The 134,886-nt window shown below is 43.9% G+C and overlaps 1 protein-coding gene across 1 annotated transcript; it reads right to left on the bottom strand.

Moving 5' to 3' along the window:
* Positions 1-46,143: 46,143 nt before the first annotated feature.
* LOC120018629 (sortilin-related receptor-like) lies at positions 46,144-113,267 on the bottom strand. The gene is made up of 47 exons (XM_038961833.1): positions 113,247-113,267; positions 111,998-112,132; positions 99,757-99,918; positions 99,017-99,084; positions 95,661-95,841; positions 80,964-81,065; positions 80,390-80,559; positions 78,986-79,178; positions 75,361-75,478; positions 71,883-71,956; positions 71,203-71,291; positions 70,602-70,780; positions 70,168-70,354; positions 69,633-69,761; positions 68,316-68,401; positions 66,778-66,950; positions 66,441-66,572; positions 63,587-63,678; positions 63,103-63,349; positions 62,126-62,264; positions 61,741-61,914; positions 60,824-60,937; positions 60,356-60,478; positions 60,000-60,119; positions 59,770-59,895; positions 59,423-59,533; positions 59,018-59,149; positions 58,556-58,687; positions 58,316-58,450; positions 57,815-57,964; positions 57,023-57,199; positions 56,560-56,688; positions 56,075-56,201; positions 55,377-55,546; positions 54,440-54,552; positions 54,014-54,115; positions 53,822-53,888; positions 53,084-53,166; positions 52,904-52,994; positions 52,537-52,727; positions 51,935-52,054; positions 51,444-51,608; positions 50,756-50,930; positions 50,275-50,381; positions 49,954-50,146; positions 49,428-49,640; positions 46,144-48,952 (listed from the first exon to the last, which is right to left on the bottom strand). The coding sequence occupies exons 1-47, from the start codon at positions 113,265-113,267 to the stop codon at positions 48,885-48,887; spliced, it is 6,285 nt and encodes a 2,094-aa protein (XP_038817761.1). The 3' UTR covers positions 46,144-48,884.
* Between the last annotated feature and the right edge of the window lie 21,619 nt (positions 113,268-134,886).

Raw genomic sequence — 134,886 nt, 5'->3', positions numbered from 1 at the left:
TCACCCTACTGTATGAATGGGGTGGCAGGTAGCCTAGTGGTTAGAGTGTTGGACTAATATCCTAAAAGGTTGGAAGATCGAATCCCCGAGCTGACAAGGTAAAAATCTGCCGTTCTGCACCTGAACAAGGCAGTTAACCCACTGTTCCTAGGCCGCCATTGAAAATAAGAATTTGTTCTTAACTGACTTGCCTAGTTAAATAAAATCATATTTTTCGTTCGTCCTTCCCTTTACCCTACCTGCTCCTAGTCCCCATAGAAATATAAAGTACCATTTCCAGAAGTGCTGTTTCCAGCATCTATAAACCTGACTGACAGTATGTTGCTGTATGTTACACATCTGTTAGTGTTTAACTGTGACTGCCTCTGTACAGAATGCACCTTTGTTAAGCATTTATGAATAAAGACTTCCACAACAAATAGAAGTGCCCTCTTTACGGCTTTGACAGGATACTGTCCACATGTGTGACACATGTCAATCACACTCACCACATGGAGCCTACTCTGTTTCAGACACCTACCTACACAATATTGTGTTACCGTGTTGTGCTACATTTGATTGTGTTTGTGTTGTACACTTTGGTGTATGGTATGACACAGGCTGGTTTCTTTGACAGATCTGGGTCTGTGCTGACATACTGTAAGTCCTTCATTATTTATTTCTGAAGATCTTAATAAGAATCTAAATTAGAGCACTGCATCAACTCCAATGAATCGTCAGCCTCCCAAGTGCAATGGCATTTTTGTTTGTCTTGTTGCTTGTTTTATTCCTTTTTGCATGAATTAATCAAGCCATGCTGTGTACAGACACTGTCTGTCTGACTGTTTGTGTGTGTGTGTGTGTGTGTGTGTGTGTGTGTGTGTGTGTGTGTGTGTGTGTGTGTGTGTGTGTGTGTGTGTGTGTGTGTGTGTGTGTGTGTGTGTGTGTGTGTGTGTGTGTGTGTGTGTGTGTGTGTGTGTGTGTGTGTTTTTTTGCGTGCACATGTCTTTGTCTGTTTGCTGTGCGTTTGTCAGTTTGCTGTGTGTTCTCGGCGCCTGTCAAAGCCAGTCTAATATTAGCGGCTCATTGATCGCTGGCTGTTTCTGGACGAAAAGATGGTGATAAATGAGGATAGCTGCGGTGGGGTGGGGGGTGCACAGTCTGTGAGACAGCAGTCAAAGAGGATTGGAGATTAGTTAGCCGGAGCAGACGCGCCCAGAGAGGGAAAGATGAAGAGAGAGAGTGAGCAGAGAGAAATGAAGAGGGCAGTGTGGTCTAGGGAATTTTTTCTCTCCCCGTCGTTGAATTGAACCTACATTGTGTTGTACGTCGCCAGCCTCCCCCTCAGCTATATTTGTCCCTCCCCCATCATCTCTCCCTCGCTCTCTCCCCCTCTCTTTCCGCTCTCCGTATCAAAGCCTGGGGGAGCCAGTGGAGATTAAATGTAGCCTCTATAAGCCAAGCACATCATGTAGCTATGTTTCTATGACCTGCTCTCTCTTTCTGCTCTCTCTCTCCTCTCATTCTCTTTTTGAAGGATAGTGTTAATGATGTCGGGCATGTGTGAGGTAGTGAGGCAGTGAGAGAGAGAGAGAGACACAGAGAGGGAGGGAAAGTGAGAGAGACCGTATGAGACAGAGAGGAATACGTGCAAGAAGAAAATCAAGGAAAACAGAGGATTTGTTGACGGGAAACAGACTTGAATAAAACACTGAAAAGGTGGAAAAGCGAGAGGCGGCCGACTTTCTCATTCCCCCTCCTCATCTCCCTCCTCCTCCTCCTCCTTAGCCTCCTCCTCCTCCTTCTCCTCTCTTTCTGTCTCTATCTCTATCTGTCTCTCCGGCTGATACAACAGAGAAGTGGGAAGAGAAGTGTTTTAAATTATTACATCTGAGCAGGCAAATTACTGGATAATATTTCCACATTTTTGGGGAAAAATATTTTTTCGTCTCCTGCCATTCAGCATGAAGACGAGAGTGGGAGACCTGGGATTCACAGTTTTCTGTGTTTCTGTTCTGCACTGAGAGAAAGAGAGGGAGGGGGATGAAATAAAATTGATCAATGTTAGCGAGGGAAGCAGAACAGCAGCAACATCCATTGATGCATTTTGTCTTTTAATTAGTTTGGATATTTTTGGGCTCTTGTGGCATATACGACAACAAACTGTTAATTTTCTTCTAACCTGAACTGGATATGAAATAGGGATATACAACTGAGTAAAGGCGGCATAGGTTAACAGCAGCGAAACAAAGTGAGTGAACATGTGTGTGTGTGTGTGTGTGTGTGTGTGTGTGTGTGTGTGTGTGTGTGTGTGTGTGTGTGTGTGTGTGTGTGTGTGTGTGTGTGTGTGTGTGTGTGTGTGTGTGTGTGTGTTCCTGTGTGTTCCTCCTCTCCCCCTCTCTCTCAGTGAGCCAACAGACTGGTATGCTTCACTGGTGCTGTGGCCCTGGCTGCAAGCGGTGGTAGGGCTCACTCTCATCCTCTCTTCTAACTCTCTGTTCTCTCTCCTTTTTTCATACCTGCTTTTTATCACCATCGCCATCTTTTTATTGTTATTCTGAACTTTTCCGTTCACTTAAACCCCTGGGAGTAGCCTCTCGTTTTCTCCGAGTCATTTCCCTCTCTCTTTCTGTCTGTACACGGTGGTTTCTTCATCAGCCTCACCACCCATCCTCTCTCCTCCTTTTCTTATATCTGTCCGTCGGTTCGCTTCGTCTCCCTGTCATTGACCGACACATTGCTCCCCACTCATGCCACTTTCATCCTGTAACCGTCTGTAAAGCCTGCAAGATCTTGTCCGAAACCTTGTCGACATGAGTTTAAACCTGAGTTAGTTTCTCTCTCTTTCTCTCTTTCTCTGTGTGTCGAGCAGGCTGCAACAAGGGACAAGGGCTGGTGCCTCCTCATTACGAACCAGACCTGGGTAAGTTGATTGAAGCTGTTTTCCTGCCGCTCTCTCGTTTTTTTCTCGATCTATGTAACTTATGGCTGTAGATTTAGACCGCCTGCCTCCCTTACACCTCTCTGTCTCAAACTGGTCGTGGTAGGTTCAGTGTGGATTCATATTCAACCATCCTCGTGCACATATCCAGATCATCGCTCTGCCCTCCTAATATTGAAATGAAACGAGCAACATGAATGTTTCAAGATAAACTGACTTTGTGTTCTTTTGCTTGGGTATTCTGGATCGTAGTTTTCAATCAGTGGTTGGTGTCCTGCTGGCTGCTTGAATCCAGGATTTCTGTCTGACCATCGCTTAATAACTGGCAGCTGCAGCTTAGGAACAGAGAGCATGGGAGCTTCAGGAACCGAGGGCTAGCGTTGGGTTTACCTGGAGCATTTTTCAAAGTGCTGTATTGTTTCACCTGGGGGGGTGGGGAGAGACACAGACAGGGACATAGGCAGAGAGAGAGAGAGAGTCGGTGGGAGGCGGGGGTCTCTCCAGAGGGAGAGAGAGAGGCAGAGGGGGGAGGGGGAGATTGGTCAATGTTGTGTCTGGCTTATGGTTGCACTTGTTGTATGTTATACAGACAGGGAGCCAGAGAAGGGGGGAATGCATTGCAGATATACCTCACGGAAGGAAGCCTTTATTTTCATGGATATCGTGTGTTTGTTTCTAGTCTATTTGGTACTCTCAAGCCAGCATGATTCATTCGACTCACAGTCTGTCTGGGAGTAGAAATAGTACAACTATAAAATGTGCCTCTCGCAATCCCTGAGACCCTAACTTGTGACGTTGTGCTCTCATGTCCACGGGTTAGGCTCTCGGGAGCTGGGAGTGGTGCGCTGTCGTCCCGTCTGTCGCTCTCTCTGCAAGACAAAGGCGTTTCAGACTGTCAAACGTACATAGACACACTAGATTGTCAGAGAAAGGAAATCGTCTGGAATGAAAAGTGAAAAAAGGTTAGCTGGAATCAGGCGGCAGTGTATGTGGGGGGGGGGGGGGGGTCGAAGGAATGCCGGCTCGAGGGTCATGTGACACAATGGTGGGTTGAAATCAGCTGAGGAATCTTTGTGGTGGGGTGGAAGATGGAGGGGGGAGCTTACGTTCAGCGTTTAAGCTAACGTTACCAATCCTGCACTTGTGTCTGAGGCCCACAGAAAAACTAAACTAGCCACTGATCCTGTCTGCTCTGTTATTCCTTTGTCTTTCTTCTGGCGACTGGGAAAGTATTTCTTTCTGTTTCTGTCCATGCCTTATTCTGTCTTGAGAGCAGCACAAAGTACTGTGGAGAGCGTGAACCTATAACAGCTCGGTACACCTGTGTTTGACCTCATGGAACCCTCGTCTTCATGCACACACACGATCGCCGTGCATACACACACACAAGGTAGAGCTCTTTGTGTGCAGAGAGAGTACGTTCGCAGGTGTTTGTATATCAGAGAGCCTGTATGTTAGCAGTTATTACCATGTCACATTGATTGAGTCTGTATGCTGTTGCTGTGCTGTATCGGATGTAGTGTAACGTCCTTTTTTAACGGAGCAGCTAGCAAATTCTAATGTATCTGCAAAATGATTTGAAATAACTGCAAGTTTGTTGGGTTTGTACTGGCTTTAGGGACAGCAAACTGAACACACCCAGCTTCTGATAGCAACGGGGCTAACATGCGTACAGCTAACATACATCTTTTGTTTGCATTCTGCCCTTTACTAGACATTAATTTTTACAGTCCTCATAACATTGTCTATTGTCAACAATGCTTGGTGTGATTAGGCTCATGCTAATAAAAGCACTGTGGATTCTCCCTCTGTGAGCCATGCTGGAAGGGTAGAGAAACTGGGTTTCAGAACAGCGACTCCATGATAGCCTCGGCCCATCCCCTCATTGCTGCACTGGCCCATCCCCTCATTGCTGCACTGGCCCATCCCCTCATTGCTGCACTGGCCCATCCCCTCATTGCTGCGCTGCAGGAGTATGTTCTTCCTCTCACTGCTAACCTCTTTGTGCTGGCTGTGTAAAATGGCACCCTTTCAGGACTCCTCACCAGTGTGACAGTGTGCATAAGGACTTAGTGCTGCAGAACAGTAGCCCACATATCCCTACACCGGCCGACATGTGTGTGTGTGTGTGTGTGTGTGTGTGTGTGTGTGTGTGTGTGTGTGTGTGTGTGTGTGTGTGTGTGTGTGTGTGTGTGTGTGTGTGTGTGTGTGTGTGTGTGTGTGTGTGTGTGTGTGTGTGTGTGTGTGTGTGTGTGTGTGTGTCGTTAACTGCTGTGTTTGCAAACTTAAACTTATTTATTCTGTACTACTATAACTAAGTATAGCAGAGATGCAATAACAACAGCTGCCCCTGTGAGGTGTGTGTGTGTGTGTGTGTGTGTGTGTGTGTGTGTGTGTGTGTGTGTGTGTGTGTGTGTGTGTGTGTCGTTAACTGCTAGCGCACTGCAGTGTGGGCAACCCTGTGTAACAAGCAGTCTCATCCATGTACCATGTGGCACAGATAGCTCACCCCTGGGTCAGACATTCTCACCACTAGCTTATTAACATAGCTCACCCCTGGGTCAGACATTCTCACCACTAACTTATTAACATAGCTCACCCCTGGGTCAGACATTCTCACCACTAACTTATTAACATAGCTCACCCCTGGGTCAGACATTCTCACCACTAGCTTATTAACATAGCTCACCCCTGGGTCAGACATTCTCACCACTAGCTTATTAACATAGCTCACCCCTGGGTCAGACATTCTCACCACTAACTTATTAACATAGCTCACCCTGGGTCAGACATTCTCACCACTAACTTATTAACATAGCTCACCCCTGGGTCAGACATTCTCACCACTAACTTATTAACATAGCTCACCCCTGGGTCAGACATTCTCACCACTAGCTTATTAACATAGCTCACCCCTGGGTCAGACATTCTCACCACTAACTTATTAACATTGAAAGTCTAACATGTTTTAAATCCGCATTGTCGATTCACACACAATGGTTCGGTGTGGTTCGAGGGGAGAGTGAAATGTGTAAAATGTAGCATTTATTTTTGCAGCAGACATTGTGTTAGGGTATAGCGCTATAAGGTGCAGATTTGCACTGTAAAGGTCTAGTCCAGGTAACTGTCTCGTCTTTGAGAATTTTTCCGGGTCGCTCAACGGACTGAACTGGGTTTCTAATGGAAATCTTTGCTCGTCTGTTGCTGCTAGAGCTCTCTTCTTGCATAAAAAAGGGAAACCTATTTCGAGCCTCCGCCTCAGCCCTGTGACAAACAGTTTTATTTGTTCAGCATGGTAAGCAAACAGCAGCGCTGAGGCGTCTCGCCCCGATCTGAAGCGTTGCAGTGCAGAGAGACAGAGTTGTCTGGCTACAGCTCCATTGTCGGATTGTGTCTCGCTCAGCCTCACAGCCCCAGTCTGTTCACGTTGCTTCCCTACCACTGCACTGGGGTAGGCGGACATGCGCGTGCGCCCATGCACACACACAGGCACACACACACACACAGGCCTGAGCCTTCTTAAGGTGGACTGGGCAGTAGGACATTCAGTGTGTGTACTGTATGTATGTGTGTGTGTGTGTGTGTGTGTGTGTGTGTGTGTGTGTGTGTGTGTGTGTGTGTGTGTGTGTGTGTGTGTGTGTGTGTGTGTGTGTGTGTGTGTGTGTCTGTGTCTGTGTGTGTGTGTGTGTGTGTGTGTGTGTGTGTGTGTGTGTGTGTGTCTGTGTCTGTGTGTCTGTGTCTGTGTCTGTGTCTGTGTGTGTGTGTGTGTGTGTGTGTGTGTGTGTGTGTGTGTGTGTGTGTGTGTCTGTGTCTGTGTCTGTGTCTGTGTGTGTGTGTGTGTGTGTGTGTGTGTGTGTGTGTGTGTGTGTGTGTGTGTGTGTGAACAAAGGGTTCTGCACTAGGGCTGTTCAGGTGGAGCAGACAATGTCGATGGCTCCTTTGTATCTCGCCTGGTGACAGCTATAATACCGGGCAGAACATACTGGTACCGACTAGCGAGTAGCGTGTACTGGGCCAGGAGTGTCCTTTGTGCTAGCATCTTTGCTCCAGAACACGCAGCAGCAGGAGTTTACAGTCCCCATTCCGCAGTTTCCGCCACTCCCTGGAAACACCCTTCGGTTTCTGCAGTTCTACTTGTAGGCTATTGGTACACATGCTGCACGACTCTGCACAGGCCAGTGTGGAGAAATAGGCTTGGAAATATCAATAATCGGATAGTGTGAGGAGAGTTGATGAGCTGTGCTGTAGTCTGAGAGCTGAAACAACAGGTTAACGAGATAAGATGGCGCAGGCAGCCACAAATGGATCCTTGCACTGCACTAGAATAAGTGTGACCAACTATAAGCTTCACCAAGTTTCAAGTTTTATTAGTCGTATGTACAGGATACACATGGTATACAACGAAATGCTTACTTTCAGGTTCCTTCTCGACAATACAACAACAATAAGAAATAATAAAAGATAAGAATATGAACATAAGGTAAATGGCTCAGTAGAATAGTATTAAGATTTTAGCCTAAAAGTAATACCAAAGCTATGAACAATGAAACTAGTTCAATCAAAAGGTGGCAAATGACTAGTACAGTTTTGTGGTATGAAGGGGAGTGGATCCTGACGTACTTGTAACTGGATTTGAGGATGAACATTTTGGACATATTTTTTTTTTCATGGACCAATAAATAGGGTTGTCTGGCAGCAGCAGCTTAGAGTATCCTCACAGTGCTCTCTCGCTCTCTGCAATCAGGACAGCTCAGACTTAGAATCACTCTGTTGGAGCCCAAACTCAAAGAATTACAGCAGGGAACCTTTCTTAACGTCCCTTTTAAGTGGAGGGTAATTACATTAGGGGCCTTTGTACACAAGCAGAAAACATGATGATCTGCAAACAGAGAGATCAGCACTGTCTTTCCCTCTCTCTCTCTCTCTCTCGCTCTCTATCTCTCTCTCTCTCTATCTCTCTCTATCTATCTCTCTCTCTCTCTCTCTCTCTCTCTCTCTCTCTCTCTCTCTCTCTCTCTTCATATTCACACACACACACACACACACACACACACACACACACACACACACACACACACACACACACACACACACACACACACACACACACACACACACACACACACACACACACACACACACACACACAGACACACACAGACACACACGGCCCAGCTGTGTAAATAGTTTATTAGATAATGAGCAGGTAGGAGAGACAGTGTCGTCTACTTGGCCATCTGTGAGGGCACCTCCCTGTTCAGGTTAAATGAGCTTTAGGATTAAACACTCCCACCACGCTATGTGGATTAATCACTACTCAGGACTAATCGAATTAATCCAAGAGGGATATGTCACCAGTGTATGCCAACAGTCGCCACAGTCTCCTCTAACCTCATGGCACCCTATTCACTTTATAACACACTACTTTTACCTAGAGCGCACCCTATTCCCCATACAGTCCCCTACTTTTGTCCAGAGTCCAGCCTGTTTCCTATCTAGTGCACTCCAAAGGCTCTGGACAAAAGTGGTGCACTATATAGGGACTAAGGTGGTATATCAGATATGGCCTGTTTCCAATGTGATGTGGAGGAAGAGGGAAGGCTTTCCATCCTCTTACAGCATCTGAAGCCACACAGTGTCTCATTTAACATATTCTGGTCAAGTCAGGTCTATCAAAAGCGAGAGGAGCCATGGAAATCCCCCTGCTTAGAGTCAAGAGAACGATTGGTTGATCCTCTTCTCTCCTTCTCTTTGTTCTCTTTTTCTCTTTCTTTCTTTTCCTTTTTCTTTCTGTCTACTGATTGCGTCCCTCCTCTCTCTCTTTGTCTTTTTCTCCCTCTCTCTCGTTCTCTTTCTTTCTCTCCTATTTCTCACAGGCACAGATACAGACACAAACACACAGACAGACAAATACACACAACCAACATTCTCCAGTCTCTCAGGTTTAACCCTGAGAGGGGCATGTGTAATTATTGTGATTAATGGATAATCTATGATAGGCTTTATCTTTGGATTCATCTACACAGGTGCATTCCCCTATGGCTATCCCAAAGAATAACCCTTCTGTACAAAATATAGCCACTATCTTGTGTGTAAGCACTCTTTCTATTCATGATCTGAGCTACTGTTTTATCTGTTGCAGATTTCACTAAGTCGATCTCAAATCATATTCTTTATCATAGAAACAAGTATGGTTTAGATTATCACCCAGTCTGAATTGCCCTTATTGAAATCGTTCAGATTTGATTTTTGAATCATTCCCAAAATGTCTTCAATTTATCTGGTAAACTATACATGTGAAGATCTGTTTAGAAACACTTCTAAAACCATTCTCAGGTACTTTGTTAACCATTAGTAAACATATCATGTGGGTGTAAACCATGAACGATAACTTTACTTACAGCCAGTGTGTATAATGCTTCATTACTTGTTATAAGAATAATGAGCCCCAGGGCCCTGTTTAGCGCAATCATGTGACATGCCTGGATTTGAACCTTTATTTAAAGCTTTTTCATCAAACTGTCCCACATTCTTTTTATGTCAGATGGTCTGGATAATGTCTTATTATAATATTTATAATATGCTATGTATTTAATATGCTGTAAAAAAAAAAATTACAGACAAAGAAATAGCTGTTATTTGGTCAGAATAGCTTACTATTGTTTAATAAAGTAACAACGACCTACATATGTTCAGCAAATCATTAACAGGTGAATTATAAATGATCTATAAATGGCTTTAAATGAACGTTATTATAAAGTGTTACCATCATTTGCCTAGCAAATACAATACCCAAATTCCCCTTTTTGATGAAAAAGAAAGCTGTTTATTACTGAAAATGTGTGATGAATGTCTCCTGTGTTATTGTAGTGAACCTACAGAAAATAAGACATTTTAAAGATTCATGTTTTATGATACATTATAACTAGCTATGAGATCAAATCAAATGTATTTATTTATTTACTACTATGAATGGTTAAAAATGCAAAATGCATAAGCTACGAATGTGTACCTTATGATGCTGTTAATCGGTACGGCTGTTTTTTAATCTGCTGCTGTGCTTTTGTTACATAGTTTTTCCATACAGAATTAATAAGAGTTGGCAAGTGGCCCTTTTTCTCAGGTCTTTAAAGAGAAATCCCACATGCCACGCCAATGGTGAGAACAAGGTTTTGACATCTCTGTCTCACACATATTAGGTGCACAATTGTCCCAGCGTTGTCCGGGTTTGGCCGGGGTAGGCCATCATTGTAAATAAGAATTTGTTCTTAACTGACTTGCCTAGTTAAGTAAAGGTTACACAGGTGTGTGTGGGTGTTTTTACTAGGACTGTCAAAGTTAACATTTATGTTATTTTGGTCATTTAGCAGACGCTCTTATCAAGAGCAACTAGGGTTAAGTGCCTTGCTCAAGGGCGCACATCGACAGATTTTTCACCTAGTCAGTTCAGGGATTCGAACCATTAACCTTTCAGTAACTGGCCCAATGATCTTAACCATCAGGCTACCTGCCGCTCTAACACATTAATAACCAGTTAACGTGTGATATTTTTAATGCCATTAATTCTCTGACGCCGTTAATCACATCTCCATTTCTTCACCTCACAGATCCTTTTAAGCACACGTGTTTCTGCACGGACCCCTTTAAGTGCAACACACAACACGCTGTGTGCAGTCAGTCTCGGTAGAGCTGTCTGTCTCTATTGTGGTGCTTAAACATCCACTAGCCTCTTGATTCAACTAATTTCCCACAATGATATTAATCAGAACAGGACATCCATTCCATTTAGCTACTGTTTTTGTTGTAGATTTAACTAAATGATCCCATTTCTAGTAGCAGCTTGTGACTAGTTAATGGATAAGTAGCCTAGGCTAGATCTAATAGCTGTATTATATATGAACTCAGACCTGGCTGACCCGTTGTTATTGTCTTCTGTGGAATTCATACAGTTGTTGGACAGGTTTAAAAGCTCTTTGTTCTTTGTATCCATAGACCCAGTCGGTATTAGATGTGGTGACCCCACTTGGTGACCCTGCCCGCCTGTGGGGAAAACAACCTGTGGTTACCATGTTGGGTCACAGCAAAAACTTGACCTTTTTTCAAATGTAATTTTCTTGCTGTCTGCTTGTTTTAGTCAATTACAAAACTACATTTAAGAAAAGTACATGTCTAAAGATTACTTTTCAAAATGTCCTGCTCCCGAGCGTTCTCACTACTTAGAAAAAGGTCAATTGTATGTTGTAGGGGTTCCCTCATGCCCTTTTCATCACGATGCTACCAGCCACCTGAGCGAGTGAGTGAGTGCTAGCTAGCTAGCTACCGACCGGAACATTAAGCTAGCCAAGATCAACAACACAAACAAAAGGACTATACTAAACAAGTTGAATGTCTTACCTGTGATGAAATGTTTTCCACACACATAGTTACATATAGCCTACATGGACACCGGGTCCCCACATTTCCCACTCTCCCACTCTGAATACCCTGAAGCCTGAAGTGTGTGTATGTGTATGTGCTGTGTGCAAGTGTTAAACTTCAAGAACATTGAGAAGAGGCAGTAGGCCTACTTAAACATTGGGAGCATTAATAGCTGTATGTTACAGTGACTTTTGTGTTTATAGTGACATTAAAAAAATTCTGATGCAGATTATTTTGTGTTTCTTGCCCATACAATCAAAACATAGTATGCCTGTAACTCAATGCATTGGAAAATTGTTTATTTATGGCCAAATTTGAGCTAATTCTAAAATTGTGATTAATCGTGATTAAGGGATGCCATTAAGTCGATTCATTATTTTAATTGTTTGACAGCCCTAGTTTATGTTGTACCCTGGTGGGTTAGGGGAAGGGTTGACTGCATTTAAACTGCAGTGATTGATGACCCATTGACAGGGCATTATACATTTTAAACTTAAACTTTAAGATATGAAGATAGACTAGAAAAAACAACGCCAAAATATCAAGTCAACCTTGTTGATATTGTTGAAAATGTTGTTTTAATATAATTTTGAGATCGGCTAGGCCTACCGATTTAGATGAGATGTTGCTACCACTGAGTGTACAAAATATTAGCAACACCTTGTAACGGCTTTCCTCCTCCTCTTCATCCGAAGAGGAGGAGCAGGGATTGAACCAAAATGCAGCGTTTGAATTCGACATAATAATTATTTACAAAACGGAAAAACACGACAACACTTTAACAAACTACAAAACAATAAACTACGTAGACAGACCTGGACGACGAACTTACATGAAACACGAAGAACGCATGAACAGGAAAACTGACTACATAAAAGAACGAACGTACAAACAAACCGAGACAGTCCCGTGTGGCACGACAAACACTGACACAGGAGACAACCACCCACAAACAAACAGTGTGAAAACACCTACCTTAATATGACTCTCAATCAGAGGAAATGAAAACCACCTGCCTCTAATTGAGAGCCATATCAGGTCACCCTTTAAACCAACATAGAAACAGAAAACATAGACTGCCCACCCAAACTCACGTCCTGACCAACTAACACATACAAAAACTACCAGAAAACAGGTCAGGAACGTGACACACCTGCTCTTTCCAGGACATAGACTGACCAGGTAAATCCAGGTGGAAGCTATGATCCCTTATTGATGTCACATGTTAAATCCACTTCAATCAGTGTAGATGAAGGGGAGAAGACAGGTTAAAGAAAGATTTGTAAGCTTTGAGACAATTGAGACATGGATTGTGTATGTGTTCCATTCGAAGGGTGAATGGGCAAGACAAAATATGTGCCTTTGAACAGGGTATGGTAGTATGTGCCAGGCACACCGGTTTGAGTATGTCAAAAACTGCAATGCTGCTGGGTTTTTCACATTCAACAGTTTCCTATGTGTATCAAGAATGATGCACCACTCAAAGAACATCCAGCCAACTTGACACAACTGTGGGAAGCATTGGAGTCAACATGGGCCAGCATCCCTGTGGAACGCTTTCGACATCTTGTAGAGTCAATGCACTGACGAATTGAGGCTGTTCTGAGGGCAAAATTAGGTGCAACTCAAGAGTAGGAAGGTGTTCCTAATGTTTTGTACACTCAGTGTATACCATACCAGGCCTGGTTTCTCAGGTTCTATGTGGGGGAGTTTTTTACATATATATCTTAAAGGAAACCACCTATTTATAATGATATAATTGTCTTTCTCTTTTACGTGTATACTTTTCAGAATATCTCACATTGATCATGTACTGCATGTAAACAAAACAATTTACAAATGCATTTGCAACGTTCCTATTTTCCAACAATAAAGATTACGAAACATGTGTCTTTCTGTTGTTGTTGTTTTTGTTTAAAGTTATTCTGACATTGTCTGACTTGGGAATGGAAACACTTAGGAATGGATCTATGAGACTACATCAATTATTTCACGAGAAATACAGTATAATACCAGTGGTAATAGGGCTGGGGAATAACATGTGAACTATCCCTTTAAGTTAACACACAATGGTGATGCTGGTCAAGTATATCCAAGTGTTATGATTGTGAATACAAACCTGACCATATGCACTGTAGTATACAATTGTATATGAACAAACGTTTCATCCCTGAACAGCTCATAAATAGGCTGTTGGAGAAGGAAGCATTAGTCTCACAGATCAGACATTTTGTACCCTATGACAGTGTGTAGGACACGCTATTCACATCAGCTCATACTGTATTTCAAGAGATGCCAGCTATGTATAAGAGGAGTGTGTCTTACCCCCACCCGCAGGGACGGGACAAAACAGGAAGCTGCTCTTTTGGACACACAATGGCCATAGCTGTGTCGTCCTCAGTCCTCTGCCGTCTACCAAAGGATTAGTCTGAAACATCATGGGAAAATAGACATCTTTGTTTCCTTCTCGTGTTGGGTTTCTGTACTGATGCCTCACTGCTTCGATGAGGGTTTGGTTGATGCCATTTTACTGAAGCTCACAGCTATAATGCTTTATTATTTGTTTATTATTTGTAGTTAGTGTCTTGTGTCGTGTCATAAGGCGCATATATCTGTTATATAGTCAGCATTCTCATAATCACTGTTATTTAGTCAGGATCATTAGCAGACGATAGGTGCTTATGACAAGTGTTGATATTAATTATAAGGTAACACTTTACTTGACACTTAGCATCATAAAACTGTCATGACCCATTTATTTACCTGTTGTGATATATATTGCGTTATTTTATGGCTGGTTATGACACCTACATAAAAGTGTCAAAACCCACATTTATTCAAATGTATTTTTTCCCTGCCAGGAAGTTTAAATCCTTTGTTGTTGTTGTAATGAATTTTTTACTGTCATGTTTTTTGTCATCATATTTTAAATAACTTGTAGAAAATACACTTTATGACACTGTCAAGAAGCATTATGACCATCCTGCATCACTTTACTTGAACAAAGAAAATACACTTTATGACACTGTCAAGAAGCATTATGACATCATAATCATATAAGCCAGATAGGCCTATCACGTACATGCCCTTATGTCAGTCATCAGTCAAAAAGAGGGTGTCTTGTCCTGCTCCTGAAATCTGCTCCTGCATTTCTTTTTTTCTTTTTTTACATTTAACCTTTATTGAACCTTTATTTAACATTTATTGAACCTTTATTTAACCTTTATTTAACCAGGCAAGTCAGTTAAGAGCAAATTCTTATTTACAATGACGGCCTACCCCGGCCAAACCCGGACGACACTGGGCCAATTGGGCGCCGCCCTATGGTACTCCCAATCATGGTCAATTTTAGAAAATGTTATGTGACATAAAAATACTGTTGACAAGTAGGCTATGGTGTAATGGAATGTTTTGCCTTGTGTGGTAGGTTTTGTGGATATTGACACTCTTATGTAGGTGTCATAACCATCCATAAAATAATGCAATGTATGTCATAACAGGTCTAAATATACTGTATGTGTCATGTCAGTGTTATGACCATATTATTATATGGTTGTGGCCATGTCATATTGTGTTATGACGCTAGTGTTACCAATAACAATAATTATAATTATTTGTTGGGTGCTTATATTTGTCCTATTTCACACATGTACAAGTGTGTATTAATACACGTGGGAATTGGAAATGTGATTTTTGCATATTCCAACTCCCCCTGAGACACCCTTGGAGAGTGGGGTCACAGCCAGAGAAATCTTGATATTATACAGCATTATAACTGCATCCTAATGCATTATACGGTATGATAACAGCATCCTCCTAATGCATTATACCTGTTGTCTTTGAGTGAAGCGTTACCAGCAGTTTTCCCTTCTGGAACAGTTGATTATGGAAGAGGAGAAGCTATAAATGCTAAGTTTATTAATGTTCCACCTACTCCAGTATTATCAGTGAATAAAAAAAACATCCTTCATACATTATTAATCAAAATGGTGTTATTTTTGTACAAGGACACTACAAACAAATATAGAATGTACTGCTTTTTCTTTTACTGGACAAATGAGGGTTGATACACTTAAAGAGGAAATACATTTTGAAGATGGAAACGCAAATACATTTGAATACTATCTATAACACAGGGCACGATTAATTGATGGTTTCATTTGTTGGAGAGATTAAGAAAATCTGCACATGCAAGGCACCCAGGGCTTTACTTGATGTACACCTTCTGATGACAATATGTTTTGTATTGGCGTGCATATTAAACAGTGTAATTACTCTAAATAAAGGTTGTCTTAGAAAAAGAATCAGCACTTTTTTTCTCCTCTCCTCAGCAGACATGTTGGATGTATTGTTTGTTTTATACTCTCTCCTCTCTCTCTTTCTCCTTCTCTCTGTTTACCTCTCTTTCTCTCCCTCCCTCTCTGTCTCTCTCTCCCTCGAATGGCTTTTGGCCTACTTTCTGCAGCAGAGTTTCAGTGTGTATGGGTCCTGGATATTGAGAGAGAGAGAGAGAAAGGGGGATAGGGAGATGGAGATAGATAAAAAAAAGAAAATTGGCTCTATATACCTTTTCATGTTCATGCTACTTTCATTTGAGAGAATATCCCACCGGACAGTGCATATTCCATATGCGTTATGAGGACTGTGGTCTGGTTATTGAATATAATGTATGTATATAATTTTGGTCTCGGCACATACATTTTGATATTCAGTGACTCTTAACTTTTGTTGTTGTTGTTGTTAAAAGCAACACATTTTGGTGAATGCCTTCATCAGGGTATTTGCAGGAAGATCTTATATGAACTTGAATAGTTATATGAATTGAATGATCCTGAAAGCTATATCTCAGCAATGTGTTTGAAATAGATTCCGTTGGACCGTATTTCACAAAATGGCTTTTTTGAACTCCTCCAAAGCAGCACTACAGACAGCATCCAGCATCCACCGCTCGATGAATATCTTGAAACTATATCTTCCCATTGAAATCCAGTGTATTGTCATCCCGCCTAGCCGTCTGGTCTGAGCCACTTCTGGATTCTACATACAACATTTTTTCTTTCTCTCACAAAACCGTTGCTGCAATGAAATTGTAGCAATGCCATTGAGTTGGAGGAGCCTGCCAGAGTAAACTCATTGACCTTGAGGAAGCAGCATGGCAGCCTCTTGAGCGGGTGCTTGAGGGGAAGCCTCCTCCTCTCCTCTTCTCCTCACAGACCCACTGTCCTCTTGGAGTGGAGAGAGGAGAATGTTTCCAGCTGCTTCTGCCTAGCCCACCACCACCCAAGCCTCCTCCTCTCCTCTTCTCCTCACAGACCCACTGTCCTCTTGGAGTGGAGAGAGGAGAATGTTTCCAGCTGCTTCTGCCTAGCCCACCACCACCCAAGCCTCCTCCTCTCCTCTTCTCCTCACAGACCCACTGTCCTCTTGGAGTGGAGAGAGGAGAATGTTTCCAGCTGCTTCTGCCTAGCCCACCACCACCCAAGCCTCCTCCTCTCCTCTTCTCCTCACAGACCCACTGTCCTCTTGGAGTGGAGAGAGGAGAATGTTTCCAGCTGCTTCTGCCTAGCCCACCACCACCCAAGCCCCCTCCTTCGCCTCTTCGCCAAGATGATACTGCAGCTACTGCATATGCTGTGGGCTTCCACTATGGTGAAGAAATATACAGTATGTTATTATTGTGTTCTACTATGTTGACCTTTAATGGGCTGTCCATGTCTTTATGTATTTAATTATGTTCTTTAAGTGCAATGTGACTACTGTAAAACATTCTGCAACTAACAATCTAAGTTAGCTTGACGGAGCTGGCATCAAGGATCTGATGAAGGCTATTCATGCCTATTGTTTGTTTGTCCCATCAATAAATCTATCATATTCTCCCGAATAGTCACCAGTTGAAGTGTCCTGGGGTAAGGAATGTTTTTTGGAGGTGTGTGCGTGCAAGTGTGTGTTGGTAGCGGGGGAAGGAGGGGTACTCTGAAAAAGCAAAGCTATCCATTTCAAATTGAAATGGTTGCTTCCTGTTTCATAATCATTTCCACCTTGGTTCCAGACACAGTGCATTATGGGTCTAACAAACGGGAGAGGGATGTGACGTTCTGCTGAACCAGAAACTACTCAGTGACTTGGCAGTTTTTAGTGAATTGTAAATATTTGGCAACATTTTCACCCATCCATGTGTTGTATCTTGATATTATTCAACTTCCCCCCTGCCCCCCAAAAAATACTTTTGAATCTCTGCCAATCATGTTGGGCCTGGATCGTCATACACTTGTCCCTTGCCAAAACTAGTCTGCTGGAATTCTCATAGTGTTATTTTTAAGGGACTGAAAATGCTAAACCAAATGCTGTATATCAAACAATAAATACATCATGACCTTGATATGAATGAGATCCTCTCTGTGATATGATGAAAGAAACGTGGTGGAGAGCACATATTTGGATCATTTAATTATGATTTAAATATCTGACTTTTGAAATACACATTTAAAGATAGGCATATACCAGTTTTATAGTGGAGCATTGGGCACAACTATGGACATGTGATTGTTAACAATAGGCTAACAAAAATACAGTAGAACATCAGAGATACAAACATGTTGGGATTGGACATGTTTTACTTTGTTGTCCTGAAAAAATTTTACTTTGAAATTTACAGTAAAACCACATCAACCCTTCAAAGAAAATATGCATTGCATATGTACATGTATTTTCTAACCATATAGGAAGATACTCTGATAACGTTCAGGTTTGTCGGTACCCTATAGTTATTCTGTTTTGTTGTTTGCGTTTAATCATCAATGTCTCCGCTCAGTTGACCGGTCAATCCGTAACTGGTTTGTATGAGGTTCTACTGTTAAGAGGTATGAAAATGTGTGGTAAATCTTCCTTTTCTCAAGTAGAAGTGTTCCCTCCCTCCTTCTTTTCCCTCCCATGGCACAGTGTGAGAGTAACCCCTCAACCGCTGTCCAGCTCTCCTCTCCTCCTCTCACTGTCAAGTAAAGTCCCTTCATAATGAATGACAGTGTAGGATAATAGCCTGTTGTTGCCATGGAAACCAGACTGCAGTTCTGGGTGCTGCATTTTTTTTTCAGGTAGAAAATGAGTGGAATCCGAGGTGAAAAGCACTCTCCCTCCCCCTCTCCCTCTCTCTCCCGACCACCCCAACCCCTCTCTCTCTCTCTGTCTGTCTGATACAAGCCTAATCTTCCAGTGAGCTACAGCCTGTTATAGAGCAGAAAGCTGGGGCAAACGTTTATGTTCATGTTTGTATATTGTTATTGGTGTGATCTATTAAGGAGTCTGGTTGAGCTGTAATTTGAGAGGGGGACTGGGACAATGGAGAATCAGAGAATACTTTGTGCTAAGCTAAGGGAGAACCCACTCTCTTCCAATTCCATTGTTGCAGGCTTTCTATGCACACAGCCTATGAACGTTCTTGTCGCTAAAGTTTTCAGAAGAACTGTTTTTTTTTTCTCCCTCCTTCAGCACATAATGTATCATCAAAGCTGGGATTAAAATGTTTCTGGATGAACAGCTCTGACTGCTGGAAGATTTAAGCTTATTAGCTTTAAAACCAGGATGGGAGTTTTCAACTGATGTATGGCAAACTTCAAAGATGTTTTAATCTGTCAGTATACATGCTCGGCACAGGCTATTTATAATAGGAAGCAGTGCTTCTCTTCGCCATGGCTCTTCCCAACCCAGGGTTTGTCTGGCTGGGCTGGGGCAGGAACTGGAACTAGGGCTGGAGCTAGGTGGCGAGACAACTGCCTCGCAATGAACTGAGACATACGTACCTGTTCTTTCCCAGTGAGGAAATGGAAACGACATTTGCATTTGACATGTTCTATTTAACTCCTTGAGCAGATGCTCATATCATTAGCAACCTACACTCTGTGCCTTCAACTGAAGTATATAAAACAAGCACATATCGCAATCGTCAAACATATATTGTACATATCGATATATAAATCATTGCAATGTAATATTGTATCTTTCGCCCCACTGCTTTGGAGAAATACAATTCCAATATGTAGTGTATAAGATGTGCTATCAGTTTCATATCAACTGTGTACTAAATATTACTGCATCTACGCTGTACAGTAACTGAATAAATGCTTTGTTCGAGGCAATCAGATGTGTCATTGAAGTCTTTTCATCTTCAGGAAATTCCCCGTTAGTCATAATGAAAGGAGAAGGAAGATTGTGTTGAGTCATTAGCATCATTAATGGTTTAGGGGGACAATAAGTTTATGGGGACAATAAGTCCATTTCCCATTAATGAAGAACAGTGATGTATCTCTTCCATCTCTTCTTACCAGGAGTCCACTAATGATATGCCTAATGTTTGTTGCTGTGGAGAAGACAGATTTACGTGGTGGTCACCAACACAGCTTCTCTATTTTTCATTTATACTGGTATCAAACCCTTCGTGGTGAAGCCTTTCTGGAAGAGACAACTACTTATTTTATTTCAATCATCTGACTCATCGGTTATGTGTAGGCCTTATTAAAGGTTATTAGCAGAAAGACTGGCTGACTTAAATCATATTTTTTAAATCAGGATGATATATAGAACCAGCCAAAAGTTTGGACACACCTACTCATTCAAGGGTTTTCTTTATTTTTTACTATTTTCTACGTTGAAATAACACATGGAATCATGTAGTAACCAAAAAAAGTGTTAAACAAATCAAAATATATTTTAGATTTTAGATTCTTCAAAGTAGCCACGCTTTGCCTTGATGACAGCTTTGCGCACTCTTGGCATTCTCTCAACCAGCTTCATGAGGTAGTCACCTGGAATGCATTTCGATTAACTGGTGGGCCTTGTTAAAAGTTAGTTTGTGGAATTTGTTTCCTTTTTAAAGCATTTGAGCCAATCAGTTGTGTTGTGACAAGGTATCGGTGGTATGTGGGAGTGAGTTTTTTTGTGCATGGCTATGAATAGCTGATAACAGCTCTTTCCAGTGCTAGAAATAGAGTCTCCGGAATTGGACTCACAGCCTCTGAGCACTTTCCATTGAACAGGGAAAAAAATGCAAATGGTGCATTGCCATGTTAATGATTTACCATGGCCTCAAACCCAATATTCCATAATACTGCCACCTATATCATAGCTGCAGACAGAAAATGACTGTCATTTCTGAAACTCTGAGGGAATATTCATTTCCCTTGTCATGGGATGTCTTGTTACTTATACTATATTATACTATATTATGTCTAGTTACCATGCCTCCAGAAAATATTCACACCCCTTGACTTTTTCCACATTTTGTTGGGTTACAGCCTGAATTTAAAATAGATTAAATTCCAATTTAGTTTGTCACTGACATACATACAATACCCCATAATGTCAAAGTGGAATTTTGTTCATTTTTTAAATGTACTGATTAGTTAAAATTGAAATCTAAAATGTCTTGAGTCAATAAGTATTCAACCCCTTTGTTATGGCAAGCCTAAATAAGTTCAGGAGTAAACATTTGCTTAACAAGTCACAATACGTTGTATGGACTCACTCTGTGTGCAATAATAGTGTTTAACACAATTTTTTAATGACTACCTCATCTCTGTACCTCACACGTACAATTATCTGTGAGGTCACTCAGTCGAGTAGTGAATTTCAAACACAGATTCAACCACAAAGATCAGGGTGGTTTTCCAATGCCTTGCAAAGAAGGGCACCTATTGGTAGATGGGTAAAAATGAAAAAAGCAAACACTGAATATCCCTTTGAACATGGTGAAGTTATTAATTACACCTTGGATGGTGTATCAATACACCCAGTCACTGCAAAGATTACAGCCTTGATGCAGGCCTCCCAGAAGGAGATAATCGGCTTTATGTGCTACTTGAGCACCTGTGTTCAAGCCCAATTTCAGCTGAATAGGAGCTTGACTCTCCTCTCTATCTAATAACCCTCCATGTGCAGCACAGCTCTCCTCTATGGACAGACCCCCAGCCTATTCACCTGCTGAAGCTCTCTGGGCAGAGTTTAATGGCTGTGATAGGAGAAAACTGAGGATGGATCAAAAACATTGTAGTTACTCCACAATACTAACCTAATTGACAGAGAAAAAAGGAAGCCTGTACAGAATAAAAGTATTCCAAAACATGCATCCATCCTGTTTGCGACAAGGCACTAAAGTAATACTGCAAGACATTTGGCAAAGCAATTACTTTTTTTGTCCTGAATACAAAGTGTTATGTTTGGGGCAAATCCAACACATTGCTGAGTTCCACAATTAATGTGTTCAAACATGGGGTGACCTAGTCAGTGGGACAACTGAAATGTGTCTTCCACATCTAACCCAACCCCTCTGAATCAGAGAGGTCCAGGGGGATGCCTTAATCAACATCCATGTTTTCAGCACCCAGGGAACAGTGGGTTAACTGCCTTGCTCAGATGCAGAACAACAGGTTTGTGCCTTGTCAGCTAAGGGATTCAATCCAGCAACCTTTTGGTTACAGGCCCAACGCTCTAACCACTAGGCTACCTGCCCCCACGCATCATGTAATGGGTATGCTTGTAATTGTTAAGGACTGGTGAGTTTTTTTCAGGATAAATAACAAATAGAATGGAGCTACAGTAAGCACAGGCAAAATCCTAGAGGGGAGATGTCCACCAGACACTAGGAGATTAATTCACCTTTCAGCAGGACAATAACCTAAAACACAAGGTCAAATCAACACTGGAGTTGCTTACCAAGAAGACAGTGAATGTTCAGTTTTGACTTAAATCCGCTTGAAAATCTATGGCAACACTTGAAAATGGTTGTCTAGCAATGATCAACAACCAGTTTGACAGAGCTTGAATAATTTTGAAAATAATAAATCTAGGTGTGCAAAGCTCTTAGAGACTTACCCAGAAAGACACAGCTGTAATCACTGCCAAAGGTTATTCTAACATGTATTGACACAGGGGTGTGAATACTTATTTAAATTAGATATTTCTGCATTTAATTTTCAATAAATGTGCAAAGATTCCTAAAATCATGTTTTCACTTTGTCATTATGGCATATTGTTTTTAGATGGGTGAGAGAAAAAAAAATCTATTTAATCCATTTTGAATTCAGGCTGTAACAACACAATGTGGAATAAGTCAAGAGGTATGAATACTTTCTGAAGGCACTGTAAATACTCTTTGCCTTTCACAGTAGACATGGTCTGTGGATGGATTGAATGGGGATGGATTCTCAAAGCTTTAGTTGTGTTGCTACATTTTATGACACCGATGTATGACACTTATCGATAAATGTAATGTCCAATTCAGTTATCATGGAATTGACAACAACCCTTTCGGACATCATATTAAGTCTGTGGAGCATCAGCCATCTTTACCTGGTGTCCTAGGTCACAATGACAGCACTGAATAAGACCATAGACTTCACAGATTCTAGCTATAGCGCAATTGAAATTTAAAGTCAATGCTCCAGCGTTCGCGGAGACTGCATTCATGGTAAACGCTGCATATATAATCTCAATCAGAAATACAGATTAAATCAAGCCCTAAGTGGATGAAACTGCACCTTCAGGGGCATATTTCTAAAATCTATTTTATTATATGGGTTATGGTAAGAGGATTGCTAATGAACTTGGTCCTTGGCATCACCCTTACCTTGCTATAGCAAGGCACTTTGAAAAAGTAACTTTTGAAAACTGTGTGTGTCATAGAGGATTCTAACAAACAGAAGTGATGCTTCTGATTTAAAGACCTGGCACAAGCTATGTGCTTCAAGCAGTGTGAAGACTGATATACTGTAGTTTCCCAAGATGTCTGACATAACAGTGAATATCGTGATAAGACATTGACTCACTAACTGAAGTGAACCAATAACTAAATCCTAAAGTTCTCTACTGCTACTGTATACATAAAACATAACTTTTTAAACCATATATTGATTGCTTGTTTGGATGCGAAATTATGTGATTGTAAATAAGTATTAACTATAAATGTAAACAGCTTTGGATAAAAGATTTATGGTCACTTACCTGGGGAGGTAAGTAACTGAGTGTGTGTGTGTGTGTGAGTGTGTGTGTGCGTGTGCGTGTGCGTGTGCGTGTGCGTGTGCGTGCGTGCGTGCGTGTGTGTGTGAGTGCGGACAAAGCAGAGTTGTGAATACTGTGTGTGGTAATCTCTGGCCGGTCCCGTTCAAAAGGAGCCCGAGAAGATAAATGTGTGTGCAGTGAAGGAGGAGAAGGTGGAGGGGGTCGAACCATTGAAGTCTTAAGAGTGTGCAACTTTCTTCCTCTCTCTCTCTTTCATTCCTCCCCCATGCTATAAGAGTCTTATTATGTCTGCGGAGTAGTGGTGAAATAGGCGGGTGTGTAAGAGGCAAGGCTGTCTCTTCTGTTTATTAATAAAGGAAGCAGGTTCCCACACAGCAAACAATGCGTTAGCCAAGCGAGGCAGCATTGTCCGAGATGTTCGGTAGAGTCTGAAACATTATACCGCGGCAGAAGGCGATGTCTGGAGGGGACAGGGAGCAGTGAGAAGTAACATGGTCCGTGATGTTAACATACCAACCACTGAAAGTACATACTGTACAAGTCGCAGCACATAGAGTTGGGATCTTTTGAATCTTTCTGGATGTACTTGTATGTGTGATCTGTACACTGTACCCTCAATTAATTTCACCTCTATTGCCTTGAAAGCAAATTTCTTTTAGTTGAATGGAACAATTTTTCTCTCTTTACTTGTTACCGCCACAATTCAACATAGCCCAAGCACGGCTCTGGCTGTAATGAAGCAGCAGGCTAGTTAATATATACAGTGGAACCGAATCAGAGGAAATAGCAATAGCCAAGTTCTAGAGCACACTTTCTTCTCCCCTTCCTGCGATTCTTTTTTTCTCTGCTCTCTCCCCGGGCCACTGCACAAACGGCCGTCAGCAAAGGTATATAACTCTCTATTCATTGTGTGCAGCAGGGGGTCCCTCACTTCAAACCGGGCCCCTCTTAAAGGAGGTTGCCGAAGTCCCACCGAGTCACCTCCCTGAGCCGAGAGCGGAGTGGACAGGCGTGACTGGGCCACGGCCAAGACTTCAAAGTGGGGCGTGGTGGCGTTGCCCCTGCATCCTGCCGACACGCCACTGACCCTGTCACCCCGTCACCCCGCTGACTTAGAGGGACATCCTTCATTAGGGCAGGCGGGTGGCAGATCACTGAGCCATCGTAGCTGGACAGGCACAAAAAAGTCCTGTTCCGAAATGGAGAATACCATGCCATATGTCAGCTATATGGCCGAGTCACTGCACCAACAAATACCCGGGCGACTAGGAGTTATCTGTGAGAATGTCACCTATTTATCTTAAGACAAAGCCCAGAGACAGGGGAGGACAGGGGAGCCCCAAGAGCTCCAGCAGGTGAATAGGCTGGGGGTCTGTCCATAGAGGAGAGCTGTGCTGCACATGGAGGGTTATTAGATAGAGAGGAGAGCCACGCTCCTATTCAGCTGAAATTGGGCTTGAACACAGGTGCTCAAGTAGCACATACTGTAAAGCTTATTATCTCCTTCTGGGAGGCCTGCATTTAAGCTGTCATGCAGGGATAACATGAAACAATATGAAACAAAGCCAAATCTGAGCCAAACACTGAATGAATGAACAGCTCCATTCTCCAGTGGTATTAAGGTGGCTCTAATGAGAGTGTTGTAGTTTACGCTACAGTAACTACATGCTGCACCATGCTGCACTCTGATTCAAACATCAAGGCTCATTTGGAAAATGGGTAAATCTACACTTTAACAAATTCTTTGCAGGGCCTTTCATATGTGGTATGGGGACTAATGTTGCTAAAACATGTTTGGTTAATGATCTCTGCAGTAGTTTGACATGCAGTTTAGAATGCTGCGCACATGCTGCTAGAATGTTCCTTATTTGTGACTAATCACTCTGAGTAAATTATTCACGTAATAATGAGTTCCCCTAGACCACACCCACAAATTGGGGAAAGCAAACATTCTTTCCTATTGAACTCCATTGTAAAAGAGCCAACTTCGTTGACGATTTTTTGTCATATACAAAAATAAAACATGCCGAAAAGCTGCTTTTGTTGTTCAATGTACATGTAACCAGGTCAAAAATCCCGACCTGTGGTTTGCAATTTGTTCCGGTCGGTAGCTAGCTAGCACTCACTCGCTCAGGTGGCTGGTAGCATCGTGATGAAAAGGGGCATGAGGGAACCCCTACAACATACAATTGACCTTTTTCTAAGTAGTGAGAACGCTCGGGAGCAGGACATTTTGAAAAGTAATCTTTAGACATGTTGTACTTTTCTTAAATGTAGTTTTGTAATTGACTAAAACAAGCAGACAGCAAGAAAATTACATTTGAAAAAAGGTCAAGTTTTTGCTGTGAGCCAACATGGTAACCACAGGTTGTTTTCCCCACAGGCGACTTTCTATCTAATACCGACTGGGAATGAGTACATTGTTATATGTGACACAAGATAATTAGCCTATGAGAAACCTCAACTCTGCCTTTTCACAGTAAAAAGTAGATTTGATATAATGTGGTTAGTTACAGTAGCCTATATACAGTGGCTGTTTAATCGTGTTCATAGTGAATGTTACAGTAAGTGCATATCTAAAGGTAAATTTTTCAGTCTATAGGAAAGTGCTATATGTGTCCTATGTATTACTGTTGTTATTTATTAAACCTCAGGCTAAATTGTATGTGCCTTCTGTACTGTATGTTTAGTGCCAAAATACCACATGAAAAGTAAATATCAAAGCCTAGTGAAAACATTTACTAATATATAAAATGTTATCCCAAGCAACTTACAGTCATGCATTTGGGTGGCCCCAGTGGGAATTGAACTCACTGCCTTTGGTGTTGCTACCACCATGCACTACTGACATGAGCCAAACAAATCACTTACAATCCACACTCAACGCCACCAATGAATCTGTTGAGATAATGACATCAAAACCGCTTCTACTGTTAATCTACTGTTTTCATCATTTAGCGTTAGTTTGTGTTTGTGTTTGTTTGTGGGAGGGCAGTGATTTTCTCTTTTCTCATGAGCTGCACAGCTTGATAGTATCACAATGGGTGCCACAGGCGAGTCATTTCTGACATCCATACAAGCACTCATGTTACAGGTTATATAGATAACATTGGATAGAACTACTGTACATGAACACTCTTTGCCTAGAAGGTTTGAGTCATTAGCAATTTAGTTACCAAGCAACCTCTTTCCTTTCAACTTTTCCCCGCAGAGATAAGTACAATTTAAGACGTTTTTATCGGTTAGGCTTGTGCCCGCACACCACAGGCATGAAAACAACGTAACCACAAGTGCCTCATGTACTGTAAACAACCTTCAGAATGTACTGTACACCACTTTGCGTTTAGGCTATGCCACACTCTATAATATCCTACTGGGCGCAAAGTGACATGTTCAGTTCTAGCTAATGGTTCTTCACACAGTACTTACATTATCTTGATGATCCTATCATACTTACATTGTCTTAAATGTTTCCATCTTATTTTCCATTATCTTCCATTATCCCATGTTATCTTACATTATCTTACATGATGCAATCTTACATGTTCTTACATCATATTTACATGTTCTTACATAATCCCATTTTACTTACATTATTTTATATAATCCCATTTTATTTACATTTTCCTACATGATCCCATCTTATTTACATTTTTCACATGATCCCATTTTATTTACATTATTTTACATAATCCCATTTTATTGACATTTTCTTACATGATCCCATTTTATTTACATTTTCTTACATGATCCCATCTTATTTACATGATTTTACATAATCCCATTTTATTTACATTATTTTACATAATCCCATTTTATTTTCATTTTCTTACATGATCCCATCTTATTCTCATTTTCTTACATGATCCCATCTTATTTACATTATCTTACATGATCCCATCTTATTTACATTTTCCCATCGATTCTTAAAAGGATCCGCCCCTTTTTTCCCCAAATACCCAAAACAAATTGCCTGTAACTCAGGCCATGAGGCAAGGATATGCATATTCTTGGTACCATTTGAAAGGAAACACTTTGTGTTTCCTGCCACAAGGAGTTGCTAGGGCGTGATGAGCCAAGTAAAGCCCTCCAGCCAAACCCTCCTCTAACCCGGACAATTGTGCGCTGTCCTATGGGACTCTGGTTGTGGCACAGCTCGGAAATGAACCCAGGTCTGTAGTATCGCCTCTAGCACTATAATGCAGTGCCTTAGACCACTGCGTCACTCAGGAGGCCCAAGTTGCATTTTTTAAATCTAAAGATAGAGACAATCACAAAAGCCACACATCATTTAAATTGCCAAACAATGAGTTACAGATGCAGGATCTTAATTTGAGCCAGTTCACTACAGCAGGAACATAATCCTGCAGCAACAGGAAATGTGAATTATTATGTGGATTATAAGTAATGGACACTTTTGTAGAAGTTGCAAAATTTTTCGTAAGGAAAAACCAAGTCTGAAATTTCAAAGTGGAAATTAAATTTAAGAAACCTTAAACCTTAAACACACAACAAGTAAAAAAAAATCCTGTAACAGTAAGTTTATCCTGCAACAGGGTGATCAAATTAAGATTCTACATCTATAGCTACTACCTGTGTCTCATTTCATTTTTGGCATAGCCTACAAATGTGTGAAAACCCATTTCTCCCTATAGGAAATATGTGAAAATAAGAAAAAATTGTGTGGGAGATAAGTGTAAACAATTAATTAGATAACTGTCTTACATGATCATTATCCCTCTTCACCCCCCATCCCCTTACAGAGGTGTCTTTTTGCTTTTGTAGTTGAAATTGAAGTTGCCAGGGAAATGTAAATCCCCTCGAAGTCCCTCCATGCCAAAAACCCTGAGGGAGGAACATAGTAGAGAGCGGCTCTGTTGTAGAGAGCGGACACCACTGTATTAAGGCTACAGTGCTGCACCAAACCAAAAATATAGCTAAAGCTGCTGAGAGCCTACAGGTAAATTGGTCAATTTATGACTGCTCTCATGGATTAAGAAAATATAGAAAATTGGTTTGGGGTTAGGGTTATAGCTTGGTTATAGCTATAGATTTACACACACAGAGAATAGGTTTAATTATTTTTCCTAATTCAGAATTGTACTTAAAATTTTAGAAACACATCATGCAAAATCAAAACATGATATTATAGTTAACAGTATTAAATCGAACAATGTAATTATAGTTAACAGTATGAATCATTGTTAGATTCTGTATAGGCTACTAATATTACTTAGGCTTCTAAGGTAGTAAAACAATATGAATACAATTTTGAAACACACTTGAAATTGCCCGCAACAATTTCCAACAAAAGACCATGGTCAAATGACAATGACTTTCCAATGCGTTCCAGAATCAGAAAACTACACATCCCAGAATCAGAAAACTACACATCCCAGAATCAGAAAACTACACATCTCAGACCATCAGCACAATAAGAACTCCAACCAAATCCTTTTCTTTGCATCATGATAAAAAATAATATATTTACACCCATGTTTAGCCATTCAGAGCCGGCAGTACTGTAAGGATAATGATGTTATCTGCCCAGACAGATTACCTCGCCGTGTGTGGGTGTGTGAAGGGGAGATATGTGAATCCATGAAAAGTGAAAGATTGCTGCTGTGGTGATATATGCGATGGCTGGCTGGGTGATACTAGCTGAGTGCAATGAGCCATTGGCATTTGAAGGCAATTAGCATGGGGGGAATACGTTCCGGAACTAGCCAGCCTATACAAACAAACTGCTCGTGAGCCTTGACTAGACTGGGGAGGGGTTACCATGGAGATCCTTCAACAAGCTGTCTCTGTGCCATCCCATTTTGGAGAACATCATTTTCCCTATTTTTATTGACCTGTCTTTTATTGGATGCGTTTAGCAGTAGTAGTGCATGTACATGTATGCTTTGTCAGGTGTGTTGCCCTTAACAATATCAGTCAAGTAGAAAGTGGATCTATGATTACATCAAAAGTATATGCTACAATTCAAAGACACATTTATCACTGCACTACTTTCACACAGAAACACATGCACATGCGCACACATTCACTAAGTTTGAGATTCCTCAAGTGTGTCTCCCATCCTAAGCTTTAGAACTGTGTTGCCCTGCCAACCCTGACCAGGAACAACAGGCCAGGTGTTTGAGTCACTGTTCTGATCCCTTGGGAGGAGGGGCGGGGCTCCCTGCTCTATGCTGGGAATGCACACACACACAAGTGACACACACAGACACAGGGACAGACACAGGGACACACAGACACACACACAGGGACAGGGACAGACACATTAACACACACAGGGACACGCACGGAGACACACACAAAGCTCACCTCATTCACACTCATTCATCGACTCCCACTATGCGCAGTTCTTCTGTTATCCCATTCAGTTGTTTCTATAGGCTAGCGGTACTTCTAGATGTTTTCCTAATATCATGCTGATATGTCATGTATCTGTTTTATTCACATTTGATTAAATATTTTTATTTTGGAGATGCAGTGTTTACATAATTGATGTGTTATCTCACAGTGAACTGTTTCATGCCAGTAGTATCTGACCTATGTTTTTTGTTGTATCATATTTCAAGACATAGAATATGCTTGTCCCTTCTTGTTCTCACTGAATACTGTAGGAATTGAGGCGATCAATATGTGCGTGAAATTATCATAATGACTATGTATTCTCATAGTGTGAGTGGTTGTTGGTCCACAGGTTAGAGGGCGGAGCTCTCAGACACAGTGTTCCAGCCCAGCTTGCCGAGCCCAGCAGAGCAGCCTCCTGTCCTGCATGGTGCTGTCCGGTCACTGCACAGTCCCTCCCGGCTCCATTTGTTCGCCAGTGGCACATTCCTTCCTCTTGGACAGTTTTGTGTTTATTTCCAAGGAGAAGTCTTTTTCCCAGGTCTCTCTTGGCCTCCGAACGAAGGCTTTTGGCTGAGCTCCACGCTGCACAAAAGGCCCAGGCATTCCAGCTGTCTACGTTGAATCCTCTGTGTCAGCTCCTGTTAATGTTGCAGTGTGAAATGTGAGGGTGCAAAGCAGCATGGGATATTAAAACACCACCCTCAGAATTCTCTGGAAAGGCAACTAGTCTGCTGGTGGCCACTATACTGTAGGAAAGGCCAGCCACTGGCTATCTTGCAGGTTATACGTGTGTGTGTGTGTGTGTGTGTGTGTGTGTGTGTGTGTGTGTGTGTGTGTGTGTGTGTGTGTGTGTGTGTGTGTGTGTGTGTTTGGCTTGACTATCCTTGGATAGTACAACAGGGACAATTCTGACTATTTTAGGCTAAAGGTTTAGGATTGGGGTTACACTTTGGGTTAGGGTTACAATTACGGTTAGTGTTAGGGGTTAGGGGTTAGTTTTAGAGTTTTGGGGTTAAGATAAGTGTTAAGGTTAGTGTTAGGTTAAGGGTTCAGTTTAGAGGTTAGGGAAAATAGGATTTTGAAGGGAATCTATTGTCTGGTCCCCACAAGGATAGTAAAACAAACGTACAGCATGTGTGTGTGTGTGTGTGTGTAACGAAGTTTGCGGATGCAGTATCAGTGAGGAAAATCGATAAGATCCAAGGAGAATCTCCTCCAAGTCAAAAAAAGGAAAAGGGAAAAGGAGCATTTCCATTTATCTGAAGGTCCTCTACAGACTACAGAGGCAGACAATAGATGAATGACACAGTTCTGTGGATGGTTAATTATCCAGACCCCCCCCCCCCCCCCCCCCTGCTCCTGTCCCCCACACCCCTCGTCCCACACCCCTTCTCACTACTGCACCACCTCCCTCCCGCCCCCTCCACCCAAATCTGCTTTTATTCAGCAAAATACATTGTCTGCAATATTGTGTTTTGTGCCATATCTGTCTGAGGAAGGCATTGACTTCAGCTTCACGCAATCCATTCTTTGATTAATCATGGGTATGGATATTTATGCGTGTGTGTGTTTGTGTGTCCTCCTGCATGTGTGCGTGCATGTTTGGTATGTGGGTGTGCAGTCGTGTGTACTCCTGATGCAATGTTTCACGTTCATCCTTTCTTCTTTGTCTAATTTCCCATTTCCCTCTGTCTATCTGCCACCCAGGATGTTCTCTCTCCTGATACACAGCCAGTCTGAGATCATCTCTGGCACATTGAGCTTAAATAGAGATTTGGGCTTTATTTACTGCGCAAAGCAGCTTTGGGATACAGACGGTTTCTGGTTGTGTTTTGATAGTTTGGTTTAGAGAGGGCTGACACTGCTTCCAGAACTAGGAGAGGAAGAGAGACCAGGAGAGTCAGTCATATCATGGATGATGTCACACACACACTCACACACACACACACACACACCCACCCACCCACCCACCCACCCACCCACCCACACACACACACACACACACACACACACACACACACACACACACACCCACCCACCCACCCACCCACCCACCCACCCACCCACACACACACACACACACACACACACACACACACACACACACACACACACACACACACACACACACACACACACACACACACACACACACACACACACAGGTTAATTAGCTAGTGTATAAAGAGAGGGCAGAGCAGATGGAGAGAGGGAGAGAGAAAGATAAAAAGACATCTACGAAGGAGAGGAACTGTGTCTCTGTCTCTGGGAGACTGGGAGGGGGCCACTGTTGCCAGCTGCTGCGCCTGCTTTCTGATGACTTGTCAGTTTGCGAAGGACGGGATGTTTTTCTCTGCTGCTGGGCAAGGCCCTCATTATCACATCTCTGTTTTCATCCACAAGGCAGCTCACATCCCTTCTAGAGGATGACCATACTGGCCCTCGTATCTACCGCCTCATACAGATGGGGCTGGACATGTCGGCGCGTGTGCATATTCAAATATTTTTCATCCATTTCATCCATGATAGTTTTTGTCATGAGTTTACGAGGAGGTAGGGCTGAAGCGTTACAGATTGCGTGACAGAAATGTTAAGTTAATTCTCAATCGAGCCGTCATATGCAGCTCTTAGTGTGATGCAGTCTCCGCTAACGCCTTTAAACTTCCGCTATACGGATTGAATAGAGACCAAAGTTGTGGACTTTTATTTAAATAAGGGAGCATTGTAAATTGTTTTGCAGAAAGCAAAGCGTTAATTTATTTATGTTTACTTTCAGGGGAGCGAATGGACTTGAATGGACTAACTAACATTGTGGCAAATGCAACTTTTGACCTCTTTTGTCCTCACAGTTCAATAAGACAATACCAGTGTATTACATATCATATCATATGACTTGTCTTAGGTCATCCTCGTGCCCAAACTGGTACACAAGGTTTGGCAGCCAATCTTTTTGCTAGGAAATTCCTTCACAGGAAAAAGTGCTACAAACATTTCTGTTCAGAGACCAATTCGTTTGAGCAACAGTTTGGCTCTTTGAGTCTCTGTTTAGACATCATAGGAATATCTGTGGAGCTTTCTCTGTAGACCAGGTGTCTTCTGAATGGCTAACGGTGTAGATGGAGTCGGTGTGTTTCCCAGCTGTTCCAGCCCTTTGTCAGAACGCGCTTAGCCCGGTCTAGAATGAACCCGAACTGTGTTCTTAACACTTGCCTATCTGTCCCGCTCATCTACACCCTAGATGTGAGGCTTCTGTTGCTACCTGTTCTAAACAAAAAAAGGGGGTGGGGGGGATGAGCGTGAGGACAAAGCTGGGAGCGAAGGAACAGAACACAGTGGCTGTTGTGTACTAGGGGGAGCCCTGGCACAAACACAGGCTTTTCTGTAAGACTATCCCACTGCTCCTAGCCCTCTGCCTGGGCCCTCAATACAGCCTTTGTCCTCTCACATCACCAATGACATTGAGAATCGGCACCCAGCAACACCTGGCCCCTCGCAGCAGAGGCACCAGCAGTAGCACTGTCTCTCCCAGCAGCCACATGCAGCTCATGAGTTAGGGTATAGAGAGGAGGAGAGGAAGGGGGAGGAGGAGGAGGAGGAGGAGGACACTGTGGCTCTGTGCAACTCGTCTGGCCTCGCCACTTCTCCTCTTTTATTCTCTACTCTTCGCTTTTCTCCTCTCAACAAAATGTCACCTATATCCATTGGGTAGGCTACACTTCTATATTCATAATCAGGATACTCTTGTCTTCTCCTGTAACTTTCCTAGCAGCCATCAAGAGAGAGAGAGAGAGAGAGAGAGAGAGAGAGAGAGAGAGAGAGAGAGAGAGAGAGAGAGAGAGAGAGGTTGCAGAGGCAGTTAGTCGGCTTTTCCTTTTTGCAACCTGATCTCTGTAACAAGGAGTTTGGGAGAGATAAAGGGAGAAAGGAGCCCTGTCTGAGCCTGACTACAGGAAGAAGGCCATTAGAGGTGAGTCAGTATCAGGTATGCGGTCAGAAATCCCAGCCAATCACAAGTTCAGTACATTAGGGAGACGGCAGCTTGTCTCCAGTCTCCCCCCCCCCCCCCCCCCCCTCCCAACTGCTGCCCCATCAGAGGACAGCAATAACACACACACACCGTTGACATATGGCTGGCATGGTTGCACTGACCTATGGTGTTGTTTTCAGATTTCTCACTGTCTGTAGCCTTCTCACTGTCTGTAGCCACTGTTTTGACCTCCTGTCAAAACAGTATAAAAAACAGACACCCCATTTCCTACTGTTCCGAAACATCAGAGTGAGCGACAAATGGACTCCGGAGGTTGTGTCATTACGATGATCTCCTTATCAGAATGGCTACTGCAGAAGAGGATCAGGGGCAGCAGAGCCTCTATCTGATCATGCTTGTGTCCCAAATGGCTCCCTATTCCTAACATAGTGCACTGCTTTTAACCAGAATAGGATGCCATTTGGGGCGTAGTCCTTGTTGGGGTATAAAGCCTCTTGCAGCTGGGAAAGTCTAGGAGAGAAATGGGGGCTTACGCCTGTCTGCAGGGGGGTTCAGGGAGGGTGTGTGTGTGCTGCTGAGGAATGCACATCTTTCAGACCACCTGACCCACTAGTCTCTAGGGTTTGTATAATTTAGCCCAGGCTCAGAATAGAGCTGCCACAATAAGGTCCAGTTGCTCAATTTTAGACACTTGCATTTTCTATTATAGGAGTACTTGGAAAGGGTAAAAATAAATGGGTTGTTTCTTTTCCTGTTCTAGAATGTAAAGAAGTGTCCGACTGTCATTCCTCTTTGGGTTGGCTATTAATAATGTGTTGATGTCAGCATTGGTCAGGCCTATACAGTTCAGGTTCTACTCACTGCATATGATTGGATTGATTGAAATTCTCAAACAAATTAAGCTGAGCAGAAAATTGACATTTCTTCTCGCATACTACTGCTACTAGCCACTAGCCACATATCTCATTCAGTTGCAGTAGTCTATAACGTGATTTTCTTTTTTATACACATAACAGAAGGGATTCCATTCAATCAGAGAATCTTTCAGTCCTGAATGTCTTTACTTGAAACTCTACAATTTGAATTTGAATTTTTATTAGGATCCCCATTAGCTGACGCCATAATGTCAGCTAATCTTCCCGGGTTCCAACAGAACTTAAAAGACATTACAAACAATCACATTTACATTAAGACATTACAAACATTTAACAAGTAGACATTAAAGACAGAATAGTCCTTATTTGAAAACAAAGCTCTTTCTCGAAACCAGCAAGCCAAAAACACTTGGAGACACAACCCAGCCAGTAACACTTATATCTGAAACAGTAATAATTCAGTATTCATAAAAAGATATATGGAAATATTTCCTAATATGAATGTGGGTTTCTCTGTGTTAAGATTTTATGATCTTTCAATGGTCTTCAATTGATCTTGTGTAAAATGTTGCACTGTGTCTCTCTTCCCTGTCAAGTAGCCATCTGAATGCACATATTTCCAGCCAATGCCATGCCAATGTGGGAGGTTCGCTCCGCTCAACAGGCAGCCACAGAATATCCATTCAAATGTCACTGCAATCACCAACAGACAGTTTCCATCTATATGGTTATGCATGGGACTGGGGGCCCCAGTTTGGCTCCTTCCCTCCAGTCATGACATGTGAAGGAAGCTGGCACGGATTAATGTGACACCGTGTCCAGACCAGAGAGCCTTTTTCTCCCAGGATGCCCGTCGCCCCAACCATGTCCCCAGACACTGTTTGGTAATGGCCTCAGTGAGTGAATGGTAACGGAGGGCTGGAGAGAGAGCAAGGGGGGGGGGCAGAGAGAGGGGGGGCTGAGAGAGAGAGCGAATGTTGTGTTTTTATTAACTTCGGAAGTTGGCAGTGAGGGGCAGATCAAATCAAATCAAAGTTTATTTGTCACGTGTGCCGAATACAACAGGTGTAGGTAGACCTTACAGTGAAATGCTTACTTACAGGCTCTAACCAATAGTACAAAAAAGGTATTAGGTGAACAATAGGTAGGTAAAGAAATAAAACAACAGTAAAAAGACAGGCTATATACAGTAGCGAGGCTATAAAAAAATTGCGAGGCTACATACAGACACCGGTTAGTCAGGCTGATTGAGGTAGTATGTACATGTAGATATGGCTAAAGTGACTATGCAAATATGATGAACAGAGAGTAGCAGTAGCGTAAAAGAGGGGTTGGCGGGTGGCAATTCTGGACACATTCTATAATGAGGGGGGAAATGACATGACACAATAAAATTATCCAAGTATTTTTGGTTCACACTCAAGCCATCTTTCATCTTTGGCCATTTTAGAGCCTCTTTGCTATCTTGCCAGTCCCAACTTCCCATCCTTGCAGCCTAGATGGAGAGAGCCTTACTCAACATGGTAGCATTAGCTTTAGGTATTGTGTGTGAGACGGACTAAAAAAGGGCTTGAATGGCAGCTACTCTGCTGTGTTCAACCCAGAGAGCAAGGGAGAAAGAGACGTGGACTCACTGCAGCCATCCCACACTGCAGAGCACGATGCCCATCAATCCCCCTACTGTCCCACAAAGAATCCCATTGTTGGGGCTCCTGAGAATCAAGAAACACGTTGGCAACCGCTATTTGTTTTTTGTTCTTAGAAGGGCCCTGCAATAACCATCCCTTTGTCCGAGCCGTATTGATGGAATCTGGAGAATAAGCAGATTTGCAACGGATATTAATGAGCCAGAACAATAGGTGATCAGCGGTGCCACGGTTCAAACAACGAACGTGGCTTTTATGTTGCCAGTGTACCGTGTGCTGGGGGGAGGAGCGATTCAATCACAGGAGGAAATGACAAGATCTACACTGTGCCTGTCCATAGTCACCCCGTTCCAGGTGTCGCCAATGTCGCGTGATGACAAATAGACGGACGGACAGACAGTCACTCTTGAAGACCAGAGAACCCTCGCAATGACTAAAGGAACAAGAGTTCACAGGAAAAGAACATTAAACGCTCATGCAAGCAAAACATCGATTCAGTAGGTTGTGCCTGTGCTGTTAACATCTCAATTTCAAACTTGTACCCTCCTCAGAGATGCCTATGGGGCTTACTATAACCCTCTCGCCACATGGAAGAGATTGTATTGGTTTAAGCCACATGGAGTCTCTGTAGCTACAGAACACCTCTAGCCTTGTCCAATGCTGGGGAGATGTCTGTAACATTAGAGAATAAAAATAATAACTCAGAAGCCTCACATTTTAGGCTATGCTAAAAAGGCACCAATGACATTGCAGAAGAGACATTTACATCTACAATATGTGTAAAACAATGTGTACATGCATATATGGTTTGTGCTTAGTAGGCCACCGTACATAAGGGAGTCTGTGGTATTTGGCAAACAAGTATGTACTTAGACGCAGTGTTAAAGAGGTGAAAACGATTCAGTAGAGTGCCAACAGCCATCTACTAATATTTACAAATAATAACGTATCTGTATTAATGTCTTAAATCATGACCAGGGCAGGGCAAGTGGCCAATAGTGTGGAAGTGGGAGGAAGCTGAATGGGGGGGGTTACTGGGATTTCTCCAGTTTTCTCACAAGAGGTCATGTTTGAGCCAGGGGGTTTAAAAGTCAAGTTTGTCTTTCTCACGCTTCACAGTTGTTTCATTAAGTTGCCAAGCAAGCTGGTATTATTAACGGTGCTCAGGATGTGGGTTGTTTGTATAGATAGATGGTTTGTCTGTTGTACCACACAGATATGTGAAGCAGATATGTAACATTGAAAACATGTCTGCATGTGTGTGTGTAGGGCACAGGTGTCGAGGTAATTGAGGTAATATGTACATGTAGGGAGAGTTATTAAAGTGACTATACATAGATAATAACAGAGGGTAGCAGCAGTGTAAAAGAGGGGGGGTAGTCTTGGTAGCCATTTGATTAGCTGTTCAGGAGTCTTATGGCTTGGGGGTAGAATCTGTTTAGAAGCCTCTTGGACCTAGACATGGCGCTCCGGTACCACTTGCCGTGTGGTAGCAGAGAGAACAGTCTATGACTAGGGTGGCTGGAGTCTTTGACAACTTTTAGGGCCTTCCTCTGACACTGGTATAGAGGTCCTGGATGGCAGGAAGCTTGGCCCCAGTGATGTACTGGGCCGTACGCACTACCCTCTGTAGTGCCTTGCGGTCGGAGACTGAGCAGTTGCCATACCAGGCAGTGATGCAACCCGTCAGGATGCTCTCGATGGTGCAGCTGTAAAATCTTTTGAGGATCTGAGGACCCATGCCAAATCTTTTCAGTCTCCTGAGAGGGAATAGGTTTTGTCGTGCCCTCTTCACAACTGTCTTGGTGTGCTTGGACCATGTTAGTTTGTTGGTGATGTGGACACCAAGGAACTTGAAGCTCTCAATCTGCTCCACCACAGCCCCGTCGATGAGAATGGGGGCGTGCTCTGTCCTCTTTTTCCTGTAGTCCACGATAATCTCCTTTGTCTTGATCACATTGAGGGAGAGGTTGTTGTCCTGGCACCACACGGTCAGGTCTCTGACCTCCTCCCTATAGGCTGTCTCATCGTTGTTGGCTATCAGGCCTACCACTGTTGTGTCATCAGCAAACTTAATGATAGTTTTGGAGTCGTGCCTGGCCGTGCAGTCGTGCCTGGCCGTGCAGTCATGAGTGAACAGGGAGTACAGGAGGGGACTGAGCACGCACCACTGAGGGGCCCCCGTGTTGAGGATCAGCGTGGCGGATGTGTTGTTACCTACCATTAGCACCTGGGGGCGGCCCGTCAGGAAGTCCAGGATCCAGTTGCAGAGGGAGGTGTTTCGTCCCAGGGTCCTTAGCTTAGTGATGAACGTTGAGGGCACTATGGTGTTGAACGCTGAGCTGTAGTCAATGAATAGCATTATCACATAGGTGTTCCTTTGTCCAGGTGTGAAAGGGCAGTGTGGAGTGCAATAGAGATTGCATCATCTTTGGATCTGTTGGTGCAGTATGTAAATTGGAGTGGGGTCTAAGTCTGAATCGAGGTCTAAGGTTTATGGGATAATGGTGTTGTGAGCCATGACCAGCCTTTCAAAGCATTTCATGGCTACATACGTGAGTGCTACGGGTTGGTGGTCATTTAGGCAGGTTATCTTAGTGTTCTTGGGCACAGGGACTATGGTGGTCTGCTTGAAACATGTTGGTATTACAGACTCAGACAGGGAGAGGTTGAAATTGTCAGTGAAGACACTTGCCAGTTGGTCAGTGCATACTCGGAGTATACGTCCTGGTAGTCCATCTGGCCCTGCGGCCTTGTGAATGTTGAGCTGTTTAAAGGTCTTACTCACATCGGCTGCAGAGAGCGTGATCACACAGTCGTCCGGAACAGCTGATGCTCTCATGCATGTTTCAGTGTTACTTGCCTCGAAGCGAGCATAGAAGTTATTTAGCTCGTCTGGTAGGCTTGTGTCACTCGTGCGTGTGTTTGTGCGTGTATGTTGAGCTGAGGGTTGATCCCAGAGCTTGATGCTGAAACAGCAGAAGGGCTAGGAGGTGGTAAGCCATCACAACCTTGTCCACTCTGTGTGGAGATAGGCAGCTAGCCCCAGTCCTGATGGAGACTCATTGACACCTTGCTAAACATAGCAACCTGACCAGGCCCGCTATTATTAGGAAGTATGCACTGAAAGGGGTCAGCAGTCGCCATGGAGAGAATATGATAGTGTTCGCCATCCGGCATAGTAGCACACCTCGAATGAGTCTTAAATGGTACCCTATGCCCTATAAAGTGCACCGGTTTAGACCAGGACCCATAGGGCTCTGGTCAAAAGGCATGCATTATAGGCATATATGGTATAGGGTGCCATTTGGGAGTTGGAGGGAGAATCTAAGACAGAAATGGACAAAAATAAATACATCTGTCATTTTTGCGGCGATATAAATAAGATTCTCTGTCTCATGATATTGTTTTATCTCACAATATGACTGCACCGCAGGCTATTGTTTCATCTACCCATCTCTTTCTTTCACTTGGAAGATGACTTAATTTCTCTATTCTCATTCACTTCATCTCCTTTGTATCAATGATAAATGCTTTTAAAGAAATGACAGAAAACGATGACAAAGATGAATTGTACATGAGATTTTAGTTTCACTCAAGTCAAAGAAAAGACTAGTAAATGATGCCTCTTATGACACACACCAAGTCAGGACCTGTGTCCTCAGGTCTACTGTTATTTATACTGTGGCCAGATGCAGCTTATTGACATTTTGTTGATGGCTACAGTATGTTTGATGAAAGATAACTGACAAGGATAACAAGAATGAAAGACAGATGGAACAAAAGGAAAAATAAAGGAAAAAAACGAGTTATTCTAGGTGTCAGTTAGCTAGCAGCACAGCACAGCTAGGGAGTCTTGTTGCTAGGAGAGGAACAGCACCAATCTCTCCGATTGGCTAGAAAGACCTACATGATCCTCCAATTAAACCCCACACAGCACCAGGACAGTGCTAGCCATCCAGACACAAATAATATGGTAGCCGAGTTCGGGGCTGAAGTGGATTGAAAGGTATATTTATTGGAAAGGTCAAGATTGTGTGTGTGTGTGTGTGTGTGTGTGTGTGTGTGTGTGTGTGTGTGTGTGTGTGTGTGTGTGTGTGTGTGTGTGTGTGTGTGTGTGTGTGTGTGTGTGTGTGTGTGTGTGTGTGTGTGTGTGTGTGTGAGAGAGAGAGATGGGAGTTATTAGAAATGTTGAGAATGCAAGGGTGCTATTTGCCTCATTTGTATTCCCTGAAAACCATAGGTATCACACATGTTCCACACTAAGAAGTGGTTAACTCATAATAGAACCAGTATTACATGACAATAAGAGCCAACTCATCTTTGAATGAAACCCTGGCCATAAAGAAAGGTGAAAGACAAACATACAAAGGTTACAGTCAAACATCTGGTAAGTGTCTAGAGGGGGGGGTTATGTTTAACATTTCCAAAACGTCATAAGGGGGAGAAACAGGCACCTCAAGGGCATGAAAGTTGGAATGGACCAATACCCAGAATATACCCAGAATATTCTACCTAAACCACCACAACCACAGCCCCATGTGTTTCTCTGACGAGGTCAATCTACTCGTCTCCCAAAGCAGTGAAGTGATTGAAAGTTTGAACTTGGCTTTCAGCGTCCTATCCTGCTGGACAGTCCCAGCAGTCATCTGCTTTGAATACTAATGTTAATGTTCACCCAACACTTTACCCAGTGGGCAGAACTGGTTGTAATGACATAAGGCGGATGTTTTTTACACATCTTATCTGGTGAGGCATCTATTGAAAACAAGTTTACAACCAGAAATGACATCTTCCAATTGTAGTCATTTAGCGGACACTCGTATCGAGAGCGACTTACAAAGCAACATCATTATGATGTCCTGTGCCAAATGTTGCCCACTTGGTAGGGTACACAGATACTCAGACATTAATCGATCTCTTAGCCAAGAACTTAAAACAAGTTGAGCATCATTCACCGTCCTGCATATGCCAGTAAAAAGTAGGCTGCCTGTCGAATAAAAAACTCAGGCCAGGCCTGATGGAAACAGCAATTGTCAGTAAACTTTCGTAAATGTTGACGAAAACAAAATAAGTTTGAAAGGGTGGATCCTTTTTTTGTCTGTGAAATAGATCATGTGACAAATGGCAGCTAATTTGTTTTTGCGCAATTGTTGATAGATTAGCCATCATGTCGCAGTAATTTTGTAGTCACATGATGCTATGTTGTGTGGTCCTACGACAAAGTGCTTTTTATGTGCACTTCGTAATCATGCACAGCTTTTTATTCGCAACAAGCCAATTTGATGGAAACACACCGCTGCCTGTAAAATGTACATCTCTTTTTATGTGAATATTAGAATCTTCACTTGAAAATCTTTAGACAAATGGATGGAAACCTGCAGTAGCTCCTGAAACAGAAGTTTCCATACTAAAAACAATACCAAGGCACTCTTTGATGCAAGTTAAAATGTCATTATCTTGGCATATCCACAAGGATAACTTTCTTTCAACCTGGACATCTAAATGTTTCTCGGGGATAAGTGCCTTTTGAGTTCCCCCTAACAGTGTTCGCTCACAATAGATCACAATGGCCGTGGCTTGCTGTCCACAACGCCTGCCTTCTCTATCAAAAGCCTGTCTTTGACCTTGAGCAGCCACCAGTGACCAGCCTATTGACCTTTTAGCTCCCAACCAATCAGTGGGTCAGGGACCTCTTGACCCCTGGGAAGTGAGTAAGGTGGACTCTCTTCCTCTGGTCAAGTGGCTGTAGAGACCACACACCGACACACACACTGTTCACTGCCCATCACTGACCTCCAACTGAGTTGTACTCAGGAGCCTCCATGGTCCTCTGATTGGATTGGCCACGAGAGCCCACTGTGTGAAGTGTCTAAAGGTTTCAAAATGGTAGGGGAGGAACTCTCAAGGAGAATGCCCTTCCGTCCTTCATGAAGGAAGGGCACGGTGTCATATATATTGCGGTGTCAAATAGATGATGACTCAGTGTGTGTGTGTTCATGGGGACGTATAGCCACGCAGCGTGTAAACATGTTATCATGGACATACATGAGAGGCTCACTCTTCCCGCCAATTGGATTCTGTCGGCGTAATGCTATCATAAAGCGCTTAGCATAGCGTCCTCCATTCTCTTGATGTTTCCCTCATTTTTTCTCAACTGATCTTTCAAAGCAAAACTAATAGTCAAACGGAGAAAATGGAAGCAGTAACTCTGATGTTGTCATGTTTCCATCTTCTGAATTTAACTCATGTGTTCTTGGTAGCCTAGATTTGTAGTTTTAAATTCAATAACTGCAGTGGCATATTGTTTTATTATATTGGTCAGAAATTGTATTTATATGTGTATGATATTGTCATCTTAAAATAAAGCCTGCGGATTGTTACTTTTAACTTGGTAATTTTGTCTCGTGCAATTATGCCATGAATAGTACCGTCTCGCAGTTGTGTGTTATGTTTAAAATGTATCAAATATATCCACACTACTTTGTACATTTTGTATAATTATAATAAAGTGAAAAATGTTAACTTGAAATTCTATTAATTAAAAGGGTAATATAGCCTGTATCATACAATAAAGAACATAATTGTGACTAAACAAGAAATCTCCCTTCTCTCTCGACTAGACATCTATGCTGCTCTATGGGACTACACATATCTGAAGTCTTTCTTTCCCAGCATACAGGACACAACACTTTTCTCTTTGCTTTTGCAGTCATTCACCTCTCTATACAAGAGGATTCGACAAGGGAGTTGACTAATGATGTTTATCAGTTTGATTGGGTCTTGGAACACTGTAATGTGGTAGTAATAAATGGCTTGTTGAAGAGGCAACACAGATGGTGTTATATCAAGCATGCCCTCTGCTGGAGGAGATTCTAAGCTAAGGAAAGAACACTTGTTCAAGTTTCCTCCTCCCAAATCTCTGGCCAGTGGGAATCCTTAGCGACCTGAGGCCCGATAGAGGGGTACTGTAGGCTACAGGACTTTGTAACAGGGTTGTTTGAGTACTTACCAGAAGCAATGTGGGAGTCTCAGAACCATGGTGCCAGGAAAATGACTATATATGGGGCTGACTATTGTTAATCTGAAAATTGTCATCCGAAACTGTGTCAGGCACATTTGTGAACTAGGTAACCTATTGGTTTAAAACAACCTTGGGATGTGTGTGTGTTCTGCAGTGTCCAGTCTGTGCTGTGTACGGTGAACGCTGCCTGGCCATGACAGTACGGACTGTTTATCCAGACTACCCCGCTCACCCTCCCAACTCCAAACCCCCCTCCTCCCCAGCATCTGCTCATCATCCTCCCAGGTCCCGGGCCGTTTCCTGGCTGCAGTATACACTGGAGCCCACTGTTGCCTCTGCTGGGGCTGATATGAGGCCACAGCCTCAACGCTGCTCCCTCCGATGCACTGACATGTCACTGACAGAACAACTGCCCCTTGTCCACTCCATAGGGGGGAGTGGGAGGGAGACAAATCTGTGACTGACATGAAATTACACCAGTTGAAGAGGGTCAGGGCCTGGCAGCTTACGTTTGGGATTTTTTAAGCCCTGTTTAGTGATTATTGTTGTCTGTAAAGGTCGATAGTGATACCATGATGTGGAATATTCCAATCTATAACTAATGGTCACAAATCTTGAACAACGTAGTTTTATCTCAGTGCATTGACATCCGGTATTCAAATAAACAGTGATAGTAATTTTGAAAGAGATTAATTACTTATTCACTAGAAAATAACATTAAGTCAGAGAAATAGGGAGGAATTAACTTCTTCAACAAGCAGGTCTTTCTCTGACAGCACAGAAACCAAACACGGGAGACCTCTAGTGGTAGCCTTGAGCATGACGAAGGAAGAAGAGCTTGTCTGGATCCCAAATGGTGCCCTATACTCTAAAAAGGCAAACAAAAAAAAGCCAAGGACACTGGCATGGGAGCCTTTCTGACTGCAGAAAACATGACACTCCGTGGTGTCACTGCTCTCTGTCTGAGCTGCCCTCAGAATTTGATGGACAGATGAGAATGGAGAGGTGTACGGCAGCTCAATTTAGAACGTCTTAGCTACTTAAGAGTGGAATGGACTTTCTTTTTAGAGCAGAGCGAGTGAAAGAGCGTGAGAGAAAGAAAGAGAGCAGTCTGTTACAGTGCATCGTCATTGGGCGCTGTTTTAAAGAGCTTTTAAAAGCATCTGTAGCCTACACAACAAATATACTTGGATTCATCCGAGCACAGCATGTCTGGGTCCGCTGTCTGTGGTTGACCAGGACAAGTCAGATCTGAAAATAAACACAACCAGACGAGTTTAGTCAGAGAAATAAGAGACAGGAGACAAGCAAACATTTCCAACAGCGCTTCCCGACAGGGTATTTTTGTTGAGGGAGACAGCCCTGTTGGTTACTCTTTGGGCAATATATGATAACGTCCCTGTCAGGATTTAATGCCCTGTACTATATCAGTGTTGTTTGAAGTCCCAAGATTATGAACTGTTTTGGGGCATTTATTTTGGCACGGTCAGAGGGTTCTTTTCAGGTGAAACACAAAAGATCTGGTGCAAAGGAATGAAAGAGATTAAAGATGAGGCCATACAGAACTTTTGCCTCTGGGGATGCTCTTGAGCCAAAAGGGGTCACCCAAGTGGCCAAAATAATTTTTTCTAGAAATACCTAATTGGACAGAAAGGAGCACACCTTCTTATGATATAAATATTATGTATGTGATAATGTGCTGTATATGAACCATACAGTCAAGTCAACATTTAACAAACAATTAGGGAAAAGGGATACCTAGTCAGTTGCACAACTGAATGCATTCAACCCAAATGTGTCTTCCGCATTTAACCCAACCCCTCTGAATCAGAGAGGAATTCAACTTCCATAGTGTCTTTAAGTCATATGATATTTTATGAAGTTTGACCTGCTGTTGATATACTGAAAGCATGACATATAGAAGAAGTGTAAAGAGCCTCTTGCTAATGACCCTGTTGAAATAAACTTAGTAAAATCATGAACAGCACTATTTAAGTATACAATTACTTTCCCCAAAAAAATAAATCTGTACACTTGATTAAAGTGGCACTTCAAAACTTTGATTAAAAACACAAAGACATTACTCTCTTTCGCTCTGCTTATCGTGTTGTTGTTTTTTATTTAATGGACGTCTATTCCATTGATTACTGTACTTTGTACCTTCAAAACGTCCAGCTTGACAGGCTACTCTTCTGAGAAGCACACCTGCCTCTACTTAATCATAGAGCTGTCTGGGGAATTCTGCAGCCTGCATAAAAGTTGTAATGAGCTCACTGATTGTTTCTCCCCCTCTGTCTCTTTCCCAGAAGTTCCCCTGAGAGTGTGGACAATGCCCTTCACTCAACAGTCATAAAAGCCTATGAGCGTCAGTGGAGCTGTGGCCGTTCTGCATGACTGGAGGAAGGAGGGAGGATGAAAAGGCGAGGAGATTTTGGCCGGCCCCAGAATGTTTTGGGTGCAAAGAGGAGACGCGAGTCAAAAACCACAGTGAGAGTGGCCTGATTAAAGACTGATCCCAGTTCATCTCCAGGACATCCGTACTCTAAAGCCTCTACAGACACACCCTTCACCTCACTGTTTACATGCACTCCTTCCTGTCTCGCGCTGCCAAATACTGAAGGACTTACTCATAGCATTCTGTGGTTAACCAAGGCTATGCGTTTGCCTTCACTTTGTTAAGGGCCTTTGAGGAGACTCTGTGCCACTGTGTGTGATCGATGGGAGATTTGTTTATTTCTATCAAAAACATTTGTAAGTTGGAAGGACATTGACTAAAGACAGTAAAGTAAACTAAAAATAATTCAATAAACATTTTAGAAAGCAGAGATCTTCAGTGTTGTTGTTTCTATCTATCCATCCATCCATCCTCTCTGAGAAAGACGAGGAAAATGGGGCTTTCCCACATTTCCAGTAAGTTTATTTCAGTATAAGTGGTTTTAAAAACACTTCACACTGTACCTCAAACATCTCACGTCCTTGAGACCCCCATAAGCAAGCAAGATCAACATATTAAAATATGGCGGTGTCCAACATTATATTCTGTGCAAAAACTTTAAGCATACTATTTTACAGAAAGAAAGAAAAAAGTCTACATTGGGAGGGGGTAGGGGTTGAAACGGTCACACAATAATCAAGAATTATATTTTGTACAATTGTCAAAACTTGGACTACATGAGATAAAATCATCAGGTGGCTTTAGATATGTGCCTTTTAAACAGCCAATGCAGACAGGAGTAGTGACCTGTATATAACAATAACAACTTCTACTGCTCTCTCTTCAGTACAGATCATTCTCTTTAGCATTGTGTAAGGGTATTGTGAGTGTGGGTGTGCACTTGTGTCGTCATAAATACAGTACATACATACAAACTCAATGTGTTTTCTAATAAGGCATATGTGGCAAATCGAAGTCCACAGAAAATAAACAGTATCAACACTATTTAAGGCCAGGAAAGCAGAAAAGGGGGAGATAGAATCACAAGTACCTTACGGAGAAGAACGTCAAAACAATGTAGTGAAAGCAGCCCTGCAGTGACCGGGAAGGAAGAGTGCGAGGGGGGGGGGGGGCTGCTGTGACGTCACCCCCACAGTGGGATAGGGGAATGGAGGTGGGAACGTGGTCCTGGTGCCTGGGGGCACGATGCCTGCCCTGAACCAGTCTACAGTCAGAGACTATCAAAATCCATTTTCAGGTCTCTCTTCCAAGAGTATAGGGGTGAACCATTCAGAGTAGAGTTTTTTGGCTTTACAAAGTGAGAGGACTGCAAATGTATCCATTTCACACGAGGGGTGGGAGGTAGAAGGGGGGGGACTAGTAACATGACCGGTTTCCACATCGCCTCAAAGACATAAAATCACAGATATAAAATACATTCATGAACAAATTTACAAATAAACCAAAAAACAGGTCAATGAATACAAGCATCATACCTTACATCAACTTGAAATGGCTCTTTAGCATAGACGAAAATACACGTTTCATGACTACACAATAGGATGGGAAAGGGAAAAATTTAATATTCTTCTTAAGCTTGTCACATCCTATTGACGTGAAGCATTTGGCTACACAGTGAGACAGAGCTGGACACAGTCCCCCTCACTGTGACCTAAAACATCATACTGCTATCCCAGCAAGCAAAAGTGGTTTCCATTACGTCATTATAATGTCTTTAATGACATTATCATCAGGTTGTAGATTGGAAGTATACATTTTTTGTTAAAAAAAAAGAATAACAGCAACCACAACAACCAAAATGTGACGTCTTTCCCATGTCATCTTGCTCTCGTCATGAAAAATACATCGTTTTCTTGTTGTAACAGAGACAAGTTCCTTGTAATCTGGTTTTATAACTTCTTCTCAACCAGAAAACCAGTTTACAACCATAAAATGACGTCATTCCAACATCATGCTCATCATTGCCCCTAGGGTTACTATAGTACCTCAGTGAGGGTTCCCGAGTGTTGGCGAAAGACTCAGATGATCAGACCACGCCAGTGTCAGACCAGACAAAGACTCAGTTCCCTGAGAACATCAGAGACAAACGTTCCAAACACTACAAACTAACGGCAGCTAATTGGGCGTAATAATATTTGAATAACAATAATATTTACACCGTGGTGGTCCTGATAAAACCAATTAAAATCAAACTATTTTCCTATAGATCCACCTACAGCATTATCGATGCAGCATTGCGAGTAGAGAAACACAACAGAATGATCGCGCTGACGTTTTGGAGTTAATAGCACGGTAAACGGGAATAACTTTTCGGTACTATTGTTACTGCTGAGTTGACTACAGCCACTCCTGTGCTGGTGGTAGGAGGAACATGGATCTATAAGACACAGCATGGTGCCATCGATTTCATCTAATCGCTACTCATTGGATGGTTACTCAGACGCCAATTGTTGTGTTTAGACTAATGGACAGTTTTAAACCAAATATCAACAGATTAAAGTGATCTCATTCCAACAGACAGCAACATATTCAGATCGATTTCAGTACGGACACTGAACAACGTACCATGAATAAATACCATGAAAACTAAGTTAATTTATGCTGTATCAAGAGCTTGAGTTCCTAACTCTTTTTATGAAGCATTTCTTTGTAAAACGTATTTTTTTACTTTTACAGTATTAGGTGTATATTTTCTGCATTGGATGTTTTTTGCTAGGTGCTTATTTTGGCTTCAAGCAATGAACAGTTCTTTATGGAGTGAGTTTGTAACTCAAAAGGGGATTTTCTCTAACACACGACTCGCCTGACAAACTCACAATCCTTCACAGTTAGCATCAGTTCCCGATCAACAAAGTCCTTTGACCGATATATATATATATATATATATATATATTATGTATAAAAAAATAAGTTATTGCGCATCCAAAAAAAGTGCATCGTATTTTTCAAAAAAATATCTCTCGTTGCGCTTCACTTTTCTTCCTTTGATCCTGAATCCAATAAGACTTTTTTCTCGGAGTGGGTTGGTTGACGAAAGTGTTGGCGCACCTTCTTTCGTGACCTCTGACCTTTTGGTCATACCACGTGGGCACCAGCGCGTAGGTGACGGGTTGGGACAGGCAGGGCAGAGTGTGTAGTAGAGTGATAGGGAGGAAAAGAAGACGACGACGTGAAGGAGTGGTCCCACTACGCAATCACCATGGGAACGTCGTCTGAGAAGCCGCTGATCATGGGGGCGTCTTCGTCATCGTCACCTTTAAGGAGGATGGGGAAAGGAGAGATGAACAGAGGAGGGAAGAAGGACATGATAGTTGCATCAGAACGGATCATGCAAAAATGTGGTTTTCTAGTGGGGCTAGGAGTTTCTCCGGACGATGGGACCTGACAAGGACAAACTACGGTCCCTAGTAGCACAGCCTTTAACTGAGGCCCAGAGTTTTTATGGTCAGGTCACACGGTCAGGAGAAACTCCGGGCCCTAGAAATGTTTGATCAAAAGCCGTGCCAATCAGATGGACGTAGAGAGGCATTATCTATGGGTGTCAGTTCACAAGTAAAGACAGTGTGGTTCAAGTTCAACACAGTGTAGACTGATAACATCAACCTCCATTACAACCGTCACAGTCAACAGTAACATCAAGCGTCCTGCACAGGAGCACAAAACAAGGGAGCAACGCAACTACGGATGTGTGGGGCTACTTCGATATAGAACTTAACCAAGGAGTCTTACCCAGCTCATCCCCTGAGGAGAAGATGGCCGAGCCCAGGCGGGAGTTGTAGTGGCTGTTGGCGAAGGCGGTGAAGTTGTTCTGAAGGCGGCGGTGCCTCAGGTACAGGACCACCAGGCCCCCACACAGCCCCAGCAGCAGCAGGAACAACACCGGCACCACCACTACTGCCATGTCCCCTGACTGACCCGAGCTCCGCACTGCCTCGCTGGGACCTGCAGGGAGAGGAGGGGGGGGGGGTATACCTGGTGAGTGACATTCACTGACTGACATTGAGCATACAGTACATGAGGGAGCCATTATGAGAGATTCTTTATGTACTTTTATCTCACAAAGTTGATTAATGAAGTAAGATTAACACGGAAAACTATCACCATATCCATCAATTGAGAGTGATAACTTTTATCCTTCTGTTGTATGAAGGTCACCACACATTGTTACTGAAACTGACGTTTAGGATTTATGCATGATCTTAGTAAATCTGTCCCGTAACTTCCCATCCTCCCCAGTGCCTCCTCCTTCTCTCACCTTGTCCCAGCTGGTCGTAGAGCAGCAGGGCGGACTTGCCACACAGCTGTCCGTTGAGCAGGCAGCGGGCCTGGACAGAGAAGGTGTAGTTGTGGCCCGCCAGCAGGCTGCTGATCCGGAAGAAGGTCTCCGTGGTGTTACCCAGGAGCACGGTGGAGTTGGACAGGCTGTCGTACACGTGCACCTCGTAGCCCTGCGGAGAAACACCGAGCACGGACGTGCAGACAGACAGACAGACATTGATGGTGAATATCAGAGGAACTAAAAGACAGTGGGGTTGATCTGTCATCACAGGGAGAGGCAGCTGTGTGTGTCCCTCACCCTGCTCTCATTGAAGCTCCTCTCCTTTACGGCCAAACTCTTCCAGAAGAGGAACACATGGTCTTTCTCCGTCAGGATCTTCAGAGCCTCTGGAGCAGGCAGGGGCACTATGTCCACACAGAGTAGAAGGAAACAACTTTATCAACACACATTCATACAATTATGTTCATGTTAAAACAATCCCCATTGGGTTTTGAATGTGGTCTCCCCAGATCTGTTGGCGCTCTACCTTTAACTCCTTTAATATACAAGAAGCCCTGACTAGTTCCCAGCCACTATATAACAGATGGTGGGGGCGTTCCAGGTTGTCTATCTCTATTTCAGTCGGGCTGCACATCCCAGAAGATCGCTACATCTCACTAACATGACCCCTGAGATGTTTTAACTCCTCTCCGGGCATTGTGGGAAAGAAAACTGATTGTCGACTGCAATAAAGATGACCTGGAACGCGCCCATCCCCGGGGCATAAGCCAGGCCGTACTTGTGTTGAGCGTGTAGCTGGCCTCCTTGCTCATGTTGCGCAGGCGGACGGAGACGCTGTAGTGTCCGCCGGGCTCCAGGCCTTTGAGGCAGTACTCCACCGTGTTGTTCTGGGTGGTCAGCTTGTAGCTGCTCTCGGTCTTACGCACCACGTCCTTCAGGTGCACCGCGTACGTCTGCACGGGACGGACACATCCAAATCAAACTTTATTGAAAGTGCATTTAACAATCTCAACACAGTTTACAGTAAAATAATACAACAAAAGAACAATAAATGACATACGTATTGGCATCCAAAATGGCACCCTAATGACCAGAGCCCTGGTCAAAAGTAGTGCACTTAAAAGGGAATAGGGTGTCATTTGAGATCCAGACATGGACAGACAGGTTTATGGTTTGTGTGGGACAACTGTTCATGTTACTATATCAGGTGTACTGTATATTACCTGGTCAGTCAGGTTTTTAGAGGCTTTATTTAAGGGATAGTTCACTCAATTTTCAAACAATAAAGTTTCCTTACACTGAAAGAAGTCTATGGACAAGGAGAGAGTGCAATCCACACTCTGGGTCTGTTTTGAAGTTTAAGCTTCAACTCACTTCAAAAAAAGGTAACTATCACTTTAACCCAGGAACCAGACAAAATGTATCGGAAAGAGCTGACGCTCGAGGGTGTGTGAGGATGACCTTACCAGAGGAGCGCTGGGGGAGTCGTAGGGAGGCTGCCACTTCAACATAGCCTGGGTCTTCTCAACGCGCACCTTGTGCAGGTTACGAGGAGGCAGCCGCTCGTTGGGAATCATCTTAACCACCGCATAGTCAGAGGGAGGGCCCAGGTAGGGAGAGATGGCCCGCACCTGTCACACACAAGTGAACACACACACACACACACACACACACACACACACACACACACACACACACACACACACACACACACACACACACACACACACAGATATTGTTCTTTAGAAACCAAAAATGCACACATAGGTTAACTGTGAGCGGATTATCTGCAGTCGATCATTTTACAGTTCAGTACAGTTTAAAACCAAAATGGAATCTTGGGTAAGAACGAAAAATCCCTAGCCAACCGTGTTGCATGTCAATAAAGTTTTCTGATTCTGTATCTGAGGCATTGAGAGAGGAATCAGGGTGAAGAGGAGTAAGGGTGTGAACTCACGAGGAACAGGTACTGCTCATCACTGTCCACAGTGACGGTCCGGCTGCTAACGCTGGTGTTCACACTGTGAGGGCTGCGGTACAGGTCCAAGAAGGAGGTGGCAAAGAAGATGCCATACACCTGTACAGACAGACCACAACCACACAGTACATCACTGGCTGCACAGGGAGCTGTCCTACTCCAGCCGCGTGCTTCACAGTAGCGGTGGATGAGTCGAGTTCCCCCCTTACTATGGAAAGAGCTTTGAGCATCTGGAAAAGAGCTTTATATATCCAATCAATTATGACTCATCTATGAAATTCCTTATTATATTTTGCTTGTGGGGACTCGCTTAATTGATCTTGCCTGGAACCAATGGAATAGGGCAAACCCCGCCCATCAGGCACTCGAGACAGGCTCAATCAAATGCCTGAAGCATTTGAAAGTATACTACAGATACTACTTAAACCCAGGGTCATGTTCATTATGCACCAAATAGAAAACGGATAGGGACTACCTGAAATTTTCAGTCCCAAAAAGTTGAATGATGTTTTCCGTTGTGTGCCCTAATGAACATGACCCATGTCTGTAATACAGTAGCTGTCATGCTGTGACCGTGTTACCTGTGCAGGGGATCCGGTTACAGTCCAGCTGCAGTCCACAGAGCTCTGGTTGAGGGCCCGGGCCTTGAGGAGGGGAGGCTCCGGCTGGGTGCCTTTGGTCTGCTGGCGAGACAGGGCTGTGGGGCTGTCTCCTACACCGGTCTGGGCCCACACAGCCACCTCGTAGATGGTCCCCGTGGTCAGGTTGGCAGCTGCAAGTGTACAGGTAGATACAGAGACAGACAGACCGACCGACAGAGTTGGGTTAGGATATTGAAAACACAGAAGTGTGTGTATGTGATGCGTATGACGAAGTTATGTGTTTGAAAAACACTTGCTGTTTAATTGTCCGAAAATGTGTGGACACTAGAGGCAGACAGGAACCTACCTTTCAGTATGCTGCCTCGCACAGTGTAGTTCCTGCTCTCCTTCACGTGAGCATCAAACACCCAGGACAGCACCACCACATACTGCCTCACCTGCACACACCCACGGAACAACGGCAGAATTATAGGGCAAGTTAGAACACATAAGCACCAACTCACGCACGCACACGCCACCAACTGACCTCATATTGGGAGTTAAAGCTGAAAGATAGGCTCATCGAGTCTTCTGTGATGCTATCGGTGATAACTGAGGGGGGTGGCAGAGCTGAGAGAGAGAGAGACACAATAAGCATCAGCTCCAATACATAAGACAACTACATACTGGCGGCCAGCAGAGGGCGATAGAACACTGTAAATCTCCACAATGCAAACAGTAAAGGAAGCGCACTGAAGGATTAGGGAAAGGGAAAGGGGGATACCTAGTCAGTTGTACAACTGAATGCCTTCAAATGAAATGTGTCTTCCGCATTTAACCCAACCCCTCTGATTCAGAAAGGTGCGGGGGGCTGCCTTAAATGACATCCATGTCTTCGGCGCCCGGGGAAGAGTGGGTTAACTGCCTTGCTCAGGGGCAGAACGACAGATTTTTATCTTGTCAGCTCGGGGATTCGATCCATCAACCTTTCGGTTACTGGCCCAACGCTCTAACCACTAAGCTTCCTGCCGCAGCTCGAGACCAAATTAAGAAATGTACCATCCTCCGGTGACCCAAATCTCCACAACCCAAACTAAAAAGAAATAGCGTGTGATTATAGAAGTATTCTTATAACTTGCGACCCACCTCTCACATGCCCAGGGCCCACTTTTGGTCTTGACCCATAGTTTAAGAAACCCTGGATTAGAGAATTTGTCAAATGTATCAAACTATCATCATGCCATATTATAAATTGTCAGGCAATGATCATGAGAGATTGTCATGCCTTTCTTGGGGATGATGGATTTAACCTCAGTCCAGTTCCCCATACCTCGACCCGTCACTGCTGCCACCTGAAAACACACGTTCAGAACTCATCAGACAGGTTCACAACTCAACAATTCTAAGAGCTCACGTTACCTTCATGTTATGAAGGCAAATGTCACTATGAAGCTGCTCTGAAAGACAGGTCTCTTACTCTAAACTTGTACAGAGTGCTGGGCTGTAGGTTTTTGACCTCCACACCGTTGCCGGTGCTTCGCTGAGAGAACCATTCCACACCTTTTTCACTGTACTCCACCTGTCACACACACACACACACGGTCACACACACACGCACACACACACACGCACAGACACGCACATATAGAGAGAAACAAAACAGGAAAAACAGGGTTGAAACATTGTTAGTGTTAATAATAAACCCACATTGCAGTGTGTGGAGTCTTTCATATTTTGCTGATGAACATTAACTTTGATCTCCAGCACCCGCTCAAAGCCATTGGATGTCCATATGTTTCCATCTCTTCTTACAGCCCTACTGCTCAGGACATGACACTAAGAATGGAGAGGCGGTTATTAAGTTTACCAGAGGAAACAACATTGTCTGGGCAGGCTAACTCACAATGTACTCCCGGATCAGGCCGTGGGCTTTGTCCGGAGTGCTCCACGAGGCCTCCACCGTGCCGTCCTCTCCGTTGTCACATGACAGCTGCAGGTTTCTGGGGGGGTCGGGCACTGCAACAACCATTACATTACCGTACTGTCAATCCACCATAATATTCAATTCATAGCTTAAAACACTATTGCAGGCAGGCCACAAACTTCAAAAGTGATAGAAACATGAATGGGTATTTCCAAGACCCTTTCGATAGAGATTCTCCATTGAGCATGCCTTTCAGTCCAGGGGTAGGCTTAATCTGGGTACTGGATAATAATCCTAAATCTACATTATTCCTTTTGTTACTCCTTTTGCCTGTCAGTTAGCCGAGCAACTAACAAGCAGTGCATTCAACTAGGGTGTGAAAAACAACCACACTAAACACATGGACAATGTGTGAAGTCAAGCCTTCGACAAATCCTCTGCTGTGAACAGACACAGTGAAACGATTGTGTCTACCTTTCCCTCGCTCTCTCCCTTCTCTTTCTCCCCTCCCCAACACCCACCCCCCTCTCATCTCTCCCCTCCTCCTCCATTGAAAGAACGGTGATCAGCAATAGCCAATGAGAGCTTGCCACAAGCAATGTTGTTCAATTCAAAATGTATTGAGTAGGTATTTCAACTCTGTGTGGCAAGCACGAATGTCTGACTGAAAACTTGATTTGAGGCTGCTTTTAGCCACGGCTTGTTCTAGCTACATTAACAATCTAACCACATCATTGTTTTCGCGAGACAGCGTGGTACTGAGAATCATCGCGACCAAGAGAAGAATCTCGTAGTGTGTGATCCTCCGTCTGTGTCAGCAAGACAAGAAACTACAGGAAAAACGGTTGTTTGACGTGAGAGGCTCAGCGGTGTTAGGATTTTGAAAGTCGTGTGGTGTACACGGGACATTACTCACATCCCTCGGGCGTTCTCAGGGTCAACACATCGTTGGTCTTGTGCTGCTTGCTGAGACACTGCGTCAGAACCTTCACCTGGTACGTGGTGTCTGGCTTCAGCACCGACAGGGTGTAGCTGCTCTTGTTGCTGTGTGTGTCCATGGAGGTCCACTGCTGGGTGCCCACCAGCCTAGCATACAGAGACAGATATACAAACACACACAGTCAGACACACATAAGCGACATAAGCGGTCGCTTAGGGGCCACCGGCCAAACTTGTAGTAATCATGGCCGAATATTGACAGGGCACGTGCCCAGGGCCCTGACCTCCTGGGGCCCCAATTGATTTTGTTAGTCATTCTGACGCAGATATCATATTAATGTCAAAGTCATGGTGAAATGTGTAATATAGCAGGAAATTTGCTTTAAAACTGCATCTCCGCCTCATGGCAAAATGAGTAGAATTGCAATGTGTTATAAAATTGTAATACAATTACAGAAAACTTGATTCAAAACGGTAACATTTTCTCTATGCCCCATGACATTGCAGGAAATTAACTTTAAAACTTAAATTCTTCTCTGCCGTCAAGATGGGGGGGCCACTAAAATGTTTTGCCGCAATGTTGGGGGGGGGGGCAACCAAATCTTACTTAGGGCCCCCAAAAGGCTAGAGCTGGCTCTGGACACACACACAAAACACACAGACTGACTGACTGACCTGTAGTAGATGAGGAAGTAGCAGGAAGCCAGGGGCAGGTTCTTAGGTCTGGACCAGGTGAGGGTGATGGCGCCAGAGAAGTCTGCCGTCCAGCGCAGGTTCTGGATCTTGTAGACCAGAGAGTCGGCTACAGAGAGACAGGTCAGAAACCCACCCCCAGTACAAACGTTGGCGAGGAGAGATACAAGTGAAAAGATGAGTGAAGACTTCGCTTATGTAAATTGATTGGGGCGTGACATGATTTTCATTAAAAGTATATGACATCGTAATACACAGCAGAGCCACTTCCTGCTTACAGAAATAAACAACAATAACATTATAATTGGCCAGGACTGCCACTATTAGCTCTGTTTCAAGAGCCAATAGAGGCAGTCTTCCTTGGGCAGATTTGAAGTCTGTTTTTGTTGACGTCTGTAAAGCAGGATGATGTCATATTCCCGAGTCTCCCTTTATGTGCGGAAGAAGCCTGGCTACTGAAGACTCACAGGTGCAGTTGTCCTCGTCACTGTGATCGGAGCAGTCCATGAAGCCGTCACACTTCTCACCGTCCAGCAGACAGGTTTCCCCGTCAGCGCAGTGCGTGCCGTTAACACATGTCAGAGGCCCTCGCGTGGCTATCAGACAGAGAGTGTGAGAGGGGGGGTGGGAAGAAGACGGGAGGAAGGGAAAGAGAGAAAAGGGGAAGAGAAACAAGTGTGAGAACCACATCTCCTTTTTGAGATGTGGCACGCCGAGTGAGACGTCAACGTTCAAGTGTCTTAGTCATGTTGTGGATCGGTGTTTCTTACAGCATTTTGTGCATTTTATGAATTAACACCGTTACTGGGTTGGCTACGTGTTTCACCCTTTTGGCCAGTTTGAAAGTCCCCACTCACGTCTGTGTATTGACTGACTGACATAGGCCCCATGAGGAGCATAGGTCATCCACACTCTGTGTGTAACACTTACGACAGTGGGCTTCGTCCGAACCGTCCAGGCAGTGCTGGTGGCCGTCGCAGCGCTGCCAATCAGGGATGCAGGTGGGGGGCTTCCGGCAGAGGAACTGGCCCTTGCTGCAGCGGCCAGGGGGCAGGGGAGGGGCGTGGGTGGGCCACGGGGCCTGTGTCGCCGTGCCTTTGGCTGTGCCTAGGAAACAAAACATAACCACAGGGCCATTGCCAGAACATATCAGTTGGACGGGCATTAGATTTTTTTGATAAGGGGGCACGTTTTTTTTTTATGGGACTTCCTACGTATATATTTTTTATAGATTTTAAAGTAAAGACATGTAATTTAACTGCAAAAAAATGTATTACATTTTTATGTCGCACGAACACAACCAGTCACAATATTTTCATCTGATTATCAAACGAATCACTTCAAAAAGTAAGTTACCTTCGCACGTTCGTCCAAAATAATTCCAGCATCCGAACAGTGCACTGTGCACCCGCTAACTTTCCTTCAATTCGTGTCTGAAACTCTCTCACCGGAGAAAGCATCCGAGCGAGCGAGCGAATCAGCGCCCCTCTGTCTTACTAGTCTAATGATGAATTTCCACCATATTGTTTTCACCTGTCAAGTATTTTCCAATCACTGCAGATGAATGAAAGGAGACAAATAGCTCCAAAGTGTTTTCTGGTCAAGTCACATGGTCAGTAATAACCACCTGGCCCTACCTAGCTACATACAGCTATATAACTAGTCCTGAGCTGTGTAGCCAAGGTGGCAAGCCCTTTGGTGTAGATGGAGATGGTGGTTCACCTGTGGGACAGCCCAGTTCATCACTGCCATCGGGACAGTCAGCGTAGCCGTCACACACCCAGGAGTTGACTATACAGGCTCCCGAGCCACAGTGGAAGCGGTTAGGGGCGCAGGACGATGGGCCTGGGGCAGGGGTGTGTGGAGTGACTCCTAAGAAAACAAGAGAGGAAGAGGTTCAGATACACATAACACTTCAAATGGTTTGGTCATAGAGATCTGGCAGGAATAACAGAGTAAGAGTAAGTGAGTGAGAGACAGAGAGAGAGACAGAGACAGAGAGAGACAGAGAGAGAGAGAGAGACAGGGAGAGACAGAGAGAGACAGAGAGAGAAAGAGAAAGACAGAGAGAGAGACAGAGAGAGAGAAAGACAGAGAGAGAGAGAGAGAGAGAGAGAGAGAGAGAGAGAGAGAGAGAGAGAGAGAGAGAGAGAGAGAGAGAGAGAGAGAGAGAGAGAGAGAGAGAGAGAGAGAGAAAGTGTGTGTGTGTGTGTGTGTGTGTACCAGTGCACTGAGCCTCGTCAGACCAGTCTCCGCAGTCATTCTCTCCGTCACACTTCCACCAGGAGGGCACACAGCGCCCATTACGACACTCGTATTGGAAGTCCCGTGTGCAGCCTGGCCCCTCAGTGGGGGAGCCTTGAACATACACACACTCAGGAATAATCTCATTTCTAGATAGATTCATTTATAAAGTGCTGCAGTGTACATAGCTGCACACACACACCCATTGTGTGTACTCACCACAGTTGGCTTCATCAGAGTAGTCCCCGCAGTCGTTCATACCGTCACACTTCCACCCCAGGCTCACACACACTCCGTTGGCACACTGGAAGTTGTAGGCGTCACAGGTCTTCTCAAACTCAGGGTGAGTGGCTAGAGAGACGAGTGGCAATCAGTACAACAAACGACGACAACTTACTTCAATGCCTTTCTAGTATCGATGCATTCATTTAGTTTTTCCTGACCTGACCAAACATGTTCCTGGGTCATGGAGAAAACAGGGAGTGAAAGCAGATGAGGAACGCGTGTTCCTTTTCCGTTGCACAATGTTTTGAAACGGATTTCATATGAACACGACCCAGGTCAGGTCACGTGCACAGGAAGAAAAAGCCTGGGCTATGTAACAGCAAATGTATTTAGTGACGGTTGCAGTTGTAGTGTTTTCTGCGATAGTAGTGGTGGGGTTAGTGGAGAAGGACTCACAGCAGCCGGCGTAGGCCACGTCCTCATCGGATCCGTCCTCGCAGTGTTTGGTGCCGTCACACACCAGAGACTGGAAAAGGCACTGGGCTCGGTTCTGACAAACAAAATCCATGTAGCGCGTACACAGGGGATCTGCAAGGAGGGGACACAGACAGTACCACTATATTACAATGGCATACGTCTGAAATATTCTCAACCAACCTCAGGAGAATGTATTGATGACAAAAACCAGTCTATGACAATATCCCTCAAAACGTTCCGTTTTTCGAGAGACCAAAGTGCATCTGGGGGCGAAAAACAACATACAAAATGTCTACAGCATAGAAATAGATCCTATTTCCCGGAGATCCTATTTCTATAGTTTGCAGTCTAGTTTCGGGGTTAGACTTTCAGTTGGTCACTCACCACAGTGTTGCTCGTCGGCGCCCCCTGGGCAGTCCTGTACTCCGTTGCAGTGGGCGCTGGCAGGCAGACAGGTGCCGTTGGAACACAGGAAGCCATTACAGCGATCCCCCACTGTCAACAAGAACACAGCATCTGTTAGTGCCAAGCCATCCTATCAAAGACCGTGCACAGAAATATGGGTAACACTTTGCTTGAACCGTCCATAAATGCTACCTAACACTGTCATAGCACTGTCGTAACAATGACATAACATCGTGGGTGTTGGTGTCAAGCAGAGAGAGGTCTGTGTCTATGCGTGTGTGTGTGTGTGTGTGTGCGCGCGCGCGCGTGTGTGTGTGTGTCCTCACCGCAATGTGCTTGCTCCTCGTCAGAGCTGTCCTGACAGTCGTCATCACCGTCACACACCCAGCGCTTAGGGATACAGTGGCCCGTGAGACACTGGAACCTACTGGCCTCACAGGTGTGGTGACCCACTGAGACCGGGAGGGAGGGAGGGAGAGGGAGAGAGTGATGGAGAGACTAAGAGCGAGACGGAGGTTGTGCAACGTTCTCCTTTTGAACACGGCCCTGATCTCACCTGTACAGTTGGCTTCGTCCGACCAGTCCCTGCAGTCGTTGTCTCCGTCACATCGCCAGGCCTCGCGGATACACACACCCCGCGCACACGTGAACTCCCCTGGTCCACACTGGTGACTCTCTGGGATACACACACACACGCAGTCAGTAATCAGAGGGAGCATCACATAGGCTATATACAATCTCAAAAGTCATACAGGATAGAGCACACAGTCAGGGAAAAAACGTGCTTGGAAGTGTGTGCGCACGCACGCACGCGCGCGCACACACACACACGACTGAATGGACGGATACAAAATATGCACACGCACACAGACACACGCATGCATGCACGCGCACACACACTCTTCCTCGTACCACAGTGTTCCTCGTCACTGTTGTCCCCACAGTCGTCCTCGTGGTCACACTTGAAGGCCAGCGGGATGCAGGAGCCGGACGCCACACAACGGAACTGGATGGACGGGTCACAGGAGGTGGTGGCTGGAGGGGGACGGACAGGGGGCAGAGGGACAGACAGAATGACAGGGTGTTGACACTGAGCCCAGAAAGACAGAGAGAAAGAACAGCAGCAGAGACTCAAAGCAGAGTGTATTGTGACAGTAACAAACTCTAGTCTGGCTCTATTGAACATTATCTGTTGGATCCATTTTATTCACTATTTACCTTACCAACAAGGATTCCACACCCAACCATTTGTATTATAATAATAAAACAGAATAATCTGTGAGTGAGTGAGTTGTCCATTGTCTAGCTGTGCGTCTGAAATGGCCTGCCCAAAAGTAGCGCACTATATAGGGAATAGGGTGCAATTTTGTCTCCACTCACGGCACTCCTGCTCGTCGCTCATGTCGCCACAGTCGTTGTCGCTGTCGCACTTCCAGATGCTGCTGATGCACTTGCCGTTGGAGCAGCGGTACTGGTTGGGCAGGCACGTGTGTTCTGGGGGAGGTGAATTTCATTCGATTTTGGGTTACAAATAAAACACACATCATCAAGAAGTGTATCTGAATCCTAAAGGATCTCCCCTAGTGGTCCTTGGACAACAACAACCAGAGTCAGACGGACAGTCAGGGAGAGAGGGCGAGGAGGGCAGTGGTTCTCTACATTCACTGAGGCAGGGATCTTCAATACCGATTCCTGGCGACGGACCCAACGCAGGCTGTGCAGGGTTTTGTTTCAGCCCAGTACTAACACGCCTGATTCAACTCTTCGCTTGGTGATTAGTTGAACTAGGTGACACGGGTGTTAGTGCTAGGTTGGAACAAAAGCCTGCACCATTGTGGATCTGTAGTAGTGTGATAGGGTCGTCTGAAGGACTACGTTGAGAACCTCAATACATTATCATGCATCTGTTTATTATCCATGCAGTCACTTTACCTCTACCTACATGTACATATTACCTCAATTACCTCGACTACCCCGTACCCCTGCACATTGACTCGCTACCGGTACCCCCTGTATATAGCCTAGTTATTGTTATTTTATTATGTTACTATTTTTCCTTTAGTTTATTTAACACATTCGTCATACTTTTTCAAACTCTGAACTGTTGGTTAAGTGCTCGTAAGTAAGCATTTCACTGTAAGGTCTACGCCTGTTGTTTTCGGTGCATGTGACAAATAACATTTGATTTGATCAGTAGTATTTTGTACCCGGCGAGACCATTGGGTGTGTGTGTGTTTGTGTGCACGTGTGTCTGTCAGAGAGAGTGTGCACACTTATGTGAGTGTGCCAGGTCTCACCTGTCTTGACGCAGGTGCTGTTGTGGAGCTGGTAGCCGGTGGGACACTGGCACTGGAGCTGTCCGTCGGGTAGGGTGGTGGTGGGCGCTCCGTCGGGGCATACACAGGTGTGGCGGTGCCCGGGCAGGGGCAGACACAGTAGGCTGCAGGGTTGGTCTGCACAGGCATTATGGCCTGGAGGAGAGCGGACACACACACACAAAGGTTTGTCATGAGCTCTGCTGACGTAGTGGGGGTGTCCAAACAAAGCTTCCACTATTGTCGCTTCCAGAGTAACATTCTGACTACACATAATATCTCTTTAACGCTGACCATCAAAGTTCTTGGAAGGCTTACTTAGAATGAGCATTGATTGTTAAATATGGTTTCGCTGCTTGTCTCTCACCTCTGGTCTTGCCCTTGTAGAAGATTTTGAGGTCCATGACCCCGGTCAGTCTACCCACTATGAGTTCGTTGTCCTGGGAACCTGCTTTGGGAGCCTTGAAGATGCCCCTCCTTGACCAGTCATCCCAGTACAGGTCATTCTGAAAACACACACACGCCAATGAGGATTTGCCCAGTAACTGGGAGATTATATGAAAGCAAACATAGATATATTTCTACAATGGGACTGTGCTCCCCAGTGTTGCACACTCAATAACCTTAAAAAAAGTAGAATCTCTGTGATATGACATCATCATACACAGAGTGCTGACTTTTTGCTTCCAGACATCAGTAACATTCTTATTGGACAAGACTGCCTCTATTGGATAACTCCAAAGACACATTTATGCTGACTCTACACACACGCATGCCCACTCACACTCTGTTAATCTTCTATCCTGTTGCCTAGTCACCTTACCCCTATACATATCTACCTCCATCACTCCAGTACCCCTGCACATTGCAAATATGATATTGAAACTGACCAGGTATATAATATGCTTACTTACTTAATGTGCTATTCATATTTATTCTCATTTCCCATGTGTTTGTTCTAGTATTACATTGTTATTAATTACTGCATTGTTGGGTTTTGAGTTTGAAAGAAAGGCATTTCACTGTACTTTTGCATGCAACATTAAATACTTGAAACAATGTAGACATGCCGCAAGGGAGGAGGCAAATTTGGAAAGAGCCAATAGTGACAGTCCTAGGCCATTTTGAATTCTGCTGTTGACGACATCTGCAAGCAGGAAGTTGACCGGCTGTGCACGAAGAGGTCATATTGCAGTCTACCTTTAAAGACGTTAGTTCGTTTGTCTAAGCTTGTAAGTGATATTCTTCAAGAATCAATGGGTATACATCATTCATTTAAATGATCAAAAACAGCTGTAAATATCACTTAATACTCCATAAGTGCATCAACCACTCTAAAGTAACCTTGAAAACAGCAATGGCATAGGGGTGAGGCAGGCCCTCCATGACCACGCTGCGCTGACCGCCGGCGAAGTCGGCCCGCTCGATGCGATCACCGTAGGCCTCGGTCCAGTACAGCCATTGGTCGTCTGCCGTGATGCCGTTGGGCCAGCGGACGCCCTCGGACACGATGCATGACACGTTGGAGCCGTCCATGTAGCCGCGGTACACGCCAGCCGCACGGTCGCCCCAATCCGTCCAGAACATCAGGCTGGTAGGAGACACGTCACAGATTAGGGAAGTATATCTGACAGATATTAACACTGACGTTATTTATGTTAAAGGAGCAATCTGCAGTTCAAACAAAAAACAAAGCGGTAAAGTCTAAAATGGATGTAGCAATCACAGATCGCCCCTTTAACAGTCGGTCATCTGGGAGACCTTTTTTGTGAAACAAAAGCTTCATAAATGCATTTGGCAGATATTCAAAGTAATTAGACTGTGCTACCTCTCTCCTGGCATGAGGACCAGAGCTCTGGGATGCTCCAGCACTGAGGAGTTGAGCAGAGTGTGACGTAGGTCCCCATCAGGGTTAGACACCTACACAACACAAGGAGTGGGTCACCATCATCACACACTGTATTGCCTGATACTATACAGTAGCATGTCATCTATCAGGTGAGGATATAAATATAAATCAAACAAGGCTTCAATAAGATGGAGAAAAAAAGATAAATACAGTGCATTCGAAAAGTATTCAGACCCCTTGACGTTTCCCACATGTTGTTAGGTTACAGCCTTATTCTAAAAAATGGATTAAATGGTGTTTGTTCCTCATCAAAGAAAACAAATCTACAGACAATACCCCATAATGACAAAGAAATAACAGGTTTTTCAATTTTGTTGCCAATGTATTAAAAATTAAAAACTGAAATATCACATTTACATAAGTATTCAGACCCTTTACACAGTACTTTGCTGAAGCACCTTTGGCAGCGATTACAGCCTCAAGTCTTCTTGGGTATGACGCTACAAGCTTGGTACAACTGTATTTGGGAAGTTTATCCCATTCTTCTCTGCAGATCCTCTCAAGCTCTGTCGGGTTGGATGTGGAGCTTCGCTGCACCACTATTTTCATGTCTCTCCAGAGATGTTAGATCCGGTTCAAGTCCGGGCTCTGACTGGGCCACTCAAGGACATTCAGAGACTGGTCCCGAAGCCACTCCTGCGTTGTCTTGGCTGTGTGCTTAGGGTCGTTGTCCTGTTGGCATGTGAACCTTCGCCCCAGCCTGAGGTCCTGAGCGCTCTGGAGCAGGTTTTCATCAAGGATCTCTCTGTACTTTGCTCTGCCACTGAAAAACATACCCACAGCATGATGCTGCCACCACCATGCTTCACCGTAGGCCTGATCGGTGGAGCGCTGCAGAGGTTCTCCCATCTCCACAGAGGAACTCTGGAGCTCTGTCAGAGTGACCATCGGGTTCTTGGTCACCTCCCTGACCAAGGCCCTTCCCCGATTGCTCAGTTTGGCCGGGTGGCCAGCTCTAGGAAGACTCTTGGTGGTTCCAAACTTCTTCCATTTAAGAATGATGGAGGCCACTGTGTTCTTGGGGACCTTCAATGCTGCAGACTTCCCCAGATCTGTGCCCTGACACAATCCTGTCACGGAACTCTATGGACAATTCCTTCGACCGCATGGCTTGGTTTTTGCTCTGACATGCACTGTCAACTGTGGGACCTTACATAGACAGGTGTTTGTCTTTCCAAATCATGTCCAATCAATTGAATTTACAACAGGTGGACTCCAATCAAGTTGTAGAAACATCTCAAGGATGATCAATGGAAACAGGAAGCACCTGAGCTCAATTTCGAGTCTCATAGCAAAGGGTTTAAATACTTATGAAAATAAGGTATCTGTTTTTAATTTTTAATACATTTGCAAAGATTTCAGAAAACCTATTTTAGCTTGTCATTATGGGGTATTGTGTGTAGGATAGCTGGGGTATTGTGTTTTTTTAAAATCCATTTTAGAATAAGTCTGTAACGTAAGCAAGTGTGGAAATGGGAAGGGGTCTAAATACTTTCCGAATGCACTGTATATACACTGAACAAAAATATTAACGCAACATGTGAAGTGTTGGTCCCATTTTTCATGAGCTGAAATAAAAGATCCCAGAAATGTTCCATACACACAAAAAGATTATTACTCTAACATTTAGTGCACAAATGTGTTTACATCCCTGTTAAATCAAATCAAATTGTATGTCACATGCACCAAATACAATGTGTAGACTTTACTGTGAAATGCTTACTTATAAGCCCTTACAACAATGCAGTTCAAGAAATAGAGTTAAGAAAATATTTACTAAATACACTAAAGTAAAAAACACAATAAAAAGTAACACAAAATTACGTAACAATAACAAGGCTATATACAGGGAGTACCAGTACCAAGTAATTTCTGGGGACAATGGGTAATTGAGGTACTTTGTACATGTAGGGAAACCTAGTCAGTTGTCCAACTGAATGTATTCAACTGAAATGTGTCTTCCGCATTTAACTCAACCACTCTGATTCAGAAAGGTGCGGGGGGCTGCCTTAATCGACATCCATGTCTTCAGCGCCCGGGGAAAAGTGGGTTAACTGTCTTGCTCAGGGGCAGAACGACAGATTTTTACCTTGTCAGCTCGGGGATTTGATCCAGTAACCGGCCCAACGCTCTAACCACTAGGCTAAGGGTAAAGTTACTAAAGTGACTATGCATAGATAATAAACAGCGAGTAGCAGCAGTTTAAAAACAAAGAGGGGAGGTCAATGCAAATAGTTTGATTAATTGTTCAGCAGTCTTATGGCTTGGGGGTAGAAGCTGTTAAGGAGCTTTTTGGACCTAGACTTGACGCTCCGGTACAGTTTGCCGTGCAGTAGCGAGAGAACAGTCTATGACTTGGGTGACTGGAGTATTTGACAATATTTTGGGCTTTCCTCTGACACCGCCTATTAAATAGGTCCTGGATGGCAGGAAGCTTTACCTGCGGGATCATCTTAGACCAGCCACCTGGACAGTTGATGAAACTGAGGTGTATTTCTGTCTGTAATAAAGCCCTTTTGTGGGGAACAACTCATTCTGATTGGCTGTGCCTGCCTTCCCAGTGGGTGCAGCCATGGGTGGGCCTGGGAGGGCATAGGCCCACCCATGGCTGCACCCCTACCCAGTCATGTGAAATCCATAGATTTGGGCCTAATGAATGTAAGCTGATTTCCTTATATGAACTGTAACTCAGTAAAATTGTTGAAATTGTTGCATTTATATATTTGTTCAGTATATATCAAATATTGGACAAATCCCTGTTCCTCATGTTTACCTCAATCCTCTGCGCTCCGGCATCCACCCAGTAAAGCAGCCTGCTGATGGGGTCAAAGGTGAGGGCCTCCACATTCTGTAGGTCTTTCCTCACGATCACTTCCTGTCCCGTACTGCCGTTCAGACAAAGCCTCTGGAGGGGGAGAACAGGGAGGGAGTGTGTACATACTTTTCACTAATCACGATACACAATGTACTTTTGGTCTCAGAAGTGTGTACAGGATAGATTTTGTGTCTGAAATGGACTTTATTCCCTATATAGTACACAAGCAATGTACTTATATAGAGAATAGGGTAAGTCATGGTTACATCTGAGTGCCTTCTGTGAAGGCCCTGACCTGTATGGTGTCCAGCGAGATGTCAGCCCAATAGAGGCAGTTCCGTTCGTAGTCAAAGTCCAGGGCCACGGCCTCGCGGAGACCAGAGAGGGGCAGGGCCTGGTCGGTCCCTGTGGCCAGGTCATAGCGATGGATGGAGTTCCTCACAGCGTACAGGATGAACTCATTACTCTCTAGAGAAGACCAGGGGGAAAAAACACTTAATACAATTCATTCTAATCTATAGCCATGTGAAGAGTAACTGGTAAGAAAAACGCAACAAATTGCATTTTATTTTGAATCCAGCTGTGTATACGACAGTATTTATTTTGCATACAGCAGTAATGCATGTCTAAAATAATTTCCCCTCAGGGAAATTAAAGTTCATCCAACCATATGCTTTTATGTATAAAATTTGAGTAATTTCACTTTTCATGAATTCACAAATACTTATTTGTTTATTTGCTTTTTGGATCCCTTACAACCAGTTCCAACCACAGCAGCTATTGTCCCTGAGGTCTAACTTACGTGTGTTGTTGCTGTAGCCGATGATCTACTGCTGGGACTAACCATTCTATCTTTAACTAAATTCACCCCATAATATGTGACTAAAAGTATCTTTTGCCTCAAATTGTACAACAGAGTTTCTTTAATGTCTAGCAAAAAAGATAAAACTGTGTGGCCCATACCAAATAAACCCGTCATGACCCACGACCCAAAGGTAACATATGGAATTGTTTTAAAATAGTTATTCAATGGATCATTTAGCTATTTGACTATGATTTTTAGGCCCTTTAGGTATCCCCCCTGAAAATATTTCTAAATTATTTGATAAAATACTGAATTTGGCCTTTACTACTATAGTCCATAGAAATGCATTGAATAACACATTTATATAAAGGCAAAAAATAAATCCTAAGGAATAATAATGTTTTGAAGTGTCTGTCCTATAAGAGATATAAGAAAGCTCAGGAAATATACATATTTTTTGGACACATTTAATACATTTAACCCCTTATTTTTGTTGCCACAAAACGACCTCCATATTTCCATGGGTTACCTTCAAACGAGTCCCATGATACTCGTGGGGGTCGTAGAGCAAAACGGAGAACATCCCCGTGAGAGTCTCCCCTTTCCATAATGGCATTTACAAGGTAAAGTATTTGTGAACCCAGTATATCAAGAATCTCAGAGTATCTCTCATTCATTCATTCATTCATTCAGGTGTCTCTTATTCATTCATTCAGGTGTCTCTTATTCATTCATTCAGGGGTCTCTTATTCATTCATTCATTCATTAATTCAGGGGTCTCTTATTCATTCAGGGGTCTCTTATTCATTCAATCATTCATTCAGGGGTCTCATTCATTCAGGGGTCTCTTATTCATTCATTTATTCATTCATTCAGGGGTCTCATTCATTCAGGGGTCTCTTATTCATTCATTCATTCATTCATTCATTCATGGGTCTCATTCATTCAGGGGTCTCTTATTCATTGTGATCTAAAAGGCTAAACGTATCTAATAATGGTGTCTTAATTGAAGGAGAGGGGAGGCTTACCTCCTACAGGACATGGGAGCATCTCTCCATCCAGTCTGGCTTCTACATCCCCTCCACTACAGCTGTCCCCAGACACCTTCCTGTACCTGAGAGAGAGACACACACAAACTGGTTAACAACATGGACAGACAAACACCCACCACCCAATATCACAACAAGAGTATGTTGCCCATTACATATACACTGAGTGTACAAAACATTAAGAACACCTGCTCTGACCATGACATAGACTGACCAGTGGAAAGCTATGATTCCTTATTGATGTCACTTGTTAAATCCACTTCAATCAGAGTAGATGAAGGGGAGGAGACAGGTTAAAGACAGATTTTTAAGCCTTGAAACAACTGAGACATGGATTGTGTATGTGTGCCATTCAGAGGGTGAGTGGGAAAGACAATAGATGTAAGTGCCTTTGAAGGGGGTATGGTAGTAGGTGCGAAGCGCAGCGGTTTGTGTCAAGAACTGCAACGCTCCTGGGTTTTTCACACTCAACAGTTTCCTGTGTGTATCAACAATGGTCCACTACCCAAAGGACATCCAGCCAACTTGACACAAAAGGGAATCATTGGAGTCAACATAGGCCAGCATCCCTGTGGGAAGCTTTTGACACCTTGTAGAGTCCATGCCCCGACGAATTGAGGATGTTCTGAGGGCAAAAGGAGGGTTGCAACTCAATATCAGGAAGGTGTTCTAAATGATTTGTACACTCAGTGTATGTCAAGATTTTGCTGGGACATTTCTCTCCTTATGACACTAGGTGGGGCTGTTCTACATGATAAGCGAGGGCTGTATAATAGAATGACGTCACTCCTTTCTCTTCCCCATAGCACAAAATAAGAACAAAGACAGTTCCCCCTCATGACCACAAAGGATTCTATTTGCATAGTGGTCATATCCTATTAATCATGCTGATATTTAACAGTCATCTCCTTGCAGCAGTAAAAAAAATCATATAAGATTGAGGTGAAGACTGATACACTAGGTAATGCCATTTGTTTTTCTAAGCCATATGTGACTGTCAGTCAAGGACAAGTGTATCTCAGCCTTTATGGGTGCGTCCCAAATGGCACCCTATTCCCTTTAAAGTGCACTACTTTTGACCAGGGCCCATTTGGGACACTTTGAAGTCAGCCCGAAACCCCAAAACCCTTCAGCTCAGCTAGGTCATATAATCCTGACCCATCCACATTGCAAGGCCTTGACCCTCAATGTGTGGATTCACCTTAACAACAGGAAATAGCCCATCATTATGGGAAGGGAAAAGCATGGTTTCTGATGAAGTGACATTATGTTAATACCAAAGGGATATTGACTTACCCCGTACTGCGACGGTAGGTAGTTCCAACGGGGCATGGCACGGGAGGGGCGTAGAGGTTCCCCGAGAACTCGGGGTCGGGCAGGCACACCTGGAGGGACAGGTCCTCGCTCAGCTTGTAGCCATAGTCGCTGAGAGAGATAAAAGGAGATAGAGGAGGGTGAGAGAGAGAGGGAGACGGAGACGGAGACGGAGAGAGAGCGAGAGAGAGATTAGATGGGGAGAGACAGAGAGACCCAATGTTTGCCTACTTGACTATCAAACTATGAACAGATAGAGATGAGTGGAAAAAGACTGTTGCCTAATTCCAATCAACCCCTAGCCCCTTCTCTGAAAGGATAGCAGAGGTGTAAGTAAGGGAGAAACATTCCACCTAGTCCTAGCTTAACAGAAGGAAAGGTGGAGCTGTTACCTTTCTAGATCGCAGCTATCCAACCCTTTCAGATCGATATGAGGTGCCTAGGGGTAGATCGTTTTAGGGGTAGAGGCAAAGGGCGGATATGGGATTGGACACGGGCTGGGAAATGAGAGTCTCACCACTCGTAGTCCTGGCGTGTGCAGGAGCAGTTGGATACGGTGACGGGGCGGTCGAAGTCTTCACCGTTGAAGCAGGTGGCGTGGGGCGTGCGTCGCTTGTACACCATCTCACTACCCAGAAGGCAGTCGTTGCCCCGCTCGTCTGACGGGGACCAGCGCTTGTAGTCTCCCTCGGCGCACGGCACGCCTGAAGAGACAAATACACACACTTTAAATACTTGATTTGGAATTGGATCATATTCTATTACAGTAGCATGGGGACATAAGCGGACACACACAAACACACACCCCTCAGTGAGACTCTGGCCTAATAGATGGATGCTTCTTATTGGCATTGTGAAAATGGACGACAGACAGACGGAAAAGCACCCGGGCTGAGCATAATTTAGTCATGACTTCTGCCCAGTGTAGTAATATCGTGAGAGTCCCCTCACCAAGCACGTCGCTGGCGTTGACCTGCAGGATGAGCCAGCTGTGTCTCTGGTCGGCGTAGGAGCCGAAGACGGTAAAGATGGTGCTCTTCTCCCCCGGCTCAGTCAGCAGCTGGTAGACATACACCTCCCTGTCAGAGAAACGGAAGTCTGTCCACGTCTCCCCCTCATTGGTACTGAACCTGAGACACAGAGAGACAGTAGGTAAGTAGCCTTTAATTTGTATTTTTCTTTATTTAACCTTTATTTAACTAGGCAAGTCAGTTAAGAACAAATTTTTATTTACAATGACGGCCTACCGTCATTGTATGACGGCCTAATGACGGCCTACCTACCGTAGCTGGAACCGAGCTGGAAAGGACAAATGTGAAAATAATATTTCCGAGCCAGCATAGTACTGATTGGGTTGGCAGTGACACAGTGGGTTGAAAAGGGTACAATTCATTGAACCTTTATTTGAGGAGGTAAGCAGACTGAAAGTCAACGACTCAGGGCAGAGCTGCGGTGGGGAGTAGAGGGGTGTAATGAGGGGGTGATACACAGCACACTGTGTTGTTCTAACAATGGAGATATGGGTGTTATTTAGGACAGTTGTGAGACTCACTTGAGGTGTGTGGTGGAGCCCCCCTGGGCGATGGCCATGAGGATGCCCCCGTGGTCACCCCACGTGTAGAAGTGAGGACCGGTCAGCGCCTTGAGAAGGGGAAATGTGAAGAACACTCATTAAAGCCAGTCTAAGATTGCTGGTCAATTGATATAGCTACCATAATAAGACTAGTACAACTGTCAGGCCGTATTATTACCAAAAATATTTTGGTCGTCAAGACACTTAAATGAGGTAATACTATGTTCAGATTAAAAGTAGGTTAAAAAAATAAATAATTAAAAGTCTAATACTGCTCTCGTGGAATGTCACACCATATGCATCAAGAGCATGTGAAAATGTTCTGGGTGCTTCTGCTCCATTGTTTATGTCTTAGAGGGCTCCCCAGTCTTGGAATTGCACTCACGTCTTACAGAGTGTGGCTTTAAATAACTGAGCACCATGTTTGTGGTTGATTAATAATATACTGTGGAGGAAAGTGTCCTACGCTGGGCATTCAGCATTGTGGCTAAGCGCCCCACAGAAACCCTCTGGTATGAGTGGGTAGCAGAGGCAGGAAACATCCAACAATAACCAATGTCATGATTTATAGCTCATCATGTGCATAGTTACATTTATGGTGCACACACACACACACAAAAACAAAGCATACACACACACACACACACACACACACTGACCTCTCTCCATCTGGCCCCAGCACTGCTGGACACATACACGTTGGGCTTGTTGGCCAGGTTCTTGCCCACAGAGCCTGCAGAGGAGACAGACACAGACACAGGATGCATCAGTGGAACGGCTGTGTGAGAGGAGGTGACGAATTAAACAATTCACACAGAGGGGGATTCAGGTGGTCTCCAGTCCCAGCAGTATCCCAGGCTGTCTTCCAAATAGCACCCTATTCCCTACATAGTGCACTGCTTTTGACCAAAAGCCCTATGGGCCCTGGTCAAAAGTAGTGCACTAGATGCATAGGGAATAGGGTGCCGTGCAATTTGGAACGCAGCCAAGCACAGTGGCCAGCCCGGAGCACACAAAGCCGACAACAGAGGAAAAGTAGCTCACTATGCAGGGAACAGGGTGCCATTTGAGACGCAACCATAGCGAAAGGAGCTACTGTAGCATATAGCTGGGCGGCACTATATAGGGATAGATTCCATCCAGGGTTGTTCAGCAGATGCTTGAGATCAAGGAACAGGCCTATGTTCAGAAAAGTTCGACCAAACTCCATGCTGCAGCCTACGCTCCAGTATGCTTTATTGTCAACATCAATACTCCTTACCATGTGCTGAACCTATAAGAATGGTTCAAATCAGTCTGTAGTCATTCTAGGGGGGAAGGCCCCAACGAGTGTAACGTCATATATCTATTTATCCTATGTGGATGTAGACTACCATGTTGCACCTAACGGTGTGGCGTTAGGTCTTTTATGTAGTTGTGTACGGCTCTCTCTGTGTGTCTGACACTCATCCTGAGAGCTGGTTAATGAAGCCACCGTTCTCCTCCCCTGCACCACCACTAATGACTGTTGTTCTTGGAGGCCATATCAACGGTGCTTTACAAATTAAGAAATGTCACAGGAACAAGTCACAAAACAAACGCTTCGGTGGAAATGTTCCCCCTGATAGGCCGTGTGGGAATGCTGGTTGTGTGTGGCTGGCTGGGTCCACACAAAGAGAGAGACGGTCTGTGTCTGTGTGTCTCCGCTGGGTGAGGCAGAAGTAATTAGCGCATCTGTGTGTAAGCGATAACACGGACGAGAAGGGCATAGTGTCTCCTCAGCTCTCCTCTCTGCACTTCCCCCCGTGGGAGTTATCACCTAATCATTTCGTTAGGTTTAGTAGCTCGCAGGGTGTAGAGGCTTCTTCCTCCTTCCAGACACAGCACAGCTACAAAGAAAATCTATGTACTCCGCCAAGCAGGCAGAGCCGGTAGAGACACTTTCAGTGGATTAAACACAATGGATGTGTCCAACTGCTCCTAGTTTAGCCCCGGTCAAAACCTATTGCTCTGACCTGAGTACACGCAGTTACTAACACGCATGCACACATTTCCATACCATGAACACACGCACTCAGGGAAATTCAAACACGCACGCGCACAGACACGCTGTAAATAAGAATTTGCTCTCAACTGAATTCCCTGAATGAATAATGGTTAAATAAATGAATAAACAGACGCAGACAAACGAGCAGGAAGGAGAGACTCCGCAGCTTCTCTAGGCACTCTAATTTCCTGTGTGATTGACTGATGGAGGAAGTGGTCCTCTCTATCAGAATACGCAATAGCAGAAGTTGCACCACCATAAGGAAAGTCATGTGTTCGCCAGAGAAATAGTAATTCTGTGGCCTGGCTGGTCGAGTGGTAATGCCGAAGCCCTCTGGCACACGTCGTCAGTACCTGTATGGGTTCCCTATGACACAACCTTTCTCTTTCTTTCCCCACTGTCATCCTCTCTCTCTCTATCTGTTCAATGAAATCAGAAAATATCTGAGAAAAAAAAAATATATATATATATACACTGCTCAAAAAAATAAAGGGAACACTAAAATAACACATCCTAGATCTGATTGAATGAAATATTCTTATTAAATACTTTTTTCTTTACATAGTTGAATGTGCTGACAACAAAATCACACAAAAATGATCAATGGAAATCAAATTTATCAACCCATGGAGGTCTGGATTTGGAGTCACACTCAAAATTAAAGTGGAAAACCACACTACAGGCTGATCCAACTTTGATGTAATGTCCTTAAAACAAGTCAAAATAAGGCTCAGTAGTGTGTGTGGCCTCCACGTGCCTGTATGACCTCCCTACAATGACTGGGCATGCTCCTGATGAGGTGGCGGATGGTCTCCTGAGGGATCTCCTCCCAGACCTGGACTAAAGCATCCGCCAACTCCTGGACAGTCTGTGGTGCAACGTGGTGTTGGTGGATGGAGCGAGACATGATGTCCCAGATGTGCTCAATTGGATTCAGGTCTGGGGAACGGGCGGGCCAGTCCATAGCATCAATGCCTTCCTCTTGCAGGAACTGCTGACACACTCCAGCCACATGAGGTCTAGCATTGTCTTGCATTAGGAGGAACCCAGGGCCAACCGCACCAGCATATGGTCTCACAAGGGGTCTGAGGATCTCATCTCGGTACCTAATGGCAGTCAGGCTACCTCTGGCGAGCACATGCGGCCCCCCAAAGAAATGCCACCCCACACCATGACTGACCCACCGCCAAACCGGTCATGCTGGAGGATGTTGCAGGCAGCAGAACGTTCTCCACGGCGTCTCCAGACTCTGTCACGTCTGTCACATGTGCTCAGTGTGAACCTCCTTTCATCTGTGAAGAGCACAGGGCGCCAGTGGCGAATTTGCCAATCTTGGTGTTCTCTGGCAAATGCCAAACGTCCTGCACGGTGTTGGGCTGTAAGCACAACCCCCACCTGTGGACGTCGGGCCCTCATACCACCCTCATGGAGTCTGTTTCTGACCGTTTGAGCAGACACATGCACATTTGTGGTCATTTTGAGGTCATTTTGCAGGGCTCTGGCAGTGCTCCTCCTGCTCCTCCTTGCACAAAGGCGGAGGTAGCGGTCCTGCTGCTGGGTTGTTGCCCTCCTACGGCCTCCTCCACGTCTCCTGATGTACTGGCCTGTCTCCTGGTAGCGCCTCCATGCTATGGACACTACGCTGACAGACACAGCAAACCTTCTTGCCACAGCTCGCATTGATGTGCCATCCTGGATGAGCTGCACTACCTGAGCCACTTGTGTGGGTTGTAGACTCCGTCTCATGCTACCACTAGAGTGAAAGCACCGCCAGCATTCAAAAGTGACCAAAACATCAGCCAGAAAGCATAGGAACTGAGAAGTGGTCTGTGGTCACCACCTGCAGAACCACTCCTTTATTGGGGGTGTCTTGCTAATTGCCTATAATTTCCACCTGTTGTCTATTCCATTTGCACAACAGCAGGTGAAATGTATTGTCAATCAGTGTTGCTTCCTAAGTGGACAGTTTGATTTCACAGAAGTGTGATTGACTTGGAGTTACATTGTGTTGTTTAAGTGTTCCCTTTATTTTTTTGAGCAGTGTATATATATATTTTTTATTTTTATTTTTATAAATAGTGATTGTAGTTGTATGATGCTAGCCTCCCCACCTGTGGCCATGATGAGCCCTGGCGCTGACTCCTTGGACAGAATGGGCATCCTGCGCAGCTGAATGTTGAGAAGCTGGCTCCAGCGCTGGGCCAGGTGGAGGGAGCAGCCCTTGGAGAGCTACAAAGAGGGGGGGACAGGATGGGGATAGAGGGAGAGGATGGGGATAGAGGGAGAGGATGAGGGATAGAGGGAGAGGATGGGGATAGAGGGAGAGGATGAGGGATAGAGGGAGAGGATAGAGGGAGAGGATGAGGGATAGAGGGAGAGGATGGGGATAGAGGGAGAGGATGGGGATAGAGGGAGAGGATGAGGGATAGAGGGAGAGGATAGAGGGAGAGGATGGGGATAGAGGGAGAGGATGAGGGATAGAAGGTGAGGATGGGAGATAGAGGGAGAGGATAGAGGGAGAGGATGAGGGGGAGAGGATGAGGATGAGGATGAGGGATAGAGGGAGAGGATGAGGATGAGGGATAGAGGGAGAGGATAGAGGGAGAGGATGAGGGATAGAGGGAGAGGATGAGGGGGAGAGGATGGGGGATAGAGGGAGAGGATGGGGGGATAGTGGATAGAGTGAGAGGATGAGGGGGATAGTGGATAGAGGGAGATGATGGGGGATAGGGGATAGAGGGATAGAGGGAGAGGATGGGGGGATAGTGGATAGAGGGAGAGGATGGGGGGGATAGTGGATAGAGGGAGAGGATGGGGGATAGAGGGAGAGGATGGGGGATAGAGGGAGAGGATGAGGGGATAGAGGGAGAGGATGAGGGGATAGAGGGAGAGGATGAGGGGATAGAGGGAGAGGGAGAGGATAGAGGGAGAGGATGGGGGGATAGTGGATAGAGGGACAGAGGGAGGATAGTGGATAGAGGGATAGAAGGAGAGGATGGGGATAGAGGGAGAGGATGGGGGATAGAGGGAGAGGGTGGGGGATAGAGGGAGAGGGTGGGGATAGTGGGATAGAGGGAGAGGGTGGGGGATAGAGGGAGAGGGTGGGGGATAGAGGGAGAGGGTGGGGATAGTGGGATAGAGGGACAGGATGAGGGATAGAGGGAGAGGGATAGAGGGAGAGGGTGGGGATAGTGGGATAGAGGGACAGGATGAGGGATAGAGGGAGAGGGATAAAGGGAGAGGGTGGGGGGATAGAGGGAGAGGATGGGGGGATAGAGGGAGAGGATAAGGGGATAGAGGGAGAGGATGAGGGGATAGAGGGAGAGGATGGGGATAGAGTGAGAGGATGAGGGGATAGAGGGAGAGGATGAGGGGATAGAGGGACAGGATGAGGGGATAGAGGGACAGGATGAGGGATAGAGGGAGAGGATGAGGGGATAGAGGGAGAGGATAAGGGGATAGAGGGAGAGGATGAGGGGATAGAGGGAGAGGATTGGGATAGAGTGAGAGGATGAGGGGATAGAGGGAGAGGATGAGGGGATAGAGGGACAGGATGAGGGATAGAGGGGGAGTGTGGGGGATAGAGGGAGGATGGGGGATAGAGGGAGAGGATGGGGGATAGAGGGAGAGGATGAGGGGATAGAGGGACAGGATGAGGGATAGAGGGGGAGTGTGGGGGATAGAGGGAGGATGGGGGATAGAGGGAGAGGATGGGGGATAGAGGGAGAGGATGGGGGATAGAGGGAGAGGATGGGGGATAGATAAATACCCAGGGTGTATAGAAGAGCGATGGATGGAGGGAGGATTAGAGAGGAGGGGAGAATGGAGGGAGGGATGGAGAGGGGAGATTGGAGGGAGGGATGGAGAGGCGTTGTGGAGGGAGAGATGGAGAGGCGTTGTGGAGGGAGAGATGGAGAGGCGTTGTGGAGGGAGGGATGGAGAGGCGTTGTGGAGGGAGAGATGGAGAGGCGTTGTGGAGGGAGGGATGGAGAGGCGTTGTGGAGGGAGAGATGGAGAGGCGTTGTGGAGGGAGGGATGGAGAGGTGTTGTGGAGGGAGAGATGGAGAGGTGTTGTGGAGGGAGGGATGGAGAGGCGTTGTGGAGGGAGGGATGGAGAGGCGTTGTGGAGGGAGGGATGGAGAGGCGTTGTGGAGGGAGGGATGGAGAGGCGTTGTGGAGGGAGGGATGGAGAGGCGTTGTGGAGGGAGGGATGGAGAGGCGTTGTGGAGGGAGGGATGGAGAGGCGTTGTGGAGGGAGAGATGGAGAGGCGTTGTGGAGGGAGAGATGGAGAGGCGTTGTGGAGGGAGAGATGGAGAGGCGTTGTGGAGGGAGAGATGGAGAGGCGTTGTGGAGGGAGAGATGGAGAGGCGTTGTGGAGGGAGAGATGGAGAGGCGTTGTGGAGGGAGAGATGGAGAGGCGTTGTGGAGGGAGAGATGCAGAGGCGTTGTGGAGGGAGAGATGGAGAGGCGTTGTGGAGGGAGAGATGGAGAGGCGTTGTGGAGGGAGGGATGGAGAGGCGTTGTGGAGGGAGGGATGGAGAGGCGTTGTGGAGGGAGGGATGGAGAGGCGTTGTGGAGGGAGGGATGGAGAGGCGTTGTGGAGGGAGAGATGGAGAGGCGTTGTGGAGGGAGAGATGGAGAGGCGTTGTGGAGGGAGAGATGGAGAGGCGTTGTGGAGGGAGAGATGGAGAGGCGTTGTGGAGGGAGAGATGGAGAGGCGTTGTGGAGGGAGAGATGGAGAGGCGTTGTGGAGGGAGAGATGGAGTGAGAGAGAGTGTTAGGTCAATGGAGACAACAATCACTGACAAAACCCTCAATAAATAACTCAAAAATATAATACTATTTCCTAAGAAGTGAAGCTACATTTAAAATATAGTAATTTAGACCCTCTTATCCAGAGCGTATTACAGTCGTGAGTGCATACATTTTCGTGCAAGGGACACGACCACTTTCTAAAACCAAACCAAACACAACTGTTTACACCCAAATCCACTTCCCCTTTAGAATGCAAACACACACTGTGTGGCCTCATGGCTGTTGTTCCTAATCCCTAATGTAGGTTCATATTACCCAACCCCCAATCCCTTCCACAAAGGACTCAGAGACTCAATGACAGCATAAAACACAAAAGGGCAACTTCCTGCTTACAGACATCAACAACAGAATTCAATTCTGCTAAGACTGCTGCTTTATTGGCTCTTCCCAACTCTTCCCCCCCCTTCAGGCATGCCTACATTAACAAGAGCTAACAGTGGGAATCTTGGGCAGATCTTAATTAGGGCCGGGACGATGCCAATATCATAACACTCACTAGTATCGCTGAAAGGAAACAAAACACAAAGCAGATTTCAATTATTTAGGAAAACAGCCCTAATGTTGGAAACAGACATCATTATGTTGTCATCCAGAGTCACCTGTATTTATTTTCTAAGCTATCGCACCTAATATTTTACATACAGCAGGTTTTTAAAGTACCAAAGAGTTTGGTCTGCCTCGTGTTTTCATTTTTGCCACGGAACAAATAATGCGATCCTGGTATCGTCACAGCCCTAATCTTAATCCTGTTGTTGATGTCCGTAAGCAGGATGTCGCCCTGATGTGTATGATGTCCTATTGCTGAAGCTGACAGCAGTATCCTGTATCAGTGGTTAGGGGAAACCCACCGGGGTGTAGGTGGACGTTTTCTCTAACCACTGATACAGGGTCAGATGTTATTGTAACAGCTAGCTAGCTACCTGGCAGTCCAGTGTTCCTCCCAGGCTGTCGGCAGAGGGGGCCAGCAGCAGTTCCCAGGTGCCCCCCTTGTCGAAGGTGATTACAGAGCGCATGTTGTCCTCGCTGAGTGAGCCGTTGATGAGTGTGGCCACGAAGACGCCGCGCAGACCCTCCACGCGGTGCAGGTCAGCAAAGGGCTCGCTGGCAAAGTACCTGGGATGAAACACACACACACACACACACACACACACACACACACACACACACACACACACACACACACACACACACACACACACACACACACACACACACACACACACACACACAGACAGGCGGAGGTACACAAACACAGACAGATGCACACACACACGATTAGTATAAAAAACAACACAGTATCACATTCAGTGTATCTTGTGGCTATGTTGGCCAAAGGAAACACATGGTCTGGTCTGCTCGTGTCGCGAGGTCGCCTCACTATCAAGAAGCAATCAAGCTGCTCTCACCACACATCTCCTGGCAGCTGGAGACGTGTTGGGAACGCAGTCATTTGAATAATTACAGGCCCTGGACGCACTACGCTACACCGCAGCGCCATGACAACAGGGACTCAAACATTCAAGATCCTGGTCGCTGGGATGTAAACACACGCAAAGGCCCTGCTGTTGTTTACCAACACGGAGGAGAAGACAGCCACTCAAGCTGACTCATCGTGGTCACGAGGAATGCACACCAGGAGTCCCCCAGCTCTGGAATGATCAGATGTAACTCTAGTAGAACGGCCTCCTCTCATCTCTCCTTCAAAATAAATCAAGTTGGGTGGGTGCGCTTGATCAAAGTGGGTATACTTGATCAAAGGGCGTGTGTATTTGATCAAGGAAGGTTTGGTTGATCAACGTGAGTTCTGTTACGTTTGTTCCGAGCAAGACACTACATATCTCAGAAGGTAGCCTACTAATTAGGCTGCCTTAACTGTGAGTCACTTCAACATATTTTAGACTTGGGTTCAAATGCTTTGGCCGATTGATTGTGCCTGCCTGGAGTGTCACATGGGCAGGGTTTGCACTTTTGGGACTTTTCTTTTGATTGTGTTGTGACAATTAAGCTCAATCAAGGGCAGCTTAAGTATTTGAAAGATACCAATACTATCTGAACCCAGGTCTTGCATCCAGAATACTGCTGTTTCCAAATCTATTCCTGGGGGACACACCAAAGTGGTGCACATTTTGGTTCTAGCCCAGCACTAACACGCCACTAATCATGGTGATAAGTCGATTAGCAGAATCTAATGGGTTAGTGCTGGGCTGGAACAAAAATGTGCAACCCATGATTAGTTAATAGATCAAACAGGTGGGTTCGCGCTGGGCCGGCCTGAAACAAAAATGTGCAATCCCAGATTGGTTGACTAGGAACACCGTGCCAACCTGATGAGGGTGTGGCTGCCTGAACCCTCTGGGCTGTAGTATAGCACATTCTCCAGGGACAGGGAGAAGGACAGGCCCTGCGTGTCTGAGATGTACAGGTGGGTGACGTTGTTGACGTGGTTGACGCAAACAAACACCTGGTCCTCCGAAGCGTCAGCGATGTAGTACTCCTGCAGGAGAAGAAGAGAGACGTTGGGCAGTTTTCCTTATTTGTGTAGGGCATTATTAAGAAAAAAAGGGGTAATTCTCTCACAACTAAAAGCTGATGATTAGAATTCAATTTTTATTAGACAAAAACATGTACATTTGTAAGATAAATAGTGTCATGGAATTGGCAGCTTTTTACTGTGAGTGGAGTATCTAGGCTTACAGTATTTTCTGTGATTGGTCTTGTGATTTCTGACTCATGTTGGGCTGTCAACTACATATTAGCTACATAGTATAGCATTTCCTTACAAATACATTTCCCCAGTTTCATCAACGATACAGAGACAGGTTTGTTCTCTGGACTAGGAGTCTACTGGGAGCCACAGAGAGGATATTCTGGTGTGGCGAAGCAGGCCTGGAGACTCACTGTGATTGGGTGGCGGGTCATGAACTGGGCGGCTTTCATTGGCTGGCGGTTGTAGGATACCCACAGCTGGACAGACGACGGTTCATGGCTCCCCAACAAAGTCTGGAACCAACAGATGTACAATTAATAAATCAATCAATCAATACGAAACACAGAGCCATGGAGACGGCTTAATGCCTACCTCATAATTACGAACAATGTGACTTAGTTATTATAGAATTTGCTAAGGATGTGGACGTTTAGGTTACACCTTTGAAGAATGAAAAAAGCTACGTTTACCTATTCACGAAGTGGGTGTGGGAATTTCCACGTGAAGTTGATAAACATTAGCAAAAGGGCACTGACCAATGTCAGCGTAGCTAGCTAGCATGCTAAACTTATCTGGCTAGCTAATGTTCTGTTGCCATTTTTCTTTTACTAGGCCTATTCCGTATTCAAAAGATTAGCCAGCTATGGCTTGTTTGGAGCTGGATTTGTCATACAGTGCATTCGGAAAGTATTCCGACCCTTTGACTTTTTCCACAATTTGTTACGTTACAGCCTTATTCTAAATTATATTACATAGTTTTTCCCCCTCATCAATCTACACACAATACCCCATAATGACAAAGCAAAAACTGTTTATTTTTAATTTTTTTGCAATATCACAATTACATAAGTATTCAGACCCTTTACTCAGTACTTTGTTGAAGCACGTTTGCCAGTGATTACAGCCTCAAGTCTTCTTGGGTATGACGCTACAAGCTTGGCACACCTGTATTTGAGGATGTTATCCCATTATTCTGTGCAGATCCTCTCAAGCTCTGTCAGGTTGGATGGGGAGCGTCGCTGCACAGCTATTTTCAGGTCTCTCCAGAGATGTTTGATCGGGGTCATGTCTGAAGGAAATCTGGCACCATCCCTACGGTGAAGCATGGTGGTGGCAGCATCATGTTGTGGGGATATTTTTCAGCGGCAGGGACTGGGAGACAAGTCAGGATCGAGGGAAAGATGAATGGAGCAAAGTACAGTGAGCTCCTTGATGAAAACCTGCTCCAGAGCACTCAGGATCTCAGACGGGGGCAAAGGTTTACCTTCCAACAGGACAATGACCCTAAGCACACAACCAAGACAACGCAGGAGTGGCTTCGGGACAAATCTCTGAATGTCCTTGAGTGGCCCAGCCAGAGCCCGGACTTGAACCGGATCTAACATCTCTGGAGAGACCTGAAAATAGCTGTGCAAGCGACACTCCCCATCCAACCTGACAGAGCTTGAGAGGATCTGGAGAGAAGAATGGGAAAAACTCCCCAAATATAGGTGTGCCAAGCTTGTAGCATCATACCCAAAAAGACATGAGGCTGTAATCGCTGCCGAAGGTGCTTCAACCATGTACTGAGTAAAGGGTCTGAATACTTATGTAAATGTTATATTTCAAAAATATAATGATAAAAATATAACAAAAAAAATGATTTAATCAATTTTAGAATAAGGCTGTAACGTAACAAAATGTGGAAAATGTCAAGGGGTCTGAATACTTTCTGAATGCACTGTATGTCATACTTTGACTAAAACTATGACTTATTAACTTTAATCATAGTGCAACATTATGGGTAATATTTGGCCATCGCATTTCAGCTCAAAAAAGTGGATTTCTTCCGATGTGGTCTGTGGGCGTTTAAAGACTCAAGTGATTAATCTATATGTACTGTCGGGCAGATTGTAAACTCAGTGGGCCAATGAGAACAATCAAAGGCCAAATCTCATTGTTATGACAGCGAGACCACTTTGTTCAAGGAAGGAGAAGGGGGTGTAATCTTTAATGAATTACAAGCAGGAAGACCAAAGTGCTGGGACTCGCCGCCTGTCGTCCTCCGGAACCCCAGAGAGACCTGAGACACTGGTTGCCTCCCAAATGGCTCCCTATTCCCTGCGAAGCGCACTACCTTTGACCAGAAACCATTGGAGCCTGGTCAAATGTAGTGCACTATATTGGGAATAGGGTTCCATTTGAGCCGCATCTTGTGATGTGTCTCCTCTTACGTGTCAGTCTGGCAACATAGGCACCCTGTGATCTGCCTCCCAGGGATTGGCTAGGCTCACATCAGCAGAATTGGGACGACTAACTGACTGTCTGGCCTTCCCATAACAACTATAATATGAATATTCTCTTCATTAAAAGCTTCAGGCAATAAATGTCTAGATAGGCCGAATACACAGCCTAATATGATTCTATTTGTAGTTATTGAAAAACGCACACACACACACCGATTTCACACACCGATCTCTGTCGGCGCAACTTCCGGCGCCGACAGAGATGGCCGCCTCGCTTCGCGTTCCTAGGAAACTATGCAGTATTTAGTTTTTTTACGTGTTATTTCTTACATTGGTACCCCAGGTAATCTTAGGTTTTATTACATACAGTCGGGAGGAACTACTGAATATAAGAGCAACATCAACTCACCATCATTACGACCAGGAATATGACTCCCGAAGCGGATCCTGTGTTTTCCCTTCCACCCAGTACAATGGATCGGATCCCAGCCGGCGACCCTAAACAACGATGCCGTAAAAGGGGCAAACGAAGCGGTCTTCTGGTCAGGCTCTGGAGACGGGGACATCGCGCTCCACTCCCTAGCATACTACTCGCCAATGTCCAGTCTCTTGACAACAAGGTTGATGCAATCTGAGCAAGGGTAGCATTCCAGAGAGACATCAGAGACTGTAACGTTCTTTGCTTCACGGAAACATGGCTCACTCGAGAGACGCTAACGGAGTCGGTGCAGCCAGCTGGTTTCTTCACGCATCGCGCCGACAGAAACAAGCATCTTTCTGGTAAGAAAAGGGGCGGGGGTTATGCCTTATGATTAACGAGACGTGGTGTGATCATAACAACATACAGGAACTCAAGCCATTCTGTTCACCTGACTTAGAATTCCTCACAATCAAATGTCGACCGCATTATCTACCAAGGGAATTCTCTTCGATTATAATCACAGCCGTATATATTCCCCCCCAAGCAGACACATCGATGGCCCTGAACGAACTTTATCTGACTCTATGTAAACTGGAAACCACACATCCTGAGGCTGCATTCATTGTAGCCGGGGATTTTAACAAGGCTAATCTGAAAACAAAACTCCCTAAATTCTATCAGCATATCGATTGTGCTACCAGGGCTGGTAAAACCCTGGATCATTGTTATTCTAACTTCCGCGACGCATATAAAGCCCTCCCCCGCACTCCTTTCGGAAAAGCTCACCACGACTCCATTTTGTTGCTTCCAGCCTACAAACAGAAACTAAAACAAGAAGCTCCCGCGCTTAGGTCTGTTCAACGCTGGTCCGACCAATCTGATTCCACGCGTCAAGACTGCTTCGATCACGTGGATTGGGATATGTTCCGCACTGCGTCCAACAACAACATTGACGAATACGCTGATTCGGTGAGCGAGTTCATTAGAAAATGCATCGGCGAAATTATACCCACAGCAACGATTAAAACATTCCCAAACCAGAAACCGTGGATTGATGGCAGAATTCGCGCGAAAATGAAAGCGCGAACAACTGCTTTTAACCAGGGCAAGGTGACCGGAAACATGACCGAATACAAACAGTGTAGCTATTCCCTCCGCAAGGCAATCAAACAAGCTAAGTGCCAGTATAGAGACAAAGTAGAGTCGCAATTCAACAGCTCAGACACAAGAGGTATGTGGCAGGGTCTACAGTCAATCACGGATTACAAGAAGAAAACCAGCCCCGTCGCGGACCAGGATGTCTTGCTCCCACACAGACTAAATAACTTTTTTGCTCGCTTTGAGGACAATACAGTGCCACTGACACAGCCCGCTACCAAAACCTGCGGGCTCTCCTTCACTGCAGCCGAGGTGAGTAAAACATTTAAACGTGTTAACCCTCGCAGGGCTGCAGGCCCAGACGGCATTCCCAGCCGCGTCCTCAGAGCATGCGCAGACCAGCTGGCTGGTGTGTTTACGGACATATTCAATCAATCCTTATCCCAGTCTGCTGTTCCCACATGCTTCAAGAGGGCCACCATTGTTCCTGTTCCCAAGAAAGCTAAGGTAACTGAGCTAAACGACTACCGCCCCGTAGCACTCAATTCCGTCATCATGAAGTGCTTTGAGAGACTAGTCAAGGACCATATAACCTCCACCCTACCTGACACCCTAGACCCACTCCAATTTGCTTACCGACCCAATAGGTCCACAGACGACGCAATCACAACCACACTGCACACTGCCCTAACCCATCTGGACAAGAGGAATACCTATGTGAGAATGCTGTTCATCGACTACAGCTCAGCATTTAACACCATAGTAGCCTCCAAACTCGTCATCAAGCTCGAGACCCTGGGTCTCGACCCCGCCCTGTGCAACTGGGTACTGGACTTCCTGACGGGCCGCCCCCAGGTGGTGAGGGTAGGTAACAACATCTCCACACCGCTGATCCTCAACACTGGGGCCCCACAAGGGTGCGTTCTGAGCCCTCTCCTGTACTCCCTGTTCACCCACGACTGCGTGGCAATGCACGCCTCCAACTCAATCATCAAGTTTGCAGACGACACTACAGTGGTAGGCTTGATTACCAACAACGACGAGACGGCCTACAGGGAGGAGGTGAGGGCCCTCGGAGTGTGGTGTCAGGAAAATAACCTCACACTCAACGTCAACAAAACAAAGGAGATGATTGTGGACTTCAGGAAACAGCAGAGGGAGCACCCCCCTATCCACATCGAAGGGACAGTAGTGGAGAGGGTAGTAAGTTTTAAGTTCCTCGGCGTACACATCACGGACAAACTGAATTGGTCCACCCACACAGACAGCGTTGTGAAGAAGGCGCAGCAGCGCCTCTTCAACCTCAGGAGGCTGAAGAAATGCGGCTTGTCAACAAAAGCACTCACAAACTTCTACAGATGCACAATCGAGAGCATCCTGTCGGGCTGTATCACCGCCTGGTACGGCAACTGCTCCGCCCACAACCGTAAGGCTCTCCAGAGGATAGTAAGGTCTGCACAACGCATCACCGGGGGCAAACTACCTGCCCTCCAGGACAACTACACCACCCGAGCCACTGCCTGTTCACCCCGCTATCATCCAGAAGGCGAGGTCAGTACAGGTGCATCAAAGCAGGGAACGAGAGACTGAAAAACAGCTTCTATCTCAAGGCCATCAGACTGTTAAACAGCCACCACTAACATTTAGTGGCTGCTGCCAACATACTGACTCAACTCCAGCCACTTTAATAATGGGAATTGATGAAAATGTATGTAAAAATGTTTTACTAGCCACTTTAAACAATGCCACTTAATATAATGTTTACATACACTACATTACTCATCTCATATGTATATGTATATACTGTACTCTATATCATCTACTGCATCTTGCCATCTTTATGTAATACATGTATCACTAGCCACTTTAAACTATGCTACTTTATGTTTATATACCTACATTACTCATCTCATATGTATATACTGTACTCTATACCATCTACTGCATCTTGCCTATGCCGTTCTGTACCATCACTCATTCATATATCTTTATGTACATATTCTTTATCCCTTTACACTTATGTGTGTATAAGGTAGTAGTTGTGGAATTGTTAGGTTAGATTACTCGTTGGTTATTACTGCATTGTCGGAACTAGAAGCACAAGCATTTCGCTACACTCGCATTAACATCTGCTAACCATGTGTATGTGACAAATAAAATGTGATTTGATTTGATTTATACAAGCATCTTTACCGAGCTGGGACAAAACAATATCATAAAATATGAGTAAAGGACAGCGTTTACATCAAAGAGCAGCCAACAGTTTTGCGGCAAAAAAGAGATGTGTCACACAGACATGGACATCCTGTCACGTTCCTGACCTGTTTTCTTTTGTCTTGTATTTATTTAGTTGGTCAGGGCGTGAGTTGGGTGAGTTTGTCTGTGTGTGATTTTCTATGTTGGGATTTTGTGTTCGGCCTGGTATGATTCTCAATCAGAGGCAGCTGTCAATCGTTGTCCCTGATTGAGAATCATACTAAGGCAGCCGGGGTTTCACGTGTGTTTTGTGGGTGTTTGTATCTCGTGTCAGTGTTCGTGCCACACGGGACTGTTTTCGGTTTTGTCACGTTTGTTGTTTTTTTGTATTTGTAAGTGTTCAGTTTCGTTTTGATTAAATCAATATGAGCACTAACAACTCTGCGTTTTGGTCCGACCCTTACTCCTTCTCCTCATCCGAGGAGGAGGAATTAGACAGCCGTTACACATCCCACAACGATGCTAACAATGAAGAGGACAGATGGCTTCAGTAATGCACTGAAATAATGCTGATGGGCCACACAGACAACCACACACAGGCACACTAGTGGTGCACAGTTAGAAAGCAGGCAGCCAATAAGAGCGCCAGAGCATTTCAGGCAGACTCATTCACTTCATAGGATGGCAAATCAGGTTTATGGCTTCATCTTGGATTAACTGAGAGCGTCCTCACGGCAGCCAAGATAATAAATAAAAACAAACAAAACATGCACACACACAGCTTGCACAGTTCCCCCACTGATGAATCTAGGCAAGCATTCCTGTCAAGTAGTCTGTCTTTTTCCTGCTGACCCAGCAGGCGCAAAACAGTGACTCCCTGTTCCCTGAGAGACAATGTGCCTGCCTGCCAAAACAGTGACTCCCTGTTCCCTGAGAGACAATGTGTCTGCCTGCCAAAACAGTGACTCCCTGTTCCCTGAGAGACAATGTGCCTGCCTGCCAAAGCAGTGACTCCCTGTTCCCTGAGAGACAATGTGCCTGCCTGCCAAAACAGTGACTCCCTGTTCCCTGAGAGACAATGTGCCTGCCTGCCAAAACAGTGACTCCCTGTTCCCTGAGAGACAATGTGCCTGCCTGCCAAAACAGTGACTCCCTGTTCCCTGAGAGACAATGTGCCTGCCTGCCAAAACAGTGACTCCCTGTTCCCTGAGAGACAATGTGCCTGCCTGCCAAAACAGTGACTCCCTGTTCCCTGAGAGACAATGTGCCTGCCTGCCAAAACAGTGACTCCCTGTTCCCTGAGAGACAATGTGCCTGCCTGCCAAAACAGTGACTCCCTGTTCCCTGAGAGACAATGTGCCTGCCTGCCAAAACAGTGACTCCCTGTTCCCTGAGAGACAATGTGCCTGCCTGCCAAAACAGTGACTCCCTGTTCCCTGAGAGACAATGTGCCTGCCTGCCAAAACAGTGACTCCCTGTTCCCTGAGAGACAATGTGCCTGCCTGCCAAAACAGTGACTCCCTGTTCCCTGAGAGACAATGTGCCTGCCTGCCAAAACAGTGACTCCCTGTTCCCTGAGAGACAATGTACCTGCCTGCCAAAACAGTGACTCCCTGTTCCCTGAGAGACAATGTGCCTGCCTGCCAAAACAGTGACTCCCTGTTCCCTGAGAGACAATGTGCCTGCCTGCCAAAACAGTGACTCCCTGTTCCCTGAGAGACAATGTGCCTGCCTGCCAAAACAGTGACTCCCTGTTCCCTGAGAGACAATGTGCCTGCCTGCGTGCGTGAGTCCGTATGTCTGTCTGCCTCACCTCCCCTGTGAAGGCCTGGGTCCTCACAGCACTATTCAACCTATTGATTTATCTAATGCTGCTGTTAACGTTCCGTCTCCGCGGCCCGGTGTGCCGTGTTCTGAAAGCCAAGCAGCCACAACAACACAATGTGGGCATGGAGAATACCAAGGGGAGAGAAACTTAGTCTCGGAAAAGACAACTGCTTCAATGCTTCAATGACAGCAGGCCGGGGGGGGGGGGTCATTTCAACCACAGTAGCTTGGCTGGCTTCCATGGCTGAAAAGTAGTCTGACTATCTGTGGAAAATGGATTCTATCCACCAGGGATTCAAATCAAACCTTGCTTTAACAAATGTATGGTATCTTAACCATCCATTAAACTATCATGAAATTATTATTCATTCATTTTGTATTAATTCATTTTGAAGTGTCATTACATTAATATAAATACCAGGAACAGCTACTGAGCATCATGAGTAGCATTCTTATTGAATTGATTCACCTGTACATATTCATAGCAAGTATATACAGTGGGGCAAAAAAGTATTTAGTCAGCCACCAATTGTGCAAGTTCTCCCACTTAAAAAGATGAGAGAGGCCTGTAATTTTCATCACTAAATACTTCAACTATGACAGACAAAATGAGAGAAAAAAATCCTGAAAATAACATAATTTGCAAATTATGGTGGAAAATAAGTATTTGGTCAATCTCAATACTTTGTTATATACCCTTTGTTGGCAATGACAGAGGTCAAACGTTTTCTGTAAGTCTTCACAAGGTTTTCACACACTGTTGCTGGTATTTTGGCCCATTCCTCCATGCAGATCTCCTCTAGAGCAGTGATGTTTTGGGGCTGTTGCTGGTCAACACGGACTTTCAACTCCCTCCAAAGATTTTCTATGGGGTTGAGATCTGGAGACTGGCTAGGCCACTCCAGGACCTTGAAATGCTTCTAACGAAGCCACTCCTTCGTTGCCCGGGCGGTGTGTTTGGGATCATTGTCATGCTGAAAGACCCAGCCACATTTCATCTTCAATGCCCTTGCTGATGGAAGGAGGTTTTCACTCAAAATCTCACGATACATGGCCCCATTCATTCTTTCCTTTAAACGGATCAGTCGTCCTGGTCCCTTTGCAGAAAAACAGCCCCAAAGCATGATGTTTCCACCCCCATGCTTCACAGTAGGTATGGTGTTCTTTGGATGCAACTCAGCATTCTTTGTCCTCCAAACACGACGAGTTGAGTTTTTAACCAAAAAGTTATATTTTGGTTTCATCTGACCATATGACATTCTCCCAATCTTCTTCTGGATCATCCAAATGCTCTCTAGCAAACTTCAGACGGGCCTGGACATGTACTGGCTTAAGCAGGGGGACACGTCTGGCACTGCAGGATTTGAGTCCCTGGCGGCGTAGTGTGTTACTGATGGTAGGCTTTGTTACTTTGGTCCCAGCTCTCTGCAAGTCATTCACTAGGTCCCCCCGTGTGGTTCTGGGATTTTTGCTCACCGTTCTTGTGATCATTTTGACCCCACGGGGTGAGATCTTGCGTGGAGCCCCAGATCGAGGGAGATTATCAGTGGTCTTGTATGTCTTCCATTTCCTAATAATTTCTCCCACAGTTGATTTCTTCAAACCAAGCTGCTTACCTATTGCAGATTCAGTCTTCCCAGCCTGGTGCAGGTCTACAATTTTGTTTTTGGTGTCCTTTGACAGCTCTTTGGTCTTGGCCATAGTGGAGTTTGGAGTGTGACTGTTTGAGGTTGTGGACAGGTGTCTTTTATTCTGATAACAAGTTCAAACAGGTGCCATTAATACAGGTAACGAGTGGAGGACAGAGGAGCCTCTTAAAGAAGAAGTTACAGGTCTGTGAGAGCCAGAAATCTTGCTTGTTTGTAGGTGACCAAATACTTATTTTCCACCATAATTTGCAAATAAGTTCATTAAAAATCCTACAATGTGATTTTCTGGATTTTTTTTCTCTCATTTTGTCTGTCATAGTTGAAGTGTACCTATGATGAACATTACAGGCCTCTCTCATCTTTTTAAGTGGGAGAACTTGCACAATTGGTGGCTGACTAAATACTTTTTTGCCCCACTGTACCTTCAGCAGTCTAGCTGCTCAGAACAGAAGCACTGTGCTTCCAATGCAAATTATGATATTTGAATACCCCGCCCTTTCCACGTTCTATATCTAAACCAATAAACTAGAAGAACAGTTGTGGGGAGCACATGAAATCCTGTCAAGTCCTCCTGCAGAGCCGAGCCTGTGGGAGCTGTCTTTGTGGTTCTAATGTTTGTTTATCCAGCCAGGAGGTAGCTGTTAATCTGAGAGACAGAGCCATTTCCCAGACCTCCCATTGCTTTTAAGCGGCACATTTATCTCCTCCTTCCCTCTCTCCCACTGGACACGTCACATGTTTTTTTACGGCGAAGTGCCCTTTTGTGTGTGTATGTGTGTGTGTGTGTGTGTGTGTGTGTGTGTGTGTGTGTGTGTGTGTGTGTGTGTGTGTGTGTGTGTGTGTGTGTGTGAAATGCATCACATATTGCAGTGGGAGCTTGGGAAATGTGGGGTTTGGCGTCACACGTTAAGGAAGAAAGTACAGGACCACTACAGCGTTAAGGGCGTCGCGACCAATATGGCTGCCGAGGTGTTGCACCACTTACGTCTCTTTTTATGGGGAAAACAGAGGTCCAAACAGCAGCTTAACTACGCATTGCAATTTCACTGTTGTTGGTTTGCTCTACGCCGTTACGGTACATTAAACACGTTGGGGGTATTGACGCATCAGGGAAAGCACAGGCAGCCATTTGATAAGGAAGTCCTTGATCTTGTCTCCACTCCCCCTCATCTCGTCTCCACTGAGACACCTTGCAAATAAGAAGGAAATGTGTCAAAAAGCTCTTTGTTAAGAAACCTCTTATTGACGTCCATTTATATTAAGCCAGTTATCTTCCGGGGGACTTTGGAGTTAAGAGAAGGAGTAGAGGTCTTAAGGTCTGATTATCAATCATTACCCAGGGATCTATATTGTCAGGCCTGGGATAAAACTTGGTGTTTCTGGGGCTTTAATTAGCCTAAGCAGCTCGCTGCTGTCAAAAGCTCGTGATATTCATTACGGTAATCCTATTAGCCCCAGCCGAAGATATTAGTAGGGGCTGGGTAGTGGGTATGACTAGAGAGACGGGTGAGAGTGAGTGAATGACGAGTAAGCGCTGACTGGGCTGCTAATGGTCTGTGTAACTGGGCTGCGTCGTTGAGCGCTTCACGTGCTCAACCGTATCCTGGGAGGGTGGGCTGCTCTGTGGGTTGGGTCAGGCTGTGGGGTCACAGACTGGGCAACTGTATTCGTTTAACAAAATAAACTGAGCACCTCAAGCTAATGCTGTAAGGATATGACAACAGAGGCTCTTAGATAGGAACTAATATAGCCTTATATTTACTATTTATTAAATGTAAGGCTCTGGTGACTAATTTAACCACATTTACTGAGTGTACAAAATATTAGGAACACCTGCTCTTTCCATGACAGACTGACCAGGTGAATCCAGGTGAAAGCTATGATCCCTTATTGATGTCCCTTGTTAAATCCACTTCAAACAATTTAGATGAATGGGAGGAAATAGGTCAAATAATTTTAAAGCCTTGAGACAATTGAGACATGGATTGTGTATGTGTGCCATTCAAATGGTGAGTGGGCAAGACAATAGATGTAAGTGCCTTTGAAGGGGGTATGGTAGTAGGTGTCAGGCTCACCGGTCTGAGCGCATCAAGAACTGCAACTCTGCTGGGTTTTTCACGCTCAACAGTTTCCGGTGTATATCAACAATGGTCCACCACCCAAACTTTACACAACTGTGGGAATCATTGGAGTTAACATATAGAGGCATCCCTGTGGAATGATTTTGACACCTTGTAGAGTCCATGCTCCTATGAATTGAGGCTGTTCTGAGGGCAAAAGGGTGTGCAACTCAATATTAGGAAGGTGCTCCTAATGTTTTGTACACTCAGTGTAGTTTACCATATCGTTTTTTAAATGAGCCTATTTCTGATTAATGTGAATGGTGTTGATTAACATAAACTACAGTCCAACCATTTGTTTGTGTTTAACCTCATTACCATTTATAAAAACAATCCAAATCTACAATGAAAGTGGGAATATCACTTTCTACGAGTGGAAGTGTGAAATGATATAGCTTGGGATAACAATGCTAGCCAGAAAGAAAACACACAGTACTATCCTTTGGCTATGGAACATATCAGCCCATTGGGAATAGCAACAGTACTTGAGACTGCAGCATACGGCTGCACTCGGCAACAGAGTCCTGATGAATGTGTGCATGAGCGGTTATTGACACCCCAGGGATACCAAGCCACAACTTCATTAACAGCACATAGATCGGTCATGTCTGACAAGCTGCACTCTCTGGCCCCGACCAACAGGTTGGTTGGGTCAGCCAGCAGACGATAAAACAACATAAACCATGTCGCTGTTCTGACAATCTGAGCGACCCACCTTAGGATATGCTTGCCTCAATGGAGACCATCATAGTTGCGCTCATAGTAGCGCGTTACATGGAGTGGTGTTGTTAGCCTTGCCCAGAGAGAGTAGGGATGACTTTATGAAGTACGCATGTAGCTGTGAATGTTGAGTCAATTGATTTGTAAGAGACTGATATGAATAAAGATATGGTAGTTACAATGTAAAAAAATATTCACAGTGGTGTGTGGTGTGTGTGGTGTGTGGTGTGTAGTGTGTGTGTGGTGTGTGGTGTGTGGTGTGTGGTGTGTGGCGTGTGTGTGTGTGTGTGTGAGTGTGTGAGATTGGGCAGTAACGCTAGGATTCAGATACGGAAGCATGTGTGTTTGGCCATGCCTGTTTAACAAGACAGGGCTGACCGCAGCGAGTCTGTGTGGTTCTTCAGGGAAAGGCCCGAGTTTGCAGAGACAAAAATCATTACCCGTAATTGGCTCAGAATAGACTAATATTTCAGCCATGTTTTGATGGGATTGTGTGTATCAGACCACATTAACCCGGTGTTCCACAGTACATGGCAAGTCTCTCCAGTCTCCACATTCCTTACACAGAAAAAGAGATTCCTCTTTTCAAGGAGGGGTCAATGGTTATGTTCCCCTTTCATTGTATAATGCTTTATTGGGCCGCATGTGGCCACGCAAAGCATGCTGGATATTTGTGACACAGATTCACAGCCAAGGAAGGAGTCCGGGATCAAACCGTCCCCATCTGTTTCAAAACGCAGCAGTTGTACGCCTGTGGCTTCCATATGACAAACAATGTGCGACTCTATCACAACCAGACACTGCTGGGGTCATCTGAGGCCAAACATTCAGATAGGGATAAGAGATACTCCCTTTTGAACGATTCACCCTCTATGCATGTGGTGGACTTATCCGGTATTTAAGCCTACCACTTGAATATGATGGGTTTGACTAATGACTTATAGTGCCTTCAGAAAGAATTCATACCCCTTTTTAATTGATTTAAAATATATATATATTTAACTAGACAAGTCAGTTAGGAACAAATTCTTATTTACAATGATGGACTACTGGGGAACAGTGAGTTAACTGCCTTGTTTAGGGGCAGAACAACAGCAGCCTTCGGTTACTGGCCCAACGCCCTAACCACTAGGCTACCTGCCGCTCCATTAACTTATTCCACATTTTGCTATTACAGCCTGAATTTAAAATGGATGACATTTTATTTTTTTACACACACAATACCCCATGACAAAGTGAAAACATGTTATTAGAAACTTTTGCAAATGTATTGAAAATTAAATACTGAAATATCTGATTTACATGAGTATTCACACCCCTGAATCAATGTTAGAATCACCTTTGGCAGTGATTACAGCTGTGAGTCTTTCTGGGTAAGTCACCAAGAGCTTTGCACACCTGGATTGTACAATATTTTCACATAATTTTTTTATTATTCAAGCTCTGTCAAGTTGGTTATTGATCATCGCTCGACAGACTATTTTCAAGCCTTGCCATATATTTTCAAGACAATTTAAGTCAGAACTGTAACTAGGCCACTCAGGAACATTCAGTATGGTCTTGGTAAGCAACCAGAGTGGCCTTGTGTTATAGGTCATTGTCCTGCTGAAAGGTGAATTTGTCTCCCAGAGTCTGTTTTAAAGCACACTGAACCCGGTTTTTCTCTAGGATTTTGCTTGTGCTTAGCTCTACTCCGTTTCTTTCTATCCTAAAAACATCCCTAGTCCTTGCCGATGACAAGCCTACCCATAACATAATGCAGCCACCCTGATGCTTGAAAATATGAAGAGTGGTACTCTGTGATGTGTTGTGTTGGATTCGCCCCAAATATAACACTTTGTTTTCCGCACAAAGTTAATTTCTTGGTAAATTGTTGGCAGTTTTACTGTAGTGCCTTATTGCAAACAGGATGCATGTTTTGGAATATTTTATTCTGTACAGGCTTCCTTTTTTTCACTCTGTCAATTAGTGTTAGTATAGTGGAGTAACTACAATGTCGTGGATCCATCCTCAGTTTTCTCCTATCACAGCCATCAAACTCTGTAACTGTTTTAAAGTCACCATTGGCCTCATGGTGAAATCCCTGAGTGGTTTCATCCCTCTCCGGCAACTGAGTTAGGAAGGACGCCTGTATCTTTGTAGTGCCTCCGTGTATTGATACACCATCCAAAAGTATAATTAATAACTTCACCATGCTCAAAGGGATATTAAATGTCTGCTTTTTTATTTATTTTTACCCATCTACCAATAGGTGCACTTCATTGCGAGATTGGAAAACCTACCGGGTCTTTGTGGTTGAATCTGTGGTTGAAATTCACTGCTCGACTGAGGGACCTTACAGATAATTTTATGTGTGGGGTACAGAGAGTCATTCAAAAATCATGTTAAAACACTATTATTGCACCATTTAATCAATTTTCAATTCAGGTTTTAACAACAAAATGTGGAAAAAGTGGGTGTGAATACTTTCTGAAGGCACTGTAGTAGAAGATAGTTATGGCCGGATCACCCAATTCGTGTTCAAATAATCAATGTGGGCATCCCTCTCCATAATAACATGAGCATTCTCAACACTGCAAGAGCAACAGAATGCCTGACATGTATAATTCCCTTGCAGGTCAATGTCACTTACTGTGGAAGTGGTGGCGAACATGTACTTGTCCCGGAGCTGGAAGTTGTCCACTCTCTCCAGGATGACTCGGCGGTTCTGCCCGCTCTGGAAGAAGTCGGTGCTGCTGAGGATGCTGGACACCCCCTGGGGCTCGTGCCTCTGGACCAGCACCGTGGTGGGGGAATCGTACGGCTCCACACCCCTAGAAAGATGCAGAAATCAGCGCCAGTCTGTGGCACATAGGTAGGGCCAAGAGTTTCTCTCTGACCACGTGGCCTGACCAAGAAAAACTCCAGGCCTTTGACCGTGAGTTTATATTTACTGACCATGTGAACTGAACAGGAAGGACTTAAGCGCCTTGGAGGTCTTCCCGTTCAGATAACATGGTCTGGGAAAACTCAGGGCCCAACTTAGTCATACCATACAGAGGGACATAAAGTTATGGTTACACACACACACACACACACACACACACACACTCACTGACAGACTCTGAAAAACTGAGAAATGTTTTACGGATTACTGACAATCCTAGTATAGTGGAACGGCCTACGTGTTCCTGTGAACACATTCGAAACTCAGAATCCATTTACCACACACATTGATGTATTTATAGTTTCCCAACTGCACATTTCCAGTAGAAGTTCTGTGTGTGGCCATTTTAAGCTGTGAACTTACGGTAAGCTACAGCAGAACTGAAAGAGGTTTACAGTAGTTTATGATCATCTCCCATAAGGCATTCCAGATTCTCACGGAGTGTTCTCACTAACAATGGAGCCACACAGAGAGAGCCTGGTGTCTTGACTGGCCTATAGCGTGACATTTTAGAGGGGGTCGCATTTTTATGGGAGCAGGCTGTCCATGTAGAGAGGATAAAAAAGACCCAGGTCAGACAAACTTGGGACCTTGCCTGTCTAACGTTAGTTTGGAGACTTTAACTACAACCGGGAAACTGCCAATATTAGAGTTTGGGGCAGAGTTTCAGGCCTGGCCGAAATTAGAGTTTGTTGCATTGCTTTTGGGACTTGTCTATATCAAAGTTTGGGGGCCTTGTCCATCTAGCAGAGTTTGGGGTCTTGTCTGTCTATCTAGCAGAATTTGGGGCTGTGCCTATATCAGAGTTTGGAACTTTGCCTATATGGGCTATCCTTTCAATGTAACGCTGGCAGAGCAGTGGGTTAAAGCTAGCCTATCTAATCCACAGTACACTGCGAAACAAGGACCTCTTTATTCTTTCTATTTATTCTCTCAATACTTCTACCAAACAGGATAAAATGTTTAGGACAAAAAGGAACAAATACATACAATTTGCTGGTTCGAAATGTTTCGACAAATGCTGGTTAAACACGTCCAACAGTGGGATGTGAACCAGACAAAACCCCAGGGCTTACAGCCTTCTTAGCCTGATCTGCAGCGCAGGCCTTTTTCTCTGTGGCCTCCGCAAACGGATTAGACATGGAAAGCCCATAATCGGCTAAGAACTGGACACACATGGTTAAAAAGGAAAACTGGCCATAGAGGCCGAGGAGGAAGAAGCACCAGACAAAGATCTCAATGCAGCTGGTGATGCGGAAGCAGTTAGACAGAGCGGAGTCAGTAGCTGCATCCAGATTTAAACGGAAAATGACTGGTGGAAAAAACACGGCGGAAAAAATATATACTCTTTCTAGCCAATGCTTACACCAATCCAATGCTTTGAAATATGTGGGGAGGAGTGCAGCAGTACACACTTCTGGAGCTGCTTTCCTCCTCAGAAGTCTGCAAAGACTTTCAAGCTTTGTGTGTATAGTTACTGCTTTGGGATGAAATGGTTTGTTCATGTTCGTTGTTGGGTTGTATGGGTATTTGTAGTCTAAATCCTCCCTCTACAACGGTCTCCTGAGACTCTGAGGCTCAGAAGCGTGATCTAAGAGGATCTCCTACGTTCACACTTGGTGGGGGGGAGGGGTGTCATCTCCCAAACACAGGAAAGAGCCCGGGGGGGGGGGGGGGGGGGTTGACTGCAGCGGTAGCTGCGATGTTATCTGCAGTGCTGCCTGGTATTACTGACTACATGATGCCACTTGGACAGGCAGAGTTAAGTGGGGCCCGGGCACTGGCAGACGCAGACAATCATTTATTAATCAATCAGAAAGAAGCCAGTCTGTCCGATGCCCCCCTCAGTCGCCACATATACGACCACCTACACCGTCGGAGAACGCAGGAGGGAGAGAAAAATCAAAAGGGAGAAGGGCTATGTGTCTCTCTCTGCCACCAGAAGATGTGTGCACATGTGTGTACAAATAGTCTGGGGAGATTAAAATGTTGTCAGTAAGGTGAAAATGTTCCGAACGATGCAGATAGAAATACACTGAAAAGAACGGACGTGATTCCTACTTCTACTTGACAGACAAGCTTATACGTTCTACACAATACATTTCAAATCGGAACGTTCTGAAATGTTGCACCCTCCTGAACAGACCCCTGCTGTAGCTGACAAGCAGCATTACATATCTGCAGTGGAGAATGAGAGCCTCTTGTTGTCACCTATTAAAGGCAGAGATCCTGCGAGGGAATGAAAGGGATGTCTAACCCGAACTAACCCTCCGCATCCACGCCTTTAAATCATTAACAGATCGGTCAAATCCTTTTATGGATGGTATTTGAAAGTAAAGCATATTTGTTTTTTTTGTTTGAGTGGGCCACTCTCCTGCCTAGGCCTACTTTACGTGGTGAGAGACACACGGCTGATCTCATTCACAAGGCACTGAATGTGTCGCAATCATCATTAGCGGTATCAGATTGTTTTTGTTTTTTGATCGACTTTGTCTGTGCAAACTCTGCCCATCTGGCACTCCAGCCAGGCTCAAGAAACGTTCAAAAGTATTTGAAAGATTTCAAACACTATTTGAACCGAGATCTGGTTGATAGGAGGGTTCAAAATCATTCACACATAGTGAGCCCCAAATAACAATCAGGTAATCAGTGTCTCTCTCCCTCAGGGACCGTAGTGGCATTTTCTTTGCTTTGTCATTCAATTACAAGGGCCAATCTAATCTATGCATTTAACTTGGAAAGGCAGGGAGTTAGCTCGCAAGCTGCATGCTTGGTAAGCATACAGCGATCAGAAGACATGTTTATCTCTCCACTGTCTGAGGTCTAGTGAGGGACATATTGAGGAGGCAAGCAGTCACAGAACACAGAAAAACAGGAAATAAACAGGAAATGAAGACACACACACACACACACACAGCCCACCCATCCCTCTCACAGATCGTTGCTTTAATGTTTTGCAGACAGTCTGGCACTCAACAGCGACAATTAATTATAACGATGACTGTACATTCTGCCTCTCCTCACACAATCATCACCTTTGTATACAGAGGCATTGATCTTACCAGAAATATGCCTTCACGTGCTCTTGGATCAACACCCATGTCTCTCCAAAATCGTCAGATTTCCATAGCTGCAAAAATAACAGAGGTGGGGGTGGGGAGTAAATGAAGGTCACATGTTGACTGCAGGCTATATATAACTGGCAGAATGTTTGAGAGTCGACCGTTTTCCATCATTTCAGTTGAGCTGAAATGTGAATAATTAGTTAAGGGAAAATTCCACAAAATGTCCTCCGTATTGTATTTTTCAGAGAGACAGTTTAGTAGATGCAGCTGTGACATTTAACCAGTATTTAAATATGCACCATTCTATTTGCAATTATGCAACTGTCCTACATTCAGAAATATCGGCTTTGTTTCTCTAGAACAGCCACACCGTATTATAAATAAAATGCTGTGGGGCTATGGTACGGTAATCCAGCATATGGAGTAGAGCTATTTGTCCACATAGGCATCTAACCCCAAACCTACTGGTGGCCACAGAGCTACTGGCAAAGGAGGAGCCTGATGATGTCTTACAGTACTATAGCCCTGATCATTATAATAGACTCCTCCTACACAAAGATCTCCATCATGAAAAGACTGTTGATCTCAAGGGACTTTCTGGTTAAACATTTTATTTATTTATTTATTATTTATTTTTAAACATGCTTACCTCTGCATGTTGTTAATTGTCTACGTTTCTGTCTGATACTTTTTTTCAAGACAGTGAAGCAGCATTTCTATAGCAGTCAGTTGACTACCTGTTTGTTGGGGTGGGAGCCGTCATAGCCCAGGACCAGGTTGGCTCTCTTGCTGTGCAGCAGCAGATCTGTGGGCTTGAAGGGGATGGAGAACCCCTGGATGGTCTTGCAGAAGTCAAAGGAGTTCCAGAGGTAGCTGTTGGTGCTGTCTGCAAAGAGGTACTGGAACGAGAGAAGGACAAGACAGGCCAAGGTTAGGCTAAATACCCACTGAGGTCTGTTCATGAGTGTTACGGAATGTTAAGCTAGAAATATATTGTGTAGAATAGATATGACATTCTGTCCTGTTGAACAGGGAATCATTATTGCATAACATTTCTATTTGTACCTGCATCTTTCTGAACTGAATAAACCTCTGACGTGGCAAAACTTCAAGCCTGACTGATTTCAACAAACTAGTATAGCAAGAACCGGCCTAATATCTCAATTCTAGATATCTCTAGTCTAGCTACTTCAAAAGACATCCCCACCTCCAAAAACCAAAAATATTCACAGAACTAGTCAGAGATATTTAATTTGAAATGCCTAATTAGAAATTCAGATTACACAATTATACAGAGCTATAATCCCATTTTGTCACTCCTTCCTTTGATCTATTTTTTAGCTGCCTTCCCAATAACTCCTCTATTCTCAACGGCCTCCATTTGGAAACGGGACAGAGCCCCTGTGAGAACAAAAGCTCTGTAGCGCAAGGCACCGAGCGGGAGGTAGTGAAATAGATGGATGCTATGAGATGACGATCCAAAGCTGAAATGATATCTCATACTGTAGATGAGTCACGACTAGGACATAGTAGGTCCCACATGTACAGCACATCAGTGAGAAACTTCAGAGAATAACTCCACTGTTATATCACCATATTCAGTGCCTTCAGAAAGTATTCACACCCCTTGACATTTTGCACATTTTGTTGTGTTACAGCCTGAATTTCATATTCACTAAATTTAGAGTTTGTGTCACTGCCTACACACAATACAGCATAATGTCAAAGTGGGGGGAAAAAAGTGGAAACTTGACAAATTAATATAACAAGTATTCAACCCCTTTGTTATGGCAAGCCTAAATAAGTTCAGGAGTAAAAATGTGCTTAACAAGTCACATAATAAGTTGCAGGGGCTCACTCTGTGTACAATAATAGTGTTTAACATCATTTTTGAATGACTACGTCATTTCTGTATCCCACACATACAGATAATTGTAAAGGTCCCTCAGTCGATTAGTGAATTTCAAACACAGATTCAAACAAAAAGACCAGGGAGGTTTTCCAATGCCTTGCAAAGAAGGGCACCTATTGGTAGATGGGTAAAATAAAAGCAGACATTGAATATCCCTTTGAGGATGGTAAAGTTATTAATTAGACTTTGGATGGTGTATCAATACACTACAAAGATACAGGCATCCTTACTAACTCAGTTGCCATAGAGGAAGGAAACCACTCAGGGATTTCACCATGAGGCCAAGGTGACTTTAAACAATTAGAGTTTAATGGCTGCGATAGGAGAAAACTGAGGAAAGATCAACAACATTGTAGTTACTCCACAATACTAACCTAAAAGACAAAGAAGGAAGTCTGTACAGAATAAAATATTCCAAAACATGCATCCTGTTGCAACAAGACACTAAAGTAAAACTGAAAAACATGTGGCCTGAATACAAAGTGTTTTGTTTGGGGAAAATCCAACACAACACATCACTGAGTACCACTCTTCATATTTTAAGCATGGTGGTGGCTGCATAATGTTATGTGTATGCTTGTCATCAGCAAGGAATAGGGATTTTTTTAGGATAAAAATAAACTGAATAGAGCTAAGCACAGGCAAAATTCTAGAGAAAACCTGGGAGACAAAATCTCCTTTCAGCAGGACAATAACCTGAAACACAAGGCCAAATATACACTGGAGTTGCTTACCAAGACAACATTGAATGTTCACGAGTGGCCTAGTTACAGCTTTGACTTACATTGGCTTGAAAATATATGGCAAGACTTGAAAATGGCTGTCTAGCTAAGATCAACAACCAACTTGACAGAGCTTGAAGAATAAAAAAAAGAATAATGTGCAAATATTGAACAATCCATGTGTGCAAAGTTTTAGACACTCACCCAGAAAGACTCAAAGCTGTAATCATTGCCAAAGGTGATTCTAACATGTATTGACTAAGGTGTGTGAATACTTATACACATGAAAACATGAAATGACCCTGGGAATAGATAAAACATCGCTCAGAGATGCACAACAATTATATAACATCAAAATGGGTGAATCTTTCTTTGAAGAATATGTTATAAATAGGCAGATCCATAACCAGTCCGACTTGTTGTATAAGGATAGGCCCTACATGTAATGTTAGACAGCGGGTTATGCTATAGGCTAACCATTCATTATCTCGGATCCCGCTTAATTCATAAATCACTACCTAAAGTGATCACTGCAATTTATCTCTCAGACACTTTATCATATGCTTCTATAAGGGGAGGCTAGACGGACCCATATTTATCAAGCGTCTAGAGAAGGAGATTTAGGATCAGTTTTGCCTTTTAAATCATAATGAATCCGCTTATTATGGACAGAGATGAATTGATCCTAGATCTGTACTCATACTCTGAAGAGGCTTGCTAAATACGGGCCCGGAATTCACAGCTCAGTGTGCACATGAGAAGAAACCACTAATTTCCCATGGTAATCATCTCCATGATGTTGGGAGCATGTTGCAGACTAAGAGGGTGAAATCCTCCTGCTGTTATACCAGGCAGCCTTGCCTCTCTCTCTGGAGCCCACCTGTCTGCAGATGGATGGCCACAGCCTGCGGCCTCAACAGAGACGCACGCTGATGCAGGGCTCACAAGGCAGGCCACACACAAGTGCCCGCCTGCTAACGGAACAAACTGCACCCACGCAGTGCCAACTTCCCATGCACCCTTACACCTGGAAATAACCTCCACTTGGCTGAGTGCCAGGGGGAATGGCTGGGGGCGGGGCCAGGGCTATGACTCACCGGCACACAGCGAGACATAATCGAACACGGCACCGCACCAAACCTCACGGCACTGCATCGAACAATCTCGAGCTCATGAGTGATAACTACGCATGTACACAAGCACACACCCACAGACACTATATACACCTAAATCAACCCTTAGAAACCACAAGCTCAATAACGTTATGTGCCTTCTGCTGGTTTTGTGGAGATGGGAGAACATGTGAAAAAGCTATACACTCATACTTTGAAAACATAATAAAACCCCTCTGTATCAGGGCAGTTTGCAATATAAAGACAGGCCTTTTATCATCATTCTGCACAGTGAGTGCACAAAACATTTGGAACACCTGCCCTTTCCATGACAGACTAACCAGGTGAATCCAGGTGAAAGCTAAGATCCATTATTGACCTGTTAAATCCACTTCTATCAGTGTAGATGAAGGGGAGGAGACAGGTTAAAGAATGATGTTGAAGCCTTGAGCAATTGAGACATGGATTGTCTATGTGTGCCATTCAGAGGGTGAATGGGCAAGACACAATATTTAAAGCCTTTGAACAGGGTATGTTAATAAAGTGCCAGGTGCACTGGTTTGAGTGTGTCAAGAACTGCAATGCTGCTGGATTTTCACGCTCAACTGTTTCCCGTGTGTATCAAGAATGGTCCTCCCGAGTACCGCAGCAGCCTAACATGCTGACCAAACCGGACACGCGCCCGCGTGCGCCATCACACGCATGTTGATTTTGTCCACCCACACCAGAAGCGATCAGGACACACAGGTTGAAATATCAAAACAAACTCTGAAACAACTATATTAATTTGGGGACAGGTCAAAAATAATTAAACATTTATGGCAATTTAGCTAGCTAGCTTTGTCCTGGTATTTTTATTACATTTATTTTTTATTTAACTAGGCAAGTCAGTTAAGAACAAATTCTTATTTACAATGACGCCTACCAAAAGTCCTCCTGCGGGGACGGGGGCTGGGATTAAAAATAAACTCAAGAATATAGGACAAAAACACACAACACTACATAAAGAGAGGCCTAAGACAACAACATAGCATGGCAGCAACACCTGACAACACAGCATGGTAGCAACACAACATGACAACAACATGGTAGCAACACAACATGGCAGCAGAACAACATGGCAGCAGCACAAAATGGTAGCAGGACAAAACAGGGCACAAACATTATTGGGCACAGACAACAGCACAAAGGGTAAGAAGGTAGAGACAACAATACACACAAGTGTCAGTAAGAGTGTCCATGATTGAGTTGAGGTTGAGGAGAATTGAGGTTTAAGGACAACAAAGTCAAGGTACTGTGGCCATCACAAAGCCCTGACCTCAATTCTATAGAAAATTTGTTGGCAGAACTGAAAAAGCGTGTGCGAGCAAGGAGGCCTACAAACCTGACTCAGTTACACCAGCTCTGTCAGGAGAAATGGGCCAAAATTCACCCAACTTATTGTGGGAAGCTTGTGGAAGGCTACCCGAAACGTTTGACCCAAGTTAAAACTTCTTGTCAATAGGGGGGCGCCATTTCGACTTTGTAAAAATTTGTTCCCAAATTAAACTGCCTCGTACTCAATTCTTGCTCGTAGAATATGCATATTATTATTACTATTGGATAGAAAACACTCTCTAGTTTCTAAAACCGTTTGAATTATTTCTCTGAGTGAAACAGAACTCATTCTGCAGCACATTTCCTGTCAGGAAGTGAGATTTCTGAAATCGAGGTCCCTGTTCTGAGGTCAGTTTATAAGTCCCCATGCAAGCTACGGGGCTACATGCACTGCATACGCCTTCCTCTAGATGTCAGTAAGCGGTGAGAATTTGAATGGAGTGGATTGCACCATCTGGGGCCCTATATAAGACCGTGGAACGGAAGTACCGTTCTTTTCAACGGGGCGCCTGGCGCAAGAGGGACATCACAATGGCGTCCTGCAAAGCTTTCGTTTTAGCAGTTCTATATCTCCGGTCATGTTTTTATTCGTTATAGTTGTTAAAGACATCACAAGGTAGTTAATTTAAACCGACTTATAGCAGTTTATTGCGATTTTCTGGGATTTCTTTGTGACGCGCTATCAGGAGTTGGACACCTTTCCGGCACATAGCTAACGTTAGCGGCTATTTCGACAGGAGAAGAGGACATCTTTCAACCAAAAGACGATTGTTCTGGAGAAAGGACACCTTGCCCAAGATTCTGATGGAAGCTCAGCAAATAGTAAGCAGTCTTTATGCTGTTAATTCGTATTTATGTTGACAAATGTCAAATAATAATTCCGCCATGAATTTCGGTGCGGTCTCGCTTTAGCGCACGCTGTATTGCGCAGTAACGTTAATTTTAAAAATATAACACAGCGATTGCATTAAGAACTAATTTATCTTTCATTTGCTGTCCAATCTGTATTTTTTAGTCAAGTTTATGAATAGTTTTCGATTAGATTAGGTGCCTCTCCAAGATGGCGCCGGACAGATTGCTTGAAGTTTTGGCCACTAATCACATTGTATAACCACGATTTGTGCCGCTAAATATGCACATTTTCGAACAAACTCTATATGCATTGTGTAATATGATGTTATAGGACTGTCATCTGAAGAATTCTGAGAAGGTTAGTGAAAAAATTAATATATTTTGGTGGTTTATACGTTATCGCTATTTTTGGCTTGAATCAATGCTGTTGTGATGTTTGCTATTGTGGTAAGCTAATATAACGCTATATTGTGTTTTCGCTGTAAAACACTTAGAAAATCTGAAATATTGGCTGGATTCACAAGATCTGTGTCTTTCATTTGCTGTACGCTGTGTATTTTTAAGAAATGTTTTATGATGAGTAATTAGGTAATACACGATGGTCTCTGTAGTTATTCTAGTTGCTTTGGTGAGAGTTGTGATGGTGGCTGCAATGGTAAACTATGATTTATACCTGAAATATGCACATTTTTCTAACAAAACATATGCTATACAATAAATATGTTATCAGACTGTCATCTGATGAAGTTGTTTCTTGGTTAGTGGCTATTTATATCTTTATTTGGTCGAATTTGTGATAGCTACTGATGCAGTAAAAAAATGGTGGAGTAAGAAAAGTGGTGTCTTTTGCTAACGTGGTTAGCTAATAGATTTACATATTGTGTCTTCCCTGAAAAACATTTTAAAGATCAGAAATGATGGCTGGATTCACAAGATGTGTATCTTTCATCTGGTGTCTTGGACTTGTGATTTAATGATATTTAGATGCTAGTATTTACTTGTGACGCTATGCTAGGCTATGCTAGTCAGCTTTTTTACTGATGGGGGTGCTCCCGGATCTGGGTTTGGGAGGAATTAGAGGTTAAACTATTTAAAGGCAATGCTACCAAATACTAATTGAGTGTTTGTAAACTTCTGACCCACTGGGAATGTGATGAAAGAAATAAAAGCTGAAATAAATCATTCTCTCTACTATTATTCTGACATTTCACATTCTTAAAATAAAGTGGTGATCATAACTGACCTAAGACAGGGAATATTTACTAGGATTAAATGTCAGGAATTGTGAAAAACTGAGTTTAAATGTATTTGGCTAAGGTGTATGTAAACTTCCGACTTCAACTGTATATGCAGATGATACAGTGTTATACTTAGCTGGCCCCTCCCCAGATTTTGTGTTAAACGCTCTACAACAAAGCTGTCGAAACTGTCGATATAGATACTTTTGTACATGTTTCCTCTAGCATCTTCACAAGGTCCTTTGCTGTTGTTCTGGGATTGATTTGCACTTTTTGCACCAAAGTACGTTCATCTCTAGGAGACAGAACGCATCTCCTTCCTGAGCGGTATGACGGCTGTGTGGTTCCATGGTGTTCATACTTGCGTACTATTGTTTGTACAGATGAACGTGGTACCTTCAAGCGTTTGGAAATTGCTCCCAAGGATGAACCAGACTTGTGGAGGTCTAAAAAAAAAAAAAATCTGAGGTCTTGGCTGATTTCTTTTGATTTTCCCATGATGTCAAGCAAAGAGGCACTGAGTTTGAAGGTAGGCCTTGAAATACATGCACATGTACACCTCCAATTGACTCAAATTATGTCAATTAGCCTATCAGAAGCTTCTAAAGCCATGTCATCATTTTCTGGAATTTTCCAAGCTGTTTAAAGGCACAGTCAACTTAGTGCATGTAAACTTCTAACCACTGGATTGTGATACAGTGAACTATAAGTGAAATAATCTGTAAACAATTGTTGGAAAAATTACTTGTGTCATGCACAAAGTAGATGTCCTAACCGACTTGCCAAAACTATAGTTTGTTAACAAGAAATTTGTGGAGTGGTTGAAAAACGAGTTTTAATGACTCCAACCTAAGTGTATGTAAACTTCCGACTTTAACTGTAAATGGATGAGAGCGCTTCCTACTGCCTGAGCTATGTTGTCGATGTAAATTGAGAAGAGTGTGGGGCCTAGGATCAAGCCTTGGGGTACACCCTTGGTGACTAGCAGTGGCGGAGACAGCAGATGTTCTGATTTTATAGACTGCACTCTTTGAGAGAGGTAGTTAGCAAACCAGGCCAAAGACCCCTCAGAGACACCAATACTCCTTAGCCGGCCAACAAGAATGGAATGGTCTACCGTATCAAAAGCTTTGGCCAAGTCAATAAAAATAGCAGTACAACATTGCTTAGAATCAAGGGCAATGGTGACAACATTGAGGACCTTTAAGGTGGCAGTGACACATCCATAACCTGAGCGGAAACCAGATTGCATACCAGAGAGAATACTATAGACATCAAGAAAGCCAGCCAGTTGATTATTGACAAATTTTTCCAAAACTTTTGATAAACAGGGAAAAATAGAAATAGGCCTATCACAGTTAGGATCAGCTTGATCTCCCCCTTTAATTAAAGGACGAACTGTGGCTGCCTTCCAAGCAATGGGAACTTCCCCAGAGAGGAGAGATGTTAAAAAGGTCAAAGATAGCCGTCTGACCCAGATGTTTTTTGGGGGTCAAGTTGAAGGAGCTCCTTTAGCACCTTGGACTCAGTGACCGCCTGCAGGGAGAAACTTTGTAGCGGGGCAGGGGAAAAAGAGGGAGAAGCATCAGGGCTAGTCGCATTAGAAGGGGTGGGAGATGATGTTGGACGGGCAAGGAGAGGCATGGTTGAGTCAAATAGGAATCTTGACTTAATGAAGTGGTGATTAAAAAGCTCAGCCATGTGCTTCTTGTCAGTAACAACCACATCATCAACTTTAAGGGACATGGGCAGCTGTGAGGAAGAGGGTTTATTCTCCAGTTCTTTAACAGTTTTCCAGAAATTCTTGGGTTTAGACCCACAGAGAGAGAACTGCTCCTTAAAGTAACTAACTTTGGTCTTCCGGATAGCCTGAATGCACTTATGTGCCTGAACGAGAGCCAGTCAACCTGAGTATGCGTGTGCCAAGCCATTCACCAAATGCAATTCTTGAGGTGGAGTATCTCTGCAAGATCACAGTCGAACCAGGGTCTGAACCTGTTTTTAATTCTCATTTTCTTTATGGGTGTGTATTTGTTAACAATATCACTGAAAATATCAAAAAAGAAGGCCCAAGCGGCTTCGATACTCTTTCGTAACCACGTCCCAGTAATGACCAACACATCTGGATTGGAGCTGTGAATCCACACTTTCAATTGATCCATTTTAGGTAATAAGCTTCTAGTGTTAACGTGCAGAAAACCCAGGCTTTTACTAGAACAGAAATCAGTGAAACAGATAGAGCACAAGTCAGAATTGGGGCTAACAACAGTAGATGGGCCAGGGTGTACATGCACATTTCCAGATTTCATCAACAGTAATACAATCAAGGCACAGCAGAGGACAGGGAGAGTTCTGCAGTGTTGATTTATGATATTTGAATGTGCATTAAATAGCAACATGATCATGTAATACAGCAATTTCATCAGGTAACATGAATACAAAGCCGGCGAGAGGTGGTTAGAATAGGACGGGAGTTCAAAAGTGTGTGTAACCAATAGAGAGTCAGAATCCCGAGTGTGGGAACAAGCATAGTCTCCCCCACGGTTGGGTAAACAAGAAAGTTCATAGTCAACAAAGCATGCAGGAGTCATGAGGGAAATAGCAAAATGCACAAGAAAAAAATATATAACGACTTGGGGCTAGCCATTTTAAGTTCAGCGTCACTCGCTCCAACAGTGCCTGTGTGCTGGAGGTGAGTGAAAGCTCTGGAGAGAGGGGGGAGTGTGGCGGGGGTACCAGTACCAGTGAATGGTCTCTGAACAGCAGGAGTTGGCTTCAATGCCTCTGGATTTGGGTGGGGTGGCCTGCCATTTCTTGGGCTCAAAGGCTTCGACACCTCTCACTTCACACCTCAGTGCTAATTGAAGTTGTATCTGGTCTGTCTCAGTTCCAGGTTGGGTGGTGTATTAATCCTACCAGGTAATCTTGTCCAAAATTAGGTTGTAGGTTTGGAGTTTTGATCTGGAGTGAGGGTATCATCCTGTATATGTCCCTGCCTAAATCTATTTTATTTTTGTAAAAACATGCTGAAAAATGCAGAAGCTCATCTGCTCATGACCTCTCTCTCCAGCAGCCAGGGAACATTACCGTATATAAACATTGGGTTGTTAATTTACCTGAAATGAATTTCCTTCTTTGGACTTTATATGGCGGTTGGAAACCAACTTTACAGCATTACTACAACCTACCGGAGTGTGGACCTACGTTCTTCTTTCAATCACCCACGTGGGTATATGCTTCTAAAAACCAATGAGATTTGAGATGCAGGACTTGCAACGTGTTGAGCGTCACAAATAGAACCAACTTCTATTTTAGCGCCTGGCCACGCAGACGCTCGCTGTCACGCTCAAGCAGTGTGGGTGCAATGATTGAATAACATGTATTTGTACATTTATTTTGGACGCGAGCGGTTTGGTCAGCATGTAAGGGAAGATCATGTGACATCCTTATGACAAAAACGTGCAAAAGTACTTTACGCATATTGCTGCAAGACATATTTCCCTCTGTTGGATGCATATTTTTTTCTTGTTATCTGGTTTCTAGATGATTGCCGGTTCAATATCCAAGTATATAGAAACAATGACATTGACAAGCACAGAGGAAGTGCTGTTATTCTCTCTGTGACATCACCTTGTAAGCAAACTTATATGGTGTGCTGCAAGAATGGGGACCAAGGAGTTTCTGCTAAACCACTGGTAAGCATACATTTTGAAATGAAGTGCTTACATCTACGTTACATTTAACGTATGGCTTAATTTCACATTTTACAGCTGAACTTCCCACAAAGCAATGGACACCCTCTGTACAGTCTCTGTAGCCTTAGTTTGGGTTGACAACTGGGTTGGGTTCAGCAGTCGTTCAAGAAAAACAAAAATCGGTGTTCTCCTTATGAGATAAGATCAGGAAGTACATTCCCACTTCATAGTTTCTCCCTACTGAACACAACCCAGGTGTGATTATTACTGTACCTTCATACTAGAGGTCGACCGATTAATCGGAATGGCCAATTAATTAGGGCCGATTTCAAGTTTTCATAACAATCGGAAATCGGTAATTTTGGACGCCGATTTTTTATTTATTTATTTTTTACACCTTTATTTAACTAGGCAAGTCAGTTTAGAACACATTCTTATTTTCAATGACGGCCTAGGAACGGTGGGTTAACTGCCTTGTTCAGGGGCAGAACGACAGATTTTTACCTTGTCAGCTCAGGGATTCAATCTTGCAACCTTACGGTTAACTAGTTCAACCTGCCTCACGAGGAGACTGCCTGTTAGGAGAATGCAGTAAGAAGCCAAGGTAAGTTGCTAGCTAGCATTAAACTTATCTTATAAAAAACAATCAATCAATCATAATCACTAGTTATAACTACACATGGTTGATGATATTACTAGTTTATCTAGCGTGTCCTGCGTTGCATATAATCGATGCAGTGCGCATTCGCGAAAAAGGACTGTCGTTGCTCCAACGTGTACCTAACCATAAACATCAATGCCTTTCTTAAAATCAATACACAGAAGTATATATTTTTAAACCTGCATATTTAGCTAAAAGAAATCCAGGTTAGCAGGCAATATTAACCAGGTGTAATTGTGTCACTTCTCTTGCGTTCATTGCACGCAGAGTCAGGGTATATGCAACAGTTTGGGCCGCCTGGCTCATTGCGAACTAATTTGCCAGAATTTTACGTAATTATGACATAACATTGAAGGTTGTGCAATGTAACAGGAATATTTAGACTCATGGATGCCACCCATTAGATAAAATACGGAACGGTTCCGTATTTCACTGAAAGAATAAATTTTTTGTTTTCGAGATGATAGTTTCCGGATTCTACCATATTAATGACCTAAGGCTCGTATTTCTGTGTGTTATTATGTTATAATTAAGTCTAGGATTTGATAGAGCAGTCTGATTGAGCGATGGTGGGCACCAGCAGGCTCGTAAGCATTCATTCAAACAGCACTTTCGTGCGTTTTGCCAGCAGCTCTGCTGTTTATGAATTTAAGCCTATCAACTCCCGAGATTAGGCTCGTGTAACCGATGTGAAATGGCTAGCTAGTTAGCGGGGTGCGCGCTAATAGCGTTTCAAACGTCATTCGCTCTGAGACTTGGAGTAGTTGTTCCCCTTGCTCTGCATGGGTAACGCTGCTTCGAGGGTGGCTGTTGTCGATGTGTTCCTGGTTCGAGCCCAGGTAGCGGCGAGGGGAGGAATGGAAGCTATACTGTTACACTGGCAATACTAAAGTGCCTATAAGAACATCCAATAGGCAAAGGTATATGAAATACAAATCGTATATAGAGAGAAATAGTCCTATAATTCCTATAATAACTACAACCTAAAACTTCTTACCTGGGAATATTGAAGACTCATGTTAAAAGGAACCACCAGCTTTCATATGTTCTCATGTTCTGAGCAAGGAACTTAAACGTTAGCTTTCTTACATGGCACATATTGCACTTTTACTTTCTTCTCCAACACTTTGTTTTTGCATTATTTAAACCAAATTGAACATGTTTCATTATTTATTTGAGGCTAAATTGATTTTATTGATGTATTATATTAAGTTAAAATAAGTGTTCATTCAGTATTGTTGTAATTGTCATTACTACAAAAAAAATATTTAAAAAATAAAACGGCCGATTAATCGGTATCGGCTTTTCTTGGCCCTCCAATAATCGGTATCGGCGTTGAAAAATCATAATCGGTCGACCTCTACTTTGTACACTCAGTGTAGGTACCTCTACGGTCTTCAGCCACTTACCCTCTTATTGTCAGCGGGGCTGTGATAGAACTGGGAGATGACCTGCTTGTTCCCCTCTTTCTCCTTCTCCCCACTCAGCTGAAACTTCTCTGAGATGGGGGAGAAGCTGGTTCCATAGTCGTAAGACACGTACACCTACCATGTGACAGAGGAGAGAGGAAAGAGGTGAGAACATGGAAGTGATGGTACACGGTAAACAAGTGAAATCCGCTATCACAGTACTTTTTGATGTGATGCTTTATGGACAGGAAAAATGAGGCTTGTCAAGTTCGATTTCTTTAATGCTTTTTGATGAAGGACACATTTCTAGTAGAGGACAAACTTATTTTAGAATGGTGTATTGGGAGGGAGGCCATTAACTGACTCTGTAAAAGGAATCAAAGCATTTAGGCAGTAGCTAGACTTTCCATCTACGGAGAGAAACACAATACTTAGGAAAAAGCTTTGTCCATGTTAAGTGCCATTAGAGTGGAACTGTAGTTCCTTTAAGAGAGAACTCCAATCCAGAATGTTAAGAGGTGTTTAGTGTTCCGTGCTGTTCTGTTCTGTCCTGCAGATTCTACCCCAGACAATACATGAGTGAGGTCAGAGCTCTCAGATTCCCATCAGAGTGCCAAAGACCAAGGAGCTCAGACCACAGAGAACAGCACACAAAGCCCACTGAACCCACAACGCCGACTGGAAGTCATGTCGAGGAACATACTGAACTGGGAGTGGAGAGAGACACAAAACTAACAATTCTTGTTCAAACAAACTGTCCTTCACCAGTGGTATCTCTGCAGTTTAATATAAACAACTTGTTTTTCAAAGGGCATCACATCTCAAGTTAACCCCTTGAGGAGCAAAGGAGGTCTTTCTTACACTGTGAACAAAAGCAGTGGGGGTTGTGTGGGTTACTGTAGGCTGAGCGTGAGTATCAGACAGCATAGGGAGCTGATATCATCAAAAGCAGAAAGAGTAGAGCAAGAGAGATGTAACAGATGGAGGGATTCATCCATGGCTCAGTGAATCTGATCGAGGAGAGGAAGCGCACGGCTGGCAGGCAGGCAAGGCCATCTCATTAGCACAGTGGAACAGGTCTGGGCCTTGCAGCACTGACATCATGTGGCCTGTCACTGACCAATGGGCTCCCATGCGCGCACACAATAACACGCACGCGTGCACGCACACAAACACACATGGATACACAAACACTACATTACACAACCAAACTGTGGTTAAACCAGTATTGTCATTTCTGCCATGGTACCTTGAACAAAGGAGTCTTCATTTGAATGGGGGGAAAAAATCTGAAATGTACAGTCCATAGTAAGGTTGAAAAGAGGGCAATGTGAACTGAGAGGGAAGGAGAAGATTCAAAGTGGCTGAAAACAGCACGGCTGTAAAGCAGCATGCAGGCGGTATGCTATGTAGTGGTGGATAGGTTCATGGATATGTTTGTTTCGCGTGATTGTGGATCCCCATCCCGCACACAAGGTGTGTTAATGTACTTACAGGAAATGTAGGCTACTACATTAGTGTACTCACAGGAAGTGTACTACTGTATTCGCAGGAAGTGTACTACTGTGTACTCACCGAGCTAGTCTTGGGACCTGTGGCTCCGACACTGTCTCTGGCCAGCGCCACGATGACATTGCTCTTCTCCCCGGCCCAGTGCACCACCATCTGGTTATGGGAATCGTTCAGGTTGGCCTGCAAAGAAAAGAACAGTCTCTCAACTGACCTGATATATTTTTGTTCTGCTTAATCAAAATGCAGCTCAACACGAGGCCAATGAATTAGGCAACTATCTGATAGATTACAGTCGCTTTTACCTCCGATAAACGTCCTTGGACCATAATAGCATTTCATAACAAATTTGATATCAGCTAGACATTGTAATGATTTTGCTGGGTTTCCAGCATCTTCTTAGCTGGTAGAAATCCCTCCGTGAAAGGGTGCGGTACCTTGCCTGGCTGTGTCTGGTATATTGAACAGAGCTGTTGTGCTTTTCTTTATTCATTCTTTTATCCGGGTAAGCTTACTGATGCACGTTACTATGGCAACGCACTTCGTGGTCTTACTGTTATGACCTTGCGAGGAGCACCTTGCTAAAGGCTCCTCTCCCTCTCTTTGTGTGTGTGTGTGTGTGTGTGTGTGTGTGTGTGTGTGTGTGTGTGTGTGTGTGTGTGTGTGTGTGACAGACAGACAGACAGACAGACAGACAGACAGACAGACAGACAGACAGACAGACAGACAGACAGACAGACAGAGAAAACAAGCAGTGACCAGCTTTACATCACATTGCCCACTGTCAGAGGCCTTCACTGTCTCCATTGAAACAACACAATGCTGCAACACTAAGTGCTTGTGGTAGATGTAGTAGTGTAAAAGCAGAAGGCACAGCTCAAACAAACTCTAATGCTCCATTGGTGCAGCTCTGAAAATAAGTCTGTGAAGTGTGAATCCCCAAAAAGTATGTCATTTTAAATCCCACTGCCTTTACCTCTCATCCGAGCACTCCCCTCTCTCATTCTTAATTTATCATTCTGCAGGGGGCTGTGAGTCTTTAAAACGCTCAGTTTTCTCCCTATACTACACTATTTCTTCAGTCTTGGACGACACAAAGACTGTCATTTCTGTATAAATGATAAACAAACGTTCCTCTTCTTTCAGTGGTAACTTTACACCAACTATTGGTACTATGGCTTGTAGACTTAGTAATGGAATGGGATTTCTGCTGCAAATTGCTACAAAATGGCCTACAAGAATTTGTTGTGTGTATAAGCATGATTTCAGCATGAACATTGCAATAAGGTAACTCATTCCATGTCCATGTCACATTCTTATTGCCTGAGAAATAGAGTTCCAAAATAGTCGAACACTTCTACTAACTGGACTTGTCTAATACGAAACGCTCATTCTGAACGTTTTAAAACATTTCGCTATGGTGGGCCCTACTGAACACGTCCCAGGAGGTCAGCTGAGTCAAAGACAAGGCTGTCTTCAAGGCTGAGATGACTCTGCGGTAAATCTTAGCGCCTTTTAAGCCTCATTGCCCGCGGACCATGTAAAAGGGTGCCGGTATGGTCCTCCTGACACAGCTGAATCAGGAGAGTGATGGCACTGGTAAACTGCTGCAAATGGCAGCATGAGACACAATCTATTCCTCTAGCCGAGCTCGACAACAAAATCGGCCATTAACATCAGGTAATGACATGAGCCTCACTCCAACCATCTCGTTACGTGAAGCATTGTACTATGCTTGGGGTTAGGGCCTCACAAGCTCACTGTCGTCCGTTGAGTCCCAAAAGGTCTGGCTACCTTTAGCTATATCTCATAATACAGCTTTTAGAGTAGATGGGACTGACTAGCTGCATTCTATTTGGATTTGTGATCAAATGAATAATAGGTCTAATCATTGTGTGGAGACATTTTGGGCCTTGAGCACAATGACATCTCCTATTGCTTGTGGTCTTGCAAAGGATTGACGATACTACCAAAAACAGTACAGCATGAAGATAGGCTAAAACTGCTTCTCCAATGGAAATCCTTGATCCCACTTATAGGCGATGTCATGGCGACGTTGGCTAGCTAAGCTCGTGCGCAGAAACACGTCATCGGGTCTAACGGTCGTCTCGTGCCGAACTGCGCATGTGCAGGCCGTCAAATCAAAGGCACTCCTTTCGTTCCCAGAAGTCTTGCGACGTTGCACCTCTAGGTTAAGAAACTCTGTGATAGTACTGCTCCAATTGAGGCCTTGAAAATGTAAATGTTGGGCCTGAAAATGTGCCTAACTTTGATAATAGCGATAAAGAGTCCTGTTTAGCTCTGGCAAACGGTTTTTAGCATAGATAGTCAAGATTCCAGATGTTGAGTTTGCTAGTGTGATAGTTAAAAGTGGCAAAGAAAGAAGTGACTCAGTACATCTGTTTCTTAGGCAGCATGTTGGTCACTGGGGCATTAGGACGGGTGGTCATACAAAAGCAACCATCAGTCTTTACCAAGCAAGTGCCAGGGATTCTAACACTACTCATTCCTTTGCACTAGTGCATTGACATAAGCTCTGGAAGCATCTAACAAGCCCCAAATTATTCAACATTATTATCTCTGACAAACCTTGAAACTCACCAGAGAGGAACAGTAAATTAATCTGTCCATAGCTCACGGCTCATGCTCCTTTTGCACTATCCGGACGAAGCTAGATTGATGTCAGTTGAAAAACCCCATCGGAATGGAAAAGGAAGTACACAAACCATGCATTACAAAAGCCATTGCCGAGTGTCTGAAGGAGACTGGTCAATGCTGATTCCATCAGTCCAAACTGAAAAGCACAATATCAACTCGGCATATCAGTCACATCAATCTGGACTCTCCTCAAAATTGTTTTCATTGGTAATCCAGGAGACGCTTTTGTGGTGCCCCAAAAATATTTTCTCTCTTTTTCTCCCCTCATGTACCCTCCCTTCTTTGAGAAGCATGGGTGTGTTCAGTAGAGAAATTGTTTTGAAACGAGTGAAATAGGAAGGTAGGCTAATACCTGATCTTGTCCAAGAAACATTCATTTTCATTTCCAGTGGCAAAATGGTTTTGTGCCCTACTAAGCACAGCCTTGGTGCTACTACGTCAATCTGTTTCCTCAACAACAACAACAAGCAAAGAAAAACCCTGTGAAATAGGGATAGTATTTACATCTCCCCACCATGATCTCTTTCATTATTCAAGAGAGCAGAATGAACCACTGCTGAAAGAGTGTCACCGTTGGAGCGGAGCTGAACTGACGATGACATCATCCGCCTGCTGCAGAACTGGCATTCATTACATTTGCATTTTCAATCTACCCGTGTGTATTTTTGGCTGGATGCAGCCCAATCGCACCACTGTCTGTGACAGTCATGCCGCACAATAGTTATGTTTTTCTGTTATATACACTGAATGATGACCAACTAGCTGCGACAGGCCCTGATATCAATGTGTTATAGGCTAGTTTATCTCCCCATGGTGTAGTCTGGGCTCAGCTATGTTATGTAAAGGTCTGCTCTGCTCTGTGGAATCTCTGAAGTAGCCTCCTTGACAGAGACTAGAGTCCTTCTTCACAAGGCTGAATGATAAGTGGGTTAACATGGCAGATCATGCTGAATGTCTCGATGCTGTTGCCAGCTGAAGAGTAGCCAGACAGCAAAACATTAGTGAGTGCCTGGCACATTCTTTTGGGGTAAAATGTGAGAAACAAGCTTGAAGTGAGACTTCAGGTGAGCTTTTTGTGTGTGTGTGTGTGTGTGTGTGTGTGTGTGTGTGTGTGTGTGTGTGTGTGTGTGTGTGTGTGGTGTGTGGTGTGTGGTGTGTGGTGTGTGGTGTGTACAAATGTTACTATACTTGTGAATACCAGAAGTCCTCACAAGAAAAGCAAATCAACAAAAATTCAGAGAAGTGAGGACATTTTGCCAGTCCACAAGTTTAGGCTTAGGGGTTAGGTTTAGAGTTAGAATTAGGGTTAAGGTCAGGGAAAATACAACTTTGAACACAAATCAATTGTTGGTCCCCAAAAAGGCCTAACAAGCATAGTTAGACATACCTCTGTGTGTGTGTGTGTGTGTGTGTGTGTGTGTGTGTGTGTGTGTGTGTGTGTGTGTGTGTGTGTGTGTGTGTGTGTGTGTGTGTGTGTGTGTGTGTGTGTGTGTGTGTGTGTGTGTGTGTTCTTCGGGAGGTTAAGTTGGTGCTGCACAAACACACCTTCGTTACTGCAACTTGCAGTAAATTCACTCCGAAACAGTAAGTGTGTGTTTAAAGGGTCAAAAACTAGTCTGTAATTGTAGTCCTGAAAGGATCTGTCATAGACTGTAGTAAATGATATACAAACACAAAATAAACCAATTAAATGTTTGAAGGGGACCAAGCTGGTATAACTTGCTAATGCTTGTTCTATCGCTCGCCGGCTCACACACACACATGCCGAAATAATGAATGAGACAGCAACAAGCCATCCAATAAAACTGCAGATATTCAACCATGACTTCTTCATGATGATCAAAGATTATCAGGATTCTCATTGATTACCATAGCACCTATTTTTACCCGGCACTCGCTTTGCTGCAGTTAGCAAACAGTATCAGTTGTCCTACTACATTAGGCCTAATCTATTGAAACTCAACACAAAACTGTAAACATATGTATCCTTCTTGCTCACACAGGCTCATAGAATTAGGCTAGATGACATGCATCAGAACAAGTCCATGCACCATAGTAGTATAGTCAAATATATTCATCAAGGCTCCTTACGTGTGACATAATGACCACTATGAACACTAATGAGGAAAATGAGTACAGCCAAGAATTCCCCAAGCCAAACATCACCATGGCACATGACACTTGTATTGTGGTCTTATGCACAAACCCTGTTAGATCTGTTTACTATGGGTCATGTGGCAGGGAACCAGATCCTGCTTGCTACACACCTTTAGAGTGTGCCATGTTATTTCCCTGGATATGTTTGTGAACTGTGGGAAACTGTTGACTGGATAGATTGAGCGAATTCAGGGGTGTGTTGAGTAGGGCAAGCACTATCAAAACAATTTGCAAAGCAACACAAACCAACTATTGGACAAGTTCAGGTATGACCTCTGCGTTTCACTCCATTTCAAGACGTTCTGTCTCTGCTGAACAGGACCGAGGCCTAGACTAGAGGCCTGGCTCTCTTGTTTGTTTTAAGTGAGAATCTCGACTGGCAGATGCTCAAGGCAGGTTTCAGTCACACTCCCTGCTTGAATTTCACAATACAGCCCCCTCTGTGACTGCCTCCACCGTATGACTAAGGGTTTTTACTGGAAGTCATGTCTCAGAGTTTTTTTTTCTTCTACTTATCAGGAATGATGGCTATATTTTTGGTCAATTAGCTGGAACCCTAAAGCCACATTCCTAGTTCTTAAACTAAGAAATTGATTAACTGTATCCACATTTCACACACACTGACAACATCCGATACAGATTTGTACACTGTCAGTGTTTTTTTCTGTTCGGTGGAAAAAATTGTGTGCTTTTTGGGGATATTTCTGAAGGGGGGGGGGCTAAACAACAGCTTACCGTACTCTCATTCCAAGAAGACATCATCTCGCCTACAGTTAACCTAAATACACATCTGATTCAATGAACACCCTCCAGAACAAAACACAACATCTGACCAGCAGAGGAATTCCAAACTTGATCACATAAGCAACCATTTCTGTTCCAATGCAGAGAATACTGAAGAGCAGACTACCGTGATTATTAAGAAATTCACATTATAGAGATACTCAGCAAAGAGGCTTCAACGTCTTACAAAAATCAACCATAACAAAAATCAAATATGCAAAGACTGCCACTATTGGCTCCTCACAACATTTGCAGCCTCCAATAAGGCATGCATCTCCACATTGGGAAGAATCTATTGTGTCAGTCTTGGCTAATTAGAATTATGTTGTTGTTGATGTCTGTCACCCTGCCATGATGGTGTGTGTTACTGCTAAGTGTATTTATACTGTAATTTAATTTTCCAGACAAAACTGTGTGATTGTGGTTACATGCTATGATCACCAGGTTTCAGAAAAACTGGTCAGATAAAATAAAATACTGTATTGGGTTGGTCAAGAAGATAATTCAAAGACTTCGTGCAATACATGTGTGTCGGTCTGTAGATAGACTGTAAAACGGAGGGTTTGTTTACTAGATAGAGTGACGTAATTTAATAGGTTATGCCAGAGCATTCTATGGTAGCTCAAGCCTTACATTGGGAAGAAAGAGCCCGCCATGGCATCGTATGCTGAAAGGGGACAGTCTGTTCAAAAATAAAAAAGTATAGTAACGTTAGCTACCTAGCTACAGTGGTACTGATAATCACACACTTGGCAATAAGCTAGACTGACTTCGACAGCCTGGCTTTGGTTATTTGCTCTTCACCTCTCCTCGTCAAGGGTCGCGCATGAAATGAGAAAGTCATATAGGCTGCTGAGGTCCGTTACTAAACTAGCTAGCTGCTAAACCTAACTAGCTACTGTAGCTAACTTAGGATAACCTTCCGATTGTAACGTAAGACCTGCTTTCAGTAGAACTGTAGTTACTACTGGAGAAGTAATGCATTACCTGTCCATACACCTTTGGCACGGGTGGTTCGACAGCACTCCGCCGATTGCGATGCTGATACATGCCCGAAGCTATGTCTTCCCTTGCACTACGTGCAGCTCGTCGCTTCGCATCCGCGCCTATTCCATGGATAAATTCTTCCTTTGCGTTAACCGTAGAAAAACCCCTGTCCTGCGGTAGCAAGAAACGCAGGTCTCGATGCAGACGAAGGGTGGAAGAAAATGTCCCAGGAGAAAAGAAAAATAACAGATATATTGTAAACCTAAGAGGAGACAGCATCTTGAGTGTCTGTCTTGTCGCCATGTTTGTGTATGTTTCGTTTAGGTAACGAGAAGAGCTCATTCGAGTGGCGATTGGAGTACGCGTAGGAGGCACGTCCCCCATCACCCACCTCCCTAAGCAAATTCTGCTAGTGGCATTGGTCGAGTTCGTTTTGCATGGCCCAGAGCCTCGGGTTGGTGGAGATTTTGGTTAAGGACCAATGGAATGTATAAATAACGATTAACTCCGCTCACACGGGGCACCAAGCAATGGAAAATTAATTCTCCCATTGTTAGCGACTTTTTTGTATCTTGAATGAGTGGATGTACTTAAAAAATATCCAACATGATATAGAACCAATGCTGTATATCTAAATTATGAAAAATAAGTGGGATGCATGCCAGCAAAGCCACTACACAACACTAAACAATACATTAATTGCACTATACCACTGCTACAACTGGCTATCAGACAAAGCCTTGTCTGGCAGCGAAACAGTTCATTCAGCCTCATTTACTGCCTTAGCTGATATGGTCTGACTTGCTTAAACAAATGTGGTTTCTACTGACAATTGAGATGTACAAACTATGGCATAAGGGGACGACGAGCAGATAACGGGCAATTTCGATTAAGACATTAATGAGCGAGCTAGGATGGACGTAGTCAATATAACTATTTGTTTAGCACTTTTGAAATGTACAGCGACAGAATTCAGAACATGTGCCGTTCGTTCTTACAGTGTTCTCCCTGTACACAAAGTCAGAACCGTAGGATAAATAAAGGGGCATTTAAGCAGACAATGAAAGCTCTTACAATATTCTATGATTTCTCAAAAACAGGTTATAGGCTACATGTGCACCACCAAGTCAGAACAGAAGGCAAAATTAATAGGTGAAAATATACCAAATTATTAGGGTGAGGCACATAGGCTACTAACAGCTTACTACACAACATACACTTAGTATTACTTTCTTAGCTACAGTATACATATATCCCTTCATGAGCAAATTTTGTCATCATACTTTGTCATTAAAGTCTGGCATTCTCTGGATTTATGGTGCTTTCAAGACAACTGGGAACTCAGAAAAAAAGGTTGAATCATGATGACGTCAGTGATCTTCAGGTCGTAGCTCAAGAAAGAGGCCAGAGTTTCCGATTTACAATTTCGAGTTGGATTTGGTATTTTTGGTATTTTATTAGGATCCCCATTAGCTGTTGCAAAAGCAGCAGCTACTCTTCCTGGGGTCCACACAAAACATGAGACATAATACAGAATTACATAATACAGAACATCAATAGACAAGAACAGCTCAAGGACAGGACTACATACATTTCTTAAAAAGGCACACATAGCTTACATGTCAATGCATACACAGAAACAATCTAGGTCAAATAGGGGAGAGGCGTTGTGCCGCGAGGGGTTGCTTTATCTGTTATTTGAAACCAGGTTTGCTGTTTATTTGAGCAATATGAGATGGTAGGAAGTTCCATGCAATAAGGGCTCTATATAATACTGTACGCTTTCTTGAATTTGTTCTGGATTTGGGGACTGTGAAAAGACCCCTGGTGGCATGTCTGGTGGGATAAGTGTGTGTGTCAGAGCTGTGTGTAAGTTGACTATGCAAACAATTCATTTTCAACACATTAATGTTTCTTATAAAAAGAAGAAGTGATGCAGTCAGTCTCTCCACAACTCTTAGCCAAGATAGACTGGCATGCATAGTATTTATTTCAGCCCTCTGATTACAATTAAGAGCAAAACGTTCCACTCTGTTCTAGGCCAGCTGCAGCTTAACTATGTCTTTCCTTCCAGCACTGGACCACACGACTGGACAATAATCAAGATTAGACAAAACTAGAGCCTGCAGAACTTGCTTTTTGAGTGTGGTGTCAAAAAAGCAGAGCATCTCTTTATTATGGCGACACTTCTTCCCATCTTTACAACCATTGAATCTATATGTTTTGACCATGACAGTTTACAATCTAAGGTAACTCCAAGTAATTTAGTCTCCTCAACTTGTTCAACAGCCACACCATTCATTACAAGATTCAGCTGAGGTGTAGAATTTAAGAAATGATTTGAACCAAATACAATGCTCTTAGTTTTAGAGATGTTCAGGACCAGTTTATTACTGGCCACCCATTCCAAAACAGACTGCAACTCTTTGTTAAGGGTTTCAGAGACTTCATTAATCAAATCAAATTTATTTATATAGCCCTTCTTACATCAGCTGATATCTCAAAGTGATGTACAGAAACCCAGCCTAAAACCCCAAACAGCAAGCAATGCAGGTGTAGAAGCACGGTGGCTAGGAAAAACTCCCTAGAAAGGCCAAAACCTAGGAAGAAACCTAGAGAGGAACCAGGCTATGAGGGGTGGCCAGTCCTCTTCTGGCTGTGCCGGGTGGAGATTATAACAGAACATGGCCAAGATGTTCAAATGTTCATAAATGACCAGCATGGTCAAATAATAATAATCACAGTAGTTGTCGAGGGTGCAGCAAGTCAGCACCTCAGGAGTAAATGTCAGTTGGCTTTTCATAGCCGATCATTAAGAGTATCTCTACCGCTCCTGCTGTCTCTAGAGAGTTGAAAACAGCAGGTCTGGGACAGGTAGCACGTCCGGTGAACAGGTCAGGGTTCCATAGGCACAGGCAGAAGAGTTGAAACTGGAGCAGCAGCACGGCCAGGTGGACTGGGGACAGCAAGGAGTCATCATGCCAGGTAGTCCTGAGGCATGGTCCTAGGGCTCAGGTCCTCCGAGAGAGAGAAAGAAAGAGAGAATTAGAGAGAGCATACTTAAATTCACACAGGACACCGGATAAGACAAGAGAAGTACTCCAGATATAACAAACTGACCCTAGCCCCCCGACACATAAACTACTGCAGCATAAATACGAGAGGCTGAGACAGGAGGGTTCAGGAGACACTGTGGCCCCATCCGATGATACCCCCGGAGAGGGCCAAACAGGAAGAATATAACCAACCATATTTGCCAAAGCACAGCCCCCACACCACTAGAGGGATATCTTCAACCACCAACTTACCATCCTGAGACAAGGCCGAGTATAGCCCACAAAGATCTCCGCCACGGCACAACCCAAGGGGGGGGCGCCAACCCAGACAGGAAGATCACGTCAGTGACTCAACCCACTCAAGTGACGCACCCTTCCTAGGGACGGCATGAAAGAGCACCAGTAAGCCAGTGACTCAGCCCCTGTAATAGGGTTAGAGGCAGAGAATCCCAGTGGAGAGAAGGGAACCGGCCAGGCAGAGACAGCAAGGGCGGTTCGTTGCTCCAGAGCCTTTCCGTTCACCTTCACACTCCTGGGTCAGACTACCGTACACTCAATCATATGACCCACTGAAGAGATGAGTCTTCAGTAAAGACTTAAAAGTTGAGACCGAGTCTGCGTCTCTCACATGGGTAGGCAGACCATTCCATAAAAATGGAGCTCTATAGGAGAAAGCCCTGCCTCCAGCTGTTTGCTTAGAAATTCTAGGGACAATTAGGAGGCCTGCGTCTTGTGACCGTAGCGTACATGTAGGTATGTACGGCAGGACCAAATCGGAAAGATAGTTAGGAGCAAGCCCATGTAATGCTTTGTAGGTTAGCAGTAAAACCTTGAAATCAGCCCTTGCCTTAACAGGAAGCCAGTGTAGGGAGGCTAGCACTGGAGTAATATGATAACATTTTGGGGTTCTAGTCAGGATTCTAGCAGCCGTATTTAGCACTAATGGAAGTTTATTTCGTGCTTTATCCGGGTAGCCGGAAAGTAGAGAATTGCAGTAGTCTAACCTAGAAGTAACAAAAGCATGGATTAATTTTTCAACATCATTTTTGGACAGAAAGTTTCTGATTTTTGCAATGTTACGTAGATGGAAAAAAGCTGTCCTTGAAACAGTCTTGATATGTTCGTCAAAAGAGAGATCAGGGTCCAGAGTAACGCCGAGGTCCGCTGTGGTTGCTGATGCGTATATAGTTGAATCATCAGCATACATACACACATGCTTTGTTTAATGCCAGTTACAGGTCATTGGTAATAATAGAAAAGAGTAGAGGGCCTAGAGAGTTGCCCTGCGGTACACCACACTTTACATGTTTGACATTAGAGAAGCGTCCATTAAAGAAAACCCTTTGAGTTATATTAGATAGATAGCTCTGAATCCACATTATGGCAGAGGTTGAAAAGCCATATCACATACGTTTTTTCTATAACAGGTTATGGTCAATAATATCAAAGGCTGCACTGAAATCTAAAAGTACAGCTCCCACAATCTTCTTATTATCGATTTCTTTCAACCAATCATCAGTCATTTGTGTCAGTGCAGTACATGTTGAGTGCCCTTCTCTATAAGCATGCTGAAAGTCTGTTGTTAACTTGTTTACAGAAAATAGCATTGTATTTGGTCAAACACAATGTTTTCCAACAGTTTGCTAAGAGCTGGCAGCAAACTTATAGGTCTGCTGTTAGAACCAGTAAAGGTTGCTTTACCACTCTTGGGTAGCGGAATTACTTTGGCTTCCCTCCAGGCCTGAGGACAAAGACTTTCCTCCAGATTAAAAATATGACAGATATGAGTGGCTATAGAGTCAGCTACCATCCTCAGTAGCTTTCCATCTAAATTCTCAACGGCAGGAGGTTTGTCATTAGTGATCGATAACAATGGTTTTTCCACCTCTCCCACACTAACTTTACAAAATTTAAACTTGAAATGCTTTTTTTCATTATTTGTTTTTTTATGCATGAATACAATTGCTCACTGTTCATTGTTGGCATTTCCTGCCTAAGTTTGCCCATTTTGCCAATGAAATAATCATTAAAATAATTGGCAACATCAAATGGTTTTGTGATGAATAAGCCATCTGATTCGATGAAAGATGGAGTTGAATTTGTCTTTATGCCCATAATATCATTTAAAGTGCTCCAAAGTTTTTTTCCATCATTCATGATAAAGTTTCTTCTTATTTTTGTTGAGTTTAGTCACATAATTGATTTCATGAACATTAGTTATTGATTTCATGAACATTATTTCTCAGGCTACATATATTAATATGGGCTACTTTCAGCCCTTTCCTGGGTAGCTTATCAGAGATAGACATAATACTGAAAAGAGCAAACAAAACAAGATTTAAAAAAATATATACATTCAGCAGTCCATTAATCAATTGGTGTGTGTGTGTGCTGCAGGGTTAAAGCTACGAACACATAGGCTTGGCTCTCTTATCCCTTCCAGGCTTCTGGGAGGGAGGGTGGACAATGAGCCTGTCATAGCGGATGTAAGCAATGTCCCCACGGGCTCTGGCAGCTTTCATGGCTGGGATCAGTTCTTTCCTCTTCTGGCGTACAGCTTCAGGATAGTCCTCGTTGAAGAAGATATACGTTCCTCTCAAGTTCTTGGCTCTTTCCAGAACAGCTACCTTGTCCTTGAACCTCAGGAACTTGACCACTATCGACCTGAGCCTATTACCTGGGCCGGCGGTGGGTTTTCCAGTCCTGTGGGCGCTCTCCACCTCAATCTTCCTGTGGTCCATCTTCAATTTCTCAGAGATCATTTCCCCCACTTTGTCCTCAGACTCTGTCCACGTCTCATGTTGAGATTCTGCAATTCCGTCCACAGCCATGTTGTTCCGCCTTGATTGTCCTTCTGGATAGTCTGATTTATCTGTCATTGTTATCATAGATTCACACACAGAACTGATGTCCTCTCTCTTAATAATTTACAGATTGCTGTCATCTTGCCGTTCTCCTGTTTCAACTCATCGAGCTGACTCTGGGAGAACTGCAAACTGTTCTTCAGGTCCTGGACCTCTCTAGTCAGGTCGTCCATTCTTTTATTAGTAGAGTCCACGAGTATTTGGACAAAACACCTTTCTTGTTGTTGTAACAACTGCTTGTAGGTTTCTTTCTGTTAGTTTAAAAGATCCTTCACGTGTGATAAAGAGACAACATTGTCCTCAACGGTACTCCCGCCGGCTTTGGTCTTTGTCATGGTAGTTAACAATGTAGGTAAGGCTGTTACTCCTTGCAGTTCCAGACAGGGCAGGTCACGGGGAAAATTGAAAACAACAAACAGCAGGGATCTAGACAGTCACAAACCCGGGACAATTCGCGGTCCCAGCCACAATGGCTAACCGCGTCGTTGGCTGCGTTCAAGAAAATCCTGCTAGCTTGATATGCAGCTAGCTAGCAGTGATGCCAAACAGCTCCTCAGACCCATCCTTGGTTGGCAGGATCACTGGAAAGAGACAAGCAGTCCCAGCAACTGATGCCACCTGCGTCGCGGGATCCAAACTAAGAAGCTAGCTAGCTACCAAGAACTTTCCAATACACTTTCAAACAACAAACTTTTCAAGCAAACAAAATCGAGCTCTTCCTCATTCCATGTTCAACAGGAATTGACGTGCAGCACGGAGACAGACCTCTGTAGCATGGAAGTTTTTTAAGTTCAAAATGTATTTTCCCAGTCGTAGCTCGTTTTTCCTGAGTTCCCAGTTGTCTTGAACTCACTAAAGTTAGATTTTGCAGTTCAGAGTTAACAATTTTGAGCGCAGCACTATCATGCTTTATTGACAGCATGGCCAATGTTGAATGTTTATCATTTATACTAGGAAAAGAGACCCTTAATCTTAGACTTGGGAATAAACAGCCACAGCCACTCCACTGAATAGCAGGCTAATGATTGATTTTCAATGCTTGCAGTTAGCCATCGATTCCTTCCAAACCCCTCATTGTTGAATTTACAATTTCCAACTTGATGTGTAATGTTTATGTCCAATGGCCAATGAGCACCGATACGTTTTATCTATAATTTCTTTTCATTAGTTCTCTTCATATGACAATGATTGAAAAGGATTTGCCAGTAGATTGTTGACTTGATTTATGATGATGACCGCTAGCTAAGATTTTGAAAGTATAATGTTGACATGATCAGTCCAATCAAAGCCACTGTAGATATAACGTGATTTGACGTACTTTTATCTGTGTCCAATGACTTTGAGCCTTCTTGGATGGCCACTTCTAATGTAAGTCTATGGCAGCACCCAAGGGGCTAGAATTTTCGAGGTCTACCATTAGTACTGGCGGTGACGTAGTGTCCCCATGAGTGGCAGAACACTGAGCCAATCACGGTGCAACACTCCATATTTTTTGCTGGCTTGCCCTATCATCACAGAAAGCACTGAGCTAGGCTGAAACACCTGCATTTTGGAGCTGCCTTACTCAAGAAAACAGAAAAGAGACCATGTTTGTATGCAGCTTTAAAAGATCTGACCCTTTTTTAAAAAAATTGCCTAAAATGACATACCCAAATCTAAATGCCTGTAGCTCAGGACCTGAAGCAAGGATATGCATATTCTTGATACCATTTGAAAGGAAACACTTTGTAGTTTGTGGGAAATTTAAATGAATGTAGGAGAATATAATACATTAGACCTGGTAAAAGATAATACATAATCTTTGAAATGCAAGAGAAGGGCTAATATATGGTTTAGGACTCTAGGCGCAATTTAGATTCTGGCCACTAGATGGCATCAGTGTATGTGCATTTCTTTTGACTGATCCAATGAACCATTGCATTTCTTTTCAAAATGCTGTTATCAGTCTGCCCAAATGTGCCTAATTGGTTTATTGATACATTTTTTACATTTACATTACATTTAAGTCATTTAGCAGACGCTCTTATCCAGAGCGACTTACAAATTGGTGCATTCACCTTATGACATCCAGTGGAACAGCCACTTTACAATAGTGCATCTAAATCTTTTAAGGGGGGGGGGGGGGGGGGGGGGGTCAGAAGGATTGCTTTATCCTATCCTAGGTATTCCTTAAAGAGGTGGGGTTTCAGGTGTCTCCGGAAGGTGGTGATTGACTCCGCTGTCCTGGCGTCGTGAGGGAGTTTGTTCCACCATTGGGGTGCCAGAGCAGCGAACAGTTTTGACTGGGCTGAGCGGGAACTGTACTTCCTCAGTGGTAGGGAGGCGAGCAGGCCAGAGGTGGATGAACGCAGTGCCCTTGTTTGGGTGTAGGGCCTGATCAGAGCCTGAAGGTACTGAGGTGCCGTTCCCCTCACAGCTCCGTAGGCAAGCACCATGGTCTTGTAGCGGATGCGAGCTTCAACTGGAAGCCAGTGGAGAGAGCGGAGGAGCGGGGTGACGTGAGAGAACTTGGGAAGGTTGAACACCAGACGGGCTGCGGCGTTCTGGATGAGTTGTAGGGGTTTAATGGCACAGGCAGGGAGCCCAGCCAACAGCGAGTTGCAGTAATCCAGACGGGAGATGACAAGTGCCTGGATTAGGACCTGCGCCGCTTCCTGTGTGAGGCAGGGTCGTACTCTGCGGATGTTGTAGAGCATGAACCTACAGGAACGGGCCACCGCCTTGATGTTAGTTGAGAACGACAGGGTGTTGTCCAGGATCACGCCAAGGTTCTTAGCGCTCTGGGAGGAGGACACAATGGAGTTGTCAACCGTGATGGCGAGATCATGGAACGGGCAGTCCTTCCCCGGGAGGAAGAGCAGCTCCGTCTTGCCGAGGTTCAGCTTGAGGTGGTGATCCATCATCCACACTGATATGTCTGCCAGACATGCAGAGATGCGATTCGCCACCTGGTCATCAGAAGGGGGAAAGGAGAAGATTAATTGTGTGTCGTCTGCATAGCAATGATAGGAGAGACCATGTGAGGTTATGACAGAGCCAAGTGACTTGGTGTATAGCGAGAATAGGAGAGGGCCTAGAACAGAGCCCTGGGGGACACCAGTGGTGAGAGCACGTGGTGAGGAGACAGATTCTCGCCACGCCACCTGGTAGGAGCGACCTGTCAGGTAGGACGCAATCCAAGCGTGGGCCGCGCCGGAGATGCCCAACTCGGAGAGGGTGGAGAGGAGGATCTGATGGTTCACAGTATCGAAGGCAGCCGATTTCAAGTTCATAACTGTGCACTCTCCTCAAACAATAGCATGGTATTATTTCACTGTAATAGTTACTGTAAATTGGACAGCGCAGTTAGATTAACAAGAATTTAAGCTTTCTGCCCATATCAGGTACGTCTATGTCCTGGGAAATGTTTTTGTTACTTACAACCTAATGCTAATTACATTAGCGCATGTTAGCTCAACCGTCTCGCGGGTGGGGGACACCGATCCTGTAGAGGTTAAAGAAATTATAATTGTTTCAACTAACGTTACTTGGTCATCTATTTTATTCCTTATACGGTTTCCTCCCTATTGATGAGATGTATTTGAGATTAATTTTATTTTCATGTTATAATCTTGTGTATATTTTGTTTTTATGTATTTTCAAGACAACCAGAATGGAAATACGTTTTACACTTTTTTGTGTTATCCTCTATGCTTTTAATGACATTGTACTGTATCCACATGTGTGGTGTTTTGTGTTTAAAATTGTCAACAAATATAAGCTAAGCAAAGAACATGGGAAATTGCATTCAATTCACAACTGTCTTATTTATTTAGTTTATGGGCAAAATGCTTTAAAACCGCATAGGCTTAAAACAGTGGCTTAGATTATCATGTCCCCAGAAAGCAAAGCTTTTCCTTGTATATGATTCACCATTATCATCATTATCTACAAGGGGAATAGAATAGACCAGAATGGAATAGAGCAGCTATGTTCACACAAACAAGTATCTTAGGTCTCACTCCTACCACTGGACAATAGGCAGACATGACAAATCACACAACATAACCTACTGTACTGCAAATGCACGAAAACACAACCTGCGCTTATATCACATGCAGAGTTAACATGACCGTTGTCTCCAACCGAGTACATTAACAACACGATTTTCTTACTTTTTTGGGGTATTTTCTTAAAACTGCATTGTTGGTTAAGGGCTTGTAAGTAAGCATTTCACTGTAAGGTCTACACCTGTAGTATTCGGCGCATGTGACAAATAAAATTTGATTTGATTTGAGTACATTAACAACACGATTTTCTATGATGTTTACATCGTGGATATGGGGGCTTTTTCATTGTGTTTCTTCATTGATTCGGTGATAGACTTTCACAATAGATTGTGAAATAAATGTGTCTTAGAGACAACAGGCTACATGTGGGTTATTATTATAAAACGGGGGTGAGTTGGTTATAGGTACACCTTTGGAATAATCTGAATTGATCTTGAGGTCACCAGTAATTCCTGTGTGAGATTTTTGACTTGAAAAAAGGCTAGCCGCTTGCAATAATTTACTCACAATTAGATCCTTACACATACAGATTGTTCTACTGCTACACATACAGATTGTTCTACTGCTACACATACAGATTGTTCTACTGCTACACATACAGATTGTTCTACTGCTACACATACAGATTGTTCTACTGCTACACATACAGATTGTTCTACTGCTACACATACAGATTGTTATACTGCTACACATACAGATTGTTCTACTGCTACACATACAGATTGTTCTACTGCTACACATACAGATTGTTCTGCTGCTACACATACAGATTGTTCTACTGCTACACATACAGATTGTTCTACTGCTACACATACAGATTGTTCTACTGCTACACATACAGATTGTTCTACTGCTACACATACAGATTGTTCTGCTGCTACACATACAGATTGTTCTACTGCTACACATACAGATTGTTATACTGCTACACATACAGATTGTTCTGCTGCTACACATACAGATTGTTCTACTGCTACACATACAGATTGTTCTACTGCTACACATACAGATTGTTCTACTGCTACACATACAGATTGTTCTACTGCTACACATACAGATTGTTCTACTGCTACACATACAGATTGTTCTACTGCTACACATACAGATTGTTCTACTGCTACACATACAGATTGTTCTACTGCTACACATACAGATTGCTCTGCGGCACATTACTCATTGTTTCCTCACAGGCAGAGAGGTGTGGAAAGGAACATAGATGTTGCCATGGGGGAAAAAAATATTTAACGTTTATTTAACCAGGTAGGCCAGTTGAGAACAAGTTCTCATTTACAACTGCAACCTGGCCAAGATAAAGCAAAGCAGTGCGACAAAAAACAACAACACAGAGTTACACAAGGGATAAACAAAAGTACAGTCAATAACACAATAGAAAAATCTATATACAGTGTGTGCAACTGGAGTAAGGAGATAAGGCAATAAATGGGCCATAGTAGTGAAGTAATAACAATTTAGCAAATGAACACTGGAGTGATAGATGTGCAGATGTTGATGTGCAAGTTGAGATACTGGTGTGCAAAAAGAGCAAAAAAGTAAATAAAAACAATATGGGGATGAGGTAGGTAGTTGGATGGGCTATTTACAGATGGGCTGTGTACAGCTGCAGCGATCGGTAAGCTGCTCAGATAGCTGATGCTTAAAGTTAGTGAGGGAGATATAAGTCTCCAACTTCAGAAATGTTTGCAAATTCGTTCCAGTCAATGGCAGTAGAGAACTGGAAGGAAAGGCGGCCAAAGGAGGTGTTGGCTTTGGGGATGACCAGTGAGGTATACCTGCTGGAGCGCGTGCTATGGGTGGGTGTTGTTATGGTGACCAGTAAGCTGAGATAAGGCAGTGCTTTACCTAGCAAAGACTTGATGACCTGGAGCCAGTGGGACTGGCGACGAGAGCATACAGGTCGCAGTGGTGGGTGGTATATGGGGCTTTGGTGACAAAACGGATGGCACTGTGATAGACTGCATCCAGTTTGCTGAGTAGAGTGTTGGAGGCTATTTTGTAAATGACATCGCCGAAGTCGAGGATCGGTAGGATAGTCAGTTTTACGAGGGTATGTTTGGCAACGTGAGTGAAGGAGGCTTTGTTGCGAAAAAGGTAGCCGATTCTCAATTTAATTTTGGATTGGAGATGCTTAATATGAATCTGGAAGGAGAGTTTACAGTTTACACATATTCTAAGTCAGAACTGTCCAGAGTAGTGATGCTAGTCGGGCGGGCGGGTGCGGACAGCGATCGGTTGGAGAGCATGCATTTAGTTTTCCTAGCATTTAAGAGCAGTTGGAGGCTACGGAAGGAGTGTTGTATGGCATTGAAGCTCGTTTGGAAGTTTGTTAACACAGTGTCCAAAGAAGGGCCAGATGTATACAGAAGAGGTGGATCAAGGAATCACCCGCAGCAAGAGCTATATCATTATAACTAGCTCTGGCTGGGTTGGTCTGCAACAGCTCATTGTTCTATCTGTGGTTCTGTGCCATTGAGGATGAAGGGAGTTGCAGCTACCCTATACCAATTGTGCTGACCAGGCACAGGTTTTTCAGAAACAGCCATCAGGAGGGTCGTTGTTGTGTTCATACAGCAGACACACATTTTAAAGGCAATTAATCTTCTCATATAAACACACTTATCTTCAAATACAGATGTAGTTAAATACATTAACAGGTAACATAGGGGAATTCAGACTGCCTTTATTATAGACAAGACAGCCAGGCAGCACATGGACTAAAAACGCACAAGGATAAACATCAACCAATTCAGTACTTACTGTATATAAAGTACCAGAGGTTCATTGCATAATCAGACACTATCATTAAGATATTTGAATATTTGGGGTATAGGATTTAGGATTTGTCTGTAATATTCTTCACTGTCTAGACAGTAGGTGGCGGTAGATCATAATAGTAATTTTTTTATTTTATTCATTTATTCTTTAAAAAATGTTAAAATTCAACAATAATAACAATATTACACATCAATACAGGGACATTCCTGTGAATACAATGAAAACAATAAAATAATAAAACACCAGGCGAACCCCCCCCAAATTTTTTTTTATTCAGGACGTTATTTTTTAACAGACATTCAGAGACATGACTTTTAATATTTTTTCCAACTTTTTAAGTTTCACAAGTTTGAGGGATTTATAAAATAATAAGGAACAGTAGGTTCGTAAAATTTATGAAACTTTCGGATTGGCTCGCGCAAAACAATCGGAATTCGAATTTGGGAAACCAAACGGATACGTTAAAGTAAGTCTACTTTTCTAATGTTTTAGGTAGCTAGCTACTCAATTTTACATATCGCATTTTTGTAAATTACTTTGAAATCAATTAAGGATGTGTTTAAGCAAAACATTCTAGCTAACGATAAGACCCTGCCAGCAACCGTTGGCTAACCAAACGTTAGCTAGTTTAGATAGCAGGGTTTGTTAACTTAGTTGTGGTCAGCTGCGCTGATTCTGCAGCTGATAGCTTGTTGTTCGCTAGCTGGAATTTTTCAGTTAGACAGGCGAAGAAACATTAGCTAACGTTAGCATGTTACACGGTGTTAAAATGCAGTCTCTCATCAGCCATTGTAGCTAACCGCAGATATCTCTACACGTAACTTTTTAGCAAGCAGTGAGTGTGAAAAACGTTTAAGTGACCAATGCCAGGCAGAGTGATGCCACCGACAGGGAGGGGAATGGACAACAAAGGCCCAAAACAAAAATTGGCACAAGAGGTCAGGAAATGCTGCAGTTTTGATGCCATCTGCTGGAAAAGTACATAAACTCCACAGGGCCATTAGAAAAACAAGTATTCCATTCACCTTTGGGATAGCCTAGCTAACTTACGTATTTACATCTATTCTCAACTCAACCATATCAATGTCCATTTGTTATTAGTTAACGTTAGTCCATGCAAATCCATATTGATTGTGTTGTAGTATTTGAGTTGTATTTTCTCTTTCATTGCAATAGGTTGAACAAACATCTGCATATTGTGACAATTCTCCAGCAAAAAAGAAAAAAGCACCCAGTAGTAAAACACCAGCTTCATACTCTTCAGATTTGTTTGAGGCTGAACTTGCAGGTATGCACATATTTGGTTTGGAATCATTTGTATCTCTATGTTTCATAGATTAGAATTATAAATGTTTAGCTCAATTGATACCATTTACAAGAAAAAATATTTATCTAACAATAGAATGTAGCTCATGTGGTAGAGCATGGAGCTTGCAACGCTAGGATAGTGGGTTCAATTCCCGAGACCCACCAGTATGTAAATTTAATGCGCTTATGACTAAGTTGCTTTTGATAAAAGTGTCTGGTAAATGGCTTGTATTGATATATACATTACTGCTCTTTTTACTTTCCTTCAAATGATAGGTGCAAATAGAGAGGTCAACATGCTATTTTCCAAATACTCTGAAGTGTTGAGGTAGGTACAACAAAGGTAATGTGACAAATGTGGTGAGAACAGGTTTTCATTCCATTCTTTGTAATGTCAGAACACATTTAGGAGTTTAAATGTCAGTACTTAACCCACATCACATATTATGTTAAGTACCGAGGCAAGCATACTGCATACACACACAGTTTTTTATTATGATAAACAAGCATTAGGTGAATATGCTTCTCTTTAAATAATCTGTACACACTGTCATGTCCATCCTACGTAGTGCCTTTGTTTCCTACAGTGAGAGGGCTGCAATAGATGCCTCACAAGTTAGGGAGTTGGAAGACATATTGATGGAGGCCAGAAACTTGGAGTCACACCTGAAAGAGAAGAAAGAACACTTGAGGCGTACCTTGGCTCTTATTTCTGACAAACTGCA

This window comes from Salvelinus namaycush, chromosome 23 (genome assembly GCF_016432855.1).
Source record: "Salvelinus namaycush isolate Seneca chromosome 23, SaNama_1.0, whole genome shotgun sequence".
NCBI lineage: Eukaryota > Metazoa > Chordata > Actinopteri > Salmoniformes > Salmonidae > Salvelinus > Salvelinus namaycush.
This window is presented reverse-complemented; position numbering and strand designations above follow the sequence as displayed.

Excerpts from the sequence above, each read along its gene's own strand:
- LOC120018629 (XM_038961833.1), bottom strand. The coding sequence starts at position 113,267 with ATGAAGACTCCTTTGTTCAAG. Across the intron at positions 60,938-61,740 it reads CAGCACCTGCGTCAAGACAG|AACACACGTGCCTGCCCAAC; the intron begins GTGAGACCTGGC and ends CACCTCCCCCAG. Across the intron at positions 50,931-51,443 it reads ACTCCCCCAGCGCTCCTCTG|ACGTACGCGGTGCACCTGAA; the intron begins GTAAGGTCATCC and ends CGTCCCGTGCAG.